The sequence below is a fragment of the Cricetulus griseus genome, chromosome 2, assembly GCF_003668045.3.
Source record: "Cricetulus griseus strain 17A/GY chromosome 2, alternate assembly CriGri-PICRH-1.0, whole genome shotgun sequence".
Classification (NCBI taxonomy): domain Eukaryota; kingdom Metazoa; phylum Chordata; class Mammalia; order Rodentia; family Cricetidae; genus Cricetulus; species Cricetulus griseus.
In genome coordinates, this window is record NC_048595.1 from 63,678,659 (window position 1) to 63,822,837 (window position 144,179).

General features: G+C 43.6%; 1 non-coding gene across 1 annotated transcript; it reads left to right on the top strand.

Annotated features, from left to right (window-relative positions):
- The first annotated feature begins 109,312 nt into the window (after positions 1–109,312).
- LOC113834012 lies at positions 109,313–109,471 on the top strand. Its single transcript, XR_003482263.1, has one exon. It is a non-coding gene; the product is annotated as a U1 spliceosomal RNA (small nuclear RNA).
- Positions 109,472–144,179: the final 34,708 nt, after the last annotated feature.

A 144,179-nucleotide genomic window follows, 5' to 3' on the forward strand; every position in this document is an offset into this window, starting at 1 on the left:
ACCTTTCATTTCATGTGGTATGTAGGGTAGAAAGAATCAGAAACACCATTTTTCGAGGGTACAAGGGATCAGTGCAATCTCTTCGCTCTACCTGAACTGATAAGCTTGGAGCAGGCCACCTGGCCTTTCTAAATGCATTCGTTTCCACAGGTGTCTCTCGTGGTTCTGTGTAATTCTGACTGCAGCAGGGCTATGGATTGTAGCGAGGCCACCTACTTTGTCTTTATTCTCAGATACAAAAAAAATATTAGGTTCCTGCTGTCCCTGGCTAGGCTAAGTGATCTCACAGACAGACAGAGACTAGTTTGTATGCAGTGCTCTTTTACATCACACACACACACACACACACACAAATGGGCCAGTACTAATGCTAGGAGGGGGAGTATATCTCTGTCCCCAGGAGCAGAGCAGAGTTCTGAGGACTAGGCAGACACACGAGCAGCAGATTCTTGGGTGATATGGATCACAAGCTGACAAATGTGGTCTCTTCCCATTTTAGGTCTACTTGATGGTATTGTCATGGGCCTGGGTTTCTGAGCTGGGCTCCAGGGACTACTCCTGAGAAACCAGGTGACTCATCAGTTCAGGGGACAAAGAAGGAGTCCAGGCATGTGCTGTTCAAATCTTACTGGAGGTTTGTCCTGGCTGATGGCAGAGACCCTTCTACTGCACATACATGAGTCCTAGAGGAAGCCAGTGGCCTACCTCTCTTGGAACTGCGAAATGGCATCAGATCTCCCAGCTGCCCCAGAAAGATGTGGAGAATTTGAAGCAACAATGGACACCGCGTCACCCTGTAAGATGGCAGATTGATGACAATTCTGTCTAGTTTTATGTTCCTCAAACTGTTGATGACATTGTGACATTTAGATGATAAGCTGCCCAATTTCAGGACAGGTTGAGCATCCTCATCCCTGTTTAGGCATCACCAGGATAGCGACTATAGTACCTGTATGCAACTGCTCCTCCTCGCTGCTAGGTAACACTTTTCATCCTTCCCAAATAGCCCCTTCTCGCTTCTCCTTAGACATTAGTGACAACAGCATAGTCCTTGGTGACCAGTGGGGCAGAGACCTTCCATTCTCCTCTTTCCCAGTTCTGAGGCTCTGCACTGCACAATCGTGTTTCACACCCCTGACTCGGAGCCCTTAAGAGAGGAACTACATGAATGTGAGCCTCTGCTAAAGTCTGCCTTCCTGGACCTTCCCAAGTAAATGGGATCAACCATCACTTCCTATTAGCACAACTTGGCCTTTCCAGCAATGACGGGCAGCCACAGGCTGCTTCCTGGATCACTTAGAGTCATAAAAACTGTGCTGTGGGCTCCCACTGCATCATGGAAGGCTCCAGGGAACAGTAAGAGAAGGCTGGAGGAGCCGAGCACTGAAAGCTCTGTGTCTTCCACTAAATTGCATCTTTAGCTAGTGGCCCTCCCCAAGGCCAGACCCTCCCTGCCAGCTTTGTTCCCCTGTAAGGTGGCATCTGTAACTTTCCAGGGACAGGGATAGTAAGTCACATCAGAAAAGGTGAGTGGCTGCCACCCTCTGGAACCTGTGTCAAGTAGTATTCTCAGGTGCTGTATAATTCTGCACTGGACTCCACTAAGTTTAAAGATGGAATTAACAATTGTGTTCAAGGTCATAAGAAGGACAAAACTGGGATTCTATGGGTTACATGCTTCTTGTTTGCCCAGGGGTCTTTCAGAGGGCCCTGTAAGGTGTCCTCAGTCAATAGCAGCCATTTCTTCTAGAGAGCAGCATCAGGGCAGAACCACTAGTGTCTGCTGTGTGACAGTCATGACTGGCACACATTGGCAAATGAGTTGTGGGATTCTATGCCTTGGAAAGCTGATATGGAGTACCAGTTGGGACAAATGAAGCATCTCTGTCAGTGGGAGCTGCAAGCAAATAAAGGGCTTCTGATTCCACTTACCTTAAAGATTGCTTTGGATTGAAAGTCTTGTTAGCTTCTCCTTGCTCCTTGGACCCACCCCCCCACACCCCCAAGGCTATGCAGGTGCAGGGTGATTAGAAGTCCTTGATACTGTTTCCTTCATATCCCAAGCACTCCCACACCCAGAAGAGGTATGTTGAGAATGGGTGTGGATCTGGCAGTAGCTGCATTTGTGGGGGAACAGGCTGGTTGACCTAACAGGGGTGTCCGGTAGTACTGCACTGCAGGTGCCCAGAGCCCAGATTAGAAGGCTTCACCTGATAAACCGCACTGGCAGCAGGGAAAGGTCAAAGGAGGAAGAGATGAGATGCTGAGAGAAATGGACAGCAGGTTCTTGCCTTTGCCCTTTCTTCTCCTGAGCAAAGGGGCTTGGAATTTGAAGGTGACATGGCCTGACATTTGGCATCTGAGTTATGGGAACCAATGAAATGACAAGAGAAACCACTGTGCCCAAGGCTGACCCTTAAGTGGAAAGAGATTTCTCATGCCAATTCATTGGGAGTTCCTGGGCTATGTGGACAAACTTTCTCAGCTCAACTCATAAGACTTTTCTTCTAGATGTTAAGGAGGAGGGTCACTGTCAACATCAGCAGGTGTGTAAGTGGCAGTCAGGACTAGAAACCAGGCCATGAAACTTGTAAAGCCTTGTCCCTCTAATTTGTTTGTTTGTTTGTTTGTTTGTTTGTTTGTTTTTTCTAGACCTGAGGCAATAACCCCAAAGGTTGGAACTAAGCTCAATAAATACTGTGCAGACACCAGATGTGGAGATTCCTTCTACTTCATCCACCAACAGGTACCAGCTGTTCTTCTGCCCCTTCAAAGGTATGTTTACTGAAATCCCCGATACAGTAAATGAGCCTGGCTAGGAGCCTTCCTCCATCACACTCTCTCCAAATCACCCCTCCCAGCACAACCTCCAGCAGACACTTCCCTCAGATGCTCCCTCTGAGTAGATGATGCTCACTAAGGATACAGCAGCTCTGCTCCCAAGCCTATTTCATAGCCTCTTTTACTTGATGGAAGCCTTATTGAAATGAAGCAACTTAATGAAATGTTCTGCAAACATGATGTGTCGAAAGTAGAGAGAAGGTGAGTCTCCAGTCCTATGCGAAGCACATTAAACATTCCTTAGAAGACAAAACGGCCCAGGATTGCTAGAAAAGCGTTGCTGGTGAGTGTAGTGTGGGGGAGATGGGAGCAGGTATTGGGGGCATGGCTGGACATGTCTAGAACAAATCTTCATCTTCCTTACTCGGAAAGCCTGAGTTTTTGCACCACTTCAAGAAATTGGAAACTGGAAATGCTAAGTGATGCATTGTTGGGTGTGGTTAACTCAGGAAGACAGCTGGGCACGCCCATCCATGGCCCCATACTCAAAGGAAAAGCATTGGATCCACATCAAAGGACAGTGAATGGATGCACACTTACATGTTTTAAGTTAAAATGAAATGTTGAAGGTGGATAGAATAATTTTCTCTGATTTCTCTCTTTAACCAACGTTTTCCATTAACTGACCAACACCAGTCCATACTGTGTCAGATAAAAGGGTCCTGATCTAATAGCTAACAGTTATTGAGCAATTATTTGGTGCCAGACACTATACTAAGTGCCTTTCATGTAGCATCTCTTTTAATCCTTACAATCTGCCCATGAGTTAGATACTAATAGCATCCTAGGGTGGCACATGGGCCAGTTTTTACAGGTCCTGGGCTCTCCTGCCTCCCACTTACTTTCTTGTCTTTTGCCAGCACCCCAGTACTAAACTGCACCCCTGCTCCCCAGCACCTTGCCTCTTATAGCTCTGTGCTAAAAGGTGCTGGAGTTCCCAGGCTCCTCAAGAAGACCCCTGATGGAACCACAGGAAGGGACAGAGTAGCTTTCAACTGTTTCCACATGAGCTCCAGATTCCACGTGTAGATATGAGGAAGTTGACAAAGAAACCTAAAGTTGGGAGCTGTGACATGGAAGAGCTGTGGAAATTAAGAATAAAGCTCAGAATTTGGCCCATCACTGTTGTGTGGGATGGAGGCTGAGAGTGCAGGAAAAGCACAACGTAGATGTTCAGGAGGAGGGTGGTGTGGAAAGCTGGGCAGGATGCCAACTGTTCCTTACAGCTTGTGGCTCAGAGGACAGCTTCCTGATTCTTCCTGGGATTTATAATGGAGACAGTAATGACAGCTAAAGGAAGAAAGCACAGAGCCTCCTTCAGCTAGGGTCCCGTGGAGTCCCTGACCTCTGTGACTGGCTTTTCTGCAGTAGAAATGGATTGACTGGACAGCAGGAGTCAAGGCAGAAATTCAATGTCCATTAAGGTCAACATGGTAAGAATTAATAGGATGACACAGTATAGCAAGTGTAAGGAACCACATGCTGGGGAGAGGGCATTTCCTGAATATGTATCTGGCAAAATACTTAAATCTAGGATACACAAAGAACTCTTGTAATACACAGTGATTTGAATACATAGTTCTTTTAAAATAAAAACAAATAAATAACCCCCCTCAGAAAAACAACTTTGGAATAGACACTTCACAATGACTTCAACTTCACTGACATTCTGGAAAAGGCAAATTCCAACCACAGTAAGATAAGCATATCTTCTACACTAAACTAGCTAACATTCAAACTTCTGATCAGACCAATGTTGGTCAACAGTGGTCTACAAAAGGTGCCTAAGTGAGAGCTTACATCGTCTGTAAGGAACTTAAATACAACAATGAAAACCACTGGAAGAAATAGGCTTTTACCTATCACCATGTGTCCACCAATCAAAATAAGATATTCCTCCCCAGTGCCCGGCACCATGATCCCTACTTGGCCTGTCTTGACCAAGAGGTAGAGGCATGTACCTGTGAGGATGCCAGTGACACCTAACTCCCTTCCTTCAAGAAGAGCTAAAATGTCAATTAAAAACTCACACTTTTGTATCAGTTATATTTCTATAGCTGTGATAAAGTACCATAACCAAAAGCAACTTATTGAGGAATGATTTTATACTGGCTTATGGTTCCAGAGGGCGAGACCATGAACACTGGCAGCAGGTGTCTAGAACAGGAAGGTGAGAGGTCACATCTCAACTGTACATAGGAATCAGAGAAGAAGAACAGGAAGCAGGATAAAACTATGGACCATCAAAGTCCACCCCAGTAACATACTCCCTCCAGCAAGACTCTATCACCTACAGATTCCATAACCTCCCCAAACAGCACCACCAGTAGGGGACCAAGTCCTCAAATACAAGAGCTTATGGGGGACATTTCTCATCAAACCACAACAACTTCTATATATTTACCCAAGAGGAATGAAAACACATGAAATAAATGTTTGTAGCATTTTTATAATAACCTCCAAATGGAAACATCCAAACATTGATGGATTAATGTATCAGCATGGGGTATATCCACACAACCCAATTCCACTCAGTGAATAAAGAAGAAAGCATCCACAATCATGAGATAATGGAACTTTGAAACATCATTCTGAATGGAGGCCAACACAGAAGAATCACTGTCATTGCTTCCATTTATATAAAGACCAAGAGCAGGGGAAACTAGTCTCCAATGAGAGACAGCAGAACAATGGCTACCAGCAGTCTAGGTTCATATTGACTGGGTAGGGAGATTTCTGAGGTGGGAATGATGTTTACTACTTTGATTGTCCTATTGACTACAAGGGAAGACTTTTTGCCCAATGTCATTAAAACCATATAACTAAACAAGTGCACTTTATTGTGTGTGTAAATTGCATTGTCTTGAAGATGACATTCGGCAAAAGTTTGAAACAAAGTGGGGAAACCATTCTGTTAGGACTAGGATGGATATTGATTAATTGTTATGTATTCCAGTTTTTTAATGGTTACTCTTGATGGAATTCCATCAGCATTCCAGAGGCTTGCCTGCAGTCCTTACAATGCTGTGCCTGGATATGTATTGCCTGTAGCCAGTGTGAGGAACTGTGCATGGTTTAACCCCCTTATGTGCTTTTTTTTCTCTCCTCTTAGTAGCTTTATTCTCTTCTTAATTTCTAATATTCTTAGTTCTTTCAAGTGCTGTTATTTGAGAACTAAAGAGATCTCTCAATGGTTAAGAGCACTGGCCACTTTTCCAAAGGACCTTGGTTTAATTCCCAGCATCTACATGGTGGCTCACAATTATCTATAACTCCAGTCCCAGGGGATCTGATATTATCTTTTGGCCTCCTTGAGCAACAGGAATGTATGTGCTGCACAGATATGCATATAGGCAAAACACTCAAGCACATACAAAAATTTTTTTAAGTGGTGATATTCTTTAAGTATTAAAAAACTTGTTATTTGAATTATAACAACAGTAATAATAGTTTGATCATAATAACAGCTAACATTCAGAGACCACACATGGGGGCCAGATAATATGCTAAGTGACCTAACTGCTGTTATTATACCACTGTTACACAATATTGACCCTGAAAGATACCTTCCTATTATAAATGGGACAGGAGTTCAGAAGTGCTCCTTAATAAGACCAAGACAATTGAAGTTCTATCGAACTTACAGCACATGTTATCCTTACAATTTAGGGGGAGGAGATGGAGGGGTTAGTGGGGAACATGGGAGGATGGGAGGGCAAGAGAATGGGGGGATGGATTGCCAAATACAAATGGACTGGACTTTGTAAAAAAAAAAAAAGAATTAATTGGTCAATCAAAAAATGTACCTTGATTAACACATATTATGTATACTGATTGATAAGCTATGATGGGACGCTTTGGTTAAATGTGTACACTGGGTAGGTGACCAACTCTGAGTGACTAACATGCCACCACCTTAAGTATTTATCATTCCCTTATGATAAGAGCATTCAGACTCTTCCTGTACTATTTTGAGATGCAGAATGAGTTATTGTTAATTCTACTCACACTTCTATGCCACAGAGCACCAGAACTCATGCCTTTTATCAGGGAATAGAATGTGCTCATTGATTAGCTTCCCACCACCCTAGTTTCTGGTCATGGCTATTCCATTCTTAACCTCTATGACGTCAACTCTATATTTAGATCCCACATATTGTTTCCCGATCTTGTTTCACTTAACATACTATCCTCCAGGTCGATCTTTACTGTCAATAATGGCAGGATTTCAGGGTTTATAAATGTCTCAATGGTATTCAGGTGTGTGTATGCACACAGTCTTTGTGCCCTGGCCTGTTGATGATTACTGAGGTGGAGGGATGTCTTAGCTAGAGTATTAGTTATTCTTCTGGGGCTGCAATAAAAGACCTTAAACAAAACCAATTTAGAGGAGAGGGAGTTTATTTTGGATTATGGTTCCAGAGAGTTAGAGGCATTTGTGGCAGGGAAGGCATGATAACAGGCAAGGAAAGCGTGGCGGCAGGAGCAGGAAGTTTGCTGGTCATGTTTACATCCACACACAGGAAGCAGAGAGTGGGAAGGGGGGGGCAATTCTATAAACCCTCAAAACCTACTTCCAGTGACACGTTTTCTTCAGTAATGTTCTTCCCCCTAAAGTTTCCAACCAGTGCCACCAAATTTTCAAATACATGAGCCTGTGGGAGACATTTCTCATTCAAAGCACTGCAGCTGGTATAAATTGTAGATGGAGTTTCTGTTCTGTCTGGTCCCACTGCCCTTAGTCCCAAATAAACACACAGATGCTTATATTAATTATAAACTGTTTGGCCAAAGGCTCAGGTTTCTTATTGGCTAGCTGGCTTAATTATTAACCCATTTCTATTAATCTATGTATCTCCATGTGGTTTTGGCTTACTGGATAATACTCTAGCATGTTACTCCTTTGTTGGTTACATGGCATGCCTCTGTTGGCTACTCTCTGCCTTCTTTCCCCAGAATTCTCCTCATCTGGTAGCCCCGCCTATACTTCCTTCCTGGCTACTGGCCAATCAGTGTTTTATTCATCAACCAATAAGAGAAACATATATACAGAAGGGCATTCCCCCATCAATAAATATTGCAACAGAAGACATCAGATGTGTTAGGTATTCTGATTTCATTTCCTCTGGTAAAAAGCACAGCACTGGGGTTACTGGATCATGTGGTAGATCTGTCTCTGGCTTTTGAAGAGCTGCTATATTCTACTCCCTGATGGCTATTCCAATTACATCCCCACTGTGTATGGGGTTTCCTTTTTCTTCACAACCCCCTCAGCATTGTCTTTTTTTGTCATCAGATGGCTGTGTTCATGATATAAAATCCCCAGGCCTCCATCCCTGGAGGAGCCAGACCACAGCATCCTTCAGAAGCTGGTGTTAAACATACATATTACTGAGGAGCATGCATAGGTCTTGCCATTCCCTTCTCCACATAAGCCTTCTTCTTTTTGCTTCTCCTCATGGAGACAGAGTCTCCTGTTTCTCAGGCTGACCTACAATTTGAAATGATGCTGAGGATGACACTGAACTTCTGATCCTTCTGCGGGCCTCTCCTCCCTACTGTTAGTATGTGCCACATATGTGCCATCACATCTGGTTTGTGGGGTGCTGGGCATCAAACCTCTGGGGCTTTGCGCATCCTAAGCAAATACCCTACCCACTGAGCCACACCTCCCACTCCCTGTCATTTTGTAGGATGATGTGGGCTCGCCCCATTCTTTAAGCACTCTACCAGCTGAGCTCCACTCTCAACCCCTAGACCTGAGCCTTTTTTCCTTTGATTTTCCTGCTGTCTCTATGATGCTTGGCAGGCAGGCAGGCTGACGGTGTGAGGAGAACTCGTTAAGTTCCTTTACGGACTGTAACCAACTGCACAGTTAGATTGTTTCTCCTCATGGGGACTGGAGACAAAAGGAATTCCTCTTTGACCTTCTACTTTTGATTGTGGTTTTACTTCTTTCCATCATTCCTCCCTAGAATTCAGTGAAATTTCTTCTTTCAACCATGACTATGACCATACACATGCCCTGGTGTATCCTGCCGGGAGCCTGTGTTCCTTCTCCTGCGTTGGTTACAGAAGTTAAGTAATGCTATAGAAGACATCAGATGTGTTCGGTATGCTGATTCTACTTCCTCTGGTAAAACCCCTGAACTGGGGTTACTGGATCAGGGGTATCCTGGAGGACTTTTCTCAAATCCTCTGGGGTTTGCATTCTGACTCTCAACTAGTGGGGGACTAGACCTGTTTGACGATCAAAGCTAGGTTTGAACAAAGGGAAAGGGCCGGCAGGCTTTTGGACTTTAAGTTGGGATAGTGTCATATTTGAGACCTGTCTGGAGGTCTGGGAGAAGCCATAACAGGATTGAGGAGCCCCCTTGCTGGGGACGAGTTATATCTGTAGAAGAAGAGAGGAGAAAGATAATGGAATCCAATAGTGTTTCTGAAAACATGTCATCTTGCTACTGCTGAAACCCTTTGAATGTGCTAAATCCTTAATCAGAGTAGCCTAAAACTGCAATGACTACATGGAGACATGTTAGTCCAGATAAATCCTTGAAGGTTTCAAAGATCTGAAGGGCCCACGCACTTCTCTCTGCTGCGGCTGCCCTGTGCCCTCTCCTCTATGATGTCATTATTGAAGTTTCGCTCTCACCGTGCATGGTGTAAGTTGACATTGACAGTTGTAGCACTCTCACACGACTCTGGAGGATTATTAGCTTTGAAGCTATTTGGCCTTGAGCACTGAATTCTTTTTTGAGCTCACACTGGCTTATAATATCTGAGAAAGCTTGCTCCATTCTGGCCCCAGCTTGAATTAGGAGAGGAGGCCGCTTTCCAACTTGGAATTGACACCAGCAGGGACAGAACGGAGAATATTATCCATTTTTGATGGGCAACAAAGTTAGTGTTCTTGGGTCCCCCGAGGCCTTCACACCGAGTTTCCACTTTAACATCAGAGTTTGCACTGCAGCCTGGGCTGGCCTTTGACTGTAATCGCGTACAGCCTCCCAGCTGGATGTAGAGGAGGACTGAGAAATACATGGTCCTCTGGCCTCTAATCTGTTTGTTATTAGGTAGTTGGAAACCCCTCAGCGGGGCTGGAAGCTGATGTCAGACAAGTATAATTCAAGTGTATGTTTTTTTTAAAAAAAGCAGAAGGGAAAAAAAGGTCCCTTCAGTGATAATTTGCATGTGGTGAACGTTAGGGTCTGAAGGGATTAATTAGCTGAACAAAGCTGAAGAAGGGCCTGCTAGTGAATTGGCAAAAAGAGTGACCTTGGGAGCTTCTGACTGGGTCCCCATTTTCTCTCAGGATTTATGCAAATGTTCTGGGAAGCTGATTCTAGGGAAAGAGTCGTCCCGTCCCCCCCCCCCCATCTCCATGGCCCCCACCACCAGGTTCAGGCTAGGCTGGTTTTACAGAGCCAGAAAAGGCATGCTTAACACTGTCCCCAAATCTGTGTATGTCCTCCCTAAAGCAGCTTGGGAAATGTGGCAGAGCAGCCTGTTTCCCCAGGGGACCGCTGCCCCTGCCCATAGTAAAGGATGGGTCTTTCTCAGAGTCCTGGAAATGCTTTCTTATAAAAGAAATAAAGAACTCTCAACTTTGCAGGATGCTGATTTGGGGAGAAGAAAAGTTTTCTTTGGATTATCACTTATTTATCTACATGTTCTTATTTGTCTCGCACATATCACTTATTTATCTGTCTGTGTGAAGGTCAATCTTCCCCAATACTATTGACGTCCATAATTCATAGGCTGCATCTCCCCTGATAAAACTGGTTTGGAGAATGTACCAGCCTTGGAGCTTAAAGAAATCCAAATTAGACAAGTTCAGATTACAGCCAGCCGGCCTTTGTGCTTCAGTTGTCTGAAATCAAGTCAGCACCAGAGAGAGCTTCAAAGCTCGGGAGTAAACATGCCCAGGAGAAGAAGCAAATGGAAGGGAAGCATGTGTCCCTGGAAGCTGGAGGGCATGGCTGAAGTTCAGATCTCAAACATGGCAAACAAACCCTCCTGGTAGCTTTCAGGAGTGCTCCTCCTCTGTAGGAGCTGTTGGTGGGGAGAAAAAAAAAATTCTTGCATGATACTTATTTGGTAGTCAAGAAAATAAAGAGAATATCTTATTAATCCTAGCAGATGTCCCACCTGTCATTTCTGAAATTGGTGTGGACATTAATCATAGCAATGGCCACCAAAGGCATGATGTTGAGTCTTATGGTCAGTGTGACTGCAATAGGGACATACATTAGAAAAGATGTAATTGGATCTTTTAAAAATGCTGGTGAAACCCATGGTTTATTCTTTAGTACATGATTGGAGAAAGCCTGTACATAACAGAGGCATATATCCAGAAGGTTAGTATGCAGACCAAGGTATGTATGTGACCTGGCTGGGTGAGCCTACAAGACATCCACATTATGATGGAGCTGTGTAGATGCTGACATTTTTGTGTTCACTTATTTAAGCAGTTGATGGGTGTGCCTCATCAAGGTTTACTCATTTTGGCAAAATGATAAATTGCACTCATAGTTTTTCTACCTCAAGGCAAACTGGTGAGCTTTAAAAGCAAATCTCTTCTCAATCTGTTAGTAATTTCTAAAGAAGAGAACAGCCAGTGGTTGAATAAATAAACCATTCTTGATGACAATTTAAAAACGGAGTAGCACTATGTGGGCACAAGTGTGCTTGTGTATACGAACACATAATTGTTGCCTAATTAATCCTATGACTTAGGAAGTACCACACTCGATGGTGATTTTGCACTGTACTGTGATACACATACACAGATAACAACTTTAAAAAAGTAACACTAGCGTCTAGTGTTAGAAGAATGATAGCTAAGAACAAAGGATGAGAACTTTCTGGGGGTAATTTAGACATTTATAACCACAACTAAAGCAGTAGAAGGGACTGCTGGAGAAGGCGTTGGTGTTTGAACAGCAAGTGTTGAAGGGCCACCCAACAAAAATGTTTTGGTTGGAGTCCTTTATCAGATGTGGGGAAAGAGGATTTGATGGATTTTTCCAGCCAATGAGTATATGGTTTTCTGAAATAGAATCCGCACTATTATCTTAAGTGGGAGCACACTGAAGCCAGGGATCACCTTGCATTTTAGCTCGATCCCTATAATCAATGTATATGGGAGCATGGAGGGTTGGGACCTATGATGTCAATGCCATGTACAGCGTTGTGGTGACAGCTGAGGAGTTGTGGTACATTAGACTATGACAATAATGTGTGTGGAATGCATGAGCTCCTCCTCCCTTCTGTTCTTTACTAAGCTAGTCATCACTCCCATTTTGCAGACTGTGTTCTTAAATCTGTTAATGGGGGGGGAGTTGCCTATGGCTAGAGTAGTTGGCCACTTCAATCACAACTTGTTGTTACACATTTGTCCAAGTTCTCTCACACCCCAGCAAACAGCCCTGCCCAGGCCCCAGCCCACACCTCCTCTGTGTTTTGAGTATGTGGACTACAGTCTGCCTCATGCCTGGCTGGCTCACCTCAACAAAATGAGACTGCTTTTATCAAAAATGAAATGTACATTCTCACTGAGATTCAGTGGCATGTGGCGAAATGTTGGAGAGCTACCATTCCAAATGTGTTGTGATGCAGAATGCCTGGCATACAGACTGGGAGTGGGACCGGTTATGCTTTAATCTTCGCTGCTCAGGTCTGCAGAGAACCTTCAGCAGAAACTTCCCGAGGCTCTTGTGTTTTCTTAACAAGTCAGGTTTCTCCTTATGCTGCACATGATTTTCAAAAACTTTGCTGCAAAGCAGTGATGCTGGCAGTGGCCGAATGGGCTGCTCTGGAGTGTGGATAGCTTAATCAATGCAGTCTATGACATTAAATGGCAGTCAATAACATTTTAGAGCCGACCCAACATGCATCGCTGGGCTCTTACAGACACAGGTGTGTATAGTCTCATAAACAATGACCAGCACATTTCCAGGGTCAGGCACAGGTATGGGTTGAATCTCTGCTCACCAGGTCTGGGTAAATACTCCTTCATCTCTCTTCTTGGGCAAAACTCTGCCTAGTTTACCATAGTAGGGGTTCTACCCTACTTTATCAGGGTAGTGGCTCTCCTGATTTTTCTTTCCAGACTGTCTATTCCCTCCTGAGCTTTGGCAACACTCTTTTCCCAAAATAATGCCGCCGTCCACTTTTGCATGGAGTATGAAGGGGCTTGGCTAGTCTTTCCAGCATCTTTGATTTTAATGCAAGGGATGCAAGCCTTGAGGACTTCTCAGGAGGATATCTTGAAACTTCAAATTGCTCTTGCCTTTTTTTTGGACATTAAAGCAAGTTTCTTGTGCCTCTAGGCTTCCCGGAGGACACTTCCAAACACCAAATTTGCTTTGACTTAAAGGGAGTTGACGTGTGTGCATTCAGTAGAATGGTAAGGAGCATCAAGGATAAAGATGTAGCAGGTCACAGGCTCACACTCTATCCACATGATACACATGCACGAATTCCCTGTATTCCTAGACATTGATCTCAGCTTCCTTAATACCACCACACTTGCCAATTAGCTCTCTGTATGTCTCGCCTAATTTAAACTTTTTCATTTTAGCCTTTTTTAAATTGAAAGTTTCATTCCTTTTTCAGGGCTGGTTTAAATATTCCCTTTTGGAAATCTCTGCCCTCTTTGGGCAAAAATGCTCATTCTCCATTCCAAGGTGGTGTGGAATGACAGGTCACTTGGTGGGGAGGATCTACCTGAGGTTTTTGGATTGCTGCTGATCTTCACTGTAGAGTGGCAAACCTGGGCTGTTTCCTGTACTGAAGGCTCTCTGGATACCTGGGCTTCTGCAGTGATATACTGGCCCACAATGTGATTCCTGGTCTCAGCTTGTCTGAGAACACCTCCATCCTGACCGTAGTGTTCATCTACTACATCAGTCTAAGACATTTATAGTCCAACAACTTCAACTTGCTTTCCCCATTGTATCCAGAATCTGGGCCACTGGGAGACAACCATGCTGCCTTCTATTTTAATAGCTGCACCATTGCTTTGCACTAGGTTGGCAGTGAGCATACAGAATAATTCTTAAGCCCAGTAGTCTTTCCCCTGGGATGCTCAAAGATCCCAGCATGGTGTTAGTGTCTTGATGCTCTTAGCCTTCCTCAGACTATCTGATGTGACCTCCATTGTCAGGACTGAGAGCTAAAGGGGAGAGCAGAGGACATACCGGGCACGTCTCATCTCTCATTGCCCCTTCTGAATTTGTGATCCCATCCCTCCAGCTATAAGCAGCTGGCTCTCCACCCTCTGAGGATGGCAGATAGTAAATTTCTAGGATCTATCCCACCAAGTATGGTTCTTGAAATACTAATGGGAGCTAAAGGAATTTAGAAAATCCCTTTCTTTCTCAACAATGGTTGGCTTTGAAGACTATTTTCTTGCTTAGGAGGTCAGGAAAGTCAGCTTTGAGATTCAAGCTGATCAATGGCCTCTTTGTTCTAGGCAGTATCCCTGGGGCCATGAGCCTCGTGCCTCAGCCTTGGAGGTGGAAGACAGCAGAGGAAGGTGATTTAAGATGAAACTAAGAAGTTAGAAGTGTAGAATTTGCAAAATATGGCTCTTAGCTCTCATGAAGCACAGTTAAACACTCCCCTTTTAGGAAATGTCCATTTATAAACTTTTCCTGTTTGAAACGGTCCATAATTTTCAACTTCCTTCCTAAAACTCTTTCCCCAGAGTCCTGTGTACTTTGAAAGACTGTCTTTAAAGGAGTTCATTCCACCTTCTCTCACAGTTTTCTGGCTAACAAACAATGCTGAATCAGCAATACACATGATTTCTACTTCTTTGAACCATCTCTAAGGCCAAGACTCTCCTCTTACATAGGACCCCTTCCACTCCTGGATCCTGTGTGTTGTATGGGCACCATACAGAACAGAATTCCAATCTTGTTCCTAACAGGAAGTGTGAGTCTTGGTGGCAGCATGCTGGGTGGTAACTGTGATTACCGCTAAGAAAAAGCAGTCAGCTTGCTTTCCAGTAGGGGAATCAGCTCTCTCGTGCTTTGCATGCTATCTCCATGGTAATAGCCATGACCCCAAAGAAAGAGGCCCAGCACTGAGAGGAGCAGGTTTTCCTCATGCTTGTCAAAGCATGTCAGTGTTCTCTGGCGGAATGTGGTACAATTCTCCTAATGCAATTAAGCAGAGCCTTCGTTTTTCCATGGAAATGCACACTTACAAATGTCAGGCTGGCTTGTGGTCACCAGACTGGGAAGGACTCTGGTTACAGAACCCCAAACCTGGCCTAACTGCATGTTTTGCAACAGAACCCCAAAGTTCTTGTGAACTTTTCAACTGGAAAGTCTAATTGGGAACGTCCTGGAGTCTCTGGCATTCTTTAACAGAAAGATTTGAGTATGCTGTTGTGCTCAGCCACTGGTGTTTTCATTCCCCAAAGTTTTCCAAACACAGAAGTCTCATCCTCAAACCATTCCCCCCCCAAAAAAAAAGCTTTGTCAAAATGATGCAATCTCCAGCAGGGCTTCAAGTCTGGTGTCTGTGCCCTGTGAAACACCACTTCTGTCTTTTTTCTCTTCCCTTGAGCAGGGCCAGCTTAGTGTGTACTGTCAGTCATACATTTGGAAGAGCACGAGCAATTGCAAGCCTTTACATGAGTTTAGATATATAACAGTTATGCCACATGATCACATGCTTTTTTACTTGAAGACCCATGTGGGTCCCTTGCTCCTCTCTACCAAGTAATTCTGAAGTTTTCTAAACCATGCCATTCCACCTTGGGGTGGTGGAGGAGTTCTTTCTGTTTTTGCCCAAAGATAACAGGGATTTCTAAAAGGGAGAAACTGAGGTTTGAGGTGGAAGATTACCGTTACAACCAGAAAGGATTGTGGCTAAATGGTACTCCAAAAAGCCCTTCCATCGCTGTATATGCAATAGCTATGGGAACAGAACTTGCCCTGTGGGTGTGACAGGTTCTAGCACCAGATAGCATCAGGTTTGAGTTAGCTACATATGTGGGGCCCAGTGCAAAAGAAAACGGTCCCTCTCATGAATCATGGTGATTTGTTTGCTTTCTTTATGTCAGTTGCCTGAGCTCACTGTAGAACCTAGCTGGCTTCAGCCTTATGTCAGTCCTCCCTTCTCAGCTGGGTTACAGGTATAAGCAGCCATGTGCAGCCTGGGAAGTATGGCGGGCACTATTTGGTGCCATTCAGCACAAAACAAACAAACAAGAAAACATTAAAACCTTACCTTTGGAACACACCTTTTCCTGTTCCATTTTGTGTTGGAAACATTAGCAATACTTAACTCACATAACTGTCGAAATTATACAACTCATATTTCAAAGCTTGCAAGGCCTGCACATGCGTCTTGCCACTAGAATCGTGAACGCACTGTGAAGAACTCCATTAACTGCTCGGTTTGGGGCCTTGATGTGTGCGCTTTCTACTGACGTGCTGCTCAGGGCTAACAGCTGAGGGAAGAAGGGCTGAGAGGAAGAGGAACTGAGGTGTTCCTATCACTCCTTTTCTTCAGTTACCATTTTTACTGGAAGTGGTTGCTTAATAAAGTGAGGTGACAAGGGTAAGAAAGAATACGATAGGGTTCGCTGGTTGTTTGTGTTTCTAAGAATGTCATTACCCTCTTTCTGTGTTTGAAACAAGTTCTGGTTCAAATGAAAGTGACATCGGCTCTCAGGGCTGTCAGCATCCCCCATTAATCTTAGTTGGAGATGTAACACACCTTACCCTCACCTTGGGTCTTGCTGAATTTTCAGACATCATGAGTCCACTGAAATTCTGTGTCTCAGAGCACCTCAAATGCCTTCTGTCAATGGCGGCACAGAGCTGTCTCTGCTCACATGCATGCTATTGTCCTACCAGACTTCATCTTCAAACCTCAAGTTTAAGGGGAAAAACTATCAAGAATCTCCAAATGGTGACTGGAGAGCATTTAGTTATGTGCCTACATACCTTCTGAGTGTAGGGCCCTGTATACAGGTCCTACACCATGAACCTGTTCTGGAGCTTTAAGTCATAGTTTTACTAGACTTTGACTGTGAACTTGAAGATACTAGTTAATGTTTCATTGGTAAAGTAGGAATCACGTTTTCTTTCTTGGCATTGCTATGTATTATTTGTTCATTTTTCTAGAACAGTACTGGAAATTCGCAAATGAAAGTCTCACATTTTCATTTAAATTTTTTTCCTCGTGGGCAAAATTGTACACACTTACACAGTATAGAGTGACCTCATGTGAACATGTACCATGAAATGACTGAAGCAGCACTATGACCAGAAGCCCAGTCCTCTCGGGTCACTGCGCCAGCCCAAGCATCTGACCCACAGATATCAGGCTGAGGGTGAAGGGACTCTAGAACTGGCAGCTGAGGTGGGCCAGGGTAAGCTCAGAACAGACCTGCAGTGCCTTTCCTATGGGGGGAACAGCTGAAATATGTGGTTATGAACTACAGCCACCATGCTATACAGCCTTTCACTGGGCTTTTTTCTTCCTACCTGGTACTCCATGCCTTTGTCACCAACATCTCCCTGCTCCTCGTCACAGCCCTCCGTAGTCTCTTGAGCATCTTCTACTCTCCACTTGTACAGTTTGACATTTTAGAGTCTACTTTTAAGTGGCATCGAGGCCATTTGTTATGCTGTTCTTGGCTTATTTCCTCAACAAACAAAATAATGCCCTCTACATTCAACCATACTATTCAAAAGAAAATTTACTACTATCTAAATACTATCTAAATTAAAAACAGTAATAAAAAAGAAGTGAGAAAAATTAAAGCAATGATTTATTTAACTTAAAATTCAACATGATCAATACAAGACAACTAATAAGGAGATATTTTATGTTCTCTTTAATACTGTAGTCAAAATTGAATGCTTTCACTTAAGGCTATCTTGATTCAGACTAGCTACATTTCAGGGGCTCAGTATCCATATTGTTGGTGACCACAGTATTGAGTAGCACAGGTCTAGAGCATAGGAAAATACTCACCACATCTTGGCTCCTGATGGAAACTTGCATAAGAATGATCTGGGGACAATACCTGTAGGGGAGGATGGAAAGTGCTTGAGCACAGTGGGATGCTTCAGCTCTTCTCTGGGAGGGAGAGCTCTGATGCTTGAGTAGTGTTTCAAAGGCATCTCCAGTGTTGAGTGTCAGTGATTCCTGGGGAGGAAACAAAAATCCAGCAGCCCAGTTTCCTTTGACATTGGCTGAATTATAGTTCCTGGCTAGGGGTTGAATAATTTTACTTCAGCAAGCATTCCTAGCATCTAGTAGATAAAAAAGTGGGGACTGGGTAGCACCTCAGAGTCCACCATGATGTATTCCCTTGTGGGGTTTGATTCCTAGTACTTTGTGTAATAAACCATTGTATATGAGAATAATTCATCAGATTTCAGACCTAGTTTTCCTAGGGAAACTTTAAGGGGAAACCTCATAAAATAAACTCTAAGTCCTCCTGGCTACATCTTGAAGTCAAGGTCTGCAGCTGATCTGACCATGACCCACCTCAGATGCCTGTCCTAGATTGCCTTCACCCTCAGAATGATCTCTGCTATTCAGGAGACCTGAGAGGTCTGTGCTTCTGATCATCATGCTGCTGTCAGAAGTGTCACTCACCACTAAAACTGGGTGGATATACCAAGAAATTCCTATCAACTGGGCTTCCTAGTGGCAAGCACCCATCTTCCTCAGTGCTCTTTTGTTCTGATAGCATCATCACCTATCCCAGTTAGGGTCATTTGTCCCCAAAAGGACATGTACTGCTATTTTGCTTGAAGGTTTTATTTCTAGATACTGAAATGACTGGGAGGTACTTGTATATCTGAGTTTATCAGGACTGTCTTTGAAAAGCAACATTGGCTCCTGTCACCCAATGCCACAGTCCTTACATTTCTTTAAACATCTTAAAGACTATATATGGTGACACATTCCATTCTAGGACATGCCACCCATTCAGCACTAATGAATTTTGACAATTGTGTAATAGGTAAATTCCTTGGCTTAGTTTTTTCTCTTGTTGCTAAGACAAAATATTCTGACATAAGCAAATTTTATTTTATTTTACTTTAGCTCACGGTTCAAAGCATAGTACATCATGGAGATGCAGTCAAGACAGCTGATCATACAACATCCCCCATGAGAAGAACAAAGAAATGAATGCATGCATACCAAGATTCAGCTTGCTTCTTCCAGGATGTTCTGCTTAGGGAATGCCCCTGCCCACAATTAAGATGAACTTTCCCATATATGTTAACCTCAGAATAACCCCACAGTTAGTCCAGAGTCCTTCAGTTGATTCTAGATTCCATCAATTAACACTAGCTATCACAACTTCACCCCTTGTCAGTGTGGCAGCAAACTCATCATGTTTAAGCTACAACCTTCCATACCTTGTTTCCACAGTCCAACTTTCAAAAGTTTCCATAGTCATTAGCAGTTCCAACGCTTTAAAAGCTCAAAGTATCATGGCCATTTTATAGCTCCTATTAAATCAAAATCAAGTTATGTACTTACAACATACAATGGCACAAAGCAAAACTTTCAGCTCCACAGAAGAAAGAATGGAGGCATCACAAGGAATGGTCAAATCAAAGCAAAACTAAACCTCAGAAGGAAAATGCCAGATCCTACAGTTCCATGCCTGGTATCTGGGGATCGTGGTAATGTAACATGCTAGGCTTTAAATGGCCTAGGTAGTCCTCTAGCCCTGCCTTCTGCAGCACACATAGATTTTCTGTTAGATCAGCTCCAATCCATACCTAGAGACTTTCTTGTTGGATGTCCCATGGTCCTGGTATCTCCAATATCCTGAGGTTTCTATTACAACTTGGCCTTCACCTTCATAGCTTCATACAAAAGGCTCTCAAGGCAACTCCTCATAGACTCTGCCCCTGCAATACACTGCCCAGCCTCAGCTGCTCTCCACCATCTCCTGAACCTTCCATCTTTCAAAATCAGTACCACAGGGATAACACTGTCAGCCTCTCCTGCCAGCTTGGGATGAATCATGGTCCCTTCTACTACAGCTCTATTAACTTCTGTGTGCCGACCCCCTGAAGTCAGCTAAGAACAATTTCTTAGCAGTTGCTTTCAAGGAACAGGGAGCCCTCTCTGTTGCATTCTCAGATCAGACTGCCTCCTTCCCCATATATTGTATCTTTCTAATTAGAACCTTTGGTGGATGGGGTCTTGTCCTCAAGGCACCTTTCTTACCATTCTAATGCAGAGACCTAGGTTTCTCTTTAATGGCACCAATCTTGGTAATAGTCACAGCTGCTTTGTTGTCTGTACTCTCTGGGTTCTGACCTTTAAACCTCCCCACACACCTTTCCACTACCAAGGAAATTTATCCATTGTCTTTAAATTTGACTTCACTAAAGTTCTCAGGACATAGCAAAAATGATGCCAGACTCATGGCTAAAATATCACACTGTTAGTCCCAGAAAGGCTCTACTGTCTGGATTTCTCTTAACATTATTACTCTTTTTACCAGAATGCTTAATTAGCCTCTTCCAGCACTCAATTCCAGAGTACCAATTGATGGAGGATGCCCTTCTGTATATATGTTTCTCTCTGCCTAACTTTCCAATAATTCTCCTTGTCTCCTAGCCCTGCCTATCTTCCTGTCTCTACTGGTTATTGACCAAACAGTGTTTTATTCATCAACCAATAAGAGAAACATACAGAAGGATATCCCCCATCATGCCACATGTTCCCCACCCACCATGTTGATAATGGACCAAACTTATGAAACTGTAAGCAAGCTTCCTCAGTTAAATGCTTTCCTTATAAGAGTTGTGTGGTCATGGTGTTTCTCTACAGCAACAAACCCCCTAAATAGACAGTTCCCTTAGACTCATATATTTAAATGCTTAGTCATTAGGGTATGGCACTATTTTCAAAGGATTAGAAGGATTAGGAGCTATGGCGTTGTTGGAGAAGTGTGTCACTGGGCGTGGGCTTTGAGATTTCAGAAGCCCACACCAGGCTCAGGCACTCTTTCTCTCTGCTTGTGGACCAGGATGTAGGACTCTCAGCTACTTCTTCAGCACCATATTTGCCTGCCACCACGCTCTCTGCCATGATGTTAATGAATTAAGCCACTGAAACTACAAGAAAGCCCCCAGATAAGTATTTTTTGTAAGAGTTAATACCTTGGCCATGGTAACTCTTCATAGCAGTAGAGCAGTGACCAAGACAGCAGGGAAGTCAAAGCATCACGAAGCTGAAGCATCTAGTAACATTATGTCTACTGTCAGAAGAAGTGAATGCATATAGACCAGTGCTCAGCTCACTTTTTCTACTCTTTCACACCCCCAGAATCCTCTGCCTATGGAACATTCTGCTCACAACTAAGATGAGTCTTCCCCATCAATTAATGTAATCAAAGATAGTCCCTCACAGACATATCAAGAGTCCCATCTCTCAAGTTGACACTATCACACCCACGAGGGACAAGAATCCTACTGTGCAAACTGCATAGTCTAGTGCCTTATCCAGGACCTAGCAGATTGGTAGTGTATAGTAGTTGGTTCAGCCTTGATTTAATAACCTGTCAATGTAAGTGCAATGACCTCAATGCTTATCTCTGCCCAAATTCATAGTTGAAAGAAAATCTTCAAGGTAGTGATGGCTTTAAGAGATAGAACTTTGGAGGCTATGATTAGATTACAAGGTTCCACTCAGGAGTAGAATTAGTACCCATGTGGTGTGAAAGAAGCATAAGGGAACTCCTTTACCACCGAATGAGAACACATTGCACTACAGTATCTGAGGATTAAACCTCACAAAATACCAACATCAACCTGAGTTTGCATTTCCACCATCTAGAACTGTGAGCAATAAATTTACTATTGATCATAAATTGCCATGCATATATAGCTTGTTTCCTCTTCACACACTTTACCATTTAGGAGGGGGGCACAAAGCTTGAAGCAGTAGTGACGACTGTGAGTCATCACAGGGAGCCATGAGGACACTGGAGCACAGCAATATAGGACATTTGGGAAAGGCCCCCAAGGAGCTCTGGTTTTGGAGGACTGATAAGAGATCATTAGGAAAAAAAACCAAGGTCTTTTCTGGTTCTTTTCTGTGAAAATACTTAAACCTAAAATCAGAAGAAATAAGCATTTTCTCTATAAAGTGGAGATAACTAGAACTGACTAGCTAATTCTTAGGGTACAGTTGTCTTTTCCTGTTTCCTAGGAGATGAGAAGGGTCCTGTGCTGCTTGTAGGCCCTGGGTAATGCAGTCTTGGGACATTGTCACAACATCTGTGTAAGAAGTAGTCACTTCTGCTTTCTCTTGGACTGTAACTAGGATGCTTGCAGAGTGGACAGGGGAAGCCAGGGCCTCTGCTCAGCTACTTCATGGAGACAGTTCCTTACACTCCCTCAGGCTATGTCAAGTGGGTGCCAAGAGTACTAAAAATGATCCCCTGGTTCAGTAAGTACAAAGCAAACAATTTCATACCAGCTGAAAAGAGCTGTGAAAGCCTCTCTGTCCAACTCCGCCTTCCCCAGGCAAGGTACCCTTGCTGTCTTGCTCTGCTCAGTCTGTGATGACACAATGACATGACTTGGGTGGCTTCCCTCCAGCACAGATGTATTTTTCTCCATTCTGGAGTCTGGCAGTCAGAGCTCATAGGGCTGGAATGGACTGTGTTCTGGTGAGGCTCACATCAGGATTACAGTGAGAGGGCCTGTCTTCTTTCCTGACTGTCTTTGACCTGGTGGAGAGCAGAGAGAGCTCTCTAGGGTCCCTGTTACATAGGTACCAATGCACTCATGAGGACACACACCCCTATAATTCAGTCGCACAAACCAAAGCCCCCATCTCTTAATGCTATCATTTTTTTGAGGTTTGAATTTCAAAAATGGAATTTGGAGAATAAAAACCTCAGTTCACAATGTTCCATTCCTTGGTGCTCTGTGTGTGCTGGAAGCTCTTGTAGGCATCCCCACTGTATCTGGAAGATGGATTACTAACACTATTTATTTCTTCATATGAGCAAACCTGTGCATCAGCACCACATGGAACCTTCTCTAAAATCAACCACATACCAGGTGATAAAGCAAACCTCAACAGATACAAAAAATTGGAATAATTCCCCGTATCTTATTGGACTGCCATGGCTTAAAATTAGAATTCAATAACAACACAAATTGCAGAAACCCCACAAACTCATGGAAATTGAACAATGCTCAATTGTATCACTCCTGGGTAAAGGAAGAAATAAAGAAAGAAATCAAAGACTTCCTAGAATTCAATGAAAATGAAGGCACAACATACCCAAAACTATGGGACACTCTGAAAGCAGTTCTAAAAGGATAGTTCATAGCACTAAGTGCCCACATGAAGAAACTGGAGATTAGTCACACTAGAGAATTAGCAGAACACCTGAAAACTCCAGAACAAAAAGAAGTAAACCCACCCAAAAGGAGTATACTCCAGGAAATAATCAAATTGAGAGCTGAAATCAATAAAGTAGAAACAAAGAAAACAATACAAAGAATCAATGAAACAAAGAGTTGGTTCTTTGAAAAAAATCAACAAGATAGACAAACCTTTATCCAACCTAACCAAAAGGCAGAGAGAGAACAATCAAATTAACAAAATTAGAAATGAAAAGGGGGATATAACAACAGATACTGGGCAAATCCAGAGAATCATGAGGTCATACTCTGAAAACCTGTACTCCAGAAAATTGAAAAATTAAAAGGAAATGGATAATTTTCTGGATAGATATCACTTACCAAAATTAAATCAAGAACAGATAAACAACTTAAGTAGACTGATAACCCCTAAGGATATAGAAGCAGTCATCAAAAGTCTTCCAACTAAAAAAGGTCCAGGGCCAGATGGTTTCAGTGAAGAATTCTAACAGAAATTCAAAGAAGAACTAATACCAATACTCTTCAAATTGTTCCATACAATAGAATCAGAAGGATCATTGCCAATTTTTTTTCAAAGCTACAATGACATTGGTGCTCAAACCACACAAAGGCACAACTAAGATACAGAACTACAGACCAATTTCCCTCATGAACATTGATGCAAAAATACTCAATAAAATACTGGCAAATCTGATCCAAGAACACATCAGAAAAATCATACACCATGATCAAGTAGGCTTCATACCAGAGATGCAGAGATGATTCAACATAGGAAAATCCATCATTGTAATCCACCATATAAACAAACTGCACAAGAAAACCACATGATCATCTCACTAGATGCTGAAAAAGCCTTTGACAAAATTAAATACTCCTTTATGATACAGGTTTTGGAGAGATTGAGGATAACCTAAACATAATAAGGGCAATATACAGCAAACTGACAGCCAACATCAAGCTAAAAGGAGAGAAACCCAAGGAGATTCCTCTAAAATCAGGAACAAGAAAAGGTTGTCCACTCTCTCCATACCTCTTCAATATTGTACTTGAAGTTCTTGCTTGAGCAATAAGACAACAAAAGTAGATCAAGCAGATACAAATTGGAAAGGAAGAAGTCAAACTTTCACTATTTGCAGATGATAAGATAATCCTCATAAGTGACCCAAAGAATTCTATCAGGGAATTCCAACAGCTGATAAACACCTTCAGCAAAGTGACAGGATACAAGATTAACTAAAAAAAATCAGTAGCCCTACTATATATAGACAATAAAGGGGCTGAGAAAGAAATCAGAGAAACATCACCCTTTATAATAGCCACAAACAACATAAAATATCTTGGGGTAACTCTAACCAAACATGTGAAAGACCTGTATGGCAAGAACTTTGTGTCATAAATAAAAAAGAAATTAAAGAAGATACCAGAAAATGGGAAGATATCCTATGCTCTTGGATAGGTAGGATCAACATAGTAAAAATGGCAATTTTACCAAAAGCAATCTACAGATTCAATGCAATCCCTATCAAAATCCCAGCACAATTCTTCAGAGACCTTGAGAGGACAATTCTCAACTTTATATGGAAAAACAAAAGACCCAGGATAGCCAAAACAACTGTATAAAATAAAGGACCTTCAGGAGGCATCACCATCCCTGACTTCAAGCTATACTATAGAACTATAGTAATGAAAACACCTTGGTATTGGCACAAAAATAGACACATCGACCAATGGAATCAAATTGAAGACCCTGATATTAACCCACACACCTATGAACACCTGATCTTTGACAAAGAAGCTAAAACTGTACAATGGAAAAATAAAAGCATCTTCAACAAATAGTGCTGGTATAATTGGATGCTGGCATGTAGAAGATTGCAGATAGATCCATATCTATCATCATGCACAAAACTTAAGTCCAAGTGGATCAAAGATCTCAACATAAATCCAGCTACACTGAACCTATTAGAAGACAAAGTGGAAAATACCCTTGAATTAATTGGTACAGGAGCCTGCTTCCTTAACATTACACCAGTAGCACAGACACTGAGGTCAACAATTGATAAATGGGACCTCCTGAAACTTCTGTAAAGCAAAGGAGACAGTCAGCCCACTGACTGGGAAAAGATATTCACCAATCCCACATCTGACAGAGGGCTGATCTCCAAAATATACAAAGAACTCAAGAAGCTAGTCTCCAAAACACCAAACAAACCAATTAAAAAGTGGGGTACAGAACTAAATAGACAGTTCTCAATAGAGGAATCTAAAACGGCTGAAAGAAACATAAGAAAGTGTTCAACATCCTTAGTCATCAGGGAAATGCAAATCAAAACAACTCTGAGATGCCATCTTACTCCTGTCAGAATGGCCAAAATCAAAAACACCAATGACAGTTCATGTTAGAGAGGATGTGGAGAAAAAGGAACACTTCTCCACTGCTGGTGGGAGTGCCAACTTGTACAGCCACTTTGGAAATCAGTATGGAGATTCTTCAGGAAAATGGGAATCAGTCTACCACAAGGTTCAGCAATTTCACTCTAGGCATATACTCAAAAGAAGCACATTCATACAACAAGGACATCTGTTCAACTATGTTCACAGCAGCATTATTTATAAAAGCCAAAACATACCTGAACATCCCACCAATAGCACAGATACTGAGATTGACAATTAATAAATAGGACTTAGATGCCCTTCAACTGAAGTGTGGATAGAGAATATGTGGTACATTTACACAATGGAGTACTACTCAGCAGAAAAAAACAATGGAGTCCTCAGTTATTTTTGTGTCTTTGTTCAACTGTTATCTTCATCAGAAAGCAGTATCTTATCACTGTCTGTGTTAGACCAGTTTCAATATGTCTATAATCTATGCCCACCAATACAATGCCTTATGTAAGAAGAACCAATAATTCAATGGAATACAGCCTTTGTAGTTAGGCTATCAGCTACTTGACTTTGGTTAATCAAAAGGAACATTATCTTGGTGTGTCTGACATGGTCATGATGAGACCTCACATGGAAAGAAAGAACCAATGGCCTTTCTCCTTAAATCCTTGGTGGCACAGCTTCCTTGACTTTCATAGCTATAAAAAGTCAATTCTACCCAGGAGCTTGGAAGAGGACATTTAGCCTGAGGAAGAGGTCAGATCTTGTGGACCTTTTGACAATATTGAGTAAGACATAGATCCTGGACACGGGTGACCCATGCCTTGATTCCTGAACCATGGGAAGTACGGAGTAATACATTTTTCTTGGGGTCAGTCACAGTTTGTGGTAATTTGCTTTGCATCAATAGAAACTAAGTCTTCAATAGGCCTCTTCACTACTCCTACCCCATGCTGAGCTATTCTTTATAGTGTCTTCTGTTAGCTGAGGCTGCCTTATACGATTATTTAGTTATGTCTGCCTGGCTCACTGCAATTTCATTTCTTGGCAGGCAGGGACTTTGACTTGTTTACTATTGGAGTCCTGGATCCTCAGAGTGACAGTAATTTGCATGCAGAAGATATTCAATAAATATTGTTGAATAAACTCATAAATAAATGAGTATGCTTTCTATGTTTACCTAATTTATAAAATAGTTCTTATAGGTATATTTCAATCTAAGCAAATGTGGCATGTGGAATCTCAATTTATGTATAAAGGGAGGTTAGTATTGATTTTTATTTTCTAAATGATCATAAAATATGAAACAATTTACCCCAAATTCCACTTCAGTGTAACTTTTTTTGGAGACCATGAATGGCATAAAGTAAGGCAAGTCTGGCTGTCCAGAGGCTCATTGCTGTTTCCTTTGACAAATGTTAGTGTATTTGAATGTCAAACATCCAGAAGCAGGACAGAAGACAGGCAACCTTGACAATCTACCCTTGTTGAAAGACACTTCGACAAGAAAAGCAGGTTGAGGGGAGGAACACAGCCAAAAGACCACCAACTCCATTTAATTGTCACTGATAATGAATTCATTTTAAAATTTCTTAGTGGTGGCAATATTCATAGTAATTTAATGAATTCTTTGAAAATGTTATCATGCTGAATTGTCTTATGAATTAAAAATCCATAGCCATGTGAGTCTGGAAAGACTTAAACTTGCTAATGCTCTATTGTTGGTTCATTTCTAGTGATAGCTGGCATACTGGTATGCTTTTAATCACTTGAAACCATGAGTGCCAGAGAGAAGGGTTTCCTGGTGTTCTGAGAACAAGATGCTTCCCATGTGGGTCATCTGCTGGGCACCTTAATGTAATGACTCTTTTTCTGTCTAGCCATTCAGCTCCCAAATCGTGACATGGAGACTAATTATTAATATGAGAGCTTGGCCAATAGCTTAGCCTTGTTTCTAACTAGCTTTAAAACTTAAATTAACCTAGTTCTGTTCATTTATGTCCTGCCACGTGGCTCATGGCTTGTTACCTCTTCTCCTACATGTCATGCTTCCTCCCTGTCTCCTGGTGACTCTGCCCTTCTTCTTCCCTGTGTCCTCTGTGCCTGGAAAACCTGCCTAGCTGTTAGCTTTTTATTAAACCAATCAGAGTGATACATCTTCACAGTGTAAAAGAAGATTACTCCAAAACATCTTCTAGGTCATTGCTGTGGGCTTGGAGAAGAGGACTCAGAAGTACGAGTCTTCAGACACCAGGATGTCCATTTGCCTGCAGCAGGTACTTGTGGCATTCTCCCCACAGAGTCCCAAGAGCAGAAAGTCACTTCTAACTTCATAGGCTGCATGGCTTTTGCTGCAGTCATACATCAAGTATAGGGAAACCCAACTGAGCAGCCAGACAGCATCACAGAAGCCCTCTGAACATTTATTCCTGCCTTCTATATACTCACCCTTTTATAATGTTATGACAAAAGGACAAAGTGTCCTGTAACATTACTGGTAGGACAGAGGCTGACAATTCACCTTATAGAGATCTGTTCAGCCTTGCAGGGCTAATCTCCATATCCCCTGGAGCTCTAGGACATTAGGACAGGTTTCCAAGGGCAGTTTGCACCCCAGAATGCTGTTAGAATTGTACTCTACCATGGTTTGTGGGTTCATAGTTCAAGTGTGTCCATGAGTTGGAAGCTTGACTCCAACAGGATGATGTTGTGATGTGTCGCAGCCTTCAAGAAGTAAGGTCTACTACAAGGAAATTAGGCCGCTAGCTGCTCTCAGAAGGGATGCATGCTAGTTTTGTGGAGCAAGGTAGTTAGTTATTGAGAGGACCAAACCAAGCCATAAGAGGCTGCTCAGTCTTGTCTCAGAGATCAGGCCTCAATTTCAGTTTCCTGAGACTGAACAAGTAGTTTCTGAAAAAGCCATGGACAAAGGGCAATTAATCACTGGTGCCCCTGACAACACAGACAAGGGAGATAGGATGCACCAAGCCTGGGCCACTGAGCCAATCCACAGTATTACTAGGCCAGCCAGCCTCCACAGCAGCTCAAGGACCAGACCTCGGACTTGTCCAGGCTTCACCCAAAATGGAAAAGCATTTAATTGGGATTATAGTTTCAGAGGGCTACAGTCCATGATGATGGAGGAAAAGCTAAGAGCTCACATCTTGATTCACAAGCAAGAGGTGGAGAAATTACACACTAGGAATTGTGTAACTCTTTTGAAACCTCAAAGCCTCCTCCCAGTGACACACCTGTTCCAACAAGGCCACAACTCCTCCTAATGTTTCTCAAATGGTTCCACCAACTGGGGACCAAGTATTCAAACATATGAGCTCATGGGGAGGGGCATTCACCTTACTAGCCTTGGCCATTCACCACCACAGCTATCCTCCCCTAACAGTGCTGTTAGATTTTTTGTTTTTGTTTTTTTATTGATGGGCTGCCTTAGTCCTAGCTCTCTTTAGTTCTGCCCTGGAGTATCAAATGTGTAACTCACTGTTTTTGCCTCCTATTCTAAGCTGAACTCCTAGGGGTTGATCTTCCAAGTAGCAAAGAAGGGAAAGTGCTCTGCAATATGCATTCATTATTAACAACAATAATGCAAGACACTCGAAGGGGCTTGTCATGTATGAGGCTTGTCACTCTGAGTGGTGAGTGTCTCGTAACTCACAGTAATCCTACAAGGAGGCATTGCTGTGATCTGCCTCAGTTACTTTCTTGTTGTGGTGCTAAGATACCTTGACCAAAGCAACTTAAAGGAGAAGAGTTTATTTGACTCACAATTCCAGGTTATGGTTCATCACTGTGGATAGTCAAGCTATCAGGAAGCAGCTAGTCACATTATAGCCATGGTCAAGAGCACAGGTGGATCAACATGGGAATGCCTGTGCTCAGCTTTCTTTCTCCTTTTCATTCAGTCCAGGATCCAGCTCATGAAACTGGTGCTGCCCACATTCATCATGGATCTTCCCACCTTAAAAATGCAATTAAGACACTCCCTCACCGGCAGGCCCATAGGCCATCTAGACAACTCCCCACAGGTGTGTCTAGAGCTCTCACTCCTCGGGTCAAGTTGACCATAACTAACCATCATGTCTGTGTTCCAGGCGAAGAACCCAAGGTCAGAGAGACTCAGTAACTTGCCCAAGTTGTATTGTGTGGCTTTGGAGTTTGAGGGCCAGTGATGATAGAGACAGAACCAGCAAGATAGGAGGTAGCCAGATGTGCCAACTTCAAGTTCCCTTTTATCTTCAAACCTGATACCGAGGGAGGTATCAGGTACCAGGAGGCTTATCCAAGGTGATGGCCACCCCCTACAATCAATTCCTGCCAGAGTTCCACAGAAAAGACAATATCCTACAGGGAAGGGTGGTCTTCCTTGTGGAGAGCCTACTCTCCATGGTAGAACTTAGGTTCCCTGTGAACACTGGTTTTCTACTGCTAGCTATAGGAGCAGTGTTAGAGCCCTTTAAAGGAGCTGGTGAACATCCAAGAAGTTGTAAGCCAGTTCCCAGAACAGCATGGGGGGAAAGTGCAACCTTCACACTGGGACTAGCCAAGAAGCCAGCAGAACAAGACAGCCCTTGTTGGTCCCTGAGGCTCCCACTGGAGGTGAAAACACATGTCTTGGGGCAGAAGGAGCTATGGCCCTCATGGGAGTGGAGCTGCGTCAGGGAAGCCCTAACCACAGAGGGATGAAATCGTGGTAAAGCAATAACAGAAACAGATTTCAGCTTGGCAGTGGACTTGGAGACAGAAAAAAAAGGGGGGTTGGGGACAGCAAGGGTGTAAGAGGGCAATTCACCTATGAAATACAGATGCCCTGTAAGCACTAGAAATATATCCAGCTTCAGTAAAGAAACACAGACAGAACAAAACAAAACAGGGTTTAAAGCAAGTTGCAGTGATGAAGACTGGGAGAGCTGGTGCAAGAGGAATGGCCTCATAGTGTTACTTTTCTTTCTTTCATGCTTTCTTGCATTTTTTTCTTCATGCAGGAGATTTCAAAGCCAGCCAGGGCCTTGATCATGCTAGGCAAGCACTCGTTACTGAGCCACATCCCCAGCCCTGGTGTTAAATCTTTCAAAAGTGCTTACCATTGGCAGCTTTCCTGCAGGAAGAATGGCATACAGTGGTTCAGATGCATGTACAGCAATGTCCAATCAGAGAGATCTTTACAATACTATAAAATCTAGAATGATCTGCATGTCTTTCACAAAGGCATGAGTAGGTAAAGGTGGGTAGATCTCTAATGGCTACTATATACACTCATGGAAGAAAAACAAATCTGATACTGTGTTCTGAGTATGAAAAAGAAATCTCATTCAGTAAAGAATACAAGACTCATTTTTCTTTACTTTAAGAAAGCTATAACACACATTTCTGTATAGCAGACAGTTTGAGAAATTACTGATAGTTTGGGTCATAATTACTGAATGACCCAAAGTTCAGTGTTTGTGTTAGCATACTTGTACAGGTGCGTGAGTGTATGAGTGTGTGTGTGTGTGTGTGTGTGTGTGTGTGTGTGTGTGTGGTGTGTGTATGTGTGTGTGTGTGTGTGTGTGAGAGAGAGAGAGAGAGAGAGAGAGAGAGAGAGAGAGAGAGAGAGAGAGATGTGTTTGGCAGTCACTGTTAACTACCTACAAGAACTACAAGGGCCTGCTACCTGCCTCTTCCTGTCATCACTCCAACATTATCTGATATCAAGCCCTCAGAGAAAGAATCCTCGACAAGTTCTAAGGTGCATCCTGACCCTATACCAATTCTATTAGTTTCTTTCCCTGCCTCTTGATTGGTTAGGGGAGGTCATGTGACTTGGTCTTAGCCAGTGAAGGGTAATGGAATTCAACTTGCTGACTTTTGGAAAGGTTGTGCTGTTCTTGCAAAGTGGAGTTCTGTCTGCTGCCACAGTTGTCCTGCCTGAGTGTGTCACCAAGAAGAACTGTGGATGTCTGGGGACTACAGAAAGAGCTAACCTAAAGACCAAGTCACACACAAAGGACAATGAGAGCGCCTGGGTTCTTGATGGTGTGAGTTGCTGAGTTGACCATAGCTGGAGCTGGCAGCTTCGGCTTCAGGACTTTAAACCAGGGGCTATTACCTCCATCACTGGAAGCCATCACATGTTCTCTTCCTTTAGTGGAAGGGCTCCAAACTGTTAACTCATGCTTGAAGTATAGGAGCAGAAGGGCATTTACCTCCTGAACTATTTATAGAGATTGTGTATAAAGACCATGAGATTATATAGAGGGTTCCCTTCTGCTTTTGATACTTCCATATCTTACAAACAAGGTATAAAATGTAAAATTGAGTATGAGTCTGTCTTCTCCCTCACAACAAGGCAGTGAGGTTGGCCCTGACTCTGGGGTCAGGAAAACTCTGCCTTTTTCCTAGTACAAGATTTTGTCTAGGACTGGGGAATTTGAGTTCATCACCTGGGCCATTTCGCTCAAAACAAGACTTGACTCTGTTCGTTTGTGCGTTTGAGTGCTTAATGTCTCACACAGGCTCAGGAGGCCAGTTTGGTTCTGAATGGAAGTTGGCTTTGGAAATGCTCAGCAGGTAGAGCGTCGTTGGAGGAGAAGAGTAGCCAGGATACGCACAGGTAGACAAGGACTGGGGAGTAGCCCAGCGGTTGAAGCACTGGTTGTACAACTCTGAGGATCACCATGTGGGTGTCTAGCAACCACACACACACACACACACACACACACACACACACAAAAAAAAAAAAAAAAAAAAAAAAAAAAAAACTTAAGTGGCCAGAGTACTCCCCTTTAATCTTAGTTCTTAGGAGGCAGAGACAGGGTAAGGTGACTGGCTAGATTAGCTGAATGGCAAGCTCCATGTTGAGTAAATAAAGTAGAGAGAGATAATAGTAGATGCTAGACATCAACCTTTTGCTTCATTTACAAGCACACATGTGCCCACATAATACACATGTGCTCTCTTCCCTTCCTCCACATATACAATTAAAAAGAAGAAGGAAGGGAAGAAGGAAGGAAGGAAGGAAGGAAGGAAGGAAGGAAGGAAGGAAGGAAGGGAGGGAATTTTTTTTAAAGTGTATTAACTTCTGAGTGTTAGCCCTAAGCATGAGAATAATCCTGGCCACTGCACTATACATTATTTTAGTGGACAACAAGCTGTTCAGGATGAAACATGTCTGGCAACTCAGTGATTCTTTCTGTTCCCCAAACCTCCAACTCTAATTTCCTGAGGACTTTAGTGGCCCTACAAAGCTAGAGATTAAAAGGTAGGAAATCAGTTTTGATAAAGAATGGGGGTTATTAAGAGCTGGTGTTGTAGCTCCATGCTAGTGTATTTGCTTAGTATATTCAAGTCCTTGGCTTTGATCCCCAAGGCAGAGCACTAGGGAAAAAAAGAGTAACCAAATACCTGTCAGACACAATTTAAAGAAGGAGAGTTTATTGGGGATTATAATACAAGGGATACAGTCCATCGTGGTTGGAAAGGTATCCTGGAGAGACTGTTCCTATCCCGAGGATGCTCAGTCTTGAATAAGGGTCCAGGCTAAAACTCCCATGCCCACCTGTGCCTGCCTCAGCTACCCTCCTCTTCCAGTGTTGCTTTATCTGCCAAGTGTTTCCAAAACCATCACCAGCTGAGGACCAAGTTGGACTCGAGAGCCTGTTAGGGCCTCATAGACAACCCTATAATCCCAGGTGATAGAGAGGCTGATGCAGGAGGATTACTGATTCCAAGTCAACCTAAGCTATAGAATGAATTCCAAGCCAGCATGGACAATTTAGTTTTTGTATTTCTCTTTTTAAGAGTAAATGAAATAAAAATAAAATAGAAATTAAGTAGGGATTGATTTGACACTGGGACACTTGGTAATTTTGGGATCTTCTGCCCCCAAATACATGATATCTGGAGTTGTTTGACAGTTGTGAGTGTTGCAGACCATGCCTGGTCCACTGCTCCTGCTTAGGCTGCTGCAGGGGGGCATAGGAGCTGACAGTCTGCTCTTTGCAGTGGCCACATGATTCGGCTTCAGCCTAGCATGTGGCCTCCGCCCACTTCATGATTGGTGCCTTGCACTGGTTCAGAGGCAGCAAATCCCCCATAGCTCCTGGGGCCCTCTGCTCAGTGGGCTATAAAACACTATTACTCTCAGCAAGCCCGGTCATCAGTAATAATGAGACGGCTTTGAAACTGCCACTATGAAACCCTAAACCAGGCACAGACCTGCATGTTGGGCCAAGCACTTGAGAAAGGTTGGCCAAGGTTCGCACACACTAGCCTGGGTTTGAAGACAGCTTTCTCAGCCTGGTTTTCTTTAGGGCCGGGGTCTGTTTCATCAGATGCTGGGCTGGGTGGTTGTGAATGGGCTGATTTACTGGGCTTGGGCAGAAAACAAGCAAAGCCTGGGGCTGGGAGTAGTTTTCGCTTTGAGGTTTGGAGGGAAGTGATTGAAGCTGAGTTTTGCCTTTGGAGGGAATTCCGGCCCCCCCTTCCCAACCGCATTCCCATAAGTCTTATATATTTCTCTCACCCATACCCCAACCTTCTAGGCTGCAAGGCATGAGGGAAGGGAGCTATCTTGAACAGATTGGCTTTTCAATAAATTGTTAACATATTTTTTATATATAATTTGGATGTGGAACCTCAGAAGGGGTGGGATTTGTCATAATAGGATTGTTAAAGTCAGGATCGAAATGGTCCAGCCCAGACCTTTTATTTTGAATAAAATGTGACAAATAACATCTGGGTTGAAACAGTCGGTTGGCTCAAGAAAAACTTGCCCACGGCTAGCCTAAGCCGTAAGGTGGTCCTACAGGCAAACTGTGTAGATGGGAATGTAGTACTCCATTTATATCTCATCCTGTGGATGTTTAAAACCCCAGTTTCATAGTTGTGAAGATGGAGGTTTCTGTCTCACCTGGTCCCATAGCTGCTTTGCCCCAAATAAACACACAATGACTTAAATTAAATTTAAAATGTTTGTCTAATGGCTCAGGCTTCTTATTGGCTAGCTCTGTCTTAATTGTTAACCCAATTCTATTAATCTATGTGTTGCCATTTCTATTAATCTATGTGGCTTACCCGTAATTCAGCCTGTTACTCCTTGGGCAGCATGGCATCTCTTTAAGGCCTCTCTCTGCCTTCCTCTCCCCAGCCTTCTCCTAGTCTGGTAGCCCCGCCTATGCTTCCTGTCTGGCTACTGGCCAATCAGTGTTTTATTCATCAACCAATAAAAGAAACGATATATAGAAGGACATTCCCCCATCACAGATGAAGTGCCAGTCTGCATCTTAGCAGGAAACATTACATTCAAATGGAGAAATTGAGGCAAGGAAGGAATAATTCCTGGATAGGGAAGAGAAGGGAACAGTAGCCAAGAGAGGGCCATCTGAAGAGCCACAGTTATGGTGGCCTTACAGTATGGTAGGAAGAGATCTGAGAAACCAAAACACCACTTCCTTCTCCCAGATCCTGATTTCCCACTAGTGCCGCTCTGGAGCTAAACCCAGTTAGAGCCAGAAGAAAAGAAGCACAAAGTCGTGTAACCTATAAAGGTCCCTTTCCCTAGTACAAGAGGAAACAAAGGTGCAATCAAATACAAGTCTGTCCCATGACCACCTGGGACATCCAGCAGCAAGTCCAGACTTCCAGCCTACTGCCGAGAGCTTACAATTCAGGTCCTGGCTGAGCCCAAGAGAAGCAATTTCCAATGCCTTCTGCATGGTTCCATGGCTTGGTAAGAGTCTGTAACTCCCCACATCACAAAGCATCTCTGTTCATGCTGCCAATCCCAATCCTGATATCATGCTCATGCTGCTCCTCCCCCACCCACCCCGTCCTGATGTCATGCTCCTTCTGGTAGTGAGATTGCTTCATCAGTCTATTTACAAGCACTGGCCCATGCCTACTGTCTTCCAGGCACTTTGCTAGGTGCTGAGATCTGGTGGAGAATCAGAAAAAAAGAACCTGACTCTAGGCAGATTTCTTAATGTCCCTTGCTTCTGAAAAAAAAAAACAAAAACAAAAACAAAAACAAAAAACTCTGTTCATCATTGTGGCAAAATAATAAGATTTCCAGGATGTCCCCTGGTGTTATCAGAAGCCTTTGTACATGTTGTATAATATCTCTGTGTTTTAGGTCCTTCACTTGCAATATGGTCATCCTCAGGGTCATCTTCCCCTATAATAAGGAATGAGTGAGCTGATGCATAGAAACCTTAGTTCAAAGACTTTCATACATAAGAATACAATACTGGCATAACTTTTACTGTTACTATTTCTAGTAGGTCTTAGTCAATTATTGTTTCCACCCACTGGCTCCAAAATAGCAAGCAACTGAGGAAATACCAGATCTGGATTCCTAAGCTCCCATTTTCAGAACATTTTCTTCAAAGAAAATCCTTGCTGAGTCTGTACCTAATGGTGTGAATTAACACCTATGTGGCTACTCTTTTCCTGTATCTGCTACATATATTATACGTAATTTTTAAGATGCAAAGGATGTTCATCTGGATCCTAGGGATTTGGAAATGGCTCAAGGGTAATGATTTTGTGTGCAGGAAAACGGGATTAATAGGAAAGTTGAGAAGGCTGCAGATATTAATGCAGAGAGTGACAACAGTTGACAGGGCATCTTCTGAGATGGAAGGATTACAAAAGAGATGAGGGCAAAGATGCCGCTCAGAAAAGAGGGGACAAAAGGGAAGTAGAGAATGTGACAGGGGGGATTTCCAACTAACAGAGAGGTTTATGCACTAAAGGACACACTGGGGAACCTTTTGCTGGCTCACAATTATCCAGGACTTTCAGGATAGTCTGTGGCATCTTCCCTTGTAGGACCACACTTGAATAGTCCAAGAGTCAACCTGAGGCCAAAGGAGTAGACAGCAGAACCGGAATAAAAAGCTGTATGGCCTGTGGTCTCCGGTCTTCTCACTTAGAAGTGAGGAGTATGAGGCAGTGCTGCAGCGATTGTGCAAATCCTTAGCCTCACCTGAAGCTCCTGTTCCCTAAGGGTGTTAGCCCATGTGGTGCACACCTTGCCAGCTGGCACACCTCCTAAACTCGGAGGTCCACTTTGAAGATGAAGAATCTTTGTTGATTGGTCAGTTGAAAAATCATCACACACACACATATGGAAACTGAGTATGGCCCGAGACACTTTTTTGGCTCAAAACCGATCCATGTTGCAATGTTTTTTAGACGGCGTCTACCCTAGGATGATGCAGAAGTGCAAGATGCCTTAGGTGTGTTAGCAATGATAACTATCATCTGGGATGGCTAGGTGCCCTTAGGCTTCTCTGTCTTTGGTGTCCAGAGAGCTGGATGTACAGATAGAAAGTCGAGAGAGAAATCTATGCTTTCAGCAAAGTACTGGTATAGAGAAAGACAGCGGGTCAGGGTGGGCGAAAGACCTGCTTTTCCTGCAGGACCAACCTGTAGTGGCCTTGGGACCCACCACTCATCTTGCCCAAATCATGGAGCAAAAACCTGAGTCAAGATGATTCAAACACAGGAGAAAAAGAGGAAGAATTATGGGGAAAAGATTTAAAGGGAGAAAAAGCCCTGAAAACTGGGAGGCTTCAAGGTGATCAGCCCCTCACTGTGCAAGATTGGCTTACCTCCCCAGTTCTAAGGGATCTCAGGGAGAAATGAAGAACAGGAGGAGGGGGACGAAGAGGACCAAGGAGGAGGAAGGAAGAGGAGGAGGAGGAAAGGAGAAGGAAGAGGAAGAGAAGGAGGAGGAGGAGGCAGAGGTCAAGGAGGAGGTGGAGGAGGAGGAGGAGGAGGAGGAAGAGAAGAAGAAGAAGAAGAAGAAGAAGAAGAAGAAGAAAAAGAAGAAGAAGAAGAAGAAGAAGAAGAAGAAGAAGAAGAAGAAGAAGAAGAAGAAGAAGAAGAAGAAGAAGAAGAAATTGGACAGATACAGAAATTCTGGATGTCTAGTCCTTCAGCAGTATCCAAAGTGTGTCCTAAAGCCTTCTTATAGACCATGGTTAGCAAACTCTCTATATAAAGAGCCATATATCAAGTAGTTTGGTACTAGCAGGCATTTCAACTACTCAGCTGAGCATTTCTAGACAAAGGCAGGCATAGATGATAAGAGAAACAAATGGCTGTGTTTCAAGACAACTTGTTTTCCAAAAGCAGGCAGCCAGCTGAATTTGGTGGTAGACCACCATCTCATCCGGGATCTGAACTTTGTGTGTGTGCATACTGATCACTCAAGGATCTTGTTAAAATGTGACCTCTGACACTAGTAGTCCTGGGTAGGGCCTGAGATTGTGTACTTGAACACACTCCTGGGTGCTGCTGTTCTAGACACAATACTTTAGAAGTGATTAGACACTGCTACCATCAGTGCTGCTAACACAGACATCAAGGGAGCAGTAGTATTCAAGGAACAGAAGGGGCTCATGATGTCTAAGGGCTGGGAACAGCAAGCTGGGCCATCTGGAGGAAGCCAGGCCCTTGCCTTTCACATGTTCTGCTGACTAGTGCTTGTGTGACTACTGCTCTGCCTTCCCAGTTCAGAAGAAAAACTGGAAACCCAGGTGTCTATAAGGCCGTCTACTGATCATCTAAAAGTTGGCTTCTAGGGTTTAAAATCTCTGTACAAGTCAACTAACACACATTTGGAATGGTTGTCATTCATGCTGCCACCTGCACTTCTGGTTCCAGATCCTTGGCCAGACACCCCAGACAGTGCTGTGCTTCCGTTCCATGGCTGGAATGTGGTGTACTTCTCAACTCAAGGCCAGGAAAAGAGGAAATGATTTTCATTTTATGAATGATGTTGGTAAGCCGAAAAGGCCAGGCAAGAATGCTGTAGCACATGCTTGTGGTGGTAGAAATACCTAAAGCCAAAGCTTTTGAGTAGGTAAGTACAGACTGGCAAATCTTCTGGGCAGGTTGACTATGCAAAACCTTTTTTGTAGAAATCTATACCTGTAGGTAGGGTGCTGACAAGCAACTTTTCCAATATCCTTGGGCTAGTAACCCAAATGCTGGGACTTGAACGCAGACCTTTTAGACTCCAAAGTCAATGTGTTGTCATGCACAACTTTAGTTCTGATGAATATTTGAAATAGGAAACCTATAACTTGCCATTTCCTCCCAAATTTGGACGCAAGCCACATTTGTAAGACAAAGGCACCACCGATGTGATATTATTATCTGAAATATTTACAGGTGGAGAGGATTAAAGTGATGGACTATTGAAGGTTAATACCATCTTTTAATATGGAAAAACTACTCTCTCCACAAGAAATATACTTGTGGGATAATCTTGAGATATGTGTGTGCGTGCTCAAAATGTCAGCCAGAGCTTCATTAATTTCAGCCTCCCCCTAGAACACTACGTTATGGTTCTGAGGCCGCATGTTGGCATGCTGACACAGGCGAGACCCACGGCGCCTGGCCCTCAGTGAATTTATGGTATGATGTGTGAGGAATCCATCATGCAATTTGGCCTGTGCCCCCTGCTCTTGCTAAGAGATAGGAGATTCAAGACAAATGCTGCCTCCTTCATGGCTTTGGGTGGTGTGTCTCGGCTTCAGGCTTTGAGCCATCAGGACAGACACTCCCACCAAGCAGGCCAATTACTGAGATGACTTAGCACCCAGACTCTGGGAACACAGAAGAGGGGGAGTGCTTCACCTCCGCTCCATGTGGGCTGCTAGTTAACTGTTCTTTAGGCTGAAGACTCATGTTGTAGTATTTTTAGGAAGAGCAAAGACTTTGTGAAGATGTCTAAGGAATGACCTTACTTATTCTGCCTACTTGTGAACACCACGAACACAGTGAACCACAGACAACTGCTGGATATTATGGACCCAGAACTCCCATTGTAGACATTGATTTATCAAGCTCACATTGAAGATTCTTCTTTCTCTAAGTGGGGCAACAAGATTGAGTCAGCCTCCAGAGCAGTGGTTCTCAGCCTGTGGGCTGTGACCCCTTTGGTAAACCTCTATCTCAAAAACAAACAAACAAACAAACAAACAAAAACCTTACATCATAACAGTAGCAGAATTTTCATAACAGTAGCAAAATTACAGTTATGAAGTAGAAACAAAAGTAACTTTATGGCTGGGGTCACCACGACATGAAGGACTCTATTAAAGTGTCACAGCATTAGGAAGATTAAGAATTCAGCTCTAGAGGCAGCTGACTCCAAAAACCACTGCTAGATTGTAATCTTGTTTGTAGGTGTCCTTTATGTGGTTTTGCTTTTCTTCAGTGCCCTGGCTACAGGGACCAGTTTTGGGGTAGCTGGGGCCAGATTTGAACTTCTGGGCTTCCACCCACCAGCTGTGCTTCTTGGGCAAACTGACCCAGTGAATAATCGTGTCTTCTCATTGGCAAGGTGAACTTGAACTTGCTTTGGAGAGCTGTGTTTAAGACTGAATGGGTTATTGTCTTTGAAGTTCTTAAACTAGAGTACCCGGCAGGTAATAAGCTTGTAGTGTAGTCAAGTTTTGTTATAAATACCAAATGGGATGTGCACTTATAATCTGTGAAGGCCTGGGCAATGTGTGGAAGAGGGTATTCTGTCACTTCTCCACAACATGGCAAAGAAACCTGGACAGTCTAATTGACTTTAGGAATTTGTGTCTATATACTCAGATGTAAAATACGTAGTTATATGCATCTACTGGAAAAAATAACCTCCTAGAGTATGAATGTGATCAGAAGTCCACACTGCAGCCCAGATTTTCTTTCTCAAACACACTAGGAGAGTCACTATTCACTGAGCAACTACGGTGTACTGAGCACGGGAAACTAGGAGAACACTCAGTTGGGGAATCCTGCAAGGCTACTTTTATACCTTGCCTGTACAGAAAAAGCACAGAAGGAGTAATCAGGGTAAGCTAAAGAAGTAACAGAGGAGAGACTGGAGCAGTGTGCCCCAGAGTTCTATGCTAACCCTTCCCTGGCTGTTAGGAAACATCCAACAAAAAAGTGTTCATCTATTTCTAGTGGAGGAAACTGCCATTCAGACAGACTGAGCCTGGAGCATATGCTTACACAGCTTTGGAAAAAGTCGGGACTCTCTTCCCTAACTACTCTCCTATTCCTCAATCAGAGTGGAATTTGATACTCACGGGCTTGTGTGGGGTAGCAGAGAAGAGAGGCATTTATCTAAGGGTCCCTAAAGAGAAGGAACATTTCTCTTATACCCCTGTAGGCAGCCTGGGTCATCTTGAACAGACTTAAGCAGTGGGGAGACTTTGTGCTGTTGCTGGTGTCAGCCTGGGAGAGCAGAGTTCTCTGTGATGTTAGTTGGGGTTGGGCTGGGTTGGGGTGGGGTGGGGGAAGCACATACTTCTCACCATAAAGCAAACAAGCCGACTGGCGGAGCACTGTAGGGAAAATGACATCACTGCAGAATTTTAGGGCTAATCATTTAGCTGGATTAGCCCCAAAGTGCTGTGTCTAAAATCAGCATCCCTGCCTCTTTATGTACTCCAGATGAAACACATTAGCAGAAATATGGCAAGGGACACTCACAATACACGGTTCTACACTCTCAGCAGTTTCTGCAAATCTGCAATTAGTCTAAAGGGCCCGGGTAAATTAGGCCTCTTGATAAATGAAGCACCTAGACAGGCCTCAGATTTATTGGATCCTGCTGTCCCGCTGTCCAGAGCCCTTGTCAGATCCACTGCAGAGTGGGGACTGTACAGGGGAAAGAAAATGGAGCCAACTTCAGGTTCAGAAGTGCCCCCCAAGCTCTGAAAAAACTGAGCTTCAGGTCACCACTTCTTTAGCCTTGTAGGTTTATGCCAGGAACATGGTGGGTGAAATAGGCAGCCTTTGCCAGGAAGTTGGCAGGGGAGACAGGAGACCCTCAAGACAGAAGAGGAGACAGGAAAGGCAGTTCTGTATCGAACTTGTTTCTGTTCTAAGTGAGAAGGGTCTGTGAGTTCTTACTCTTTGCCCTTCCCTCTTGGGCCTCCCCAGCTGCCTGCTGATTAACGTCAGAGATGAGTGATGGATAGCAATGGGTACCACTATCCTCCCCTCCCTGTGCCCCAAGTCTGCCTTCTGGATCTTAACTCACCACTTTCCTCAATGCAATTGTCCACATGCCTCGTGCAATAAGATACATGTATGTTATGATTGCACAGAAGAACTATGTGGATTCCAGAAAAGCATCCCCCAAAGTTAAGGGATGGCATTCACAAGACTCTAAGGCAAACAGCCAGGAGCCAGAAGGCTGTCAGTGCTGTGGCTTCGATGAAGGGGACCTATGGGGCAGGGATAGCATGGACCTATTATTCTGATTTATGTCTCCAAATCAGGAGAAGCAGTACACAGCCATATTGGGGTGACACCTGCTAACTGCTGCCGTTGCTGCTGTGGGGGTGCTGAAGTCAGCTGAACTAAGTGGCAGAGAGGCCAGCAGATGCACAGATGTTTTTGGGGTGTTGAGAGTTATTTTTTTTCTGGAGTCTCCTGCTTTGTTTATGCTGGAGAATTCTTTCGCATGGATGTGTTGGAGTGGTGGATGGGAACATATTTTGAATTTTTAAATTAAAAAGTGTGAAGTAATAAGGTAAATGGTTTGACACTGAAGCCTGTGTGTACTAGTCCGCTCCTTCCCTCTTGTTCTGTCTTTACAGTTCCAGGTTCTCCTATTTCCCAGCAGGAGTCCTGCAGGGCATACTTGCCTCTCTACCACTGTCTCTCCTTTGCCACTCAACCCTTGGCTGCTCGTGTTCTCTGGGAGTCAGAAGCACTCTGGGGTGTGAGCTTTGCAAAGACACCCTCTCCCAGATGCAGCAGAAATAGCCTGACTGCCACCTGCCTTCGGCCTGCTGTGATTCAAGGTCCCTGGTCTGCAGATCAGCTGGGTGAGCCTCCTGTCAGCCCACATTGATTTTCCTGGAGATTACATTACCTCCAATCACAAAAGAAATTGTGCTCCGCTCCTGGAGTGTCAGGGCAAAATGGATAGCAAACATTTTCCCACAGGCAGCTCTGCTCTCCTGTCCAAGGCTGACTCCTCATTCCACTGCCACCAAACCTTTTCTCTCTGCTCAGGGGACAAGTCACCAGGCTCAGATGGGCATCACATTCAACTGGGATTGGGCAGGATACCCAATTATACCTCAGTGAGATCCTTCTGTGTCTTCAGACCTGCTAAATTATGGAATTAGGAAGGTTTAGAGGGGGAGGAGAGCTGGTGACACCAGATGTGTTAGGAATTTAGAATGTGCTGTCTCAGATTTAAAAGGAACCTTTGAATAGCATCAAAGAGATTGAGTGATTTTTATTCCTTTAAAAGTTTCTTTGAGTACTGATTGGGGTTTCTGGTGTGTGTGTATGTTTGTATGGTGTGTGTGTGTGTGTGTGTATGGTGAGTGGTATCTGTGTGAGAGAGGGTTGAAGCCCAGGGCCTCACTTCCTGTGCTTGGATGCCTCTAAGTCCATCTTCAGCAGCCTTGGTGTCTAGTGAGAGCCTGCTCAAGTGGGCAGCTTTGGCACCAGCTCCTGGCACTGCCTTTTAAAGGCATCAGCACTTTTAAAACAACACACTTGCATCAGAAGGCAGGCGGCAACCTCCACAGTAGGCTTTGTGGGAGACAGAGGTTGGTGTCTTGGCATATGACGCCCAGTGGAAGCTGGGCAAGAAAAGGCAGCATGTCCCTTGACAAATGAGAGCTGATCTGTTCCTTGTGTCACTGGGCTAGCCCATGGACATGATTCTGTCTGGCTGAGCTCAGGTTCCTGCATCTCCTACATAAGCATATAGAAAAGTCAGAGCAAACATTTATAGTTGATAATTAAACACTACATCTGACCAAATACCAAGGGCCAGGCACTGAGAAAGCCCTCTGCCACCTATCTGTTCTTCCATTTGGTGCTTGGATTTAGTCCTCACAGTGAACAGGGGTAGTGTTGCCCTGGGTAACTGATCTGGGAACAGAGTGCCAGGACATATTCTCTGTAACTTGCCAAGGTATTGTGGATTGAATTCTGTTTGCTCTCAATGTTGCTCAAGTCCTAGCCTCCACATTCTGTGGTGATGACTCATCTGGGGAAAGGTGAACGGTGAGTTTCTTTAGATGGTATTGTGGTTTGAAATTGAAACGTCCCCCACAGGTTCTGGCATTGGAACACTTGTTCTCCAGCTGGTGGCACTGTCTGAGGGGTTGTGGGACCTTTAGGGTGGAACCCTTTGGAACAAGTGGTTCAGGGCAGCTGGGCCTTGAGGATTTATGGCTTGACCTCACTTCTCATTCTCACTCTGCTTCCTGAGTATGGATACAATGTGACAAGCCAACTTCCGGTTCCTATTGCCAAGCCTTCCAGATCCACCTTCTATGTCTTCTCTGCCCTGATGGATGGCATCCCTCTGGAGCTGTGAGCCAAAAGAAATCTGTTTTCTGTTAAGTGGTCCTTATTGGGGTATTTTACACAGCAGCAGAAAAACAGCTTAATTCAGCTTTACTGGTTTCATTAAAACAAACAAACAAACAAAAAAATGGGGCAACTTGGATGCAGAAGAAAGACCATATGAGGACAGAGAGAAAAAAGTTTCTGGGATGCCAGTCATGGCTAATAAAACACCAGAAGCTTTGAGAGAGGTAGAAACAGATCCTATCTTCTCAGCCCCTGGAAAGACCACCCCTGGCAACGCTTGATATCACAATTTTACCTTCTATAACCATGAGAAAAGACAGGTGTGGTTTTGAACCCACCAAGCTTGTGGCATTCTGCTTCAGCAGCTTCAGTAAATAAGTGTGCAGGGTTCCATGATGAGGACATGGTAGAGACATAGGAAAGTGTCCAGCCTGCCTACCTACTGACTTCTGTGAGGATTGCACTCTGCTGTTGCCCTTGAAGAGCACAGCTAGCATCTGGATGTGCCCAATAGAGTTATGGGGATGGCTTGGAGAGCTGATTTATGCATGATTGATTGTGAATCTTATGCCTTACTATATTTCACATAAGAGATTTTGAAACATGCCCATTTGCTCCTTAATAAGAAAGAACTTGAAATTGTTTTAGTATCTTTTTAAAAAAAACAACTATTTATAGAACATTTTCAAATGAAACAATAGTAAGCATGGGTATGTATTTATGCAGAATCATTTATCACAGTACTGCTTATGATGCAGGAGAAGATATGACATCTTCACTTCTTTATTTGTCAACATGAAAGGAAGCCTGGTTGCAGCCAACATTAGCTAAGGGCACTGAGAGCTCTCAGTTCTTCCTCAAGATGGACTTGAAAAGTTGGCAATGGTTCCCCCACCATAGCTCATGGTGCCAATCCTATAGACAGCTAGCCAAGCATGTAACAAAGCCTGTGTGAGGTTGGTCAGACTACAGGGCCTATATGGGTCAAATTTCCATCAAAGATCAAAGTTTAGCTCTTAGCTCTCTTCACAATCATGAGGAAACACCAGTTAGGAAGCAGCCAATGTCCCTGTGACTTCTGTGATCCACGCCCTTCTGTTCTTTCTTTGGTCAATGTAGCCAATATGTGGCAAGGGTCTGAAACACAATATCCTTTATGTTCTTCCCTAAGGAGAAAAAGGGTCCTTGGATACACACTGCTCTCCCCACATCTGTACATTAGAACAAATATTAAGAAAGGTTTGCTTCATTTTTCTTTCATGTGACCACAGAGGCCAAAAAGTAAAAATAAGGCCATTTGAGGGGTAACTAATATGCCTAGAATGTCAATTTGTAAATGTACAAAAGCACCAACTGGCCACATGATTTCTTTTCTTTTCTTTTTTTTATGACTTACAGTTCAGTTTAGTTCATTATCCTCATGGTGGAAGTCGGTGGCATGCAGTCAGACATCGTGATGGAGATGTAACTGAGAGTTCTACATCTAGATAGGCAGGCAGCGGGAAGAGCTAGGCCTGGCTCCAGCTTCTGAAATCTCAAAGCCCACCCCAGTGACACACTCCCTCCAATAAGGCCACACCTACTCCTACAAAGCCACACCTCCTAATAGTGCCCCTTCCTATGAGCCTATGGAGGCCATTTTCATTTAACCCACTATACCCTTAAAATTCTAGTTAGGAGAAAGGGTGGGATTTGTCACATGGAGCAGCAAATAGAAGTTGTCACATGTAGTACCACATTCACTTCTATTGCAGATAACAAGTTTTTCTCCAAGCTTACCGCGTAAGACAACACACACTTATTATTTCATAGAAATGTATGGATTCCTGTGGGCTTGACAGGGTTTTCTCATAAGGCAAGATCAATGTGGGCCAACTCACTGACAGTGGGGTCTTTGCGTGTGTATATGTGCGTGTGTTTTAAGTGAGATTTTTGTCAGAGTCAGTTCCTTATGGTTGTAAGAACTTGCTGGAAGGCCTTTAGGATTTAGTCCTTAGAGGCTTCCAGTACCCTTCACCACATAGACCTCACTATCTTCAAGGCCACCAGAAGAAAGTTCCTTCATTTCTAGAACCTTCCATGCTTTCTATCTCTGTCCTCTGGACTAGACTGTCCCTTTGGAGACACCTCTAATTCAGTTGGATCTACCCAGGCACATCTCCATTCCTTTAAGTCAACTGTGTCACATGGTATCATCAGTCATAGGAGCTCACATTCAAGGACCTCTTCCAGAGTCCTACCTAATACAGGTATCAGCAGCATGTGTGCTCAGAGAGCAGTTGTGTAACATGTATGATCTCATAAGATCACCAATGTGCTATTTCCCTTAGCATGAAGGCTTTTCTATGAAATATGAGTAGGAAATTTTAATTTTTCTTTTTTATACTTTTTCTTCAAGCATTTTATGATGGTATAGTATTACTTTTATAATCAAAAAAAACCCCAACATTATCTAGATAAAGAATTGGTTATCAAGCTAGAATAGTAATAAAAGACTAATAGGTACTGTTCTTTGGAATTGAAGGTCTATAGCTGGCAGTTTACTTTTTCATCCATCCATCTGTCCATCCATACCCTCACCAAGTGGTGAAGTTATAAGCTCACCATCTTCCTATGGAACCCTGTGGCACTGGACACTTCTATGGAACCTCTCTAGAATAGCTTCAGATATTCTGATAAAAAAGATTCTAAAGGCAAGTGGCATTTTTTATTTGTTATTGTTCCTGGGGAGAAATATTGAAAGAAAATTATTCAAACAGCTTGAGAAATACTTCATGATTTTTGTTTTTCCCACTGATACCCAGACAACTTGATAATGTTGAGGGTTTCAAAATTTCCCATTTCCTCTGTGAGAAGAAAATACCAGCTTCTCAGAAATAGCTAAAATGAAGCAGAACTCTTGGCTCAAATTTACTTTGCAGCCTGACATGTCAGAATGAGCCAGAAGCCAAATTCTCTCCCCAAACAGAAGTGTGACCCTGGGAAACACGGCAACACCAAATAGAAACCCTGGTGGTGGGAAGTCCCTCGCCACCATTACAAAGAGGAATTAATTTCTCAAGGAGGGGAAACAGCAGTGTGAAGTGAAGTCCTGCCAGGTACATTGACTGGCTCTCTCAAGGAGCTCTGTGCTACCTACAGTCTGGGGCTCAAGTGTGAAATGAAGAACATGAAAGGCAATAGAGGTTCACAAATGCCCATCAAGGTTTCCCTAGACCAAGAGGTACTACTGGCATAATTTGTCTGTGGACTTATTCTTCTCTCTCCCTTTAGCTCCTTTCCTTCTTCTTTGGTTCCCACTCATGTCCAGGGACTGCTGTGAGTCCTATCCACTCCCATCTAATGCAGAGACCATGGATTTGTTTTTGATAGAGATTCTTTTAGGAAGGGTGTTATATTTCAATACATGATTGTAAAATGTGGAAAAGTCTTGATAACAGCAAGAAATACTTTTCTAATGGTGGAAGGACAAGTAAAAAGGTGAGGTTTTTCTCAAGGGCCCTGTGTCATACCCATTCTGGATTGTCTGCTCTGTGATTGCTGGATATGTTTTTGCCTATTGTTATTCTGACTCATGCATGGGTCACAGTGATTCTAATGTGTTAATAGTTGGAAGGGGCATCAAGAGATACAGGAAGTTCATCCTGAAATGACAAAGTGACAATGTCATACCTTTTCCACACTATCAACAGGAGCGACAAAGGAGATAATGAATGTGTAGAGCCTCGTGAAAGACTCAGCAATGAACACGTATAGTGTTGAATTAGAGCATGTACTTATATAACTGTGCCTAGCAGAGCTGGAGCAAAAAATCTGGGCACAAACTTGCTCAGGTTCTGATGCTGCTGCCCCCTTCCAAGCAGAAGCATTGTGTGAATCTTCTTCTGAGTATGGTTTTCAGTTTGAATGTCATGAGATGATTGACTGGATGTGAAGGGGGTAATGATCCCCTAGTGTACTGTTTTAAGATTTGACCTATGCATTCTTACTGTGACTCAGTTTCTCCTTCCACAGAAGCAGGAACCATAAAGAAAAGGAAGTGAACAGATGTTGGTGAAATTGCCACAAAGAGTGTTGTCATCCTACCTCACTCCCTCCAATCCCAGGTGTAAATGATTACTCTCAATGGTATTTATTTTACTTTTAAAATAAAAACCAATTTTTTAAAAATAATGTTTCTCATTTCCATTTTATCATGGTTGTAGGATACTATTGCTTACCACATTTTAAATATATATATATATATATATATATATATATATATATAGTCATTCTATGTATGCCTGGTTGGCCTGGACATTGCTTTGTTGAACAAGATGACCTCTAATGCATTCCAAGTGCTGGGATTACATGTGTACACCACCACAGCTGACAATTTTACCCTTTTCTGACTTCTGTATAAATGGAACAACCATGTACACATGTTTTCATGGGTGGCTAGTTTTGCTCAAAGCAAGGTAGTTTAGTAACTTCTATGACTCCAAGTTTGGGCTCTGATGAGGGTTGTGCTGCTTTGGACAAGATGCCCCTATAGTCTTGGGCATTTGAACAGTTGGTCCCCAGTTTGTGACACTATGTGGGGAGGCCTAGGAAGTGTGGCTTTGCTGGAGGAACTGTGTCACTGAGGACATGCTTTGCAGTTTCAAAAGTCACATGCCATTTCCACTTTGCTCTCTCTGTTTCCTGTTTGAGGTGTGAGAACTCAGCTCACCTGATGCCATGCCTGCATGCTGCCATGTTTCCCTACTGCTATGGTGTTGGACTCTTTCCCTCTGGAACCAGAAACCCAGATAAACACTTCCTTCTATAAGTTGCCCCAGTCATGGTATTTTATCATAACAATAGAAAAGTATCTAAGACAGAGGTTGGCACCAGGGCATGGGCTATTGCTGTGACAGACTGGATCATGCTAGTTTTGGAGGAATGTTGAAGGAACTTATAACTATAAAAGCAATTGAACTCTGTAAGAAGATATTAATGGGTCATTTCAGTAGAAGCTGGGAAAACAGTGAGCGCAACATATACTATAAAGGCCAAGTTCAAGAGATTTCAGTGGGGAATGATATTAATAACTGGGATAGAGACCAGTCTTATGATATTTTGGCTAAGTATGTGGCTGATTACTGACCTTGTCCTGAGAACTTGCCTGAAGCTAAATTTAAAAATGATGGGATAATTTCTTTGGCAAATGAGATTTCAAGACTCTGTCATGTGGTTATTAGTAATAAGTCTTATTCAGATCTATAGTGAAAAAAGAGGTGAAGAGAAAAAGTTGAAACAAACAATGGAAGAGAAAAAGAGGACCAGCCAAGACTTGTGCTGAGAGAGACAATGAGCTTAGGAGAGGCCTGACCTGCAGTAGAACAAAGGAGGGTTCCCTCGGGGCAAAAACACACCCAGATAAGCTTCCATCTTGTGAAAGGAAATGGCCTAAGTTTTCTGCTCCTGGAACAGAACAAAAATCAAGCTGCTGCAAATGTGATTCAAGGAGACCAAGCTCCATTTTTAGCTGGTAGCTGACTTGGCAGCACTGTCCTGTGGTACTGGTTTTAGAGTCATGAAGGATACACAAGTAACAGGGTCATGGAATCTTCCTCCCTTGATTCAGAGTGCCACGGAGCCTAGGTTTGTGGCAGAGGAGTACCAGCATGGAGGCCTTGAGAGGACAATGGGTGAAGCTGTGAGCTGGGATGGTAAAGCCTTAGCTGTGTTGGAAACTCCTAAATGTTGGAAATGTTGGTATATCTGCTGAGGAGAGCTCTAGTGGAATGAGCCTGAAAGACACGGGAGGAGATTAGGGGAGGAGTTGGATCTTGCAGGCAGCAACGCTAGAGGGACACAAACATATAAGCCTTTTTTACACTGGATGTAAAGCAAGAGAATGGAGTCTTTGCCCTGTTCAGTTTGATCTTACTTTGGACTTACTATGCTTCTGTTCCTTTCTTTTGAAACTGCAATGTACATTTTGTGCCATTATATGCTGAAAGTGTGTGATTCACTTTCTGATTTTCTACAGGGTTCCAGTTAAGAGACTGCCTTGAGTCTAAGAAGAGATTTTAGATGTTTAAAAAAGTGTTGAGACTGTGAAAGACTACAGGGACTTTCAAAGTTGCTCTAAATGCATTTTACTTTATAATATGGCTGCAAGGCTATGGGGGCCAGGGAGTGGCATGTAGTGATTTGAATGAGATCACCCCATAGTCTTGGGCATTTGAATACTTGCTTCTAGTGTGTGGCATTGTTTGGAGAAGCGTAGGAGGTATGGCTCTGCAGGAGGAAGTGTGTCACAGAGGGCAGACTTCGAGGCTTCAAAACCCAGGCACTATTCCTAGTTCCTCACTCAGCTGCCTGTTTGCAGTTTAAGGCATCCATCCCTCAGGGAGGGTGAAGCCTCCCATGGGGGATCATCAAAGTTTGTCACATCATTTGGGGCAGGACCTAGCCCCATGAGCCACCCTCCCCCCATATCTAGGCTGAGAGAGTATCCCTCCATAGGGAATGGACTCCCAAAGCCCTTTTGTGCACCAGGGATAAATACTGCTTCCACTGCCAGAGATCTCATAGACTGTCCAGGTCCCCCAACTGACACCCACATTCAGGGAGCCTGGTTTGGTCCTATGCTGGTTCCCCAGTTAGCCTGTGAGTTCCACTTGCTCAGGTCAGGTCAGCTGAGCAAGTGGTCCTGGTGTTTTATTACAGTATCAGACAATAAGGGTTAGAGAGATGGTTCAGCAGTTAAGAGCACTGGGTGCTCTTCCAGAGGTCCTGGGTTCAATTCCCAGCAACCACATGTTGGCTCACAACCATCCATGAGATCTGGTGCCCTCTTCTGGTGTGTAGGCATGCATGCAGATAGAACACTGTCTACATAATAAAAAAATCTTTTTTTTTTTTTTCAATTAATGGTCACATTTTAAAAGAAAGAAAAAAAACTAATACAAGGGCCTTCTTTGGGGTCTCAGAGACAGGTGAGAGAGCTCCTTTGGGGCCCTTTGATAAAGACACTAATCCCTCAAAGGTTTCCTAAAGTCTCTCCCTCCCTTTCTTATGGTTGACTTGGGAGTTAGCATTTCAGCGTATGGATTGTGGTCATCACAAACATTCAGCGGGTGGGAGAAGCAAAGGTGTGGTTGAGGAGGACCAGGTGCCTGAGCAAATGGTTTGAAAGAGTGACGCAGATAGGGGCATCCTCCCCAGCCTTAGTGGGGAAGATGACACCTGCCCCCCACTCTTCCTCCAAGCCTGGGGTAATATACCCAACCGCAGTTCTCCTCTCTTCTGCAGCCTTCTTGCCTGGAAGAGGTGTCTGAGATGTTTTGTCAGATCCCAGCCTGGCCATGGACTTTATATCTCCCTAACACTAGACTGCCCGTTTAAAGTACTGTAAAACATGAGCGAGTGGGGACTATCGGTGGCTGTTTAGTATGCTTTAAAATTCTTTAATTTGCTGTACCACAATAACTTGCACTTTAATAAAAGCAATCTCTCCTCTTAATAGCCACACAATAAAGAGTTATTTATATGAGTCAGTATGCAGGCCCTCGCCTTCCAGGTGTGCCCCAGATTTTCAGCACTCCGAGCGCTTTGCAGGGACTGGCACTGCCTGCCACAGCCCATACAAGCCTCCTAACACTGCCATTTTGCAGTGTCACAGCTCCAGGGCCGCAGCCTGCCCCAGGCTCCTGGCCCTACACCACCCACTCACACTGATTTATTTCAGTATTACATTTAATTGTTTCCTTCTTGTTGAAGCCTTAACATGCGATGCTTGTAAATCTGACCCAAATCCTCCATATGGCACTCTGGTTTTCCATTTTCAAATGCATTCGCCCTGGAATAATGACTGTGGTATAACTCAATTTGAGTTCTGCTGCTGGGGACTTTATTACATAATGCTTTCTAATTGACCCTCATAGTTTAATAAGACAGAACATTTCACCAGAACATTGACAAAAGTTATTAATTTTCACTTCAGCAGAGACCCATGTCCCAATTAAATCCCCTGATAATGCCTGACTGACTGACCTCATTATGGCTAATGCTTATTAGTCCTGTGGAGAGGACAGCATCACACACTGTTAAAATGCCTAAATGAGCACATACGACCATCCAACGTGATTACAATTTACATACATGACAAATTTTACTCCCCTCTGCCTTGTCTGGTGCAGCAAATGTGGCATAATGCTGTCACACCACAAGACCAGCCATTGAGAATTTGGAAGGTGCCATAAAAATGCCCTGGAGTGCGCTGAGATCCACCCAGAGAAACCATGTCTGTCTTTCTAGGAAATGTTTCAAGTGTGTGGCAGTCTTTCTGTGAGGAGATTGCCTTAAACCTGTTTCTCCTTTAATATGGGGCAAAGAAAAAAATCTGCCACCAGGAAAAACCCTGTCTTAGCTTCCTGTTAGGGTGGCTCACTCATATATATATATATATATATATATATATATATATATATATATATATATATTTGTCTGTCTTTCTTTAATAGTGGACAGGCACTTGCATAATCACCACACCTGCCTTGTTTGGTCAGTTTCCATGTATGAACATTGTCTATGCCATCCCACTGATGGCTAGAAGCTCCAACTCAACTTAATCTGTGGGAGAAGCAGCCTTCAGTCAGCTGGAAGAAACATGGATGTTTGCACACACTGGCAAGATTGAAGGCTTGTAGTGGCAAGAAAATGAAAGTCCCTCAGCTTTACAGTGTGGAAGGCTGCACTCTGCCTCCTGCCTTTCCCCGCCCTGACTACAGGGCCAGCTTTGTGTTGTAGGCAGTCTGGCCATGGCTCAGCCTGCCTTTTCTGTGCATCATAGCCATTCCCTTTGGGCTGTGTGATTTGACACATGACAACAACCTAACAGCAGAGATCAACCTTCTCCAACTCACGCCAATGTGACAAGCAATGTGTATTGACACTGGAAAGAGCATTCTGAAACCCTGAGTGTGGGGCGGGTACTAGACACTCATGCTTAGCAAGAGATAGCTGAAATCACAGGCTTCGGTTACCCACCAAGAGAAAGCCAGAATTTAAATAATGATAAGCAGCTGGAAGCTGCCTGCCGTCCTCTGACATTGCTCCCTCTCTCGTCGTCCCGCCCCACCCCCACCCACCCCCAGTTTTGGTACTCTAATATTGAAAGCAGGAATTTTGTGGGGAAAGCAACAGTAATAATTGCAATAAGAAGGAAAATATAAACTAAACCTCCCAAGAGGATACTTTAAATTACTCCAGGTTTTGCTGGATCACACATTCTGCAAGTGTTTCCTTTGTGTTTGGCTGTGTTCAGAATGCTGAAGTCACTGACCAGGCAAGAGCCTATTCTCCCACCTCAGCCACTAGACCAGACTTGGGACCTCATGAAGCTTGTGGTTTAACAGTCTTGCATAAATGAATTGTGTATTTACTGCCAGATTAATTCTACTGGTTAGAAGGCTTTTTTGAACTTCCAAAGGAGACAACTACAATTCTTGATATCAGGGGTTAAGACAGCCCCAGAAGAGATTTGTAGAAGAGGTGACACTAAGACTGAATGGTGGGTAACATGTGGAGATAACTGTTGAGAAAGGTTCTAAGTGAAGAAAGCAGAGAAAACACCATTTCTTTCTTCCTTTGAATCTGACTCTGTGACATTTGGCCCTATGATGTGCTGAAGCTGTCTGCTCCTGGTGCTAGAGTGACTCTTGGTGGCATCTGGAGGATGGTAACTTCTCCCATGAGGAAGGATTCAAAGCGGCATCATGGCTCACCTGAGGCTGCCATTTCTGGTGTGTGGAGTGAATGACTGAGGAAATTGTGTACTGTGGAAAAGCTAACGGGTTCACCCAAAGGAGAAGGACGATCTAAGGACAGTGTGAAGGGGCGGGCGCGGGGGAGGGGAGGTTGATTGTGATTGATGCGAGTGGAGGGCAGGAGAGGGAGTCGCAAAGCAAACATGGCTGAAGAGGAAGCCGCTAAGCTTTGACTTGAGTGCTGAGACATGACTCAGCAGCTTTTCTCCTGAGGTCTCTGGCTGATGGTTCAGATGCCAGGCCTCATGAGCCAATTGTGCCTACCTGTTGTGTTTAGAGGCAGCATGTTAGCCACGATGTAAGTAGTTACACCATAAAACAAGCCGGAACTTTTCTCCTCCACCCCTTATAGTGGAGGCACTTGCTAGACATGACTTAGCACACACTGTTTGTGGACAAAAATTGACAGTCATAAAGCCAGGTGTGATGGTGCATATTCATAGTTCCAACACTTGAGAGGCTAAGACCAGGGAATCAGTAGTTCAAGGCCAGCCTGGGCTGTTTAGGGAGCTTCTGGCTCACAAAAAAAGGTAACTGGCTATGTGAAATAAATAACATTGCTTTTATTAGAATCCTGGCAGATCAGATGCTTCTTCCCACAATGCAGAGCTCTGGAGGAACTCAAGAAGCCTACATGCTTTGGGTGTGAGACCTCAGAGCCTTATGGCTCTTTCTCTCAGGCTGTCAGCCCCAAGGAAGTCTCCTGAGAAGCTGTGAGTTAGTCAGCTTCCTGAAGCTGCTGTGTGAATTACAGAAACGAAGAGAAGGTAGCCAGGCTGCAGTTCTCAAAGGATGTCACTCAAACAATAAGATGGGAAATAACTGTGGAGGGAGGGGGGACTATGTTCTCTCTCAACTCTACAACCTTCTCTGCAGAGTATGGCCTAGCTTACAGTAAGGCAGAGCGGCAGAACGAGCCCCCAAGCAACCACACAGAGCCATTCAAAACAAGACCAAGCTATTTCAGATTCAGTGAAGCCATTCTTGGTCCTTCTTGTAGGAGGGACAGTCATGTGACAGGGTTCTGACAATAGGATTGGTGCTATTGTGTTGAGTGGAACTCCAGGGAAGATCGGAGAAAGGGAGGGTATGCTTTTGTTCAGTGTGCTCCTGTTTCTTCCTAACTGGACCATGGATGTGCAGATATGCAAGAAGAGCACCCATTTTGTGACCATGAGAAGCATACAGATGACATCACGTGTCAAGAATGATTGACAGGACAGAGAAGGAATGAAGGCCTTGTGGAAAGGGGAGCAGTGTGGGGCTTCCATTCGGTTCTGGATCTTGTATGACAGGAATTCTTATCCTGTGAAATAAAGTCTAAATTGTGGATAACTCAAAACTTGACCTAGTGTTACATCAGCTACACCTATTCATTTGTTTTTGTTTTTAAATTTTTGAGACAGGAACTCATTGTCCCAAATTCACATAGAACTGCCTACCAAGTGCTGGGATTAAAGGCATTCACAACAAGCCCCACAGAGATTTATTTATTTTTGGTTTATGTGTAAAAGTGTTTGTCTACACACACACACACACACACACACACACACACACACACACACACACACATATATATATATATATATATATATATATATATATATATATATGCCTGGTGCCCTGGAGGCCAAAAATGGGTGTGGAATCCCCTGGAACTGGAGTTGCAAACAGCTGTAAATCACCATGTGAGTGCTGGGACCGAACCCAGGTCCTCTGGAGACCTATTCTTAACAGAACCAAGGTTTTCAGATCCCTGAAGACTCAAAAGACATCAACAGCAGGGGCATGACAAAGAGAGGGACTGCTCCCAGGACAGCTGAAAACAACATGTTAATGAAAGAGAAGCAAAGAAGGCAGTCTTACTCCTGAGACCAAGTGACAAGAGAGAGCACAAAAGGCCCTGATGAGGATTGATTGGAGCATGATGGGAAGAAGGTATGCTGAGAGACAGGAGCACAACTTGGGGTAGGAGGAGCTTGAGTGAGTGGGGCATCTATGCACACCAGGGAGGTGTAGCAGCTTGCAGGACAGGATTTACTTCCACAGTTCCAGCCTACAGGTGGCAGCTCCCAGCAAATCATGGGGCTACATGGGATTGAATGAGATCCCTTGTGGGACTTAAGTGTGAGGTGTGGAACCCAGGAGAATAAAATCTGTGGACCTGCCCTGGGCGGCAGAAGGGCAGTGGGGTGACAGAAGGGGCCAGAAAAGGACAGTCTGGAAGGATGGGTGAAGAACAAGAGAATTCCTGGGGGCTGCACTCCCTAGCCCGGAGCAAAGACAGTTTTGAGAAGGAAAGGGCAGTTAAAAGTGCCAAACGCAATGGAGTTGTCAGAGAGGATGAGGGATGAAAATTAGCCTATGGATTTGGCAATTAGGATGTCAGTTTTTCTACTAAAATGGCTCCCACTGAGGTCACTAATGAAGCCAGAGAAATAGAATGATTTGCCCAAAGTGGCATTGTTAGAAATGAGTCTATCGTTAGAAATCGAGGCTCCTATCTCTCTGCTAAGTGCTCTTTCTCTTTTATTACACATACTTTTAGCCTGTTCCAAATCACAAAATCAGGCCCTCACTTCAGAAGAATGGCTTTGGGATGGTTTACAGCCAGATGCAAACAACTACAAGCTGTCTTTATCGATTAAGTTTTTCTTAATAAGTGTCATTTTGTCCCCAGATTAAAAAGTTTCCTTAAGGAACATTTGATGCCACACAAAGGGACGGAGTCAAGGCAAGCATGTTGCCATGCCTTGCCTGCTAATCACTTGTCCCCTCAGCCCTGGCAGGAGACTTCTTAAAAAGGACCAGTTTGCTAATCACCTGTCCTGGGAGTACTGCATTTCTAATCTGAAGTGAGGAAGCCTTTCCAGAGATCTGCCCATTTTGGAAGACTCAAACCTGGCCATGTGTCCCTACCTGTCACCACAGGGTACTAGCCTGGGCAGGTGATATTTTATCCTGAAATTCTAATTCCAGGCACATATCAAAAAGCCACTGAGCTTGTAAAAAGCCAGTGTTAGCTGCAGGAAAATCCATTTCGAAATTCTTGAAATTGAGCCTGAGCTCATGTTTCCTCCTGAAAACACAGGTCTGAAAGGTCGCAAGGTGAGGGGTAAAGGTGTCACCACCACAGTGCACTTAACCTACCTCCTCCCTAAATGTCCACACCCATTACTACCGAGGCAAGAGCATCAAATGTGCTGACAGAAAGAAACTGCCTTTCAAAACCCTTTGCTTTTGAGAATAGGAAAGTGAAGCAGATAGACTCCTCAAGGCTGTGAAACTCCAGTAGCCACCTCCTGTCCCCGCCTGGCAGGCGGTGAGTCAGCAGATTGGATATATTGCTGGCAGTTGGCAGGACATCCTGGTGGATTAGCCATGGGCACTGCAATTCATAAAGGGTTGTGAATGTGAAAAGACTGGGAAGGCCGCAGTCTCAAGGGCTGTTATTTCTTCCCTTCAAACAAGCTATGATAGTGTCTGCATGTACAGAGGCCACTGCATCTCTGGACACAAATCTTCCTCAATGCAGAGTAGCCTGTACTTCTGGCTGATGCAGGGAAAGAGCTACTATTTCCTCCCTCTCGGAAGAGGGAGCATAGAAAAGGAAATGCAGCCAAAATAAACAGATGGCTGGGTCGGGTGGGGGATGCCATCATGAGGAGCCACACAGGTATCACAGACTCCAGGCAACCACACAAAGCCATTAAGAGGAGCCAAAACTCAGCAGAGAGTTCTAGAACCCCAGGAAACAGCATGTGCCCTGCCTGAAGGAGGTCGCTTTGGAATTGTCACTGATCCAAAGGTAGTAAAGTTTGCACAGAGCAGGGTGACCCAGCAAGCCAGCCATCCTGGACACCAGGACAACTGGGGGAGGGGCGGGGGAGATGGAACTGTGAGGGAGGGCACATTAGCTGAGGCGGCACAAATTAAGAGTCCCTGATGGCTTCGAGGTGAAGCAGCAGATAGCATGCTGTGCCAACTGGCAGTCGGTTTCCACAAGCACGTCAGAGCCACTGAGGCAGCTCTGAGGTGTTTACTGAGGACATTTTGGGTGTCAGAGACCCACTTGTAGTGATCTCTGGTCCAGGCAGTGAAGTGTTTAGAGTAGAGAAATGAGACAATGAATATGAGCCGTGTCCTAAAAGACAACTAGGCGAGCGGTTAGGCAGGACTTCCAAGAGCACTTAGGCTGAATGGTGAAGACTGTGCAAGCACTTGCCAGATCAAGATGCAAATGCTGCACCCCGAGGCTGTAGTTGGGTAATGGGAGGCCATGATTAAGATTCTGGTGGCAAAGCAAAGGAGTTTCGTTGAAGCAGCAAAGCTAAGGTATGTTATTAACAAAGTGCATCAGATGATCTTACAGAAAAGCAGGACGCTGGAAGTGCTGGGGGACTCCTTAGGAGTCAGAGAACCACCCATGTCCCATAGGACACAAGGACTCTCCTTTTTTGTTGTTGTTCTTTGAGACAAGTCTCAGTCTGGATGGCCACAAATCTGTAGCAATCCTCCCGCCCCAGCTTCCCAAGTGTTATAATTATAGGCATGAGACACTATTCCAGTTCTCATCTCTTTTCTACTGAAGTCCTGGCTTGCTCTGATAGCAACTTCAGAACCAATTCTCTATGACCTTTTGATTCAAGAGCTCCAGTCTGTGTGGGTATGCCTCATTCTGTCTCTGTGTTCTGATCCCAAATTCTCAGGGCAGATAATTGGATCCACAACTATTAGGACAATGACATCTGATTGGTGGATTAGTGTCTTTTGTTCAGTTGCAGTAAGTATAGGTAGTATACAATGTCTACCACCTTCCAGGTGTGAGACAGTGTGGGTAGGAAATGAAGACCAGCAGGCATATTTGTTGCTGTGAGCTAACCTGTGTGGTAGGAGAGCTCCACCATAGAGGAATATGCAGTTGTGTAGTACACAATGTCTACCACTTTCCAGGTATGAGACAGTGTGAATAGGAAATGAATAGCAGCATATTGGCTGCTGTGAGCTTTCTCGTGTGGTAGGAGAGCTCCATCTTAAAGGCCTGGATGGAATCCTGGACCCTCCTTGATGCACCCATCATCATTGGCATAAGCTTTTAGCTCATCATCAAAAATACCATGATAAAAAATTATGTTATTGTGGATCACTCTTCACAAGAATATAAAGTATGTTGTTAAGGATAAATAGTATAATCATGTTTATTATTGAAATAGCATAATATCTTGCAGATACATAACTGAATACACTTTAACTGTGAGGTCAACTGTGGCCTACATTGTCAATTTTTCATTCTACATCTGTGAGCAACTTCTTCTGATGGGAGAAAAGCATTCTGGAGATGCTGTTCAGGTTGACAACTGACAGAGGAGCATCTATAGTCTATTGGACTATAATGATGATCAGGATGCAAATGTATGCACTGGAGTCATAAACCATGAGCACTGTGGGACAGGGTCCTTGTTGGTTCAGGATATTACAACAAAAATGCCAATTTGGAATGGATTACTCAAACAGTAGACATGTATTCTTCCCAGTAATTGAGAAATAGAGGTGCCAGTAGGCACCTTATGAGAATCCACTTTCTTATACATGTACAATCCACAGGTTTATAAAAACTAGTATTCTGATGTTATCCCCTAATGGAAAAGAGCAGAGAGAATGAGCAAGCCCTCTAATGGCTTCTTTGTAAGGCCACTAACCCCATTTATGAGGGTTCCACCCACATGATCAATTATCTGTCTCCTAATATCATCGTACTGAGGCATAGGGTTTTAAGATGCTAACCTGAAGATAAAGGGTGCAAAAAATCAATATGAAGATGATAAGCACACTTGAGTGTGTCAATTCAAAGTCTCTTTACAGAACATATTCAGTAACCCCCTGTAGAGACCTCATTGCATAAGTAGATGTATGTTGTCTCCATGGCACAGAGGCCAATAGAACTTGAGTGTACCTGGCCCAATCCACAGGGACTACTGCCTGAGCACTAGAGAAGCTACTCAAAACATGGAGGCACTGGGCAGTGGTGGTGCATGCTTTTATTCCCAGCACTTAGGAGGCTGAGGCAGACAGATCTCTGTTTGAGGACAGCCTGGTCTACAGAGCTAGTTCCAGGACAGCCAGAGCTACACACAGAGAAACGCTGTCTCAAAAAACCAAGGGAAAAAAAGAAGGCAGAGCACAGGAGGGAAAGGGAGAGGCTTCTATCAAGCTATGGTGTGGCTCTGAGACATTGAGAGTTTCAGTATTGACCAGAGCAGGGCAGGTGTCTGACAGCAGCTAGGTGATGGATTCAAACAACATGACAATGTCCAGCAGAAGAGGCTGCAATTCTCAGCATTGACGCCAGTGTCCAGTGAACAGAGAGGTATCTGGAGTATAAGGAGATTGGCAGGATACCATCACCACATTGACAGGTCATATTAGTTGTGCTGGCTAGTTTTACATCAACTTGACATAAGCTATAGTTATCTGGGAGGAGGGAATCTCAACTGCGAAAATGCCTTCATAAGATCAGGTTGTAAGCAAGCTTGTAGAACATTTTCTTAATTAGCAATTGATGTGGGAGGGCTCATCCCATTGGAGGTAGAGCCACCCCCCGGGGATGGTGGTCTTTGGTGCAACAAGAAAGCAGCACTCCTCTATAGCCTCTGCATCAGCTCCTGTATCCAAGTTCCTGCCTGCGAAGTCTGAGTTCCTAACCTGTCTTCCTTTAATGATGAACAGCAATACTGATGTATCCCACTTCTGACACCAGATATAGTAGGTAATTACCAATACGGAGTCAGGTAGAAATATAAGGGTATTTAACAGGGAAAAGCCTTACTTACAGAGCGGACCAGCCAGCCGGTGGTAGTCTGTACAGCAAGAAGCAAAGAGAAACCAAAACCAAAAACACAGTCCCCCTACTCACTCTGACCACACCCTCACAAGCCCTCAGATACTCCTGTAGCCAGCCCCTAAGAAGGCGTGGCTACAGCTTCCCCTACACTGATGCAATAAATAAACCCTTTCCTCTCCAAGTTGCTTTGATCATAGTGTTCCATTATAACAATGGTGACCCTAACTAGGACGGTAGTGAACACACAGGATTTATACCTTTGGGACTCACTGAACTACCTACAGAAGTGCTTGAGGAGGGTTGAGGACTGCCTGCAATTTATTCCATGTATACCCCTAACAGTTTAGATTGGGGAAACTCGATGGCATGTAAATCATGGCACCTAGTTCTCTCTCTCTTGACCTATCGTCCAATGTCAGGGAGTAATATTCATTCCATGGACCAAATTCTATTTCCATTCCCAAAATTCATATGTTGTATTCCTAACTCCTTATACCACAACATATCATAGTGTTTGGAGTAGAGCCCCTTAAGAGATGATTAAGTTTAAAAAATGAACTGTTAGGAATTACAATGTGACTAGTATTTTTATAAGAACAGGAAGTTTGGGGTTGGAATGGGGTGATGGTTCAGTTGGTAAAGTGTCTGCTTTGTGAGCATGAAGGCATGAGTTCAATTCCAAGAACATATGCAAGGAGCTGGGTATGGCAGCACCCTCTTGGAATCAGGGAGGCAGAGACAGAGTCTCACCACTGGCCAGCCAGCCAGCTCTGATTCACAGAGCTCCAGACCATTGACAGACCCTGTCTCAAATAAGATCAACAACATTGCCGAGGAAAAACAGCAGAGGTTATCCTGTGGCTTCCACACACATGTACACACACATGCATGCATCCCCATGCATCTACCTACCGACACAGAGATCTTGGGATATTCTTGAAGGGGAAAGCCTGAGTGTGTAAAGAAACAGCAAGAGGATGCTTACTCACAGGCCTTGGACAGAGGCCACAGAAGAGACACAGAAGTGTCCACAGTTCTGCTGGTGCCTCAACCCCAAACTCAAGCATGAGAATAAACTTCTGTTGTTTGAACCACAGCTTAAATTCCACCCTCGCCCTTGTGTTTTGTTAGGACGATCCTGCCAAAGGAATGAACATCACAAGTAAGAATCAGAAGTCATCAGGCCCTCTTAGAAGAACACACAGAGAGGTCTGTCACCTAGGGGTAACAAAACACATCCCACCAACAATCCAAGAGCACAAGAACCTCTGAGATGGAAAAGCATAATCACAGAAATGAATAGAAACTGCCCAAAGAAAATACATGTGTCCCCAGCAACAAATAATGAAGTGTGGAAAATAAGCCAAACAAATAGCTCTGAAAGGATGTGTAGCGGCGGTGGAAATAATCAAAACTGGGAAAGCGAGAAACTGTGAGAAAATCAAACAGTGATTCAGCTAGAGAAATTATAGTAGAAAGTTAAGAAAGTGCAAAAGCATGATAAGGAAATCAAAGGTGAAGAATGAAAGGGAGATTGCCAGAGAGGCTAAGATAAATAATAAGGCAGTTTCCTAGCACAAAAGGAACAAGAGGTCAGTGCAGGAGCCAATAGGGTCTCTAAAAGCTGCCAGAGGTAATTTATTGACAGAATATGAAGACATTGCTAAAAATATTAAAAGGTTTTTCCCCCTCTTTTGCAAAGGAAGGTGGGGACATACACCAGAGCAGACATCGATTTCCCAGGAGTGGTAAGAAGACTTATTGAAAAAATCAAAATCGTGTCAGCACAGGTGATCAAGAAATTAGGACATCAGAAACATGCCGAAAGTCCAGAGCCTGGCCACAGTCTCCTGGAATGAGGGGCCCAGAGGCCAGCTAGGGGAAGGGGAGTGTGCGCTTGTAGGGGCAGAAGGGCCGCAGATGAGCTGGGGTAGGAAGCTGTTCCAGTAGTTTTCTTCATCTTGTAGATGACCTTCCATCCCTGGTGCAGGGGTTCGGCAGGCATTTACACCCAGTACTGGCACGGAATGATTCTTGATCAGGGAGCCTGTTTAGAAGGGTACCCAGCATGGTCCAAAGTTTTGGTAAAAAAAAAAAAAAAAATCCCTCAAAAATAATTTTTCCCTCAAAAGAAGACTTCAGAGGCAGGAATCTTAGGTTTCAGTTATGACACTGGCATAGAAGCCTGTGACTTCAGGGTAGCGATTTGACAACAGAGACACATAAGATGCCTCATCTCCAGAAACCAAGGATGTCATAAAACCAGGACATTCAAATGAAGCCCACCTACTCACCTACAGAAAACAATACTGGTTGGGCTGCAGGAAAAGAGTGACAAAAGGCAGGTCCCTGTCCTCACTGTACCAACAAAGAGTGACAAAGGCAGGTTCCTGTCCTTACTGTACCAACAATTTAATTGCAGAGAGTAATATGAAACAAGGGAACATACATTTCAGAGAGTGATGGGAGTTCGGAAAATATCCATGGTCAGAGAAGATGACATGGAACTGAGATCCAAAGCAAGAAGAAAGATCTGACCTAGACACAGCTATAGAAAGAAGAAAGCAAGTTTCTGCCATAATCAATGTGTAAAAACAGTGTGTAAAAACAGTATTGTCACACTTCTGACTCTGACTGGTTTATCCAGATCATTTTCTTTTTTAAAAATATCATTTTATTTTTAAATTGTGTGTGTGTGTGTGTGTGTGTGTGTGTGTGTGTGTGTGTGTGTGTGTGTGTGCATGCACACTTGACTATGTGTACATGGGTGCAGATTCATGCAGAGGCCAGAAGAAGGTGTCAGATCCCCTGGAGCTGTGGTAATAGTCACTGCTTGATGTAAGTTCTTGGATGCCAATTCTGGTCATCTGTAAGAGCTCCGAGGGCACTTAGCTCCTCAGAGCTTTTCCCTAGGCTGAGAATGTGCTTTTCTCTCCTGTCCGTCCATCTGAGTAGACTGTCAGGAACTGCCAAACAAGCCCAGCAAGAGAGGAAATTGAAAACATGCAACATCACAGAAGAGCAAGCTGCTCCAAGAGAAGCCTGAAAGACAGTCTACTTCTTCTGGAATGTGGGGTCCCTGCTCATCCCAGACTCTGAGGCTGAGATCACTGCTGGTGGCTGCCATGAAATACTAAGCAGAACTGGATTTGGTCATTTTGGTCATATTGTGTGCCCTGGGCTTTGCAGGTTCTGTGCAACAGATGGAGTGAGAGCTGAAGATGTTTGGGATGGATTCTGTATCCAAAAGCACCTATCCTGTCTGAAATCTACTTCTTCTTGTTCCCAAACCCAGTACTGTGAATCATGAAACAATTGTATCAGAATTGCTTAATGGCACACAATGAATTCATAGCAAAAGCAAAGTACAATCTCTCCTTTGTCCCCCACATACTTTGAATCCCACTATATAAAAATATATACAGGGCCTGAGTACATAGTTCAGTGGGTAAGAACACTTGCTATGCAAGCAGGAGGACCAGAGTTCAAATCCTGAGAACCCATATAAAAAAGTCATAGCTATGGATGTCTGTAACCCCAACATTAGGGAACAGAGACAAGAGGAAGGCTCACAGGCTTGCCAGACTAACTGAAACATAAGCTTCCAGGACAATGAATGACCGTCTCAAGAGAATAAGGTAGAGACTGATAGAGGAGGCACTCAGTGTTCTCCTCTGTACATGTGTCCAAGATACAAGCACATACAGTTTCATATGCATGCATACACACACACACACACACACACACACACACACACACACACACACACACACACACACACCAAAAAGAAATTAATTTAAAAAGACAAAAAATCAAGCTAATCTCTTCCATCAGGAGAAACACTTTTATGGTGATTTTCACAAAGAAATAAACCGAAGAAGAGGTTATACATCATTTGATAGACATTCTTTCAAGAAAGTGAACCTTCTGATATTTGTTCATCAGACAAGAAGAGTGTTGAAATAATTACAAGAGGCAAGAAGATGGGGTTCCATTGTAGACCAAAGTGTTTGTAACTTGGTTGGTGGTTATGTTTCTCCTTTGGTAGCACGCAAAATACCTTCCAATACCATATACACTAGTATGTAAGGGTGAAGGCTCTAGGAAGGCATCAGCTTAACTTCTCCATATTTGGTGAGTTATTTAGGTATTACTTTCAGCATTATGGCTTTACCATAAGTTTGTGGAGAGCAACTAATAACCTTCGCAGTAGCCTGGTTGTTTGAGGGTTTTCTTTGGCCAATAACTCAATTAGAAGTAACACATTCCTGGTACTGGAAGCTTCATTTGATGATGAGAGATGTCCAGTTGGGACCCTATCTCCCCCATTATTTGGTGATTTCATTTAAATCACCTTTATATATGTATATATTTTAGCAAACTTTTACTGTATTAGGTTTCCATATGACCCCTCAAATGGCCCTGAGTTTTAGCTGTTCATTTCCATATTCCCTCCCTCCTCCTTTTCCCTCCCTCTTCTGTCTGATCCTCCCATTCTAGTCACACACACACACACACACACACACACACACACACACACACACACACACCTTCCTTGTCCATTGTAACTATTCTGTTTCCTCTTCCTAGGGAGATCCATTCTCCCCACCCAACCCCAGTCTCTATATCTAACCTCTGTGGTTATACAGATTATAAGCTCCACCTTCCTAATCCTTTCCTTGATTGGAGTTGTTTCTAAGATTAGTCATAATGCAATCCACTGCATACCCAATGTATGCTACTGGAGACAACAGGATGAAGCCAGACAATACTCCCGGCTTCATTGAACTTCAACCCCCAGTTACTGAGTCATGTGATCCTGAAGATGCACATTTATATTATCACTGACCAGAAGGCTCCGGCTACTGGAGCAGGTGCAGGGTGTTCTGGGAATCTGAAACTTGAAACTGTCCTGGCTAGGAAGCTCAGACATAATCTTGAAGATGGGATGCCATGCTGGAGCCTAGGGGATGGCCCACCAAGGATGAGCAAGATGAAGTGGGGAGGAAAAGCACTGGGAAAAACAGCACTGCTGTTAAATGCCAGTGGGTGGAGCAGGTATTTACATACTGAGCCAAGCACCTCTGAACTCCACTTAGGAGCAATGCACCCCTGCCAGAGTTTTATATTGGGACTTGATGCCCTTAGATCAGTGTTTTGAAACAGTCGTTAGTGTTGGAAACAAGGAGAGGAGTGTGTAAAAAGGCTGACGGTGGAGAGTGGCTAGTAGCTCAAACAGTGTGCAGACAGAGGGTGACAAAGGGAATTAAAAAGATTTGAGGAGCAGGGGTGTGAAGATGGCTTGTAGGGCATGCAGGGCAGGGTAGTCAAAAGGGGAAAGACTGGCCTTGGGAGAGTCCTAGGACTCTGCCTGTGAGGTGGGCGGGGAGCAGAGTCTGGGTAGGACCCACTGAGCTGGGGAATACTGGAAGGCACTGGAAAAGTGGGAACACCATGAGTTCTGTTTTGGGCACACTGACCTTGGGAACCAATCAAAACCACCAGCATTGTCAAGGAGCAATTACATTACATGGACCTGGAGTTTAGAGCAGTCTGGGCTTGGTGTAATTGAAACCATGGTATTATTTTTGGATGAGGTCCCTAGAAACACCCAGAGGTGAGGGTCGTGTGCACGTTCTAATTAAGGCTGTGTTCCTAGAGGAGCCTGCTGAGGGCTGGCACAGAGCAGGGAAGGAGAAGCCAAGCAAGGGTGTGCTCTCAGGAAAACCCAGAAGAGGGTGTGGTCTTCAAGGAGGCCCTGGAGAGTAAATTATCCCTCATACCTTCCCCAGGCCATTGCCAGGGGCCTCTCCAGCACAGGGATACAACATCTCAGGAATCCTGAGGGCACATTTTCCCCACAGGCTCAGGCATGGCTGTTCAACAAAGCAGAGCACAGAAACCCCACAGAGAGACCCCAAGACAAGTACACAAAGTGCTGACATGTCACTACTGAGCTGTTCAAGACTGCTTGGGGAAACAGGGAGACAAGGGGCAAGATGGTCAAGGCCCTGTGTTGAGCCAAGGTGATGTGCTGACTGGAACAGAACTTACGGAGAAGACCAAGAGAGCTGCCGTTTTGCTCCTACCCTGCAGAAGTACAGGACAAGTATTTCTGTCTCCACCATAAGTTCAGTAAAGGCTTGGGGAGGCCAAGAACCCATAGAGTTAATGGGCAGATGCAAGTTTGGCACCTGTCTCCTATTAATTACCTGGTGCTCCTTCTCACAGGGCAAGGGATGCTGGCGGGATGTGGCAGGGCAGGGAGGGGATGCAACCATCTTCTCAGTATTGTTAGTCCTAGTCAGAGTCATAATTGATGCTCATCTGGCCAGAATCTCAGAACTGGGGATAAGAGAGGAAGGGGAATTCCTGTTTTGGAGACTCCATTATCAATTGCCTAGGATTACGACTGTGTGTGAGTCAGGGAGGAAGTTTGGAGCACTCAAATCAAGGCCTTGCCTCTGCACAGCCAGCAGTCTAGCTGGGCTCTGGAGTCACCTCTTTGCACCTTGGGAGACAGGAGCAGGTACAAGGAAGGCTTAGGAAAGCATGTTTGATTGTCTCTGCTACTCAGACCACAGTCCCCAGCCATGGGCTCAGTGTACCCAGGCCTTGAGTTTATTTTCTTCCTCTTGGGAAGCTGTATTGACTTTGTCCATTAAGCAGGCTTGCTTGATGTCTGCTGACCCAGGTTCTTTCTCCCTGAGGAAAGCCCATGGCCTGAGATCGCAGAGGTGTGCTGGTTCCCAGGCTTCTCGGGTCCACGGGGACAGTGTCTGGAGGCCTTGGACTCTGGGTTGGGACTCAGGGGCATGCCTGTGGGACATGGAGCATGACCCTCTGTTTGCCAAGTCTCCAGCTCAAGGAGCAGTGAGGAAAATTGGAACTAATAATACCTGCCCCCGGAATTGCCTGGGATTAATTAGGAGACTGATAATGCCCAGTGTGTGCCTAGGATGAAAATGAGTTATGGTCTCGTTATTAATATAGCTGGCTGGATGATTAGTTTACATAAAACAAGGCCACTTCTCAATAAGCCAGAGGTCGTTAGGCATCTGCCCAGGGTGACTTAAAGAGAACAGCCTATGCGTGAATTTGCAAAGAATTACCACAGAGCTAGAGGCAGCAAAGCAAAAATGTGCTGCCCAGCTTCGTAAATAAAATGCAAGACCCCGATGCAATGCCTGTGCCATTTTTTCCCTTATAGACAATACTTCCCATAGAATTAGACATTAATATTAAAAGTAAAATGGGGGTGGGAACAATGAAACCTAAAACCAATGTAAATTGGAAGCAAACTAGTGTTCATTTCCTGTGGAGGAATTTTATATTTTTAATGGAGTTACTGTGGCTTTTTATTTCCGCGTAAGGTGAAGAGTCAAAGTGTGTGTGCATTTAGGGCTTCCAAGTGTATGTCGTTATAGGAGCAGACCCTTAAAATCACCAACACGCCCCAGGCGCTGCTCCTGCATAACTAATGTCACCCTGGCAGGGCCAGGGAGGGCCCTTTGACTCCCCTGGAAGTTATGCAGGGATGAGGGGAGTGTCAGGAATGCAGGATTAGGACCCATAATTGAGCCTGTCATTAGCAGGAGAGGCAGGCAGGCTAGCAAGCCTTCCTAAGCTCGAATTTATTATGAGATAAAGACAGGGCTCCTTTGGTATAGAGCAGGTACAGATGATTTCTGCTAGATGGCAATCTCTCTCTCTCTCTCTCTCTCTCTCTCTCTCTCTCTCTCTCTCTCTCTCTCTCTGGGGGGAGACATGGAGGTGGGGTGTATACTTGGCTGGCTCTGTAGCATTCTTTATGCCCTTCTTAATAGATTCCAGAAATGCTGAAATTACCCTTTAGACTGGAGTCAGCTTCACTTGAAACAACAAAGGATCAGAAAGACCTTAAAAATGTTGGATCTTCTTTTACCTTTTAAGGGAAGCCAGCTAAATAGCACCCGATTCAGTGTGCAGCCATCACCAGTCCTGGTGCTAAGAGGAAGAGGAAGTGCATCGTTTCTGTGAGTCACAGGTAGACTGCAATGCCATGGCATCACACACTCCCACTGGAGGATGTGGGCTCCAGATGAAGGCTGAGCACCCACCCGGCCATGGCAAGATTGCTCTGGGTGGGGTGATTTGAGTTCTGCAGCCACTTCTCCCATCCACTCCAGTGGCTTTCTAAGTAAACTTTATTTACTTCTTTATCTAGATCTAGCCTCACTATGTAGGCAGCTTGGCCTTGAATTCAGTGTTCCTGCCTCTGCTTCCCTAGTGCTAGGATCACAGGTATACTATCACACTCGGGGTATACTTACAAATATTAAAGAAAACAACCACTTTTGTTTCACTGTGATTAAAATATATATAACCTAACTGCTCACATATATATATATATATATATATATATATATATATATATATATATACTTTTACTCAGTTGTTTTACTGTGATTAAAATATATAAACAAAAGTATATGAACTTAACAATTTTAGATGCACAATTTAGTGGCTCTAAGTAGGTTCAATTTGGTCTACAGCTATCACCTCCATTGACCTCTAAAATGTCTCTCTTCAAACAGAAATTCTTTGTCCCCATTGAAAAATGGTGTTCTCTAGCCCCTGAGAAACTTGACTGCTTTTTCTCTGTGTCTCTCAATACTATAGATTCTTCACATCAGTGGGCCATATAAACATCTCATTTTCTACCTGACTTATCTCACTTAGCAGAGTGTCTTTCTACTGCTGGCCAATGTTCTGTTGTGTGATAAAGCACAGCTTGTTTGCTCAACTTACCCACTGACAGATACTCAAGCTGCTTCAGCCTTTCCAAGCCTGCTTTCACTTTGGGGGTTCTGTTAATTCTATGTCTAACATTTTGGGGAGATTCTCCCACACTGTCTTCTGTGTTTTTTTGGATGGTACATTCCCACGAACCTAGGACTACTGTGGCAATTTTTCTGCACCTCACCAGCATTTGTCATTTCAGTTGTTCGCTGATGACAATCCTCATGAAGGAAGGTGGTGTTTCATTCCTGCTTCTGTTTGCAAAGCCCTAACCATTTGTGATTGGTCCTTCCTTGTGCTTGTGTCCAGACGTCTAGTCCAGCCCCCACTGTGTGTATAGGAGTAAAATGACTACTACCCAAATGCTGAAGCAGTTCCCTGAGGGTCTGCTGCCCAGTCTCTGGGTGGGTGACTAGCATCTCATAAAGAGCTTGAGGCACTGGATGCTTTGCTTTGGGAGGGGTTGGTTAGGCTTCTGCGTGTTGTTGTCTGCTTGTTTTCTTAGACAAGGTCTTGCTGTGTTGCCTAGGCTGCTGAACACTGAGCTTCACTGACCCTCTCACCTTAGCCCCTGTGTAACAGAGCAAGAGCTGAAGGGCCCTGTGCTTAGCTTGCCTTCCTATTTTTTTAATCATTCTTGCTGAAATTCTTTCCAAAATGTTTTTCTCTGAATTCTTAAGAAATGTTGCCCAGCCTGTCCCTAGAGAATTGTCCTCTGTCCTAGTGGAACACTGAGGGAAGGTCACCTGGGAACTCAGCTCTTCCCTGGCTGAGTTCTCCCTCTAGACCAAAAGGTAACTGTCAGCGGTAGTGACCCTAAACTTGGTGGGTGTTTGGGATGTGGTTATTGGAATAGATGGTCTGTAGTTCCTCTTTCTGGCAGTAATCTGGGGGCAGGAGCTGTTGTCTATTAAGGCCACTCCTATTTCACAAAAATAAAACCACAACAACTGCATTTAAAATCATCTTTATCATTCTGTCCTCTGCGGAAACTTGGAGAGGCCAGGTTGAGATACCTGGGACTCTCAAATGTGATAGCATATCATTGATGTCAGTGGCAAAGGAGTGCATTTGAATAGTTCCATTTTTTACCTCACTGGAAACTGTGATTCAACCTAGATTCTTCTACATTCATTCATCATGATATTCTTGGTGCTTGGCCAGTGCCAGGCACATTGTAAATGAGTAATAATCATCCAATGATTATTTGTGTGATCCTTTATGAGACTTCCTTACTGAGTCTCATGTCATGTTTGTAAAGTGGCAGTTCTCTGTGTGCATGGGGCAGAGCATTTTACTGTCCAAGTCAGGCAGGGTCTGCTGGTATATGAGGATCCATGGTACCTTCTACTGTATCTGTCTATGACCATTTCTTTAATAGCATGAAGAGCAATTTTCTTTTATTACAACTCTTGGGAGAAAGGAGAAGAGAAAGGAAGGTGCTGGAGAGAATATTCTATTTGGAGTCTTGTCTGCTGGGAGATGTTTGAGCCCAGGCCTGAGGATGTGACACTCTAGATGTGGGCCTAGACTTTGGGCCCAGGTAGCAGTGTTGCTGGAGAGGCCTCTCTTTTTGCTTCTCCTCTATCCACAGCCCTGCTCTGGGCACACTGAAGCAGCCATGGTTAGGAAGGGAGCAGAAAGGTTGAGTGGGGAGAAGAATAGAAGAAAACAAGAAAAGAGATACCATAATAGAGGGAGACATTTTAGGTTTACAGAGAAATCAGGCACTAGGGAAATGTCTGGAGATCTACAAAGATGACACCAACTAACAATCTAAGCAACAGAGGAGAGGCTACCTTAAATGCCCTCCCCGGATAATAAAATTGATGACTGACTTATATGCCATCCTATAGGCTTCATCCAGCAGCTGGTGGAAGTAGAAGCAGACACCCACACACCCACAACTAATCACTGAACTGAACTGGAATCCAGTTGCAAAGGACAAGTGATAAGCAAGGGAGTCCAGACCAGGCTGGTGAAACCCACAGAAACAGCTGACCTGAACAATGGGGAGCTCTTGGTCCCCAGACTGACAGCTGGAATACCAGCATGGAACTGATCCAGACCCCAGGAACGTGGATTTCAGTGAGGAGACCTTGGAAATCTACGAGACCTCCTGTAGTAGTTCAGTACTTATCCCTAGCATAGGTGTGGACTTTGGGAGCCCATTCCACTTAGAGGGATACTCCCTGAGCCAAGAAACACAGGGGTGGGCCTAGGCCCTATCCCAAAGGATATGACAGACTCTGATAACCCCCTATGGAAGGCCTCACCTACCTGGGGAGCAGAAAGGATATGTGATAGGTAGGGTTTTAGTTGGGGGGGGCGTGGTAGGGGAGGAGAGGATGGAGAGGGAACTGGGATTGACATGCAAAACAATCTTGTTTCTAATTCAAATAAAAATAATCTGAAAAAAAAAAAGAAAAGAAAGGATGCTCCAGGCAGCACTAAGAAAGCCAGGACAAGAGAGGAAGGATGGACAGACTGCCTATGGCTGTTATGGAATATTATTTGAACTACATAAAGATGTGTTATGTTTGTTTATGCTGCATTTGTTTAATTATGTAAAGATGTGTTACATTGTTTCACCTTGCCTGCCTAAGGTACCTGATTGGTCCAATAAAAAGCTGAACAGCCAATAGCTAGGCAGGAGAGATTTAGGTGGGGCTGGTTGGTAGAGAGAATAAGTAGGAGGAGAAATCTAGGCTCCAAGGAAAAAGAGGAGAGAACAAGGCAGAAAGAGAGGGACACACCCAGGGCCAGAAGCCAGGCGGCCACCAGCCAGATATGAGAAGTAGTGAAGGTAAGATATACAGAAGGAAAGAAAGGTGAAAAGCCCAAGACAAAACGTAGATGAAGAGAAACAGGTTAAGTTACAAGAGCTATCAAGAAGCAAGCCTAAGCTAAGGCCGAGCATTCATAACTAATAAGTCTCTGTGTCATGATTTGGGAGCTTGCTGGTGGCCCCAAAAAATGCCTGGTACACGTGGCCATGAAGCAGACAAGCACACTGTAGGTTCACACATGTTCTCTTCCGGTTTCATAATGAAAAAAGACCCTTGGAAGTTCTCCATTTAAGCATATCTGACTTTCTAACTAACTACTGCTGCCTGTGTGTGTGTGTGTCTCTCTCTCTCTCTGTGTGTGTGTGTGTGTGTGTGTGTGTGTGTGTGTGTCTGTGTCTGTGTCTGTGTCTGTGTCTGTGTCTATCTGTGTGTATGTGTGTGTGTGTGTGTGTCTGTGTCTGTGTCTATCTGTGTGTGTATTTGTGTATGTGTGAGTGTGTGTATGCACCAGCTGAGAAACCTGATGAATATGTGTTTGTGTTTCCAATTCCTATCTTTGTATCAAAAGAAACCAATGTCACAGTAGATGCCCCTTTGATAGTTAGTAGACAAGGAAAGGACAAACTTCCCACCAAGAACACATCTGAAATTCCAAACAATTTCATCTCTAGTGTGGTATGGAGAAGTGTCTTGTGTCAAATTAAAAAACAAACAAACAGCCTAGTCTTGAATAACAGTAGTAGCAACCTTAGTGAATATTCTGCCATATACTTTTTATAGGCAGTGAAATTCTGAGCACTTTATGTGTCTTAGTTAATTAAACTCTCCCAACAGTCTTATGACTTGGGAAGTCATGTTGTATCCACTTCACAGATGAGCAAATTGAGGCACAGAAAAGCTAAGTGACTTGAACAAAATTGCATAGCCAATATGTGGCCCATCTGGGACCTCGACCCTAGAAGTGTAGGTCTACAGCCTGAGCCCTTGACCACTATGAGGTCTTTATTAGTTTTGTTGGTTCAAATAGTTATGTTGACCAATTACTTGAGAGTCCTAACTAGATACTTGAGGGCAGTTAGCTGAATAACTGAATTTTTATTGTTAAAATGCTATTTTAATAGTTTCAGGCTAGATTTTTAAATTTTATGTCTATGGGGTTTTGCATGCATGCATCTTTGTGCATCACATGTGTGCAGTGCCAGTAGTGGCCAGAAGAGGGCATCAGATTCCCTGGAACTAGAATCATAGGTGTTTGGTTGTTCATTGCCATGTGAGTGCCAGGAATCAAACCCAGTCCACTACAAGAATGGCCAGTACTCTTAAGTGCTGAGTCATATCTCCACACACACACCCAATGCTATTCTAAATATTTCTATGCTGTTATTTAGAAGGAAGGAAAAGGTCTGTTAACATATCCACAGCCCAACACAGAGGACCTTCCTCAAGGTCTTGGTGGATTACAAAGATCCCAGTCTCTCCTGGCACACCTCGTTCCTATGTGACATCAGTTGACACAGCTTCAATTATCCCCCAAGTAAAGAAAGGGGCTTTAAAAAAACTGTATAATCCAGGTAGACGTACATTTAGCTTTAGCTGCAAGTAACAGAAAACCTGGCAGGGGCTTAATTTAAGCAAATTGGACTTTTCTCTCATAACAAAATACTTTAAGCCTGCTTTGGTAGCTCAGGGGTGTCACAGCTGATTCTCTGTATCTGTCTTGGTGTCAACATGAGGTGGCATGTCTATGTCCAGGACAGAAAGGGACTGATGCCTTTACAGAAGCCCTCAGCAGACTTTGGCTTCTGTCTCATTGGCTGAAACGATTGCAAAGGAGGCTGGGAAAAATCACATGCAGCTTTTTCCAGCTGCTGGGCTGAAAGGGGGTAAAAGAAAAGTTGAAAATACATGTCAAGTGAAAAAGAATGCATGCTTACCACATTTTCATCAACGAGGGAAGTGGACAGTCTAGGCAGACAGGATGAAGAGTCGATGCTCTTGGGGGGAGACTGGTGCAGCCCCTCCATCCAGTTGGCATGCTCCCTGAAGCTGTCCCCTTGGTTTTTCTGTTCCCAGGCTTGTGATTTCACTGACCCACTCATCTCCCCGCAGACACTGGTTTGGCTTCCTCATGCTTGAGCGCATGTCTGGATGTTTTAATGATGTGACCATCTTGCATTGTGACATGATGTGGTCTCCAGACACTGATCACAACCAATCTGTCTGGATGAGCCATGTCTACATCTCAGCAAGTTTGGCCAGGGACCCAGGGCCAGCTTGTTGGTCATGGGAGTTCTACAGAGGGTTTTTTAATCAGTTTCTCTGCATCAGGATGAAGAAGTCTGGGGTCAAGCCCAGAACTCACAGTTCTGCCTCCCACAGCTGTTCTGCTCCCAGCAGTCTTGGGCATTCAGATGGCTCTCAATAAATACTTGATGGATAAACTCACATTCCTGGTGACTGATCAAAGATGTGTCACTTATTATGAAATGTGCCAAGAAAGTCACTCAGTCGTTTGTCCAGTAAGCACTTTAGTGATTTAATCTGTGAACCAATTACTTCAATATAGTTTCTAGAAATAGATCTGTTCATCCTTTGAAGTGGGTTAATTGTCAACTGACATTTTCACTGTGTTTATTGACCTGACAATCACTGGGGCTTTCCACAGGCACAGTGCACGGCACGGGAGAACACAGTGGGGAAATGTAATGGTGCCCATATAGACTGAGAGGGGAGGGGGCTAGATAGCCATGCATGCCAACAATGTGGCCAGCCCCAGAGGATGGCAGCATCAAAGCTTGTGGACTCAAGGGAGAGTGACTCAGCCTAGAGAAATTGTGGGTTGTGTAATTAGATTGGCTGCAACAGTGTCTGTCCTTATATATTCTAAGCTGACTGTCAGCCTGGTTCAAGGAAGGTGTCTGGGGCATGACTTGTCTGGTGGGCTTTCCTGGTTGGGTAGAGAGTGAGAATGCTATGTCTTGGAGACCAATTTCACACGCTTCAAATTGCTTCCTTTAAGACACAGGATGAAGAGCATCAGGAGGAAGGGTGTCATGGTAAGCTCAAGGCAGAACCGTTTCCCCAAGTAGGACAGACAACACATTTAACTTTTTCCATTTCCCATAGCTGTTATTTTTAATCTAAATTTATGTCTGATGATTTTACCAATAAAGGCTTGGGAATCAGAGGCTGGTATGAAAACCTGGTAGCTCAGAGAGGTTGAGGACCAGCTAGCTGACCTTAGCCAGCATCTCAGAAAAGAGATTATCCTTCCACCGTGAAAAAAGGATGAGGTATGGCAGGCTGTTGGTAAAGGGTAACCCATGGGTGAGGTGGTCTAAGGCAGAGTGATACTGCAAAATTTCTTCACAAATGGTCAATTTAGAGAAGCAGACACCAGCATTTTTGGAGACATTTTCTTCATTTACAGGAGATGTCTTTATCACACATGTGTGGACTGGGAGTGAATGTGCATTCTTGCAATTTAGACAGAGTCTTGGGTGACTATTGGGACAGAGCTCATGAAAGCAATACCACTGCATGGCCTCCAAGTTTCACAGTGTATTGTAGACTTGGCAGCAAAAAGCATGTGATTCTTGTTTCGAGGTGGACTGGGAATCCTGGCATAAAGCTGTGAGAGAGTGAGAGTGCTGAATGAGACCATCACATATATCATCAGTTTCTGACCCAGAAAAGGAAGTGTAAGTGAATCCGGGGGACATTTCCAAACTAGCTATACGTGAGCCTTTAAGAAAAAAAAAAGTCCATTCACAATTTCATAACACACACACACACACACACACACACACACACAGTACTCCAATCATATTTACCCTTCATTGTCTTCTCATCCCTTTCCCACTCCTGCTAAATCCCTTCTTCACACGTTATCCTTGTACTTCCCTGTCTCTGTGTATGTGACCCACTGTGTTTAATCAGGGCTGCTTACATGAGCATGGGTGCTGGAGTTGTTTAATAGAGCAACTTACCAGTGACTACATCACTGAGGACTAGGACTCCTTTTCCCAGGAACTACTGACTGCCTACAGTTCCTCAAGAAGGGGTGCTGCCTCTTGAACCCATCTCTTATCCAAGATGGGATATCTATGGCCCCATCTTGTGCAGGTCTTGTGAAGGTTTGTGAGTTCATGAGTGCTCAGCACATCGTGTGCAGAAGCCAATGTTTACAGCACTACTCTCATCCTTTGGCTCTTATATCTTTCCACCCCCTCACTCTTACTTCAACTGAGCCTTGGGACAAGTGATATGGATGTCCTTTTAGACCATGCATCCAACAGATATGACCTTAAAAACAATTAATTGTATTTTTTGTGTACATATGTTTTACCTGCATGCATGTCTGTCTACCTTGTGCATGTTTTGGTGCCCAGGGAGGCCAGAAGAGGGTGGTGGATCTCCTTGGAAAGGGAGTTACAGAAGGTTGTGAGTCACTATGGGTGCCAGGGATTGAACTAGGGTCCTCTGAAGAACATCAAGTTCTCTTAACTGCTGACCCATTTTTCCAGCCCCAAGATGTGAGCCTTTTTGTAAAATAAAATTTTGCTTCTCACTATGGCACGGCACAGATTGTCTTTGTCTAGAAGTTGGCAAGAGGTTTGTAATAACTGCTGATCCCATTGCTGAGCGTCTCACTGAGCATTCCATGCGCTGCCTAGACAGTGCCACAGATGCTGTTCCTAGAAGGTACTCTGCCTCCCTGAGGGTAGTAGCACTTACTCCTTTCTTAAAGATGCGGAAGTGGAGGTAAGGGAAATCAGTAGCTTCAAGGAGAATTAATTGTGCACAACATCATGAGATCCAGGAGTCCACGTTTCCTGGATAGGGCTGGATAGTGAAACCAGGTTTTCTTTTCTTCTTGTGGAAACAACTGTTATACCTTGGTTTCAGACCTCTACTTTACAGGGCTGATTGAAAAAAAAAAAAAAAAGGCAGAGAAGGTATTGAAATGCTGGTTTCTCAGCCCTCCGGTCAATGCTACTTCCTTGAAAGTACATTAAAGTAGGTTAATGAAATCCAGATCCAACTGTTTCATATCAATTTTAGTGGTAGCCCATCCACAACTGGGGTTAGAGAGCAGAGAATAAAAAGAAAAGCCTATACTGAATTCCCTTTTCCTTTGACTGTCAACTGTCTTTAAAGCATTATTGAATTTATTAGCCAATTTAATGAAACAAGTTTACTGTTTGGGAAATGTTCACGGAAGAATTGTGTGCATGTTCATATTAACTGTATCTAGAGCTTACAGCTGGTAATGAGTACCAAGGAGTACAAGAGATTTCTTTCCTAAGACATGCACTTGTCCTCCAAGGTAACAAACACCTAGGTACCTAGAGCTCTCAGACATGGATGATGTCAAGGCGAGAGACTACCAAGCAAACCTGGCAGGTGTCTGATCATACGGAACTGTTCACATTCCAAATGTACCTCACAGACTGGAAGTTAGTCTAGGAGGCAATGACAATCACTTTCTATCAGTTACAACTAGACTGAGCAGAGATTTAAAGACAGAAATTGGGACAGGAAAGAAAGCTCAATGGGAAAGAACATTTGCTGTGAAAATATGAGGACCAGAGTTCAGATCCTAATATATGTATAAGGAAAGGTTGGGTGTGGCCATGTGCACCTTTAACCACAGTGCTTAGGGTGGGTGGTAGGGACTGGAGGACCATGGGAGCTTTTTGGCCACCAGCCTAGCTGCAGATTCAGCAAAAGTTCCTGTCTCAAAGAAATATGGCAGAGACTTTTCATCAATGTGCTCACAGGTATCTATACCTACACATACTAGTGCATGTGTACTATGCTCAACACATGCATATAAACACATACACAATAACAAAGTAAATAAAGAGAAAAATTTGAGTTAGACCTTAAGCTGGAATAAGCTGTGGTCCTTGGGCTTCAGGGATGCTCCTTTGGTAAACTGCTTATCAAGTACAAGGACCTTAGTTCTATCCACAGAACCCACGTAAAAAGCCAGTTTGGTGGCACACACTGTAACAAGCAGCACTCAGAAGACAGAGATGGGCAAATCCCTAGCCTTGCTAGCCAGCCAGCCTATGTGGCACTGCCAAGGTTAGCAAGAAGTTCCTGTCTCAGAAGAACATCCAAGGTTAACCTCTGACCTAACACACACACACACACACACACACACACACACACACACACACACACACACACACACTGACTACGGAATTTTTTCTTTGACCACTGAATACTATTTAATAAGAGATTATATTTTTGAACTTATATTTTGTATCAAACCTGAAACTATAAAGACATTTCTATCAATTCTCACAAGCCCACAAGACAGGTGCTCTTATTCTAACTTATCTTTTAGAGAAGAGTAAATGAGCCTCACAGAATTATTCACCTTCCCAAAGTCCCAGGGATTATCAGAGATGTAGACAGAATCTGAACCCCAGTCTGCTTAACTCCGGGGACCACATTCTTAATGATGCCTTTGCCACCCTGATGTTTACTAAATGCCTGCAATAAGTAAGGTGCTTCTCTTGTGATGTGCCCCTAGAAGAATCATTCAAGATTGCCTCAAAGGTGACAGTCTTAGTTTCTGTTGTGTGTGACTCCATAAAATGTCAAGCATTTCATTAACCAGGATGTAAGAGACAAGGGTCCTGAATTAAGACATTGTTTTTGCAGACAATGGAGTGGAAGAATGACTCCTGGAAAAGCAAGGAAAATAAGATCTCAGTAGGGCAAATCAGATGAGCACCTTAGGCTCTGAGATTTAGGGAAATGAAATACAAAAGGGCCTCAGGCAAAGACAATGCAGGGAGAGATTTTTACTTTGGCTTGGTGGCATCTGGCCTTAAAAGAGAAAGGAGGAGCCGAGGGAGAAGTAGTAGTGAATTGGAGAAAGGTACTGTGTTCAGTGTGTGTGTGTGTGTGTGTGTGTGTGTGTGTGTGTGTGTGTGTGTGTGTGTGTGTTTTAAAGACATGTCCTCAAGTCTGCTATAGTTAAAAGTGAAAGAATAGACGGGGTCACATAGAAACAAAGTGCAGAGGGAGAATTGAAGGGGGCTCGGAGAACAGAAGGTAAAAGATCACAGGAGAGGTAAGAAGAAAGCTGGAGGTAGCACAAAGCCCCGGGGGAAGAAAGCGTGGCAGTGGAGGGGCTGGTTTAATCAGCTTCGCCTAAGGCAGCCCGGGTTAAATAAAGAATGCCAGAGGAAGAGAGATCTTTTGGAAAGGCGAGGGTCAACAGTGGCTTCAGTGACAGCTGTTTGGGGGCAAAGGGACAACGATGAGAAGGCAGTGGGAGGAGTTCAGCTTGCAAGAATAAGGAAACAAAGGCCAACAAGGAAAGCAAGGAGGGGCAGACACTGGAGAATTGATTATCCCTGAGGGGTTTTACGAGGCTGGAAGTTGCTGTCAGGAGGGTGACAGCTAAGGTCTCAGAGGAAAGTTTAAGGCGACCATAAAGTAGATATTTAGTTGCCTCTCTCAAAACTGAAGTTCACTGTGGCTGTAAACTGTGAACAAATTTGCCCCAGGCTCTACAACTTGGGCCCATCCTGCCAGCTTAATGCTGACCACAGAGAGACCTGATATGGTCATTAAGGCAGCTGCAAACAGCAGCCTGTATCTGCTGCATCCAGCTCCTGAGTTGGCTGTCTAACAGAGAAGGCATCTGACAGATGAATACAGAAAGGGTTTGCTTTATAGAGTTATCTTTCCATGGCAAGAGCCCACAAAGCTTTCATCTTACATTGACATAGAGCTCACAGGAGCTATGGGCTCCAACATGCTTAGACAGGTCACCTGGACACTTAGAGCCTCCCCTGGGCCTCAGTTTCCCTTTGCAAGGAAAAATGTCCGTTCTTCTGTGGATTCCACAGAGTTAGCATCTGAACAGTGACAGGTTAGTCCAAGTTTCCTGTGCTGTGAGCATCCCTGGGAGGGATGAGGGCAGGACAGCATCCAGAGAGGCATGAGGGCAGTACAAGTTGGGGTTCCCAGAGATAGACAGACTGTATAATGCAGGCAAGTGATGAAAGCTAGCATTCCATAGCCATCCTGCTTCCACATAGCCAAGAACAACAGACCATCTTATTTACAAAGAATACTTGTAAACTGGTCCTGGCAGCATGCATGTAATCCTAGCACTTGGGAAGCAGAGGCAGGAGGATCAGGAGTTCGAGGCCAGCTTGGACCTATCTGTTGAAGCAAAAGATTTTAGGAGTCTGGAAGTTTGGAATTGTGTGATAGTAACATGTGAATCATTTTTTTAAAATATCAGTGTATTAGGACATATTGACTAATGTTGATACTATTATGTCTTTACTAATTTACTAGTTTCTCACCCACTTTATCTGTCGACCCAATCTGTCTGTCTGTCCTGGCTGGAGACCCTTGACAAAAGAAGTCCCTGTCTCTACCTTTAAATATACAACTCTGAGCACATGAAGTCCAAAGACTGTCCGTTTCATATGAGATTCTAGTGCCACATTCAGACTATGGAGGCCGCTGTGGAAAAAAACCTTTAGGTAAATATTTGAAATATTTTAAAACTGACATTCTGAATGATATTCTGATGCCACTTCAATAATGTTTTATAAAATTCAAAGGAAAAGTAGAGTTAAGTAAACGTGAACTTTCCCTTTCCTGAGACAGTGAAAGGCCTCGCTATTTGCATATTCTAATGTGGGCTCACTGTGGCTCAGGGTACAAAGCTTCAGAAAAACTGTCCCTAGCAAGCCTGACCTTCGGCCTTTCATCTGCAAAGTCGCACCTTTTCAAAGTGGCTTCTGTGTAGCCGTTCCACACAGCCTATGTTTTCCAGAACTGTCTTTGGAAGCACAATTAGAAGGTTTAAAACCCAGAAACACAAGCTCCATCCTATTTACACATTTAAAGTAAAGGTCACTCTCAGAAACTGGGCTTCCCAGATTTCTCCCCCTGAAATCCCTTAAGATATGTAATACCAGCATAAAGGGAATCACAAATCCAGTTTTCAGAAAATGGCATTAAATATAGATTTAAACTTTGACCTTTAGTCCCAAGTGAGAGGACAAAAAATTCTCTTTACAGTGAAGGGCATGTTGCTACTAAGCTTCAATGAGTAGGGGAGAACCTGCCTGGTGGTAGCCAGGATTAAGAAGCGCCAATCGATTTACCTCCAATGCAGGTGTGCTGCAAATCCGCTGGGCCCAGGCGAAGCTCGTGATTGGGCCTGGCTCATCTATATTCTAGAGTTTGTAGAGGAAGCTTCTGGGAAACAGGGGTCTTCTTGGCTCGGGGAATTGACGTTTCCACGGCAATATGTGAAATGCATTCAGAGTGAGCAGCAATACAAGATGGAACACACAGGGTCTCCCACCCCACATTAGGGTCATGAGTAATAGTGGGGAATCCATGGGTAGCAGAGTGACAGATTGGGCAAACAGGGAAATCACAGAGACCCAGAGCATTCATATTTTTACATTCCTAATTACCATGACTGCTCTGCAGGTGCTGACCAGGTCCCCAACTGCTGTCCCATGCTGTGACTCATCTCACCTCTACATTGTTGACAAGCTGATTTTGAGTTCACTGTGGGGGAAGGGTGGTGGACAAGAGGAAGTAGAGCCTATTGGAGAGAGGGACTGTTGGTTATGTGTGCATCTGGAAGCGGCAGAAGAAATTTCCCCCGGTAGAGAGAGGGCTTTGCTAGAATAATCAGAGAGGGAAAGACATAAGCAGAAAAAGGCACTGGATTGGGAGTCCATTTCTATGTCCCCGAAGGCTAAGTAAGCTCAGGATTAAAAAGCAGCACAAATTATGCATTTGTTTGTTTTTGTCACTAGATAGTGACTTTTGCACAAGCCTGAACTTGCTGATGTCACAGCCACAATTACCCTCCTATCCCCAGTGTCTGGTTTGAACAAGATGTTTGGCAAATGCTTCTTGTTTGAATAAATGAGAGAAAAAAAGGATTATTTACATAGAGGGACCCAAGTCCTCACCTAGCCAAACCTGTCACATGAGGGAATTGTGAGCAGATGAGGGAATTGAAGCCCAAAATGATAAACTAACTGGACTGTGGTTCCACTTATTGTTAATTGCAGAAATAAAAACAAAGATAACAATAGCTATTGTTGTGCCCAGACTCTGAACCCCCCAAAATTACCAAGAGACCAGATCCATTGCAAAAGCAAAGAGTCTTTATAATTAACAAGTTAACTAGAGTTAACTTGGGTCCTCTATTCATCTGACATAGCAGAAGGAGCAGGGGGGACCCCAAGTAACAGTGGGGCAGAGCATATATTGAGGTAGAGCAAGGGGAATGTCTGGGGGTCGGCTAGTTGCATAGCAACAGTCTCATGATTGGTGCACTTCTGGGCTTGGGCAACCTGTCCGGAGTTGATTGGTCAGCTGAAGCTGCAGAAAGGTTGCTATGCCTAGAAGCCATCCCAGGGCCACTGCTACATGCTGTGTTACACTATTATCAGTAAAGCACATCTAGAGCCTGCCAGCTAACTTCTGATTGGCTCCTTGCCACATAGAGGTTATCTGGCTTCCTAGTGATTAGGGGCTCAGCACATGTTGCTGAGTCAGAAGCCTATGTCTTGCGGGGCCTTTTCTGCAGCCTGTCATGGCTGCCAAAGCTCGGGGTTAGGTGAGGGTCTGGGCCCTTCACTGTGAGAGTGGTTGATAACATACCCAGATACTTACTAATTGCCAGGAATTGTGTCCATTAGTGTCATCGGTATGTTAGTTAGACTTCAGCCCATATTTGCTATTTCTCTGTAGGGTTCAGAAGCTTGCAAACTACATTTCCCAGACTTCCTTGCCAGCTTTGGTTAGGTTTTGCCAATGAGAGTACTTGAAAGCTCGGGCACCATTATTTTAATACTTCAACTAGTTAATTAATTATCCAGGTGGCAGCAGCAACAGACAACAGGAGGTGACTGCAAGTCCCCACACATGCTGTTGAGTGACAGTGTACATGTGTTCCTTGGGTTCCTGGAGGCATTCACAGGGCACAAACTCTAACCTCTGCTTTCTAGTTGCTTTATAGGTCTCTCCCACAAAGCCCTTCAAAACATTTGCAGCCAATCTCTTGTCTTAAACTCCCTGTTGAAATAGACATCATGGTTTTTATTGCCCTTTGGTGCATTTTGAGGACTAGTTCATGGTATTCTAATAGAAACCTTGAAGTTGGAGCCATTGAAACACCAAGGATCTACTTGTAGACAAGAAGCTAAATGCTAGAAGACAAGAGGGGACTTGTCTGTGGCCATACAGCTAGGTGGTGGATGGCACAGCAGGGATATAAACCATGTGATAATCTGAGGCTTGAACGTTCACCCTGAACTCTGCTGTTCAGGAGTGACTTTTCCATCCCAGTGACTTCCCAGGACACCCACTATAGGGTCTTATCTCTGGGCTGTGTGGAGCTGACCTAAATGTGCTGTTTTCTCTTTATTTCTTTATGTCTCTTTCTTTCTTTCTTTCTTTCTTTCTTTCTTTCTTTCTTTCTTTCTTGTTGTTTTCTTTAGAGTCCTCCTTTTCCATAATCTATGAGTTCCTGGCTGTGCACCTGAGCTTCGAGATAAAATCATATCTGTCATGAAAAACATTGTGGGAACAGGTACTTCTTTACCAGCCAAAGTAGCTAACATAGTGAGGGCTGTTGGCAATAGAAAGCTTCAGTGATTGTTAGGAAGAAGCAGGAGAAGGGGTGGAGAAGGAGGAAGAAGGTGAACAGGTTCAGAATTATTATACAACAGATGGGGTTCTTGTCCTGTCTGAAGAACATGGAACACCCCAGGCGTGTGGGAGAGATGGAATCTGAGAACTTGGGATCCAGAGGCTTGGCACCTGGGAGTAGATGAGAACGCTGCCTAGCATATGGGGAACCCTCCACAAATGTTGGCTTCAATATAAGGCAATATAAGATGCTAGGAGCTTCAGGAGATGCCAGATTAAGGAGACGAGAAGTCAAGCCCATGGGGATGTTCCGACCCAGGGATGAGTGGTACACATCTGGGTCAGAAGGGAAGCACATGAGGACAGTGCAGCCACACGGTGGGTTCCTGAGAAAGGAGGCAGAACAGGGTTTGAGAGAGGTGAATGGAAAGTGTCAGGGTGCAGTCCCAGGCTGCAGACATGCAGTCAGATATTGGCAAATCAAATTCTACATCATGAGGTACACTTTGTGGGACTCTCCTGCTGCCCTGGAGCTACCTGAGTGCCTCAGCGCTGCCCAGGAGGAAACAGTCTCAAAAGAATCCAAGGCAGACTTGGTCTCTGCCACATCCTTTCCTGCCTCTCTCCATCCATCCTCTGCTTTGCCCATGTCCCCAACCCACTAATCCCCAAACCACATGACTCAATAAGAAGACTGCTGAGAACTTTGCTGCCAAGGCTCCACCCCTTCCATCCAACGTCCTTTAGTCTGATACCTGTCCTTGATGTTGTAGCGAATCATTAATTTGATAAACTTGTTTGAAGATATCAATAACTTGATAGAACTTCAAGTGTTCTTCCAAAAAGTTCTCATCCTTTAACCCTGGCCATCAGCATGTCTCTGTAAAGAACTCATCACATGGACTCTCCAACAGCATGATAGTTTGTATCAGCCAGGAAGGCTTTTGGTGGTGGTTTTCGGTAAACTTGTTTATTTGTGCGCACGCGCGCGCGCACACACACACACACACACACACACACAGCTCTATTTTAGGGACTGTCTATCCAGGCTACAATGTCTCTACTCCCAAGTCTCTGTGTCTTACACTCATAATTAAAAAATGGCAACAAAGAGAAAGGCAAAGGGCACAGAGGCAAAGGCATCTAGGTTAGGGTGGCTATGTGTCTCTAATTGCCCAAAACTAAGCCAGATGGCCAGCTCCAAGGAAGGGTGGAGAAGTTTCCATTTTATTGGGTTTTAACAATGCATCATAATGACACCCAAAGCCAAAATGGAGGATGCCCTAGGAAGTGAAAAGGAATGCATGGGGCATTGGCGACAGCAGTGCCTGCCACAAAACATCAACATGAAAGCCTGGAAATGCAATGAGGAACATTTGGTGTCACTTTCTCTGCCCATCACTAAGGGCAGAATGAAGAGCAGACATGGGAAGTGGAGAGACTGTGTGAGATAAGAGTAGCACCCAGGCCTCAGCCACATCCCTTCACTCAGCTGGAGACAGAGGGTGAACTATGTATCAAGGTGCAAGAAGCCACTCTTACTGCCATAGACACATCTCTTCCCATTGCACAAAATACTGCTTCCTTCTGGGATTGTTATAATGACTTTGAGCTCTGTGTTTTCTTCTTGCCAGAATAACCATGAGCAACTCAGTAGTACTAAGACATTCCACTGCACTGTACAACCAGCACCACTGTCCTGTCTTTTACTTTCCACTGTAATTGTGTAGTGGTTTTCCCAGGTATGGCATTCATGGATGAGATTTGGAAGAAGAGCAATGAAAACTTAATTCATTAAAAAAACACAAGGCACTTTCCCTCTAAGTCCCTGAAAACTTGGAAACATATGGTTTTTGTTCTGGCCTATTTAACCTTCCTAATAGATGATGTCCAGTGCAGCTCTCTCGTGCAGCGCCCTGGTGTCAGGCCTATGAGCTGCTGTCCCTTTAGTCAAGGACTTCAGGATCAGTCTCCCATTTTTGTCCTCAGACTCTGCAGATCAGTCATTTCCTTTAAATGCTCCCAGGGCCATTTTGTGAGTTGGATCATTCATCCAGACCCCCGATTACTATGAATTGGGCCATAACAAGAACAATGATGAGAAATGTGGGGAAAGTAAAGGCAGTTGCGAGCTCACAAACAACCTTCCACACTTGGAAAAACTCCTCGGGGTCTCACAGGCAGAAACCCGAGTCCCGAAACATCAGTAGACGGTGGGGCTCTAGAGGGAGACAACTTGTGTAATTTCCATCTCTTGAAACATTTAAAATGTGTCTGATCAAAGGAGGGGAAAATTAACCACAGTGTAGGAAGCTGGCAGGGGGACGGGCAAGATGACCTAATTTGCCTTTTTCATTACTAATTTCAGTAGACGTCGTCTTTGGGAATTCCACCCTGAGATTCCAAGGTAGGGGTCCTCCACGGGAACCGGGCAAAGGAGGAGGACACTCAGGACCCCTGATTTCTGAAGCCTCTTCTGTTGCATCCTTTGGGGTTTGCATGGAAGTAAATTCTCCTCAGATAGATATACTGGGCCCCCTTCTTATCTACATAATAGCTTTGGAGAAACTTTCCCTTTGGATTTCAAAGGACGTGAGTTTGGCCTATCAAAGTTGGGACTACGCAATGAATTCATTACTTGCTGAAATAAAAATCAACACAAATATATCTTTGCTTTAAGAAGGGGAAAAACAATCCTACACCACTTAGTTGCTTTACCAATCTCTGGATTCAATTAATTTTTAACATGGGAGTAAAGTCCCTTTTATTTTTTTTTCTCCTTTCAAGCCAGACATTTATTTTTAACAAGGGATGAAATCATCTGAGAACAAAACGGGACATCTGTTACTTTATATCTGTTTATTTTAAGTACTTAAATCTGAGTTTGATTTCACACAATTTTGACATTGTTGCTTCATTAATAATCCTTACGTAATTGCGACCTCAGAGTGAGCCCCAAGATTGCAGCATTCTCTTCTCGTTAGCACAGACTGATAGGAAAGCCAGAGTCACCCAGGAAAGGGAGAGGCATTTGTGTTCAAAGCTGGCCCACATGCTGGTCTGGGCAAGAGTGGCACCTCACCTATGGAAGGGAGTGGCAAGGACCTCTGCTGGGGCCCAGCACAAGTCCGAAAGAGACTGGAATATGATGCTAACATATGAAGTTCTATATTTTTGGGGGGTTCTTGGATGATCAGCCTAGAGGAACATAGGATTGCAGATAGAGCACATGCAATTAATACATAGGTACAACTTCATCCACCTGGTCAGCCAAACTACCTTCTTCCAAGGGCATTAGGATGCTGGTGTTGCAACACTAGGAGGAAAGGCAAAGCTATAGGCAGATGGCAGTGTGGAAGGGGTGTGCAACTTCCACAGAAGGGGCTCCAGGTCCAGTATACAGCAGGATGGTTTGGCTTAGTACTAATGACTGAGAATGGAGGGATATGGCTCAGAGAGGAGAATTTGCAATAAGAGTAGTGGGGGCCAGCAAGATGGCACTGGTGAGTGGGTCTGATGGCCTGAGTTTGATCACTGGATCCTACAAAGAGGGAGGAGAGAACTGACTCCCACAAGCTGTCATCTGACCTCCACAGGGGCACATGGGGCACAAGCATGCCTTCACACACATAAGTAAATGCTTATATACATATATACATGCATACATGGCGTACATTGATAGCAGGTCATTCATTTCCTTATGCAGGTAAAGTGACTCAGGTGTTATGACTGAGAATGCCTCAAGACAGAAGGAAACAGGGAAAGGGAGGGAGGGAGGGAGGGAGGGAGAGAGAGAGAGAGAGAGAGAGAGAGAGAGAGAGAGAGAGAGAGAGAGAGAGAGGCTCCTTGCCAGAGTGGCTAGAGGTTTATGGAAAGATACAGACTGGAAGAAAGAGGAGGGAGAAGGTGGAGAAAGCCAATGGGCCCCATTTGGACTTAACTGTCTTCACAAGGATTGGAAAAGGAAGTAAACAGCTTGGTTTATACCTTGTAAACAATCAGGCTGGTTATGATGGGAATGGATTGCAAGAGGGCAAGTGTTAAACCAGGGGATGAATTCTGTAGGCTGTTGCCCAGGCGAGGGCAACTGTGGAGATGGTGAGTGCCTGATGGGAAAATCTTTGATGCAACATAGAAAGCTAATATGGAAAAGAGGTGAGGCAGGAAGGTGATCAGGCCTCTCTCACAGGCCTGTGGCTCAAGGATCCAGGTAGTGGTGGTTCTGTTTACCAAAATGGGGAGGATGGTTGGGGTGTGGTTAGGGTGCAGGGAGTAAGCCGTGAGGTTCAGACAGGCCTGAGAGAAAGCATTCTATTTAGAACTGTGGCTTTGTGGGATCCATGTGGCAGCTGGATGTCTCAGTCTGGAATCATTCTCAGAGATTTGGCTTGGAGATTTCATCCTGGAGTTGTTGACAAGAAGATGCTTTTCAAAAATTATGACAATGAATGATCTGACCCATTTTTTTTTGAATAAAAGTCATTGAGGGTTGTGCTGGCTAGAGTTTTTGCAGAGGAGAGAGAAAGGGTAGTACTTATTCCACAATACACCCCAGAACATTTTAAAGCAAATTATAGACGTGGTGACATTTCTTCAGTGTGCATCTTCAAAAAATAAAACCAACTCCTTATAGTCATTCCCAGGAAATGTCATTGAAGGTCATCATTTTGTGCCAGCCTATTGCTCTGGTCACAGTGCTGCCTGATTATACTCATATTTTAGTTTTCACAAGACCATGAGTAAGGTCAGCCAACTCTACCCACCATGACTCAAGCCAGGCAAATAGAGAGCTGAGGAGTCAAGATGCATTCCAAGTCTGGCTGACTCTAAAGTGCTGCATCAGTGCCCCCTCCAACCATACAGGCCTAGAACTGCCCTCATTAAAGACCTATACCTGCCCTCACCCTTAATCTATATTCGGTCTTAAAGAATTGCCCTCTCTTCTGAGCACATGGCCAGGCTGCTTCAGATAGCTTCTGAAAGACAGTAAAGTCCAAGGGGTGTAGCTGCAACCTATCAAAACCCAGTTATTCTAGGTTTTGAGCAGTAACTTCCATTCAGTCCTGACTGTAGCAGGCAAGAGATAGGACAGGGAAAACGGCCTAGGCCTTTCTCAAGGCTAGTCAAGAGACGATGGTTGAGTGATAGAGAAGAACAGTAACAATGTCGTCTCCTCCCAGGCTCTCTTCCCAGAGGGAAGCTTGGAAATCTTCCTCCAAGGACTCCACACTAACCTTTTGCAAATCCAGGGAGGGATTGGGTGGGAACAAGTGTTTAGGGTGTTGACTCAGGTATTCTGATGGCTCTGTTTTGCTAGAGAAAGTAATCTGAGCACACCCTGGCCACCATGCTCACTGTACAATGAGCCGAACTGACATGAAGAAAAGCCTCAAGCATACAAAGCAGTGTGTGTACCAGAGAGCTGGTGGTGGGCTCCCATCTCTCCATCTTGTTCCTGCTGGTAGAATTTAAACTTTGTGAGCACAAACCTTTATCAGATCCATTCAAAATTCATCCCCAACACTAGTAAGTGCGCCCGACCTATAGTAGTCACTTAATAAATGTTAATAAATGTTGGAAATAATAACTGAGTCAGGCAGCCAATCAATCATATAGAACAACAGACATCTAGGTCTTAATCAAAGAGGACCAAAAAATGCAGATAGTTCTCTATTTTACATGATTTGACAGTGAATTTTTTAACTTTATGATGGTGGAGAACTGTTCTCACTCAACTATTTTTTTTTACTTTCAATACTCTGCACTTTATTATAGAATGGCTCAGTGTTGGGTAGGTGATTTTACAGCTGGAGGCCAATGTGAATGCTCTGATCACATTTGTGGCATGCTGGACTAAGCTGTGATATTCTCGAGGTTAGGTGTGTTAGATACACTTTCAACATGCAAGGTGTTGGGCAGCTTTTTGTCATCCTGACACAATACCTAAGAAAGCAGCCAAAGCTAAAAGGAAGATTTAGCTTTGACTCACTGTTTCAGAGATTTGGGCCCTGCTTGGCTGCCTCTATGGCTTTGGACCTGTGATAGGGCTAAAGGCTTGATGGCAGATATACGTGGAGAATGGGGTTGCTTCCCTCAGAGTGGCCAGGAAGCAGAAAAACAGAGACAAGGCACACCCTTCAAAGCCTTGCCACTTTCTCCAATCAAGTCACATCTTCCACAGTTTCCTCCACCTTTCAGTAGTCTACTCAGTAATGACCCATCAATTGATAATTGATAAGGTCAGAGCACTCATCTCTCAATGACTGGATCTACTAGATTGGGACCAAGTCTTCAACACATGACTTTTAGGGTTATACTTTCTTTCTAAATCATAACAGGTTGTAAATTCCATTGCACGCTGATCTTGTAATAGGCTTCTCTTCATATAACAATAAGACAAGTGGCATCTGTCATTCAACAGGCCTCTGTTTATGAGTACCTCGGCCACAAGCCCCAGCTTTGTCTTTGTGGTTCCCCCAGGGGTGGGGAGAACCAAGAAGGAAGGTGGAAGTAGAGAAATAAAGGAGACAGAAAACACCAGAGCTGCTCTCCAAGGCTTCCAAGGCAGTGCAGGAAGGCTGCATTACTCCCAAGCCAGAGAACTCAAGAAAGTGTAGCTTTTGATCATCCCATCATCGTCATATTCCAGGCTGACTCACAGGTCTGGAGAGGACATTCAGGTGCTCTGAAATACAGCGATAATCAAGAGAAAGAGGGAGTCTTAAACTGAGGATGGAGAGCAATAGAGCCGGGTTAATGGAAGCACTAGCAATATTAAATGAAATTGCTCTACCACTTCTTCATAAGGCGGCACTGGGGAGCCTACTCTTTGCATAAGCAGGGATAGTTCTGGGATTTCAAGGGAGGGCCGAAGGGTGGGAGAATCAGTCATGCAGCAACATTACGGTTCATGGGAGCCCAGCTCACAACCCCTCGGCGCACCTGCCGCATATTTACTCAGGCCCACGCTGGAGCCAGGCAAATTTGGGCAGGATTTCAAGGGAGTCTGGAGCCAGGGGAGCTTGCTTTAGTCCAATTAAATGAAGCAGTATCAGGTGGAAAGTAATTCTGAGTATTCACCATTATAGGGAGTTTTGAGTTTAAGCCCCTCGATGGACCTTCTTTTAATGAAGATCTAAACTGCAGGGTCTGAGATGGGCACAAGGAATTGCTCCAACTCACAGAACTGAATTTCTCCCTGAGGAAGACAGACAGGAGCCAACAAAGTTTCCGGAGAGCTATTTCTTGGCTCCGGGATACACTTATACCCTGTTCCCAGGAAACATCCATGGATATGTGGCTACGTCCCCTCCATCTGAAGGAAGAACGTGGAAACCAATCCCCAGACACGGAGACCTTCATACTCGGGCAGGTCCAGGGAGCTTAAGTCTTTGGGATTTTCTCTGTGCTTCCTGACTTTGTTTCCTCCTTCCCCTGGGTTGGTCCTTAGAGGCTGAGGAAGCGCAGGGAGTGGAGATGAGCTAATATGGATTTGGAGAATCGAGAGTCTTATATAACTGTCTCGGGGAAAAACAAGCCCACTAGCTTAGGCAATAAAAGAAATAGGAGGAGGGTGCAATTCACAAGGGCAAAAACGCAGGGATTAGCTACTCTTACACTTTTGGAGGTAGCAGAGAAATATCCCCATCACTACACATGCACTGAAGACTTGAGGTACGATAAGCACTGTCGCCATCCAGGGTGACAGGCAGAGGGAGAAAGACAAAGACAGGATGTTGGCCTTAGATGGCAGTGCCCTGCAGAAATCTGTACAGCAAAACAGGAAATAAAACATGTACACGCAAAAGGAAAAAGCATGCATAATTTAACTATAACAGACAGTAGACCCTTATTCCAGACCCTAATTCCTCCTTGCCTGCAGTCATAGTCTAGGCAGTTTTAAGAATGACAAGTTACATGGTCCTAGGTGTTCCCAGCAGTAGCTGGCAAGGTGGGGGGCAATAAGAGCAGAAGGCCCCAGTACCTACGTGTTTTAACAGTTTTTATTACCACTCATAACTTGGGTTTGCAGCCTGTGTTCTGAGCCAGGTTCAGTCACCCTTCCTCAACAAGCCAATTTAAAGAGCCAAATAGTGTGTGTGTGTGTGTGGGGGGGGGGGTCGGGTGGAGTGGGGGTTGCTCTATGTGGCCACACACATTGGGAAGAAGGATAAAGATACTGAGGAACCTCTCCAAGTTCATCTTCCAGATGCTGAAATGATATTGAAGTTTAAATAGAGAGCCGAAGATATGTACATCTAAGGTGTTCTGCCCAACGTTGCTCCCACTCACCATCATTTTCTGGGCTTCAGTCTCATCCTGGGAGGAGGTTCTGACAGGTGTTATAATGTGAAGTCCTTTTCTAGGGGACAAGCTCCCCCTCTGGAGTCTTCCGTCTCTCAACACGAGATTCTCAGGGAAATTCCTATTTCTTTGGGGTCCATTGTTTCAATACACTGATAGTCAGACCAAGAGACACAGTGTCTTTATAGAACATCTTCATTTCTTCCAGGCCACTACCTCCCTAGTGTACTGTAGCTGGCAATCAAGCATTTTGCTCAAAATCACGAAACTTTTGGAGAAAGGCTCACAGTCCAACTATAGCACACACACATTTATGTTTCACAACATTTAATAACCTTTGTATTACCTGTGACAACTAATTTATTAAACTGTACCCATATAGCTTCTGAAATGTCCCCCCTTTGGAGTTAAGGACTACTGCAGTTCACTTGGGGGAACATTGTGTTTCTATGTGAAAGAACAGATCCCTTCATTTGAGGAATAGATTTTTCCAAGCAATGTATGTGATGGGAAGGATAAAGAAACACAACTTAGGTTATGTCTGTTCTGTTGTTTTTTGTGACCTCTTTTATTTGTGTTGGAAATTTGAGACAGTGAGACAGAGGATAGACTGCGAGATACGATGTTTGTATTCAATAAGTTTAAATTATAGTGCACACATGAAATATTTTGCTGACCGAGTACTATCTTTAAAGTTGAGAATTCTTCTTTGTTAGTTAGTTTTCAGAATAACAAATAATAACAAATAGAAATAAGTATTGCTGATTGCTACATGCTGATTACTAAAAATTAATATTGTGATATGGTGTTTATATGTGTGTGTCTGTGTGTGTGTGTGTGTGTGTGTGTGTGTGTGTGTAGAGAGAGAGAGAGACAGACAGACAGACACAGAGAGAGAGAGACACAGAGAGAGAATGTAAAATATGCTAAAGCTCCTGCTTCCTAAGATTATCAGAACCTGTCCTGGAAGGATTGGGCTAGACTAATGACCTCCATGTTCCCTTGGCTGGTAGAGTTGTCTCATCTTCATATACAAAGCAGAGCCCGCTGGACCTCACCATCCCTTTCCCTATCTCTTCCTGTTCCCTAAAACTGTTGACTCTGACTTTCTTATAATCCAATGTTTCACAGTCTCTCAAGAAGAATTCTGAAAAATAAGTTGAACATATACATAATACACACACACACACACACACACACACACACACATATATATATATATATATATATATATAGAGAGAGAGAGAGAGAGAGAGAGAGAGAGGGAGAGAATGTGACTTGTTTTGCCATGTTTCTGCTTTCTGGTTTCTTTGTGACCCTGGCTTAATCCTTTGAAATTGTTATGGTTTGTACTTGTTTTATCTCATTTAAATCCATATGTTGGCGATGTGGCCCTCAGTGTGCTGGTCCTGACGGGAAAGGTGCTACAGAGCCTTTAAGAGGTGGGACTTATTTAGGTCATTGAAGCCTCTGTCCCCAGAAGAGATAAATGTAGTGCTTGCAGGACCCTGGTTAGTTCTCATGAGGAAGAATTTTTACAAAAGAGTAAACATGGTCCTGCCTTTCTCTCTTGCTATAAAAACTCATCTGCTCCTAATAGTTTGATGCCACCTACCCTGAAACCCTCGCCAGAGTTGAGCAAAAGCCAGTGTCATGCTCTTAACCCTCCAGAACTGTGAATTAAATAAACCTCTTATTATCTACCAGCCAGCCTCAGGTATTTTATTATAACAATGGCATATAGTCTAAGATACATACTAAGGGAAGAGTGACTCAAAAAGGTGCCCTGGGAAAGTATGTGGATCATCGGGAATGACAGACTCATCCCCTCCTCCTTCCAAACTAGAAACTGATCAAAAACAATAGTTTCCAAAGGCCACTGACTAGAGGACTGAAAAATATGAATCATGAGCAGGGGATTTATCAGAAGTATTAAAAGAAGACATGTGGGACACATTTCCAAAGTAGGAAAGCATGATTTCCCTGGAACTCGTCCAGGGAAAACAGAGAACTGGGAATTTCAGTATTTTGCAAGAAAATGGAGCAAACCTTAATGGCTAAGGCTCATGGAGTCTGTGCATGGCAGCATGGTGAGGAGAGGTTCACGGTTAACACTGTGTGTTTATGAGAAACTGGGCTCACCAAACAAACTCCACCTCAAGGCTTCGGTTTCAGGGTCTAGAAAATTAGGTGGCTTCAGACCACTTCATAGATCTTCATTTTGGTGATGGATTTGATGTGAAGACTGGAACAGGGTTTGTAGCAGTGGGGATCAGAAAGTGACTAAAAGAGCCACAAAAATGTGGCACTGCCCCAAACCCAGACAGGCGGTTTCCAGTAGTGTACCAGAAGATTCTCTCTCTCTCTCTCTCTCTCTCTCTCTCTCTCTCTCTCTCTCTCTCTCTCTCTCTCTCTCTGGCCTGGGTTGCTTTGCTGTTCCAGAAAGAGAACCAAATGGCAGCTTACTGGATAGGGACATCCAATTTTCAGACCAATCTATGTTGCAGAGACCCGGTGGGACTAGCAGACTCTGGAATCAATATGAGTTACTCTCTGCACACCTAGGAAGCCAGGATGTGAACTTGATCGTGACTGGAGCTGATGTGAAGCAAAGCCCTTGGAGCCCAACTGGCAGACTGCCCCCATTCTAGGCATGACAGGGAAAGCATTCAGAAGAAACTTTCAAGACAAAAAAAGTCTGGAAAAAAATTGGAAGTTGTTAAACGAGACAAAGAGAAGCCTCAGGACAACACAGTGTCTTCTTCATATCCAAGGGCTCAGTGGCAGGCAAGAAACAGCTGTTGGTTGAACTGTGGCCCTCCCAGACTTATATATTGAAGTCCTGACCTCCCAGCCTCTCAGAATATGACCTTATTTGGAAATAGAGTCATTGTAAATAAAATCAGTTAAGATGAAATCATACTAAAGTAGGGTGGACCACTAACACAATATGACTTGTCCTTGTAAAAAGAGGAATGTTGGAGACAGACAGGCACATAGGGAGAGCCCAGTGAAGATGTAAGTGAGCATCCATGACCAGGGAATACCAGTGACTGCTAGGAAACCTTATCATTGGCAGAGGAAAAGGAGGTGGGGGAGGAACAATTATCCCTTGCCGCTCACTGGCCCTTTGACCTCTACCCTCCAGAACCGCAAGACATAAATTTCCCATTGTTTATACAGTCCAGACTGTGGTACTTCGTAATGGAGTTTTAGTCAGCTAATTCTGGGACTGAAGTCAGTCTGATAGACATGGGACCCCTGGCTATGTGTGCTGTAGAGGCAACTTCCGCACACGGTGGTTACGAAGAACTCTGATAATTCAGACCTGAGGGCCGAACTGCCTTTTCATACAGTATGCTTCCTAGATTTGAGGGTGTATAAGGGATGCGTGATAAACCACCTACTGGGGAGGCTCAGAGAATTCCTACCTTGAGAACCAGGTGGGGGGTGGAGAACCTGAAATTTCCTCTAATTAAAAAAAGAATAACAACATAAAGCCTTCAGCATGTTACCCTTACCTGAGATCCTCTGCCCACTTCTCCCTACTTCTGGCATCTATACCATCTCCTTACATTTGATTATTTTAGAGTCTATATATAAGCAAGCTCAAATAATGCTTGTCCTTAGGTGCCTAGGTCATTTTATTTATGTATTGTCCTCCACTTTGTCAGCTATGAGATTTCCTTCCATTTTAAAACTAAGCATTGTGTGTGTGTGTGTGTGTGTGTGTGTGTGTGTGTGTGTGTGTGTGTGTGTGTTTCTAGCTAGGGATGGAACATGGGATCTGGTGCATGCTAGGCAAGAACTTGACCTGTATCCACAGCCTTCCTTTTAGTTTTTATTTTGAGATAGAGTCTCGCTAAGTTGCACAGGATGGTTTGGAACTCAGTCTGTACCCCAACTGCCTTGAGCTTTTGATACTTCTACCTTTTCCTTCTCAGTAGCTGAAATGACAGCCCCATACCACCAAGCTCAGCTCTGTCAAACTTTGATCTGTAAATGGACATAAGGCTACTTCACATCTGGAATGTTGTAAACAGTACTGCAGTGAACATGAGTGTTACAATAAGTCTTTACTCCAAAGCCTCCCAAGCCCCAACGACATGTGAGAGCTTTCTGCCAGACCCCTGAGTTCCACCCACTGAGTTAGGGCCCAAAATAATATACAGAGACTTATATTAGGGACAAATGCTACTTGGCCAATGACTAGGATTTCTCATCTGCTAGCTTAGTCTTAATTATCATAAATCTATATATATTATAAGACTTATCTTATGGAGGATGCCTTCCACTGGCTTCCTCATCCCGGGATCACATGGCAGCTCAGAGCAGAGAGGAAGAGCAAGAGAAAAGAGACGGCTTCCTTTCTGCCCTTGCTTAAATATGAGTCTCCCTGCTATGACACTTCCTGCCTGGATCACCACTTCTTTACTACATTTCCCAGAATCCTTGTTGACTCATAGTCCTGCCTAACTTGCTGCCTCATTGGCCAAACAGTACTTTATTTATCATCCAATAAGACAAACACATACACAAAAGCACTTCCCCCATCACATGAGAGTGCAGGCATCTCCTGCTTTAACATTTGGGGGAGTCAGGAAGAAGTACTGTGAAGGAATTACTTCAGGGGCCTATGGGTGAAGTGAGGAATGGTGATACTGACAGACAAAAGGACAGACAGTTGCAGTAAAGACACATTCAAAGCAGCATGGCTGGATAGAAACACTTTATACAAAGGTAAAACCCACAGCTTCAGGCCAAGATGGTTCCCAACCCGCCTCCTGAGATGTGCCGTGGTATCTCCAGCCTGCCTTCACATCTTCACAGAGGGACAACATCACTTGGCTCCATATCAAGAGGACAACAAAGAAATAGTGTCTAGCACCTAATTAGCATTCAGTGAGGAGGGACTACTTCGATCAGCAATTATTTTCCCCAGAACAAAAACATAACACTTAACACACACACACACACACACACACACACACACACACACACACACGGGGAGAGAGAGACAGTAGAGTCACAGTTTCAAAGGAAACAGATTCCATATCATACTTATAATAAACATTTAAAGCTATGTTTCTAATATATTGTCTTACTCAGTTTTCCTTTATTTTGACCAATTTCCTGAGAAAACTAACTTAAAGAGGACAAGATTTATTTGGGTTCATGGTTTGAGAGGCTTTAGTTCACGGTCCCTTGGCTTGGTGGCTCTGGGCTTAGAAGGACACAGTGCATCCCGGTGGATGGACACCATTGTAGAGGTCACCCCACAGTTACTGAGATGAAATAGGGACAAGAAGTGGCAGAGATCAAGTGCTCACCCTTCAAGGGCACACCTGAAGTGCCTAACTCCCTCCCAATAGGACACACCTCTTAGAAGTTCTGGCTCCTCCCAGGACTGCCACAAGCTGGCAACCAGTCCTTCAACACAACCTTTGGGAGACATTCCTGGCCCAAAGCAGAGAGCTTTCATAAGCTAAGTAACTGGCGATCATGGCTTATGACCCCTTCACATTCCTAGCCTTGGGATGGTGATCATAGGTGCCCACTCTGTCCCCTAGTGCATCTCAACACCCAGAGAAGCAAAGGTTGATTTATCTTGATGGAGTCAGTCAAAATAAGGAACAATGAATGAAATTAAGGCAGATAGGGCTTTAAGGGAAGGAAAACTTGTGTTCAGCAGGATCCCCCAGGTAATGAAGTGGTCTCTACAGAAACTCAGATGCTCACCACAGAAGCCCAGAAATGGCATCAGCTCTGCCCACTGCCAGGTAGGCACTTAGAGAGGCTAACCCTCTTATCTGTAAGGCTTCTCCTTCCTCTTTTAATCTCATCCTTTCCCGAAGGATGCTCCATGCGCTTTCTCTGAAAGTCTGATCTGATCCTGGTGTGGTTCAAATTGGCTCACATTTATCGTGTCTGGTGACAACATAGTGTCTTACGGAGGCATTTGCCATCTTCCTCCCATCACCTTCAGTGCCTTCCTGTCACCCTGCTCCTGGTCTCCACCGCCAGGCCTGACTACTCCACGTGGTGTCAGCCTCCTCATTAGGCATGCTCTGAAGCTGGCTGGTGTCAGAGCTGGCCAGTGCATCAAAATGCAGGGCATGCCTTAGGCTCCCGGGAAGCTGCTGCATTCTGCATGAAATATGAAGGCAGCCTCCAGCCCAAGGGAGAGCCAGGGTGGGTTTAGTGGGATAGCAGCAAAGGTGGCTCCTGGGGAGGGGGTTCTGTGGGTCTGAGAGATAAAACAGGCCCACACCACATATTTTTGAGGCATCTTTTGAGGGGGAGAAGGAGGCAGGGAGGGGCATCTGGCTTGTGTATCCCTATCTGCTGGGCAGCTCCCGACACTTGCTCCTGGGATGCATTCTTTCTGCATATGCTCACAAGCTATCTGTGATTATGGTGATGTGCCCTTTTGAGATAGGCGGCGAGCTTCCTCTCCCGCTGTGCTCATCACTGATTCCCGAGTTTCTCTTTGGGGACAACCTGAAATCACAGGACCCGTCCATGTGGATTTCAGAGTACCTGACAGGAAGAGGCATAATAAAAAGTAATGAGTGTCCAGCAAGCCCTGGGGATGCTTGCTGTACACTACCTTGGACCTGTAGAGGTTAAGCATGCTTAATAAGAGGTGGCCCCAGATGGCCCTGAGCCTGTCCTCATCTCTCTAGAATCCCCCAGGTTTTAGTCCAAGGCTCTGTAAAGATATTGTAAGGTAAGGAACAAAATCCATTCATTCCCTTCACAATCACAACAAACCTACTCTGTGTCTTGGACACACTATGGGGGAATGTTCTATGCACACATCCCTTGGTACAATTATTTAGTTTCGTATGAGGGGTTATGTGTAGATGTCTACCTAGGAAGCAAAGCTTTACAGTATTTGTCTTTATAGAACTGAAGTATTGGCATAGAGCAGGTACTCAACAAATACTGAATAAATTATATTTGGTAAGAGTTCCTTTATCAACCCACACATGCAAGTCAAGGATGTAGTCTCTCCAAATACAGAATTTTAGAAAAGCCCCCTTTTCTCAAATCTATACACGTATAGACATTTTCTTTCATCTTAAAAAGACCTCTGGTTATGATCTCCATGGTCTCCTTGGAGTTCAGTGACAACAACACAGTTCTGATGGCTGGGATACTCATGAAACTGTATGTGAAGGTCAGAGGCCATGAGCTACAGGGTTGTCCTCCTCCCCCCTCCCTCCCTGCAATGGAATTGCTTTGCATCTCTTGCATGTTGGATGGATGCAAGGATTTATTTCTTCAGTGAACTCCTCATTGTCTCCCTGAAGATGTCATCTGTTGCTGTGCTACATGCTTTCAGGAGATGCCTTCAAGGGGCGGCAGAGCATCTTGTTGTACTGCTGGTTGAAACACAGTATGCTTATCTTACATTACATTCAATAACTAGTATCCCATGCCATGGCTTTCTGTTAATTGGGCAAATGCTGGCTTCTTTGTGAACTGAGAGGAGGCTGTGCTTCTGTGTGGTTCCTGATACAGATGGACTCAACTAAGATTTTAACTTCTTACAAGATCGTAAGCTCCAGGGAGAAGGTTGCTATCTGCCCTGCTCACCACTGTATCCCAGAGGCTTGAGCACTTCCTAGCCCAGAGTAGGTACCCATTTAACATCTGATTGACTATTTCAAAGGAATATGTAATAGCTTGTCCTTAGAGTCAGTTACTTGTCCAAGGTGGGACAGTTAGAATGTTCCCAAGAGCTGGTGCTTAGATACTAAAGAGACAAGTTGTTTCTCTGCTAGCTCTTAGGTTGAAGATAGAATGTTTATCAGAACAAGAACACACACACACACACACACACACACACACACACGAGGGGTGGGGGGGGGGGCTAGCCCTAACAATATAACCTGATTTTTGTGTATTTTCCTCAGCTATGAACTAACTAAAAAGTGTCTAGACTATACAAGCCAATAAATTCCTTATTTATTTATTTTTTTAAGTTACCATGGAATTGAGGTTCCCATCATTCAAAACAGAAACTAGTCTGACTGGTAAGCTTATTTCTTGCTATCTTATCTACCTTTAAGGCTCTTCATTACATGATGCTAACAGCTGTTCCTTTCTTTACATTTAATGCAAGTGGATCTTCTAAATGCCCCTTTTCACATAATGGTCATCTTGCCCATGCCTCCTGCTTGCTTTGTGAAGAGCTGTGTTTAATCCACATCCTTAGGACAGATGTATTGTTCCTACTCACAGATCTAGAGAGAAGGAATTCTTCAAATGCCTGAATGTCATAGTTCCTACTGGTGGTAGACTGGCAACATGACACACTATGCCATGTCAATAGCATCAATGTTATAGTAGACCTGGTGACGATCCTTGGCTCTAACTCAGCTTTACTGGCCAGCTTTCAACTGTAGATATCTTGTTTTATAAAAATGGGCTGGACATCCAGAAGGCCAGTGAACATAAAGGAGAGAGGGGGAAAGAGATTTTCCAGACATACTGCCCATGGCTTTGCACAACCCTGGGTGATATGTCTGGATTGTAAGCCTCAAAGTGGTCCATCTGTACTTATCCAGTACTTGAGGTATTTAAGTGACAGAGTGTGTATAAGTTTTCTGCTTCTGCTGAGTTGCCTCCTGGGGCCATGCTCTGATTTTCTGATCCTAGACCACTCAGCAGCACTTCGACCACACAGGAAGTTCAGAGGTGACAGTACTACTGCCATTTCGTACTAACATGAGGAGGGACTGTTAGACCTCCCCTTCCATTTGGTGAGAAAACTGCTCGACATGGGGATACACAGAAACAAGGGAAGTTTGGAGTTCAGTGTCCTTCCTCTGCAGCCCACCCAGCCTCTGGGGCTAGAGTGTGGCTGGGAAAGGCATTGTGTTCCTGAACAGGCAGGATGCCTCTGGCTGGATGACAGCTATTGACCCACCTCATTTTTGTTCTGCAGGTGTTGGAAAAAGGATGCGGCCATCCCTAAGCCTCAACAGGGAAGGGTGGAAAACGCTGCACTGTGCATGCATGAGGGTGTACATGTGTTTATGTGTGGTCCTTGGAGGAAGGGCTGGGAAGGGACCAGCCTGCAAAACAACATTAAGAAACCGAAACATTTTCCACTAAGAAACAGAATTACTGCCCATGGAATTCTTACCCAGCCTGAGAAGTCAGTGGTAGCCCCTCCTTTTCATTAGTTAAACAAAGAGGGTTATTTTTCAAATGAAAACTTTCAGCATGGAAAACAATCAAATTCCCAGGGCTTTGTTAGAAGTGAGATTCTCCTTGCTCCAATAAACATGTCTATGTGGATGTTCAGCTGCACAGGGTAGTGGTGGTACCCTGATCAAATGATAGAACAGGCCTGGCCAGTGGGGACAAAGGACTTATAGCTTCAGGCCTCTCAAAACAATCCCAGGTAAAAAGGCCAACAGAGGGAATGAACCATGACCTGGAAAGAGTTTGGCTATTTTGCAAAGAGAAAAAAAAAATGTGAAAATAAAAATATTTTCTGTAAATCCATTAAATGATCCCCTTTCTTCCCTCAAGGCAAGAATCTCCTACTGGTTGGAAAATAATCTGAAAATTTAAGCCCTGCCTGATTTAGTAGGGTGTGTTTCACCTTATTAAACTCCAGGCCTTCAGAGTTCTCCCAAACAAAAACCATCTTCCCTTCAGAGCCTTGGGGTAATGCGGTGGGTTTCTCTTGAGGTGTTTTATTCAAGGAAGTCCCTGGCTTGCACCCGTATGGGAGCAGCTAAGCCGGTAAATGCAGATTGTAACTCCATCGCTTAGAAGTATGTTCTGTGCTTTCTCTGGGCCTCTATTTGCCCACCTGCAAAGAGCAAGAATAATGGCACCTACAGGGCAGGGTTGACAGAACAACTAAATGCCTCAATACTTACTTACCAAGCACTCAGTGCCCTTTCTGAAGAGGAAGAGCTTGATTGAATTGTGGCCGTTGTTATCAAGTTAAAGGGACCTGGAGTATGTTCATAGGCTGAAACTTGTTAAATGAATAAATAACATTCTTTGAGGTTTCCACTTTCTCCATCTCACTTGCAAAGAGCATGTTGTTTAAAAAAATAAGAAGCAGGCACCAAATGGAAGCTCTTCAGTCAGAGCTTCCTCCTCTAATATTCTGTGACTGTCTCAGGGAGTGCTCTATTTAAGTTGGCTGGCCCCTGGTTTTGCCGTGAGTAATACACTGGGCTTAATTTCAAACTCCACACAGCCAAGATCACTGGATACTTGAGCTTCCCCAAGCTGAGTTGATACAGCTGCTCTGCCCCTGGTCACTGGTGAGTTGTCCCTGAGGATTCCAAAGGGTCTTAACATAAACAGGTCAATGTGCTTGGGCCAAAGCAATAGTCAAGGACATGGATCCTACAGAGTAACACCCATGGGAGGAAGGACTAAGAGACCTGGTGAACTCAAAGGGGAAGTCGGGGAGTGTGCAGACAGACAGGCCAGAAAGTGTGGAAGGGGAGGCCTCCATGGGGCTTGAGGAGAGCAGTGCTGCCTGAAGCATCCTGTAGTCAGGGAGTGCAGAAGGTGAGAAGATAAGTCCTGACTATGAAGCTACCATGATAATAAACGAAAGGCATTACAGCTTTGCAAGTGAGGATTTCTGACATCAGTTAGACGAGACAATGGATACTTGCCTTTCAAAGCATTGAGTATGGCTTTCTTTTAAACACACACTCCATTACAAATAAAACTGCATAAACCAAATTCAATTTAGACATGCCTCCCTCCCCTGACACTTAGCTCTGGTATGAAACAAGGCTTGCCTAAAGCCACTTGAGAACATAGTCCGTGGAAGGAAGGACACTGTGCGTGGGCAAACGGAGCAGGTTAATTTGAGGCCAATGTAACCTCAGTGACAGGCAGGCTGGCTCACAGGTCCAGGAGGCTAATGACTATGGAGTGCTCACTTTCCAGCTAGGAAATGTCTCTTTGGCTTCTGAGGTAGCAACACTCTTACCTTAAAAGGTTTGGATTGATGATCTGGGCCTAATAAAAGTGGATACCCAAGTCTGTTGGGAACAACTATCATTTCAAAAGTGAAAGATAATGAAGATGTTCTAGAAGCAATATGATTATGAGTATACATTATAAATGATAATTACAGTTCACCATTCTGGCCTTCACAGCCTCCCAACATTATAACTTACTATTTGGAGATTCATCTTCTCTGTGTCCTTTTGAAGGAAAATGAGTTTCAAACTATAGATTTTCCTATTTGGTCTGATTTGTGGTCATTTTTGCTTTCTGATTGAATTCTCCATCTCCTAAAGATAAGTTTATCATGGGGATTAAGTTTTGGGTAGGATCTAAAATCAGGAGCTTCTGAATCCACTTGGCACCTGAACCCACTGGCTGGACAGTATACTTGGTCATTTCAATACTGTGCTAGTGCTGAAACACAGAACATTGTCACTGATAGGAAATTTTGATCTATAGATACATTTAAAGGATCCAATATTATAAAGCAAATTTACTTCAGAAATGCAAGGTTGGTTCAACACAGAAATTAGTCAATAGAATTCATCAAGGTAGCAAAATAAAGAAGAAAAATCATGACCATCTCAAAATATGAATAAAACAATATTTGATAAAACTTAGTACATATTAATAATTTAAAATAAATTTTATAGTTGTTACAATACTAGAAAATAATACTTTTGATATTATTTTAACAGTATTTTAAAATTAAATAATGCAGTATAAATACATTTAGCAATTTACAAACATTACAGAGAACTTTTTTTAAAGATTTAAGCAATTTGTTATGTAAATTAGATTGGGAAAACATACACTGTAAAAATATTAATGATGTTTAAATTGTTCTATTGTTTCAGAGTAATATCCATGAAAATCTTGGCATGTCCTCTCTCCCTCCTTTTCTCTTTATCCTCCCTTCCTTTCTCCTTTTCTTTTCTACTATTAGTGAAGATTAGAAAGCTCATTCTAAACTTTTTATGGAATTGCAAAAGATAAAACATGGTCTAGATAAAACCTAAGAAGGAAGTTGAAAGTTCAAAGTTCAGTGGTCCTTAGGGCATTGTGGGGCTGGTATAACCAACCTTGCATTTCTGAAGTAAATTTGCTTTATAATATTGGATCCTTTAAATGTATCTATAGATCAAAATTTCCTATCAGTGACAATGTTCTGTGTTTCAGCACTAGCACAGAAATGCTGTGCTGTGGAATAATCCTCTTGTATACTGTAAAGATTTGTCACTGATTGGTCAGTGGCTAGGTAGGAAGTATAGGAAGAGTGGAGTCAGAGCAGAGGCCAGCAAATGCAGAAAAACAAGATGAGAATGCCATACTGAGAAAAGATACCAAACCACGTGGCTAAGCATAGATAAGAATTATGGGTTGATGTAAGTGTAAGAGTTAGTAACAAGCCTGAGCTATTGGCTGAGTATTTATAATTCATATTAGGCATGCAAGTGGTTACTGGGGACTGGATTGTCAGGAGAGGAAACGTCTGTGAACAACACTGGAACCATGGAACAGACCTGAGAGTCCAGCAGCAGGGCTAGAGATCTTCTATCTGCTGTACTCTCTGCACATTACTGAAGATGTGTGACTGTTCTTTAAAAGAACAGTCTTTTAAAGAAATGGTTCAGTTATTTGACTTCCCAAAAGAAAAAAAATTAATTTTGTCTTATCTTACACTATTTAAAAAGGTCATTTACAGATGCTTTTAGACCCAATGGGAAAAATCTAACAATAAAGCTTGTATAGTGTGAAGTAGAAAAACAGTCTCATGACCTTAGGGTGGGTCAATCTAAACAAGTTATAAAACTCAATAAGCATAAAATGAAAGACTAAGAAATTAGTCTTCTTGAAATGAAGAACGTCTCATGAAAAAAGAAAAAATACTAACCATATGATTAAGAAACTTGAAAGGGTTGGGAATTACTCCTACCTGCAGTTAAGGGTAAGCATTTAGAATTCAGTTGGAGATTATACTGGTTTAGGAAAACAGGCAGTAATAGGCTTTCTTCTAGGTTCCATGACCTCTCCAACTTTGAGCAATTGAATAGCTTGAAAGTACAAGTCATTAATCCCTTCCTACTGAGTGGGCATTAAGTCCAATTAGCCACCTATTGGTTACCCCCAGGATGTAAGTGCCACTATTGCATCTTTGGGGACATCCTACCATGCTGGTGGTTGTTGTGATTCATAGACATCACAGCTGGGTGAACTATCAATTGGTTTCTCTCCCTTGGCAGCTTGCAGGATCCTTTCAGTACTCCTACAGGCAGTCCTCAGTAAAGGGGCCTCCAGGTCACATTCAGATCACTTCTCCAAAACCCTGTGTCGTGTCTGGTATCCTTATCAATAGTCTAACATTCTTTTTCTGGAAGACAACAAGAGCAATGCAAGTCACTTACGTTGTTTTGGGAAAACTCTTGTACTCCCTGAACAACAACTAGAAAGAAGATTTCCCATGCCTGGCACTGGAGGTTTTGTTAGATAAATCTATGGTTTGGGGGAAAGGATTGTCACGCCTACTGCTATAACTTTAACATATGTATATGTGTGTATGTATGTGTATGCTTATATTAATTTTAAGCAACCATAAAATAATATAATTCCTAATGGCTTTTTCAAACATCTTTAGTGTTATTTACCCCCTCCTTCCCTGTCTCCCTGTTTTGCCCTCCCTCCCCACCCCAGCCTCCCCAGATAAGTCTCCACCACGCATTTTCTCATTTCCCTTTCATAATAGTAAAATTGTGTTTTACTATTACCCTCTCTAGTGCCCCTGTGTCTCTCCACCCCATTCATGCTATGACCTGTTTTTACTTTCCTGATATCTGCAATTGCTTCATGTTAATAGCATCTAAAGATTCAGATTCACAAACAAGAGAAAATGTGAAAGCCACAAATGGTCAAAAAGAAAAGACCAATTGATTATAGGGTGCCTTCTCCTACTTAATACATTTGTAACACAACCACCATATGTAAGGCTTAGGGAACATCACCGAAGAAGGGGTGGAAAGATTGTAAGAGCAAGAGGATGAGGATATCTACTGTAAGATAGTCTCAGAAAGACAGAGAGAAGAGAGAGAGAGAGAGAGAGAGAGAGAGAGAGAGAGAGAGAGAGAGAGATTTGATGTTAAGCATGGGGATTAGGAGAAGGTGGATCTGGGTGAGACTAGGAGTGAATATGATTAAGATTTATCATATGAAATTCTCAAAGAATTAATAAAATATTGTTTTTTAAAAAAGCAAAAAGGAGAGGTATTTTATTTTATATATATTCTAGTGCTGGGATGATATCTCAACAGGTAAGGTGCTTGGTAAGTGTGAGGACTAGAGTTCGGATCCCCAGAACACATGTAAAAATCTGGGTGAACTTCAAGTTTGCACAGAGGCCACAGCTCCAGAAGAAGAGACTATGGAGTGTTCATTCAGTCCTTAATGGGACACCTATATCATACCCTTATCCTGAAGGCTCAGAGCATTCCAGAAGCAGGAGTAGAAAGATTGTAAGGGCCAGAGGTTGTGAGTGAATACAATGCGACTGTGTTTCCTGGAAACATGGGGATAGTTGCATACATGAACTCACAGCGAGTGTGACAGCATGAAAACCAGACAGAATCCCAGCATGGAAGGGGGATGGTGGCACAAAGTCCCAGCCCTGGTAGAGGAGGTATTGTCAATGGGCACTTCCTGGGTGGGGGGTGGGGGCCAAGTTTTCCTTAAGGGTGTGACTCCTGGTAGGTGAAGCATGCTTCAGGGCAGGACCCACACAGGAGTATTTGGATAATAGAAACTGGAATCAATGGGTTCAAAAGAGAAAAAGAGACACAGTTGAGTGGGTAGAGGGTTATTGGGTCTGGAAAGAGTGGTGGTGGGGGGTGAATATGATCAAATACAAATTCTCAAAGAATTGATGAAAACATACTATTTTCAAAAAGAGAGAACCTGCCTCAATATATGAGGTGGGTAGAAACTGAAGAAGACACCTGACATAAACCTTGTGCCTGCACAAGCACGCATGCGCACTGCACCTGCATACATATACATACAACACCCTTTTGTAAGTATGCAGACACCTCTTATGCCTGAAATATTTAAGATTTTGTATATAAAGCAACAATAGATAATAAATTAATAATGGACAAAATAATTGAATAGTCTCTTCACAAAAATACCTCAATTTATTTAAAAAGTCTGGAAAATATGCAAATTTGGCAGTCCAAACTTAAGTCACAATTCAGTTCAAGCCACTTGCTATAAATTGGAGGTAAATTGACAACACTGAGGATGTGAAACAGCCTGGATCTCACACTGTTAGCGTGAAGGTTGCCAAGTGCATCAGTTTTTGAGAAAGGAATCTGTGGTGTCTACTAAAGCTAACATATGTATACCATATGACTCAACCATTCCCCTGGGAATAGACCCACAGGAATGCATATGGACAGCAAAAGATATACACAGGAATGTTCATAGCAATGCCATCTTTACTAGCAAAAGACTGGAAGCCATATAAATGCCTATTTGCACTACAATGTATAGAAACATAGAGTATTACAAATCAGTGAGAATAAACAAATTTCCTCTTCCTGCCTAATACAAATATGAATCATAAGTATAATATTAAATAAGTGGAGGATGCAATAAAAAATATTTTATGACTTTATGTACCCTTCCAAAAAAAAGAGAAAGAAAGAGAGGGAAAAAAAGTCCATGATGACAGAAAGCTAAAGAGGGCTTCTTCTGGAGAATGGGAGTGATGAAGATAGTATTGGGGTGTGGATACTATCTCATGGCCAGATCAGAATGGTGGAGACTTGAGTAATTCACACTAAAGACCTTTCAAACTGAAAACTAACTGGGACATTGTACCCAGGTTAAACTTGAAAATGTAAAGCTTACAAGACTACACTAGCAAAGCTCTTGTGCCAGAGGACCTGTGTGACTTCCCCTGGAGGCCTGCATTCAGTTGGGCAGGGTGCTGCGTATCAGTGGGCCTGGGGCTGGCTGCACTCCGTTCTGTCTCTTGCCATGGCTCTTCCACTCTTCTTTTCTACACTCTGCTTTCATTGTGAACGAGACATCTTGATCCCAAGCCTTCCCCTGGGTGCTTTGCTCTTAAAGTTGCTTTCTCCTCTCCACTTCTACTTCAGCATTTCACTAAAAAGTCTCTCAGATTAGGTCAGTTCTATTTTTTTTTCTGAAAATTTGTTTAGTGGCCTGATTGAATATTATTGTTTATTTTCCACTCCTTTCTGTAACCTATTGCTATATAATAAAGTTTCCCTTATGATTAAATTTTATCATTACTATTAGATGGTTTGGTCTGCCATCTTTATTTCCCTCCCCAACTGACAACTTAAAGAAAAAACAAATTCCTCCTATGACTTTTTTTGCTGAACACAGCCAGGGCTGGGCAAGGGTAGTGGGCCGGATTGGGTGTGGGTGGGGCTGGGGGAGTGGGAGCCCTTTCTTATTCTTTGTCCTCCAGCTCCAGGGAAGACCCAGATGATCAAACACACAAGGGAAAAGAGGATCAAAAGTGATTACTAAACTACAAGCTTTCCACTTACCCAAAGCGGTTAAACAGACTGCTAGACTGCTTTCCTTGAAGCGTTAGCAAAGCCACCCGACCTGGGTCCACTTAGGAACTATTTGCCTTTGCTTTTAGTTGATTATTTTTAAAAAATAAATCCTCTAGTGCTCAACTGGAGATGCTGAAGAAACCAAAGAGTTTGTACTTTTTTTTCATATGAAGGTTTTGGCCAGGAGTTTTTCAAACACTGGAATAAATTTTTAATTTGGACTTTGATATCCAGACAAGCCCAGCTCATGTTCTCTTGGGTCTCCTTCCCAAAGACCAGACATCAAACAGACACTGCTCACTGTCTTAGCAGCAGAGAGGCACACAGCAGCACGGTCAACAGAAACTGCTTCTCATCCTGCCTGCCTGGTCTGCGCCCTGCTTGCTACCTCAAGCTCACCAACGTGTCCTCTCTGTGGACCCAAAACAGAGTTCTTTCACCAAGAATGAATGATGCAGACTATGGTGCAGACAGTGCTGGGGAACACTGTGAATAGTCTACCTGGGGACCCTGTCCGGAGCATTCTCAAAAACACAGCATAGATTGCCTTATCTGGCAAGGGAGATACCATGACCATGAAGGTGGTAAGAGTGAGGCTTATGTACTATCCTCTGGGTGTGCTGACACCTATGATTTCTCCGAATTCAGGAAACTCGACTGCATAATTTGTAGGAGTGGGGGACTGTGTTCACACTGGACTCAAAAAGAAAAAAAAAAAAACATAGAATCACAAAGAGGAAAAAGCAAACAAATGCTATGCTATGTCATTTGGCTTTCATTGTTTTTCTTTCTGTCCATTTCTAACACTCTCCTTCTGGATTTGGATTGTAGCGGACATCCATGTGGTTATTGTAAATGAGACCCCAAAGTGTAACTCTTACATACATTAACTTTCTAAAACCCAGTGGGCAAAATGGAGAGCAGGAAGGAGAAAGAAGTAAAGAGTTTGCTATGACAGGTACAAAAGTGGTTCATTTCCTTTTACAGCCATAGATGAGAGACTGTAGGGGACTGAAACTCAGTGCCCAGCATCCCCTAGAAAAGTGACCACCCAGGCACTTACAATCATTTCCTGTTAATTGTTACCTGAAATAACCAGTTGTGGGAACAGCATCAGATGTTATTTGGGGACTGTCTAGCACACTGGTGCCCCATAATGAAATACAAATGACTTTTACAGCAGTACTGGCAGGGTCCTCAAAAGAAATCATTTCTATTCTTATTTCAAGTCACTTAATATAATTGCCCTGAGCCCAATGGGGGATTGACTATTTATTGGTCACCCAAGGTCTAGGACAATTCCCCCAGTTACTCATGAGAATAAATTGTGGTTATGACTTAAATTATGACTCTTCTCTAAAGCTGAGGGACAACTATCCAGCACACCCCAGGGAGGTCTACATGGTAAAGTCTACTAGTATACTTAGGAAATCTTCCCAGAATTTTCTATGTTAATCCTTGGCCTTGACTCAGAAGTGGCCTCTTGCAACCCCAGGTGCTCATGTATGTTGCTGACATTGATTGGTCTCACACCTGGCTTTCCTACCAAGTCAAACAGTTGGTCAAAGCTGCTATGGTTCTAATATGGTGTACCTCCAAAATTTGTGTTGAAACTTAATTCAACTGCAAGAGTGCTAGGGGTAGAATATTGGTGATTAGTTATGAAGGCTTCCACTGTTAGAATTAATATCCTTACAAAGGGCTTGAGAGAGTGAGTTCACATCTCTATCCCTTCCCTCTCCTCTACATGGTCATGACTAACTAAAGGTACTATTCATCTAAGGAGAGCCAGGTCTCACTTGGTACCAATGCTTGTGCCTTGACTTGGACCTCTCAGTCTCTAGAACTATACAAATAAATTCCTACTGTTTTTAAATTGCAAAGCTTAAGCTATTTTGCCCTCAGAGTCTAAATGGACTCTGTTATTTGTGAATTTCTTCTATGTTTTCCCAATCTTTCTCTCATCCTTGTGCAACAAATAAGGCTTACAGTCTCTCTTGCATTTCTGGAGATGGCAAGTTCCTCTCTGCCATTCAAGCATTCGGGAGTCTCTCTAGCCTTTGAGCTCACTTGAGTCACTCCTGGTGTCCTGTCACCATCCTCAGTCTTTGGCCTCTTATTTGTATCCCATTTTCTGCCTCCAGAGGGAGTCAGCAGCTTCTACCTCTGCATCTCTATCATATCAAGGAGCTGGCAAAATCTGTGGAGATGCTGTCCTATGACTGCCCCATACTCCCACACTCGGTCTTCAATTTGGCTCTTGTTACCTCTTACCAGGTGGCCTTCCCGATAGTACATCCAGACTCCCCTGGCCTTCACCATCATTCCATGATGGCAAATGATCATTCCCAAAGGACAGAGCTGTTTGATAGTATCAGACACACCCTGCTAGGATGCATTGGCTTTCAAGGCTCCCGTCTCTGACCTGTTGTCCATGTGACTCTCCAGACTTTGAGACCTTCGGGCCATCACCTATTGCAGCATCTTGCTTAGTGTGACCTAGTCTTCCATCACTTTCATGCTGGCAGGTATTCATCTGCAAATACAAGGCCAGTTAAAGCATTGTTTCAAGGGTTTCTCCTCCTTTGTATCCCTTTCTTTCTGGGCTGTGTTATTTGGACTACATCCTCACCTTATCTTAACCTCCATCCATCTGCCCTGCCCATGAATTTTCAGTACTTACTACCAGGCATTGGACCCACATCCTGTGGTGAAACTGAGGCTCTTAGTTACAACTCAGGCCCTGCCCCATCCACAGCCAAGAGTTGCACCCCCTGGCTCAAGCATCTGCTCTAAAACTCTATGAAGAGAGAAGTGGCTTTGGTCAGATAGGCAAGAGTCCTTTCCATTGGTTGCTGCCCCAGAGCCCTGATCCTTGACAGTCTCTAGAGATGGAATTTGAATAACAGAAGTAAATAAGAAAGATGGAGGCAAGGAGGCCTCAGGTGAGGACAATGTGCCAACACCCAGGACCAGGATCAGGGCTAAGAGAGAAAGGGTCAGAACAGGGACTGTGCCCCACTTCCCTTTTAGGCAAGGAGCCAGACGTATCTGTCATTGGCTGGGCCTATGGAGAAGGAATCCTTGGACATGGGCCTGCAGCTTAGACCTCACTCCTAGCGGGTGACAAAAATAAGGTGGTTATTTGTTTTATGAAAACGGCCTCCTCCAGGCTCCAAGACCAAGCTGGGTCTGCAAGGCACGCGGCAGGCTTTCCTCTGGGTGTGAGAGGATTTCCTTGGTTTGGTGGGATTCGTTTGTTTTTGAAAGGAGCCTGTTTATTTTCTCTCCCTTTAATGTTATGATTTTTTTTAGACTCACAAGGAGGAGGATACATAATGCACAGCCGAATCTGCAATCTCCTATTTTGTCAGCTGCTTGTGTTGATTAGAAGTTCAATAAAGAGCCTGTGATAAAACAGAGCTATGTTCAAAGGATCTTGTTATGTTTTTAAAAGGCTGAGCTTGGCAGAAAGGATGTAGCATATAGGCAGGCTGGCTTGATATATTCCTAGTCTTCCAGGTCAGAAAGGGAGAGGACTGAGAGAAACATTCAGCAGTTTCTGGAACGTGTGTGATCGTTAGGACACATTTAACCAAGTCCCAAATAATCAGCAGGGTTTGGTTGAAGTGAGAGGAGGCTGTTTACCAAACTGGTGTGGATGGTACGATCCAAGGGCCCCTCCTCCCCCAGCGCTGACAGACAGCTTCTCTGTAAGATGTCAGCCTCGTTCAGAGAGAGGGGAGAGGGGGACCTGAAGCAAGTGAGGTCACAGAGCTCCAGGAATTCCACACCCAGTGATTCCCCAAACTCACCCAAGATGCCATTCTAGAAAGATCCCATCGAGCTGCCAGGAACCCATTGCTTTAAAGACCAAGGATCACTCTAGGATCCCCAGAGAGGTGTCAGTGGTGCCCACCTGCTCCCCACCCCACTACCCTCCTTCCCCCCAGACAGCTGCTTCCTGGCAGCCACCAGTCTCTTGACTCTCACTCTAAAGGAGGCTGAGAAATGGCTGTATGTGAACATCAGGCTAGCCAAAGTCGCTGACTTTATGCAAAGCAGGCAAATGCAGTCAAAACACTTACAGCAATCAATTCGAGTTGTTGGGTAAAGTTTTTTCCATGTCCCATACATTATTGAACAGTTAATTTCGTCTTTGTGCCTGCAAGACATTCCAGCTCTCAGATGACAGCTTTATCCATTAAGAGCAAGCGGTGACAGCCTTACAGTGAGAGCCTTGCCAACCCAGCCTGCCGGGAGGCGTGCCTGCATCACCACCAAGAAATCCTGGGACACATCAACATCTTAATCAATATGCGAGAGTCAATTACTGGGGAAGCTAGGGCTTAAGCAGGAGCTGATTATGAGGTCCATGGGCAAATGGGCTTGATCTATATGCAGCAGACTCACACAGGTGCCGGCACAATATTCCCCCACAACCACATCCAGCCCCCACCAGAAGGCCCACATGCCCTCTTCCAACCCACCAACCATCTACTCCACTGGAGCTTGCTCTGTTCATTTCCTTGGTAAGTATATCGGGAATGGAGAAAGCAGAGTTTGGGGAGCAATCAAAGGCAAATTTATTATTGGATATACAAGCTGAGCCCTTCTGATACACCACCTGGAATCAAGACTTCCTCCCCATGTGCAACTAAGACAACAGTTCCCCCCATTCTGTCTATGTGAGAAGGAGCCTTGTGAAGAGCTCTCATCTTCATCTGTTGCCTTATCTTTTCCTTGGGAGATACAACTGCATGCCCAGTCACACAAGATGAACACCTAGGACAGACCAATGAATAATTTTACCGAAGTCAATCTTGGTGAAATCAAGTTTATTGGGGTTTTCTTACAGAACATAGGTGAGGGATTATTTACAGGAGTATGGGTGGCCCCGAAACAGATGCAGCACACCAAGTCACATACCATCATAGATGGCAAATCTCATGCAAGCTGCATTATGGAGCTCTACTTTCAATTAATCCTTTATTTCTTATAGATGCTGGTAGCTCCCTAAACCACCTGGAGCTGTGGAAGGAACATCTCGGCTTCTGGATAGGGCTGTTGCTAGGGAATGTCAGTGGATCCATTACCGTTACCATAGACCTAGTACAATATTGTTCTGCTCCAGTGGCCATGACTACTCAGGCAAAGTCCAAGACAGACAGACATCATGCTATGTCTAGAAGAAGTCACTATACAGCAATGTTTTACTCTCTTTCTTTTTCTACTGCATCTGCAACTTCCCAACTGACACCTGAACGCAATAGTATCTCCTGAATTCTATCCTTGATTGGCTGTCAGATTATGTCACAGGTGTCCTCAAAGACTGGGTAATAAAATCCAAACTCTGCTTTGTATTTGCAAGACTTCCCATGGTGTGGCCCCACAAAGATTGCGATATTATTTGAGCTCTCTTCCTTAAGCACAAGTGTGCTCTTTATAATTTCATAATGGCCTTCCCTTCCTTTGTTACTTAGGGTCCCTGAAGCTGTCTCTAATTCCCTGGGTAAGAGCTGATGATACCACAAAGTGTCGGGCTGAGGTTTGTGTCTGTTTACAAGATGGATGTCTACATAATTGCTTCATCATGAGATTATCTGATCTCTGACAACAGGCCTTGGAAGGTTGTTCATAGGGGAATTGCTGCATATATGGCCTCTCCATTATTACTGAAGATATTGTTATCATTGTAACCCAAGTGGTCGCCTTGTCCTCCAGTTCCATGATGTCTCCAGCTCTCTTTATTGGTGCCCTGTTTCAACCTGCATGCAGAATTCATGCCCTGTAGGAAATCTTGAGAAAGAACCCATTTACACAGAAATTTAGTGTACAGGGAGACATCCCTGGAGATTTGGTGAGGGGCCAATTCAGACTCTGCCTGGATAGTTCTCATCTCACTCCTGATATCTCACCTTGGGAAACTGGAGTTTCTCCCAGTGCTCTCCCAAATGGCCTCTACTTAGAGCACATTTCTTGTGCTTCTTGACTCAAGTTACCATCCACCTTGCCTACTCCACAGCACTGCAACCATTCATCCTCAAGACAAAGGACGAGGATAGAAGGAAGCTACATTACAGTTAGTTGTCTACACCTTCTTCCTAACCATCCATTCTCTTGTGTACCTGATAGTCTTTACAACGCACAATAAGAAATGGTAAAAAAAAAAAGCCACCACAGAAACAGGAAATAGAAAGATTTAAAGAAAAAATAATAATTCTACCTTTTCTCTAAGTGACAAGCATTGAGGGGGTGGGGGAGGGGCTCTGGGACACAGTTGGAATTCAAGATTTAGAAGTCCCAGGGCATGGATAATGTACACCAGTCTGATAGTAGGGATTCTTAGAGGGTGGGTGTTTCTGGCTCTGAGAGGCAGAGGTGGGTCTTGGAAGAGAGAGGGGCCGTGTTGTTTCATGACAAGCTGGGTGACTGACATGCAGGATTATCAAGGTAAGAGGTGGGGTCAGGACTTAAGGTATAAGGAGAACTGAGTGTGGCCCTGTTGCTGGTGCCCAGAAAGATGAGAGAATCTAAACAGAGAGAACTATTATATCTTTTCTCTAACTCACTGACAAGGGTATTTGGACAGTGTATACTGGGGAAGAATGGAGATCCAGGCTGGAGCGAATTGCCTCTGAGTCTAAGCTCTACTGCCTCAGATGTATAGAAGCTGACAGAAGGTACAGGCTGAAAGTACCAGAGGAGGAGGCATATCAAGACATGGAGGAAGCTAATGTTTGTTATGTGTCCACTTTTGACTAGGCCTTTTTATGAGTAACACTGGCTTTAATTTCATCTTCACTGCATCCCTATGGTCCGTGCATCATCTAGAGCATTTCATAAGTATTGAAACTGCAAGCAGAGAGTTGACTTCATCTGACTTGCAAGTTGGAGCTACAACTCTGAGTGGGCTCTGAAGGGTATGTGGTGAGTGAAATAATAACATTTCCTTTCTGTGAGTGATCATAAACAGGACTGTGGAAAGGTATGAGGTAAGTCCACATTGCTGGGGTGGTTATCCTTGAACACGAGATCTTATAGAAAGTGCAAAGCTACTCTGTGTCTCCTTTACTGGCTGCAAGCTCTTAGAGAATGAAGAAAATGTACCCATGAAAACAGCAACAGCAGCATCACCACAATTTATGGGATCACTATGGCCAGGCTCTATGCTGAAAGTTTATGTGAATTGGAATAACTCTCAATCACCAAAAGCCCCCATTCTGTAGACAGGAAATGAGCTCAGAGAAATTAAATAAAGTGTCCAAGTTCACACACTAATGAGTGAAGAATTCAAATCCAAGTTGTCTTTAGTTCCAGAGCTCCTTAAGATTTTGACCTGCAGTAAAAGTCCAAGGATATGAAGGAAAAGGTACCATAAGGTAATTTCTCTCTCAGAAGATGCACATGTATAAACACAAGAAATAGTTAATTAATATCATAGGTGGGATATTCTCTACATGAATTTTACCCAGGAGTGACATATTGTTTACACACTTATTCTTTGAACAAATATTTATTAGACTCAATTGTATAGTAGGCTATGGTAGTCAAGGCACACTTGACAATCTCCAAGCATATCATCACCAGATAAACTAGTAGTCAGGAGTATCCCCAAGAAAAATACCAAGAACCATGGGGACTCAAGGGACATTAATCTGGTTTGTAGGTGGCGTCAGAGAAGGCTCATGAGGAAGGCATGCAGAAATTCTGTTCTTGGTGTCAGAAGTCCTCACTGTATCCTCACTTTGTCACGGACACTCTTTTCTGTTCTAAGTCTAAAGTGCTACAGAATAAGAGATCTGCCCACACGAAATCATGAGAGATAGGCTGATGACTTTAAGAGGCATTTCTTAGGACCAAATGTCACATAGAGTGGAGAGCTTATGGTGTAGGCTACAGAAAAGAACAGATGAAGTTCTGAAGTGAGACTTGTCCTCCATAGCTTGATATCCCGAGGGCCTCCTTGGGCTGGTCACTTCTCATTATTTCTGAGTTTGTCTTTGGTCTATAAATTGGGACTGATAATAATTACATATACTTCATAAAGTTGTGATGAGGACTCCATTGACTATGAACCCAAATGAAGGAAAGCACACATGGCATGTATGAAGAGTTTGGCTAGCTGAAGTATTATGATTAGTGCCAGGCTACTATTGCCGGCATTGAGGAAGATGGGAGCTTGAGAATGGCTCTAATACTGCACACGTGGGTGATGGAGAAAGGGTTTGTTTGGAGGTATGTTGGATTTTGGGTGAAATCATCATGTTTAAATGTACCACATGCATGAACTGGACACATGAGATTGAAGTCCTTAGGTCAAGCCATTGTGGGGCACAAAGAACTCATGCCTGAGACTGTGAGACTAGATTGTAGATTCTAGGACTAGAGTAAGAAAACAGGACAGAGAATGAGAAGCCCCTTGGGCAGCTGCCTGATTTTTGGACCAGAACAAACAAGACAGCTCTGCTCTTGCAATAGGATGCTGGAATTCTTAGGTTGCCAGTCATGTGACACTTAATAGCCTGGGCTAAGGGAAAGCTGTTATGTGGGCTACATGGTACTCACATGAAATGTGGAATGTTCCTGTGATGATTCACTGAAAGTCCTTACCCCAGTTATTATCCATCCTTGCTGTGACATCTCTGTGTACCTCAGATTATGACACAAATATTGTATGAGTAGAGAGGGTTGATATATCACAACATTAAGTGGAAAGTGATTTTTATGAAGGTAAAGACTGCGTTTTCTACTTTTTTAAAATAGGACATGCTAAACTGAACAAAAAATGGAATTGTCAAATTGCAATATGTTATATAGTGCCTCCTGAGGTTAAAAAAATACTTAAGTATTAATAGAATTTCCCATCTCCAAGATATTCATAAGGTTTATCTTCCAAGTCTAAAATTGGGCAAGGACTGAGGACAATACCCCAAACATACTAGATGTTCAATATGTGTGCCATCTTCCCTTATATGATAATGGTCAAAATGTGGCCAACAGACATTGGGGGTGAGCCATCTCAGACATTTCCAGGCTAGGTTAAACTCCATTAACAGGCTAAGAGAGAGGAGAGAAAAGAAATGCAAGTGAAAGCAGAAGAGTCTCAAAGAGATTCAGAAAGGAGATTGGAAAAATCTCCACTTTGGACTAAAGTTCCAGGAAGCAAGGATGGAGAGCATGCCCACAGTTCATGAACAGAGTGTAGACACTAACAGGGATCTCCTCTCTAACTGTTCACTGACAATGAGAGTTTCCCCACATTAATTCCTGCATTATTGTCTGAATGTTTGAACATTCTTGTGCTTTATGGCACTCTTCACAGGAGCAAGGAAACCGTGAATGACCAAAGAGTGAGCAGATCCAGGCTACATGGACCTCGTACTTGCTGACCATCTCCACAGGGGTCCTGTTACTATCTGTTCACCATCCTTGTGGCTTAGTAATTGGGACAATTTTGTGGAAGCAAGTCTTCACGCACCAAAGGGCATTTCTAGCTCAAAGCCTGTGTCCTGAGCTTGACAGCCCTCATTTTTATCCAAAGGGGGTGGGTAACATATGAGGGGGAAAAATTGGCCCTGTAAAGGGATCCTGAAAGAATGACATATTTGTCTATGAAGTATAAATACGAACAGCCATGGAGATACGGCCCTGTGGCGCGAGACTTTCACTCTGGCAACATTCATCTTTTGCCAGGAAACCCTAGATTTAGTACCTGAGGGACTGGAGTTTCAAATACCTTATACTTTTTTTTTTAATACTCTGCCAAGAATTTAAATTGGTAAAAGCTGGGGACTGACAAAACTTGATCCCCAAGAGCTTTTCTGGCACTGGTTTATCAGAGAATATGGTGCCATTATTTTTATTATAATTATTATTTTTTTCTTTGGTGGGGTGAGAGCTCATTTATAACCCAGTGACTTCTACTCCCAGTTGTATTTTTCTTTAAAAAAAAAAATTCCCAATGCTTGAATAAACAGAGACTTTGCCGTTTGTGATGGTGTTAGAAGCTGTCGGTGGATTTACATGCAAGAGGGTTTTAAACCCTTTCATTTTTTAGATCAAATCAGGCAGAGTTGAAAGGAGCGAGCTAATTTTAGGATGCCTATTGCCACCACCAACTTCTCATGGCACCTGAGCCCCTCCCACATCGTAGGTCCGCACCTAACCTCAGAGATCACTGTTCAGGGGAACTCCTGCCTCAGTCAGCAATGGAGATGGGAGAGCAGAAACAGGCGGCAAGGGTAGGAAATTCAAGTTTGCACCCTGCCATCATTTCTTAGGCATGGAACTTCAAACATTATAACCTGCCTTGGAATTTCATCTATAAACTGACCATTTGCTTTTCCTCTGAGGGAGTTAAAGCAGCCGATGTGAAATTGCTTGATAGCCTGAGTTCTTTAAGTGACCGTCTGATATACACACAAGGAAAAGGGGAAAGAAAGGAAGGGACATCATGGCACAGCTTTGCGGGGCACCTTCCACGGTTAGGGCCTTGACATAGATGTTTGTAGCTGAGAAAGCAACGGTCACCATGGGGACACATAAAACAAGAAGGTACTATTTACTGTCCAGCATCTTCATGGTCCTCATTGCTCCCTGCAGCCATATTCCCCACTCCTTTCAGATCCTTGTCGGATTTTACCCACAAGCAATTGCCTGGGTCAGCTCACTACTCTTTGCCTAGGGCAGCAGCAGCAGTAGCAGCCGGAGCGTTCTCCAACAGAACTGGCGTGTCCGAGCTGGCTGGAAATGACTCGAGTTTTATTATACAATTAGATCAACTCTCTTAGGTGTAGTAGCCCTCCTCATACTTAGAAGAATAGATTAGCCATTAGGACTTTGTATATTTTTCCCAGTAATTGACACCACATCCCATTTTCCTCACCAAAGGGAAAAGAATCACATAAAACAATCATGATTTGGGGGGTTGGGGCATTCACTGTGTAACAATCTCTCTGCCCCATCTGATCTGCTTCCTTCACCTAGCTTTGAATATCTCTAGAAGACAGGCAGAACAAGCTTTGTTTTGTTTTGTTGTTGTTTTTTCCATTCCAGAGCCCCACAGGCTCAGATTCCCTAAGCACTTTGCTAAGAATAACCCAGGCAACATTTGCCACTGACAGACAGCAGCCACTTCTGGGCCAGAGCTTGGACATTCATAAAGAGCCGGTGGAAACATCCCCTTCCCCCTCCCTATTCCAACCTCCTCTTCCCTCTCCTCCTTTCCTCCTCTCCCTCCCATCTTTCTTCCTTCCGTAGGTTTAGCTTCCAGGCTGTTCCAGGACAGGTCCATTAGTCACTCTTCTCGAAGCATCACCATTTGTGGCCTGGCCAGGGAAAAGGACTGTGCACTTATTTGAGACCCTTTAGTTTCCTGAGCTAAGAAATGCAGGCCGGGGTGGGGGGTGGGGGGATCCAAATCTCTGCTCTATTTGTGTCCACCTCTTCATCTAGTGCAAGTTTAGATTTGCTGAGGACAGGGAGAAACCCTTCATCCTGAGCAATAAGGAAGAAGGCAATCACCTAGGTAGGCTTCGCACGGCCTGTGTTTACAAGGGACCTTCTATCTTGCATTTCAGCCAAAAGCAGACAACTCAGGCCAGTCGATCTGCATTCACACAAGCAAAGTAAACAGATGTTCTCAGATGTCTGGTCAAACATTTGTTTCCTTTGGTCATGTCCTCACAGTCAAAGCTCAGATTTAAGTCACAAGGCTGGTGGTTGCACCATGCTGTCTTTATGCTCTGCCCATTGATGCAAAATATCTGGGAACTAAAGGTCCTTGCCTACTGCAGTTGTGTCTGTTCCAAGGATCCATTGCCCTTGTCAGCTTCCCTTACCAGAAGGCAGACCTGGGTATGTGGGCACCTAGTATACACACAGGCAGCAGCCATTTGTAGAGGGATGTGACTGCTGCTACTCTTCCTCCCTTTCTTCCTGGATGGACCATCAGACACAATGGAGGCAGCCTTGGCAAAATCAGTCTAAGTGAAACGTTGTAGTTCATTTTTCTGCTCAGGTCGATGGGTCCAAAGGGACACCTTGCTGACACGTCCCCGCTGACTCCTTGGAGAGAAGCTGAAATGCCCATTTTCCAATGAGATCAATAAACCCACTCAGGCACTTTCCACTCAGACAGCTTTCCTAAGGTACCCTCTGGCTGGCCTTGTCTGGCTGTATGGGCAGATATAACAAGAGGTGACTTCATGTGTCCCCCAGGTCTTACATGCACCCAGTGTTTGTGTTCCCAGAAACAAAGGCAACACTTTTCATTTGGTCCTCAAAGACGATGAGAAAGTGCTAGATGGCAAATGGCTTTTCTTTGGTCATAATGGGTGATGACTTGTGAACATGTCTGTTGTTCACAGCATGGCTTAAACTAAAAACCTACTGTTTTGAATAAAGCATGGGCCTTTCTCCAAACTCCCATGCCCTACCTCTGAGCACCCTTTGCCAAATCCTAGCCACCCACCACCCATCCTTTGACACTGAAAACATGGAATGAAACTGATTCCATCATCAGTCCCTGGGTTTGGAAACACATAGATGTAATTATTTTTCCACTTTACATGCATTTTTTTATTTTTAAGAAGAATAATAAAATTTTTAATTCATTATTTTTAAAAATGTTCTATTACCACTTTTTAATCCCTGCCTCTACATTATTAGCCAGGAGCCAGGTTCAGCTGGGCCTTCCCCAAGGGGCACCAGGCAAATACCTGAGGGCAATACAGCCTGGTGGCTTTTCTCTACTCCCCTTCTTTTCCCTATTGCCAGAGGAAACCCAGCTGGGTCCCTCAGCCTGCACAAGCCCCTAATTTAAGTTTAATAGCACAGCATTTTTACTGCTTTTGGCCAGGGTGTTTTGAGAAAGGTTAAAATATGTGAAAAATATACGCTAAGAAAATCTGTTTAGAAAACAATTCCAGTGTAAGTGCTGGATGCCCTCAGCTTCTGCCCCCTTCCAGGAAGGCAGTAACAGCAACCACACAATTTAGCTCCATTTTGGGGATGGGGGGGTTTCCATTTCCTTCCTATGGGATTTTTTTTTATTAGTTTTTTTTTTAAACTGTTTTTCTTTCCTTATGCTGGTTTACTGCCTTGTATCTATCTACCCCCAAGGAGTTTAAAAAACCTCAAGTAAGTATTATTAGATTTTTCTTCGTGATTTTCTGACTCTTCTGGTGTGAGAGTGTGTGGTCAAAGTCTGTGTGTCTGTGTGTTGGTAGGGTGGAGGGAAGTGTGCCAGAGCCATGATGTCCACAAAAGCCTGGGAAGAGCCGCTAAGCCTTTTGAGTGTGTGCTGAGCAGGGAATTGCCCATTGCTGTTGTAGGCAAAACCTGGTGAAAAGTTGCTGTGTTTCCCAAGCTTTGAGGGGTATCTGTTGTATGAATAGGAGTGATTGGATTGAATAGACCACCAGACACAATCATTGGCATCTATATGGATCAAAATTGCTGCTTTTTACTATTCATTTTTTTAGGTACTCACAACAGTACTGTGAAGACGATGAGGAAACCATTGTTCAAAGGGTACAGTGCCTTGGACATACTCAGACTAGGGCAGGATTCTAATGCAGTAACTTCTCTATTGGAAATAACCTAAACTTTGAGAAGGTATACTGACAAATATACTGATGGAGAATCATAAGCAAATGCTTTGACCTGTTGGAAAGAGTCAATAGTTGGAGAGTTGTTGACTCAAGTATCAGAATAGCTGTTCATCTGTCAGGGTCTTCTTCCTGTGGGAAAGGAGCATGTTGGGCTTGCTTAAGAACAAAGTGACTCCCCAAGTTGGTATTCCTCTCCCATCTTTCCAACTCTGCCTAGTGGTCCATCGCAGACATCACTAGTAGATAAAAAGTGGGCCATGGAATTCTTTCAACTCCCAATTCCAGGCAGCTCCTAATATCAAGCACTCTTACTGTCCTGGTCTTCAATGCAGCATAGTAGACCATGGCATGTCCTTTGCATCCTTGGTGGTGTTTAGCACATCTGATGTCTCCTCCACCTCAATCTACTTTATGTAATTGATTTATACTAATTCCTTTTCACTGAGCTAATGTTCGGCCCTTTTGTGAGAGCAGTATGCATAAAATAGTGTTTTTAATCTAGCAACAGTAAGATTTTGAGCACTGGCTCTAGAAAAATGCATACAAAGATATAATATGTATTTGTCTAGGAGCCCCTCAAGGTCATGTTGGCAGGTTTTCTAAGATTTCTGTGTGATGGGCATGGCAGCAAAACACAGATTTGGAGATTAAAGAGCCTTGGCTGGATCCCTGCTGGATCCTATGCCAGGTCTAGGTTCTTGGGTAAATTATGAAAACTTTGAATTTCATAAAATGGAGCTAGTAAGACTTTCTTTCCAATATCATTTTTAAGTTATTATTGTTAATTTTTGGAAATGTTAGAGAACTCATACTCACTCCTATTCCTCCCCATTTTTCCTCCCAGGTCCACTTCCACCACCCTACCTGCCTAACTTTGTGTCTTTATAAACAAAAACCAAACAAACATTGAAGCCAATTTATGCTGTCCAAATACTCCTCGGGAATGTGACTGACCAACCAGGGATCTTATACTTAATTGACAATAGTGGGCTGGGGTAGGGCTTCATGGCTATCTCCCAGCTCCGTGCTGGGATTTGTAAGACCTGATCTTGCACGGGTCTTGTGCTTGCTGTCACTACACAGTTGCACTGCAGTCTTCCATAACCTCTGGCTCTTCCAATCTTTCCATTCCTCTTCTTCATTCATCCCTGAGCATTGGGAGGAAGGGTGTGATATAGAAATCTCATTTAGGACTGAAAACTCTACAGTCTCCCGTTCTCTTAGGGTTGACCCGTTGTTGATTTCTATTAGACACCACCTCCTGGAAAAATACAGTACTATCTTGAGGGTTAAAGTTAATATACTGCAGTAATATAAACAGAGCACCTCACAGTCTTTGGTGCATAGTAGATGCTTACTAAATGGCCACCAGTGGGCATCTTGGTATGTTAATAAGCCACAGGCTGCTCTCACCATATGTAAGTCTGTCTGAAAGTCCCTCCCTTCCCCCACACCCCAGCTGGATCCTGTCTGTCCTGATAACTGTAAACATTGCTGAGAAACTGCAAATGATGTTCTTTGGGGGCAAATTTTTACTTCACCAGCCAGAGAGAGCTTTTCAGAATTTGTCTTCGACTGTCTCTTGGGAGTACCATGTTAGCATCAAGGAATTATGCTTGGTACAACACTCCCTCATAATTAGGGAACTTGTTCATTTTTGTTATATTATTTTCCCAGGGGCTTAGTGCACCTGATTACACGAATGGGTTTTCTTTCCTGTCTTGTTTCTGCTATTATTTCTCATTTTTCTTCTTGTGGGGGTGGGGTAAAGGAAGAACACCTAGGAACAAGACCTCCAAGTTAGACACCAGGGCATAAAACATACAACAATCCTCCCCTACTAGGTGGCCAGCAGACTGCCTGGGAGGATCCATCTTGGTTTCTCCCTCGTCAGACTAACACACTTATTTCTTCAGTTGATTTTGTTGATTCTAAGCTGCACAAGGCACTGGAAAAGCTGTATTTTGTGGTCATCCTGGTTTGCCTATGAAAAGCAGATGACACGGTTCTATGGTACTGACTTCTCTCACTCGAGTTAGTCTGAAAAAGGGCTGTGTTTATTTACTTTAAGGGAGAAAGTGGTCAAAGAAACAGCACACTGGGTGTGCTGTGGAGGCTTTAGGCTCTATTCTTCAGGCTCCCCTCCTGTGACTTGCTCTGGACACAGAAGGAAAGACACACGTCCCCAGTAGATGGTGAGGTGGCTTGCTCCCCTTGCCTCCTGTGCTCTCTCTTAACTTCTTGCTACCATGCTTCTTTTCTGATTAGGTCCAGTCCAGCTGCCCTCAGGATGGGAGAAGGTTGGGGCCTTGTTGACAGCCCTGGGGACAGATCTTGGTCCTAGGCAGATGGTTTCTGCCAGGGGAGGGGAGGGAAATTCCTGATACAAAACCAAGATAACTGAAAGAGAAAAGCAAGAGCCAAAATCATGCCCGGAATGTAGGGAATTCACGGGGATGAGAAAGGACGCAGACAATGTACAGAACAGACAGTGAATGGGCCAGCCCCCATCCCCGCCTCTGCTTTATTCTCTCTGAACAAGGAAGCCTCCTCTGCCAAACAGACAGTGGCAAGCCCTCAGGCAATACTGGCCACCTCATTTCTGACTGACCGTGAACTTACGGGATCATTCTGCCTGTGTGTGAGAACATGTGTGTGCTGTGCAATTAAAAAGGAAGTCGGGAGACTGAACAAATCAATGGCTACCGATTCATAATAAGTTCCTTTCTATATATTTATTTATTTTCCCTTTAGCCACTAAAGGAGCAACAGCAAACTTGCAGCGAGCAGTTGTTGCCAGAGGGTGAATCATGGCTATATTGATTTGATTATGTAAAAGCTCAGAGGAACCTCAAGCCAGATACAGAAATATCTCATAGCCCTGAACCCTACGGGACACACACTAGTAAAAAAGCAATCTTCATATTGTTCCTGATAAAAGCATCATTAGTTTCCTCATAGTGAAACCATTTCTCTGCTGATACAGTATATGGTTTTCTTTTTCTCTAGAATCCACTCAGACATAATTAACACTCAGTTACTAGACTTGAGTCTCCCTGGAGTGCCATGCTCAAGTTAGGGAGGGGTTAGGAGTTAGAGATGGATGGAAAGAAAGACTGAGACAGGGTAGGAAAGGAGGAAGAGAGAAGGGGGCTGGGAGGAGATGAGAGAGAAGAGGGAGGTCGAGGCGGGTGGAGGAGAAGGGATAGTATGGAATCATCCCTCTTCAGTGGTTTTTAGCATCCCCTGCCTGGATTGCACAGTGTGGTGAGCGCTGGCGCGGTGGCGCCCTCTGCTGGGTATGTTCATCCTCCCAGCCTTGTAGGCTGCAAAAGCCTTATGTCAAGCTGTTCTGGGGGGAACCCTTTTTCCACACTTCTGCTCTTTGCTTGCTTAAGAATATCACTCCAGACATCACTTTCCAGAGAGAAGCCTTGACTGGTACCTCTGCAAACAGACAAAAGTTGATAGTTGTACTGTAGGCTATAGCTGCAGGCACCCTTGAAGATCCAGGTAAATAAAGCTCCTGAATGAAGCATTCCTGGAGACAACAGGGTGGAATTCGATGAGTCCTGACATTTTAAGGGCTGAGAAAATAGAAGCTGAAGACTGCAAAGTCCCCTGCTTTTAGGTCTTCGTGGTTCTCACCTAGGGACATCCTGGCCACCTGCAGTGGTGAGGTCATGGCCCAGAGGACCCACGTACCAGGAAACTCTGATCCCTGCCTGGGCTTCAGCTTCATTAAGAGAACAGAAACGCCTGGTGTGTTTGTTAGCCTGTGCACTTCTGAACAAATAATGGCCCTCTCCCAAACAGAAAATTGTTGATTTTAAATTCTTGGATTGGAGGGTTTAAACATACACAGCAGGCAGAAACCAGGTCCCACTGGAAGTCAACCTGACCACCCTCTGTTTATGTTAGAAAGCCATTGCAGTACACACATACACACAGTGGCCATAGAAGCATAAATATGTGAATGAACACTTTTCACACATAGGGACACATGGCTATAGACTTCCAAGCACCAGCACATCTTAACACAATTCCGCACAGATGGCAACCTGCTCCTTAGCCTCTCCCTTACTGTCTTCTTCTGTCCACACAAATCTGGGGAGTTTATGTAACAGGAAATCCCCGGAATGTCTCAATGAGACTCCATTATTCAACCCTGGGGGCTCAGTCAGATGTGGCTTCCCAACCAGCAAAGTTCCTATGCTCTCAGGGACACCTGTTTGTTGAGGAGCTTGCCCAGATCACAGGGGATTAAAAAAGAAACTTCTCAGAAAGCTTGAGATGAACATTGTAGAAATGTGGCAAACTTGGTGGACAGCTGCATGAGTTCTGAGCCACTGAGCCTAGGGGTGCCTCAACTCACATGCTAGTTGTGTGCCTTCATTTCACCTTTTGCAAAATGGTAACTACAACAATTTCTGCCTCATAGCCCTTAGAGTCATAAAAAGTGGTTCAGAATCTTCCAGAATTGCATTTCACATGATAACCATTATGTGAATATTCATCAAGCAAAAGTACACAATCCAGGTTGGTTGGGTAGTTAATTCTCACCAATAATCCTGGTGGGGGGGCTCTTCTTATATCCCTCATGATGTAAAAAGAAATGACAAGATGTGCACATGGTCCCTCCTCTTAAGGTTTTAGGATCTTCTTCCTGTGCTTCATTGGAGAGGGCTTGCTGGATGGCATACTCATAAGATACTCGGCCTTTGGAAAGTCAGTTTGAATAACAGGTTTTACCTTCAAAGCCCTTACACATTTTCCAAGATCTTATTTAGTATACATTATCCTTAAAGTCATATAGAGGCAATATTTCACTATCATCTGAAAGAGCATTTTCAACCTATTTATTTTCACCCCTCTTTTAAAAATTAGAATTGTAAAGAAGGTCAAAATCTTGGCCAATGTAGATTGGCTTTTTTTTAAAAAAAAATCCTTTTTGTATGCAGGTAACCCCAAAATGAAATGAAAGTCAGTAGGTCAAAGGTTGTGGTGAGCTAAATTGGCCAGTGAGCTATAAATAACCAGTGCATCAGGAGAGAAGACAAGCCAATATATGGCAGTCTGGTTGGAAGCTAAATAACAGTATCTTTCCAACTTGAATATTCTAAGCCATCTACTCAACAGTCTTGAGAAGGGTGTAGGAGAGGAAGAAGAAGGCTAATAAAGACACCAGGCTTCTCCTTGGTCTATGGACAATTCTGCTCCACCCCGAGTTTGCATACCATATTTGGAAACAACATCCGGGAACCAACCAGACCTGCATTTCTTTGAAGACACAGAACTTAGCAAATTGACTCAACCTCCACCCCTAGAGTGAGCCTGGGGTTTTCACAGAAAAACCTTCTTTCCTTTGTTTTCATCCTTCACCTCAATCCTTTGAACTACTTTTACCATGGACATTAAGACCTTGCCTCACAGCTGAAACTGCAATGACTTCCAAGTCTTCATGGAAACATCCACGCAAGCACACATTTATTCTAGAACCAATTTCTTCCTTGCTAGATTATAATTATTTGAAAACTATCATATCTGTATTGCCTCCATAATAACTGCTAATTAATTAAGATACCCAGTGAATCACCACCAATTTATGTAATCTCAACAATCTAAATAGGGATTTGCTGTGGCCCTGAAGGGACTCCACATAGAATAGCCCCTGTTACTCAGAAATATACTTTACTACTGATGAAGGTGCAGAGAAATACTTAGCTACAAACAGAACATCTGTCTCACACCTCCTCCTCTGAGATTGCAAGAGCCAGAGGTAAGGGAGGACTGAAGTGAAATGAAGCCTTCTGGATATGACACAGCCATTGCACTCATGATTTCATGACGGCTATGGATACCTGCATACCATCAAGCCAGTCAACATTTGAGTAGAGGGGGAGGAGGGCCTCAAAACTCCCACTCCTAGCTGACAAATTATTGGCAGTTGATGACTTCTGGAGGAGGAACAGTCATTTCTTTAAGAGTATGGTCTTTGATGGGTCAACCGTGTTCCAGTAGATGGTCTAACACCTATGAGATTATGGGTGGGGGGAAGACATGAGATTGATAGGGCCTAAGGGCTGAGACTTGACTCTGGGTGGAGTTAGGGAGAAGAATGGGAAGTCAATATGATTAATATGTACTGCCTCCCAGTGTTGTGAGATGAAAGCAGAGCTTTGTGAGCATACAGTGTGAGCATGCAGCTCAGCACCTCTTAGCTATGTTGGCTTGGGCATTGGGTGTAATGTCCAGCAAGTATTTTTCCATTGCATCTGGGACTGTGTACTTTTGGGGAATCCCTTTCAGTCTTCCACCAGAGCAGCACTACTATCTGGCTGTCAGTAGGTATGTCCCTATAAGAAACCTTTACCCAGCAGACTCATTCACTGAAAGCTGCCACAGCCACAGATATCTTGAACACCATTGCAATCACTCAATGCTCTATTGGCCCTCTAGGGTGGTTTTAAAATACTTTGAAATGTATGGTACTCTTGACTTCTAGAAGTAGACCTGATTATCATCCCTAAGTGTGTGGGAACTTGTTTCTAGTTAGTGAAAAGAGGGGTCAAAAGTGACAGTAGGGACTTCCTCTGGTAGTAGGATGCAAAAGATGGTATGGTTTCTTCTTTGCACTCTCTAGTGACCCTGTCTCTTAACTCCAAAGGAATCTGCAACCATGAATCCACCATCCCCACAGGAGACCCCATGACCAAGAACTGAGACTTCCTTCCAATAGCCTTCGAGGAACTGGAGGCTACATGGTAAGTGATCAAGTCCTGCCTGCTGCCCAACACAGCATCAGATGAGATAACCTCTCAGAGACCCTGAGCCCAAGCCACCAGCCAAGCCGCTCCTGAATTTTCTGACCCACTAAGATGGAGATAATTGATGCTTATAATCTTAAACTGCTATTTACTGGTGGTTTGTTAGGTACAAATGATGACTACAGTATATCTTGAGTCAGATTTCTATGCAAAAATAGCATGGGTAGAGAAAGAGAAAGCAAAGAATAAGAATGAACATTGGATAATTTCCTGTAAAACTTGACATTTAGGGGGACAGGAAGCTCATACCATCTCTCAGTAGGGTGGGCTAGCTTATCCCCTCCTGGAGCCGCCTATCACAGAGACGGCTTATTCTTCTTAGGGGTGGAATGGGCATTGTCTGATATCCCCCATAACTTGACTACAAAGTTGACCTAAAGCAGTTTGTGACTATCTCCAGTGCATAGGGCAAAAGAGGTCACTCAACTCAGGGATGTGTTCTAGACTGGACTCTGCTCTGTGTCCTGACCTCAGGAAGTCATGGACTGTCTCAAAACCTCAATTTTCTTAACTAATGAAAGGAAGAACACACATATCTAACTTTTGTGTCACTGTGAGCGATGAAACAAAACAACAGATGAAGAGATTGTGTTTGGCTGTGGACATGTCAGGGGTTTTGTTTTGCTTTGCCTAGAGCTTACAAAGATGCCCAACATCTCAGATATGCTCAGTAACCTCTTACTGCCACAGAGAATGTCATTTGTCTGGGTTTATAAAGATCTGGTAGTTGGAACAAATGACTTTCAGCTTATGAAATTTTAGACAGCAATGGAAAGGGGATTTGAAAGAAGGAAACCAGTCCTTCAGATAGGTCACAGATGGAGTCAGGTCTCCTTAGCTTTTGTTGATATGAAAAAGACAAGTGGAGGGAGTGGCTTAACTCTAAGACCTCTTCCTATTGCCCATTTAAGGTAGGAAGAGCCTGCCTCTCCAGACTCTCCATAGGAGAAATTTATTTCAGTCTCTTGATTTTATCCTCACTACCTTCTCTCCCACTTGTTCCCCACATCCCGATCTACATGATTCTGCTTTGGCAGGCAAAATCCAGAAATATTGAAATGTGGCTTGAGACTCACATCTGCCAGGAAGTTGAAACAAGTTAAAGTTAAAACAATTCCCTAACTCACAGTTTCTTTCCAGGAAACACAGCCTCCCCCATTTGTCTCTGTCTGTCTCTCTCCCCACTCCCCAGCACACACAGAGATAGAGTCATTGAGATAGTTCCACTGGACCCTTCCCACTTGTCAAAACCTTGCCCTACCAGTGTGACAAGCCCTGTTTGAAGTGAATGTCCGTTTCCCTCATCTCTAGGATGGTGGATCATCTCTAGGTTCTGTTCCTAGATACTGAGGATTCCAACCTAAGTCAGTTACAAGTCTCTTCTAAAATGTCTAAAGATCCAGAGCATCCACCTCTTTATTTAGGATGTTTCCTGTTTCATGGTTAATGACTGGCAGTAACCATTTTTAGAGCACAGCCAAAGTGGGAGGGACCAAAAAGGGACAGCTGTAATTTCCAGACTTCTGGGATACATACAGAGAGAGCCTTGCAAGATCATAGCCTCTTAGACCCAATGAAGGATGAGGTTTGGGGCATGGCAGTTTCTAGGACAAGAATGTAGCATAAAGCCTTGGACCCTATGAGAACAGCTCAGAAAAATTTAGTGTTTGTGTGCACTTGTACTTTTTCTCAAGATTCACCAGGATTGGGTGATCTTCTCTTCCATTTTCCATGTTGTGACTGAGAATCTTTGGATTTCTGGGAAGAGATTAACAATGTATGTATGGGGGGGCATCGATTATAAATATATACAAGATCATCACAAGAAATGAGAAATAGCATACTGAAATTATTGGAATGTCTTCGCTCCTCCTTTCCTCTCCCTTTCCCTCCTTTATCCTCCCCTCCCCTCCCCTCCTCTCCCCTCCTCTCCTCTCCTCTCCTTTTCTCTCCTCTCCTCTCCTCCCCTCATCAATGACCTCCACTCACTCTAAGTACCACATCTTTCCCCTTATCTCCCTATATCTTCTCCTTCATCTTCTTTGCCAGTGAGCTCCAGTCACCCCAAGCACCGCATTTCCCCTTAGCTTCCTGTATCTTCTGTTACTTCATCTAACACAGTTTACTTCCTTGGGCTCTTGTGTGGCCCTATTTGGATGTCTGTCATCTCCCACTTCAGTTCTCCTTGGTGATAGCCCATTCTCCTCTCTTAGCTCCTAGAGATCTAGGTGAACTCAGTTCATATTTTATGACGTATGTCATATTGTGTGTCCTGGCTTCCTTAGATCAGTGAACATTCTAGGCCCAGCCAGCAAGCCTGGGACAAATCATATGATATTTTATAAAGTATTGTTTAAGACTATCTTTCAAGCAGGAATGGTGGGCAAAGAAACTTCTTCAAGAAGGGGAATATGCACAGGTTGGGTAGCCTTAGTTATGCCTAAATGTAATCAAGGGGTCTTAGTCCGGGTTACTACTGCTGTGATGAAATACGGGACCAAAGCAACTTGGGGAAAAAAGTTTATTTGGCTTACACTTCCAAATCACAGTTCATCAGCAAAGGAAGTCAGGGCAGGAACCTGGGGGCAGAAGCTGACAATTCAGAGGCTATTGAGGAGTGTTGCTTACTGACTTATTCCTCATTGCTTTCTCAGCTGCTTTCTTATAGAACCCAAGACCACTAGCCCAGAGCTGGCCTCACCCACAATGGTCTGGGCCCTCCCACATCAATCAAGGCTTCTTCCTCTCTGATGATTCTAGGTTATGTAAAGTTGGCATGAAATTAACCACTATACAAGGTGAGGCAGGTGGCCTCAGGCCAGAGACATTTAAATTCTCTTTATTATCATCATTTTTTTTTAAAAAAAGACTTTTAAACTATGGTAAATTTGGCTTTTCATTGAGTTGTGTGCTGGGCAACACCAAGCTCTTGGGATGTCTTCAACATTCATGACCAACCACAGGAATACCCAGGACCCAGAACAATAAAAGAATTTCCAAGATAGTAGCTGCATGTAGACCAGTCAGGGAGGCCTGATTCATGGATTTGCCAAGACTAACACACCAGTTGGGATTGGGTTCCTTGTGTGTTAGGTGATAGGAGCCATGCTTTAATTTAGAAACCCCTGGAAGCCTTAGCATACACGAATGACGTCACAAAGAAAAGCAATTTTATAACTGTCCAACAGATGATGGAATGGTCAAAGGAAATCAGCTATGCAAATTGTGAGACGTAAGTCACACTTCTATTTGTACTGTGACAGTGTGAAAATTGGAATCATATTTTGTCAATATGTGGTGGGAGCCAGATACTACATGTAATGTCTTAAGTCCAAATTATCTGTGATGTGCCCTACTACACCCTTGATTTTTCTTTCACTTAACCTTCAGTATTGTGTCGACCTTGATTAAAGAATCTAATAGAATTGAAGTGTACATGTGACCATTAATAAACACTGAATTGGCTGATAATGGAGGAATAAATTACATTGTATTCTGTTGGTCATCGATTGGTTTAATTCTGCCAATCCCATTTCAAAGTCATAGGAAATATTAGAAAATTAAATTTAAAGTTAAAAGCATGCCACTAAGAAATAGGTACCTTGGCCAGAAGACCAAGACTGTTGTGTCGAATTACAGATTTGATGAGCAAAGACTGATATAAAGCTACATTATTAGAAGATAACATAGTGCTTCATTGGGAGATGAACACAAGGTGCCACCCTTAACTGGGGAGCTATTGGCAATGGATGCTGCTGGGAGACTGAGAGTTTTTTTTTTTTTTTTTCTTTAAGAATGTGGTTCCTGGAGGTTTACCACTCTTCGGGGTAGACCCTATACCCAACAGTGTTTGGGCAGCACAAATTGGAGTCCATGGCTTTTTTAAAAAAACTGTAAAGTTAGGTGGGGTAGGGAGATGAGAATGGATCTGAGAGGAGATGGGGGAAGTGTAGTGAATATGATCAAAATACATTGTATAAAAATTTCAAAGATTAATAGAAACGTTATTAAAAACAAATAATGTTAAAATCATCTGTATATAATTTTATGTATCTTTAAATTTTTAAAGATTATAATTACATCATTTCCCCATCCCATCATTTTCTCCCTCTAACCCCATTCACGTACACTCCATTTCTCTCATTCAAATATTCATGACCTCTTTTTCTTTAATTGTTGGTGTGTGTGTGTGTGTGTGTGTGTGTGTGTGTGTGTGTGTGCGCGCGCCGCGCGCGCACGCGCGCGCGCGCTCTTAAATATATAAATACAACCTCCTCAACCTGTATAATGTTAATTGTATGTTCATATATTGGGGGCTGAATACTTGATATTGGATAACCAATTAATATGATCTTTCTCAGGGTGATTTTTCATCCCACTCTTAGCATCGCTTGGTTACTGTAGTTGTTTGGTTTCTGGGGCTAGAGAGATGGCTTAGTAGTTAAGATCAGTGGCTGGTATGGCAGAGGGCCTGGGATCAGGTCTCAGTACCCACAGTGTGGCTTACATCCATTGGTAGCTCCAGTTCCGGGGAATCCAATGCCCTCTTCTGACCTCAAGGCACCAGGAACATATGTGGTGCATATGCAACATGCAGGCAAGACACTCACATACACTAAATAAGCTAAATCTAAATAAAAGTATTTCTTCTATTAGTGATAGCAAAGCTCTCTGTTAGTTTGTCTATGTATAAAACACTGATTTTTGACAACTCACTCTGGAACTTTTAGAAGGATTTAGCTAGACAAGGCCTGTGATGCACTTAGCACAATTTCAGGCACACAATAACTACCAGGCATGCGGCATGTGCTATTATTTTATCCATTTTTCCTTTTGGAAGGAAAAATACTTAAAGAGCAGCATATCTCAGAGGTAAAATTCAAAATATAATAAATAACACAACCCTCTAGCTGTTATTAATCACAGCTTCATTTAACTTTAATTCAGTTGAAAAATATAGTTACAATTCTCCCTGAATCTGAATAGTAAAAACTAGAGGTTTCCCAGGATGGCATATTGGGCAGCAAAATGCCTCACACTCGTCAGCAACATGTTCCTTTGCAGTTACTGGTGGAAAAATAATAGCCCAACAGCAGCTATAGAAGCCGCAATAATCTGCTTGACTATTGATCCTTATTACGGGTAAGAATTGGTTTGCCTTCCCAGTCTTTTTCTGTAACTCTTTTCTGACCCAGTCCCAGGGGCATAAGTGTGTCACTGTCCATCAGCTTGGGCCTATGGAGATTCCTGCAAAAAGGAATTTGCATTAGTGTCCTGATTTAAAATTATAATGTACATGGAGTTTAAAGTCTTTATATTTGTATTTATTTTGAAATAAAATAGTATTTATTTTTTATGTTCATAATCTGAGCATGCCAACTGAAACATCGGTGTGAGTTAGAAATGACTTCTGAAGCAAGGGGCAGAGTGCTTGGCTACAGCGAATTAAGCCATCAGTGCTTCCATTATCACTTAACATATGTTAGTGGCTCATCTCTATCACCAGGAACCCAATTCTTCCTGTCTGACACTGATCCACCTTCTTAAATATATTGGCTTTCTGTGATGGTCTCCTTTGATTCATGATTACAGAATGACTTCCGCAGCTCCAGACATCATCTCTCATATAATCATCTCCCCCAAAAAATGAACAGCAAGGGAGAACCCCTCCAACACATATACATTTCATCCTTTTGGCCAGGATTTGTTATGACCCTCCCTAGTCACAGAGTGGCTGGAATTCATGTTCTGGCAGAGGGGAATGGAGTTTCCATGCCCGGCTTAGACTGATCATGACTCATCTCCTGGAGCTGGCTGATGGGGAATGAGCATATGGGATTATCTAGAGGAAAATAATATCTATCATCTGCATTCAGTTTGAAAACATCGAGATAGAAAGTGTTACTTTTCCTGTCTCCTCTGAATTCTCTCTCACACCAACTCTTAAGTCAGAAAAGAATACTGTCACTCTCTTCTTCATAGAGAAAAGAGAATATTTCCCTTCTCAATAGAAGTGTCTTAGCACTAAACAAAAACTCAGGAGTTCCTAAGATTCCAAAACAATTATATATGAAAGGATCTTGCTTTGGTATTCTGTAGAGAGGGAGGGACAGAGGCCAGTTGCTAGTGCCTAAAGGCAATCTATAGACAACGTAGACTTAAGAAGTGATTCAAATGAAAGGCCACACAGGGATGGCTTTTCTGAGGCCTTCTATCGGTATTAAAGGCCCATACTGAGGATATGATTCAGATGGTTGTTTTTCAGGATCCTGGTACAAAGATTCTCCCTCCCTTGACTCCTTGAGCAAGACTGACTATCTGCAACTGAGTGAGTGTCTTCACCCCTGGCCCAGGAACTACTCTGGCCTGTTTGCTATGCTTAGCCTCCCACAGGTGCTGGCTGCCTCCTAGCACAGCTACAACTTGGAATGAACAAGACATCGGCTTGGGGACAACATATTCCTGGAGGAAAATAAGATCCCAGAAAACTAAAATGAAAAATAAATGATATGAAATGATTAAATGGAACAATCAAAGGACATAAATGTTTTTGAGATTAAAATATAATTTCTAAATGTTGAAATGAAACAAAAAAAAAATGAGTCATAGGCTGGAACATGATGAGCAGGCAGTTAATGATGCAGGAAAATGAAATGGTCAAAATGTATCCCACGACAGAGAGAATATATAAAGAGATGACAAAATGAGTTTTAAAAAGGTGTCATAGAAGATGAATCTAGGAAGCCTAATGGGGAAATAGTGGCTGGGAAAACAGAGGTACAATCTGAGAGAACAAATACAGGAAGAAATCCACCTGGCTTTAAAAATCTATGCCACAAAGGAAAACCTCCAGCGCCAGCAATGAGGGACATCTTATTGAGTCATTGGCTAAAGGGGCCCCATAGAAAACCCCAAACATATAAGGCTACTGCTTATATATTTTATTGAGCACAGAGAAGTCAAGCTGATGCCTTATTAGAGGGCCACCCCTACTGACTTGCTATCATTCATGGTACTAGAAGGTACTCTGCATGCTATCAGAGGAGAAACATAACCATCAACTCAGCTATAAACCCTATGACCAAAAACAGTGACCTGTCTGAGAAATATGTAGGTATAATAGTGTCACAAACATTGTGAGAGTAACCAACCACTCTGATTGGATTTAAGGCCCACTCCAGGAAATGGAATCCATGCCAAGAATCTGAGACTAAATAGGTCATGGGCCTGTGGGAAAACCAAATACTATTGTTCTGCTAAATGAGCATAGCAATAAAATGAATCCTGGTGACATTCTGCTTTACCCATAGATCAGTGTCATCAGCCATCATCAGAGAAACTTCTTCTTGGACCATATGGGAACTAACAAAGACCCATAACTGGAAAATGTGCAGACAGCAAGAGACTTTGGAGTACTCAGTTCTAAATGAGTCTTCATTAAACCCCTCCCTTATGACTCAAGGACCTATGTGGAAAAGGAAGCAGAAATGACGTAAGAACCAAAGGTTATGGATGACCCCAAGCAAATAGTGTCCTGCAGAAACAACAGGACTGAGGCAATTATGAACTCACAGAATCTATGGAAGCATGCACAAGACCTACACAGGTTTAAGCCAGGTCAGGTCCCAGCATTGAGAAGAAGAAGTAGACATGGCCTCACACCCCTAACCAAGAAGCTATCTGTGGTTAGCATCTACTTGCAAAGGAAAAACTCAGTTTTCTCTAGTGGAGTCTCAGTGGAGACTTAACCACACTTCAGGGTAGGCCCCATCCCCAGAAGTGGATGGCCAACACAGAACAAACTCAACTGTATGTTTGTAGACTTTTTATCTCATATTACATAGTTTGGGCATTTTTGTCTTCTTGGTCTTTTGCTAGTATTTATTTTTCTGAGTGGTGTGTGTGTGTGTGTGTGTGTGTGTGTGTGTGTGTGTGTGTGTGTGTTTCTTTTCTAAAGAGAGAAAAGGGCATGGAGTTGGGTGGGTAGAGAGGCTCTGAGAAAAATTAGGGGAGAGAAAAATATGGTCAGAGTATATTGTATGAAATACTTTTTTTTCAGTAAAAAGGCAAATAAAATAAACTTTAAAAATTAAAAATAAAATTGTAAAGAACAGACACAGACCAGTTAAAGTTGGAAAAACAATCTAACACAAAATCTCAGAGCCATGCTGGGTACTACTTAGAAAAGATACACTTATGATAAGCAGTGGTTTTGGCCAAAATACAAGTGCAAAAATGCAAAATGTCAACCCAGGTAGGTTATAGTCCTTTAGAACAGTGAAAAAAAGTCTATAAACAAAAAAATAAAGAACAAAAGTTACTGTTTCTCAATGCAAAGGAAAATTATCAAACACATTTCCCATTACTTCCAACAAAGAAAATAATAAAATTGGATGAACAATCTAGAAACAACAGAAAGTGACTCCTGAAGACAAACTTTTATGGGTAATATTCAAATGAAAATACATAGTTTCATTAGGAAGGAAAAAGCAAGGGGCTGTGATGTGGGATGTCCTTCTGTATGCTGCAAAATGTGTTGCTTTTATTGGTTAATCAATAAAGCTGCTTTGGTTTATGACAGGGCAGAATATAGCTGGGCAGGAAATCCAAATAGAGATAGAGAAAGAGAGAAGGCAGAGTCAGGAGATGGCATGTAGGCAACGGGGAAGCAAGATGTGCGGTAACAAGTTGTGAGGCTCATGGTAAAATATAGAATATTAGAAATGGGTTAATTTGTATGTAGAGCTAGCCAGTAAGAAGCCTGAGCCATTGGCCAAACAATTATAATTAATATTAAGCCTTAGAGTGGTCATTTGAGAAGTGGCAGGAGACTGGGGGCGGAGAATGAGAAACTTCCAACTACAAGGCTGTGAGATGACTGACCAGGTAAGTTGCCTGCTGTCAAGCCTGAAGATCTGAGTTCAAACCCTGGGACCCACAAGGCAAAAGGAGAGAACTGAGTTCTACAAGTTGTCTTGTAACTTCCACTTGAGTGTGCCATGACTTGTATATCCCCACACCCCCACATCCCCATATACTCCATGAATGTAAGTGAACTAGGTAGTGTGATGGCTCAGCAAGTAAAGGTGCCTACCACCAAACCTGATGAATGTGAGTTTGATTCCCAGGGGATCCACATGGTGAAACGAGAGAATTCACTCCTGTAGGTCATACTCTGACCTCCACATGTGAGGCACACACACACACACACGCACACACACACACACACACACACACACACACACACACACACACACACACAATAAATGTAGTGAAAAAATTTAGAAGAAAAGAAGGAAGTTAAATATACAGCTTAAAGAAATAGAAAAATAAGTGTAGAAATCAACTTAAAAGACAGAATAGAAAAAAAAACTGAAATTGGTTGATCTTACACATTTAAATGAGACTACAAATGACTTGCAAAACCAAAGTAAGTTTTTAAAAATGTAAATAGAACTGGCCAACATGTGGCAGTTTTAGGAGCAGAGATGGCATGGAGCCCTGCCCTCCCTGCCCAGGAGGAATGTGGAAGAAGATGAACAGCAGGTGCTGAGAACACACTGGGAAAGACGGATGCAATGAGATCTCAGCTACTGCTGCCGTCTCAGGAAATGGCAACGGAACTGTCCTAAAGACTTCTTTATCCTCAGAGGAAGGCTGTAAGTGAATTTGTGTTTCCTCCAGAATGAAATCTTTTACAACTTCACTAGAGCAAACCACAACAAGTTTAAATAGAGCAATGTGGGAGAACTTATTACATAAGTTTATAAAACTCTGTCATAAGGGGCATGGTGTCTTCTAGAGAGCTTTAAGCATAATCAAATGCCCCAGTAGGAACTGCTTTGGAAGGCAAACCAACACACCTTTTTAATGCATAAATGCCAACAGTTTAAATCTCCCATTTCTTCAGTGGCTTCTGGGAATTCTCCAAAAGCTTGACCCCTGTGTCCCTGTCTATAGCAGCAACTGTGACTCATAGAGCTGTCCCTGTGACTCTCTGCTCTTCTATTTGCTATCTTGCTTTGTAGAGAATGCCCAGCTTCTTATTTCTTCCAGGCTGTTTCCATCGTCTTCTTCTCCTGGGGATCTTTTCCTCACAATCCACACACTTGGGGAGATCTTATGCTTCTCCTGACTTCAAAAGAAAGCCTGGGACCTAAGCCTGACCCATCAGTACATTCATTCCTTGGTCCATTTGATGAGTTCAAGATGGTAAAGTGATTCCACCAAGGACAAGATACAGTGGTATTTTTGTTGAGCACCCTGGGGGAAGAAGTTCACATTTTTCCCCTGGACCTGGGTTGCTGGCAGCCGTTTTGATGTCATGAAGAGTGGATCCCAGGGAAGGTGACTGTAATATCAGCTGGATCCCTGCAACAATCTTAAAGCTGGAACAGGTCTACTCTTCAGCCTTTCAGTCTTGACATCTGTCAAGTTCTCACTACAACAAAGAACAGAGTTGTTTGATTGGCAGGGCAGTGAGGTGATGTCTGGGTCTGAAAGCCGTTTGAAGCTCATGTCTACTAATACACCAGCTCTCCTTTTTTCCCTCTCCCCTTCTCTCTGACAGTTTTCTCAGTTGTCAGTGGTCATTCACATTTCATCTGTATGTTTAGTACCGCCATGTGACCCAGAAATCTCTCTTCTGTGTTTACTCAAATGGAATGGAATCACCACTAGTAAGATACCTTCCTTTCCATATTCACTAAGTTTCTTTTTGAGCTGTTCTGACAGCTTTTGTCTTAAGGCTGTCTTTCCAAAGAATTGAAAACTTCCCCAAAAGGTCCCAGCTCCTCCTTCCAACCAAACAGCTCACCACTTTCCAAGTGTGCCTATCCCTGTCAGAGCTTCAAACAACTGTGTGCAGAGGAGCCTGGTGAATGAGAGGTGTGTCTAGGCTCTTCCAAGGCCAGCTCGTATTTCCTAATTCACCATGCTCCTATCTTGTGAGACAAAGTGTTTCTTTAGTACTAAAGGCAAACACCTGGAGAATAACTTTACAGTACACAGTAAAATAGATAGGGGAAGGCAGAGGACCTTTCCGAGCTCTCACCAAACATTTTGGTTCAAGCTACACATATACATTTTTAAGACCTCCAAATTTTTTTCCTAACATTTAAATGTTTTCAACTCACTGACTCAGACTTTTTAAGGATTAATAAACCTTTGCAAATCTGCTCTTGCTGGCCATTTTAATAGATCTGTCCCACAGACGTCTTATCCCCACCCCCCTCAAAATAAAACAAAACCAAACAATAAATCAAGACCACTGAAATGAAATCCAGTCTCACATCACAGAACAGCGGTTTTATGGGTGGAACGTGTGCTTGCTAATTTCAAGAACAAATTATTGTGTTTTATTTAGTGCAGTTCAACTTATACACTTTTAGCTACAGGAAATAAAAAATAAAGCCCACAGGCCAGTTTTAATTTGGCCCATTTTTCCTTTCACGAGCATCCCGGTGGTACAAGAAACTGGTTAATGTCAAGTCCAAAAACCCCTCTCTGTCCTCCTGTCTGAGAGTAAACAGAGCCACTCAAGCTGAGGAGTTAAGTCACCTCCCATGTCAGAGAGCCTTATGAAGCTGCGATATTAACAAAGCTCTTACCTGGCAAAGCCCATGTCAATATTTAATAGATTTAGGCTCGCTTTAGCAACAGGATTTTTGGTAAACCTGACAAAATTAAATCCAGTATGCAAACTAATAAGGTGATTCCAAAATTACTAGATGCATGTTCCATAAATATGTATTTCTCATAAATGGTGAGGTAATGAATAAAAGGAGATCTGGCATTCCTTCATGGTTTCCTAACTAATCTTTTTCAGTTGAGGCAATTCTGAGTAAATATTAAATCTTTATTAAAGAGTTTTGATTTAAAAAAAAAAAAAAAGAACCCAACCAAGTGTCTTCTTTCCTTAAGCTGGGAAATACGAGCAAAGTTTTACCTAGTACAATTTGCTTGGCCTCAGTGGGAAGAAACCCATCCCTATGTTCTATCAGCTGCATATAAAGAAAAAGAGGGAGGCATTTACAGTCAGAGAAGACAGCAAAAGGGAAACTGAAGACTCACTGGGTTGAAGTAGTCACACAGAGGCTCATAGCCTCAGGGTCAAGAGCCATCCTTCAGGATTGGAGAGATGGCTCAGTGATTAAAGGCACTGGCTTCCCTTCCAGAAGACCCAGGTTCAATTCCTTGCACCCACATGGTGCCTCACAACCATTTGTAACTTCCATTCCCAGAGATCCATTGCCCTCTTCTGGCCTCCTTGGGCGATGTGTGCACATACACACAGGCAAAATACCTAGACACACATAAAATAGTGGAGGTTTTTTGTTTGTTTTTTAGTTTTTTTTTTGTTTTTTAGTTTTTTTTTAAACAAATACGAGAATCTGGGAATGATCGTTGTCTTTATTTCCCACTGAAATGGCTTTTGTGCAAGCTTTCTAAAACTAGCCTCCAACTAAAAGCCACTCTGATTGGCTCTAGAATCCATCTGTTTAACTAACCCTGTGAGTGGTTTTAAAACAGTTTTAGGAAACTAGCTGGTGTCAAATTAGCAAGCTCCCTCCGTCTCAGACTCCTCAAATGTGGAGAGGGACAATAAGAACAACTGCAAGGCAGGTTCTGGAGAGATGACGGTGAACTGATTCACACAGCACTGGGGAGACAAGAATGCCTGGCATACTAAGAACACACTAGATTTTAGCATTAACATTGTACTGTTACCTGAGGTAAGGCAACCCAGTCACAGGAAGATTCCAGGTCACAATTCTGTAGAGAAAGGAGTGTGATGGGTTGAAGATGTTGCCTTTAAATGCTTTTCCATAGTGTGATCCTTTATCTTGGCATGTGGGCTGGTGCCACCAGGACTGGCATTGACAGTGCCTTCAGCAGGTCACAGACACCTGGTTGAAAACTGGAGTTGGCTGAAATAGAATAAGACCCACCATAGTGCCCCACTGTGAGTTGCTGCCCCAGCTATGACTCAAAGAGAAAAAAAAATACTCAAAGGAACTAAACCAAGAGCTGTCTAGCTGCCCTGTTTGTAGCACTATGCTGGGACTGTGAAGATAACTACAAACCTATCATTCTGGTGGCAAAAAGACTATACAGTGTAAGATGCTGATCCAAGTCTGCTTAAGGCCTGGAGTGTGTTCTTGGGGCCTCCCTCATAAGGAGTAGTCCTATAAATCTCAGTTGGCATCGGTCATTGTGCTAGTTAGGGTTTTTGTTGTTGTTGTTGTTGTTGCTTGCTTTGAGAAAACACCTCCATTTGGTTGTAGGCAAATTTGTGGAGAATTTTCCAGATTAACAATTGATGTGGGGGGGCCTGGCCCACAGTAAATGATGCTATTCCCCGGCAGATGGTTCTGGGTTGTATAAGAAAGCAAGCAGAGCAAGCTAGTAAAACATGTTCTTCAATGGCCTCTGCTTCAGGTTCTGCCTCCAGGTTTCTTGCTACCTAGAATTCCTGCAGTGACTTGATGGGGAATGTATGTGTATGTTTCTCTTATTGATTGTTAAATAAAGTTCTGTTTGGCCAATGGCAGCAAATTAGACAGGACTAGGAGTCAAAGAGGATTCTGGGAAATGTAGTAGATAAGTGGTGATCCAGGTAGGAAGTGACATAGCAAGGAGACTCATATCTTAGCGAGGAAACAGGAAGGTTCCTTTTTCACCTTCCTCCTCCGGCAGTGCAATGTGATCCACTGGCAAGAAGGGATGCCAAGAAGGCATCCGATAAGATAAGTCTTATAAAATATATAGATGGATGATAATTAAGACTGAGGTAGCAGATGAGAAGTCCTAGTCATTGGCCAAGCAGCATTGTATCTAATATGTCTCTGTATTATTTTGTCCATCCATGTGGCGGGCAGAACTTGGGCGGCTGGTGGAGAGCACCCACGTGGCGGTAGGGCTCGGCAGCTTTGGTGGAAAGATTTATCTTAACAGTGACTTCCCTTTGTGATGGACAGGCATTGTAAATATATGCATGTTCTAGTGCAAGATATCTATTGCATTTATTGGGGTTATCTATGTACAAGGGCCCTCTGCAAAGGCTAAAGAACAGTCTCTCTCTCTCTCTCTCTCTCTCTCTCTCTCTCTCTCTCTCTCTCTCTCTCTCTCTCTCTCATTTGATTTTTTTGAAGCAGTACCTAACTTCATCCAGACTGGTCTGAAACTCTTTCCTGATCCTCCTATCTCAGCCTCCCAAGTGCTGGAACACTATGATATCTGCCACCAGCCAGCTTAGAACCTTCTTAAGCAAATGTGTGAGCATCAACGTCTGCTTCCTAGCCCAGCCATCAGCCGTATTCCTTGCTTTCTTCCCATCTCCTGGCTGTTGGACACCCACTGGCTCTCATTTCTTAACAACTGGGTACTACCATTTCAACTTCCTGATCACATGTAGAAGCCAAGGGTAGGGTGGTTTAAACTCCAGCTATTTCTTTATTTGGGCTGAAGGTGTCCACACAGCTGCTGGTGCAATGGGGACTTCCCAGGGCCAAAACAGAGCTGTGCAGCATCTGGAGACAGTTGGTGTGAGGCTAAGCGGACAGTGTGGGCGTTCCCTGTCACTCTCACCCCTGTCCTTGACCTCCTCCTTCACTCTAATCATCTCTCTGGCATGTCTTTCCTTATACATCATTTCCTCCAAAACCACGGCTCTTGCAGAAAGGAGTGTCAAGGAAGGCTCAGTTCTTTGTTTTATCTTTTGTTGTCACCCAAGCTATGCCATGTTAACTAATACGAAAGTGAATATCAGCTGTGAGCTAAAGTCCCCATTGGTCCAAAGAAAGGCCTGGTTAAACGAGTCTTAAGTCCCCTTTAATTCTACCTTCCAGGAAGTGAGACCCTGCTCACTCCTGTCCCCACACTTGACCTCTCTAGATTTGCAGTCAATTTCTGAGGGGGAAATTTACACCAAAAAACATGAAATCAAGGAAAGGTATCAAGAAACACA